Here is a 144,179-nt window from a genome sequence, read left to right as displayed (position 1 = left end):
CATTGGTTCCCCCAACAATTAAGTTACTTCCAATCTAGTAGTAATAAGTGTAGTAGTAATAGTTTTAGTAGTAGTAATAGTTTTAGTAATAGTAATAGTTGTTGTAGTAATAGTTTTAGTAATAGTTGTTGTAGTATAACTTTATAGTAGTAGAAGAGTAGCAATAACACTATAACCAGGTACATAGCTAGAATGAATTGTCATTTTCAAGGAACTTTGGAGCCAAAGTTGTTGAAATGTTATATATTTCAAAAAGTGTATTAAAAGTTTATGGTTCTGGCTTCTGGGGTTAACCTATGTAGCCAGCTAGAGAATTGCATTATAGCAATGCTACAACGCTATCAATATATATAAATATCTAGATATGGTACTATGCTATCAATAGCTATGCTACTATGCTGCCAATTTCTATGCTATCAATAGCTATACTACTATGCTATCAATAGCAATTTATGCCATTATGCTTTCAATAGCTCTATGCTTCAGCTGTCCATGTGCTTGTCCTTGACCGAGCCCCTGTCCCAGACCTCAAGCGCTTCTCTGAGAACCGTGTTCGAACTAGTAAGCTCTCCACCTACGTCAACTTCCCCCTCAAAGAGCTGGACATGAGAGAATTTTGCTCTGAGAACAGCAGTAAGTAGTACACTCACACACTCAACAAACAAGCACTCTGTCTCCTGCTACTTTGATATTGTATTGGTTTTCTTTTCAGAAATGCTTTCAGGGCCATTTCTAAAGAGTCTTGTACAGATAAGACGTTTATTGACTGGCCTGATATAAGTACTGACTGGATCATCTGGCTTCATTGAACTCAGAACACACACACACACTACCGCCCAGTTGAACTGACTTGCTTTGTGGGCTCCTGCTACATGTCATGGACATATGGGCTACATAAATATGGATGACATATGCAATGAGCCTATTAGGCCTGTGTCTGGGTCTGATGGTTGATGTTTGAGCCTTGCTCTGTGGACTGCATACAGTATACTATATGTTTATACAGTAGCCCAGACTTGCTTTGTGTACAGTCAAGATAACCCATCCTCTTTATAAATCAGGCTTAAAACGGACATTGTTTTTCAATGATGTTAGGGGACTGTTGAAACTGAATGCATTAGTGATGTCAATGACATAACACTCATCTTTGTCTCTCTATCTCTCTCTCTGTGTGTAGTGAATACAGTGTATAATCTCTATGCCGTGTCCAACCACTCTGGGAACACGCTGGGTGGCCACTACACAGCCTACTGCAGGAACCCAGCCCTTGGGGAGTGGTACAGCTACAATGACTCCAGGTATGTAATGATACCATGATGTCATATACATCCTCACAAAACCACTAGGAGTAGTTTGCTACTTTATCAGAGTTAATGGCTCTGTTTTCGGTTTGTTTTCTGTTTGCTTGTCTCTATATCACTACACTGAGTATACAAAACATTACGAACACTTTCCTGATATTGAGTTGGACCCCCTTCTGCCCTCAGAACAGCCTCAATACGCAAGGTGTCAAAAGCGTTTCACAGGGATGCTGGCCCATGTTGACTCCACTGCTTCCCACAGTTGTGTCAAGTTGGCTGGATGTCCTTTGGGTGATGGACCATGATACACAAGGGGAAACTGTTGAGCATGAAATACCCAGCAGCATTGCAGTTCTTGACACACAAACCAGTGTGCCTGGCCCCTACTACCATACACCATTCAAAGGCACTTAAATCTTGTGTCTTGCCCATTCACCCTCTGAATAGCACAAATACACAATCCTTGTCTCAATTGTCTCAAGGCTTAAAAATTCTTCTTTAACTTGTCTCCTCCCTTTCATCTACACTGATTTGAAGTGGATTTAACAGGTGACATCAATAAGGGATCATAGCTTTCACCTGGATTCACCTGGTCATGGAAAGAGCAGGTGTTCCTAATGTTTTGTACACTCAGTGATTATTTCTATATATGTGGGTTTGTCTGTATGTCTATAACAATGCTCTGATTAACACACACTTCTTCTCTGTGTCCTTACAGGGTGAGCCCCATGTCATCCAGCCAGGTCCGCAGCAGTGATGCCTACGTGCTCTTCTATGAGCTGGCCTCCTCCTCTCATTCACGCCTGTGAAGCTACATGTCATGGACATATGGGCTACATAAAGCCTGGCAGCCTGGTCATATGGATGACATATGCAATGAGCCTATTAGGCCTGTGTCTGGGTCTGATGGTTGATGTTTGAGCCTTGCTCTGTGGACTGCATACAGGATACTCTATGTTTATACAGGAGCCCTTGGCACTATGGATTTAGCTTCAGCACATAGGCTGCACTGTATTGCCAGGATACAGAGATTGAGTTGTGGTTCAACCATCTTCCGGGGACATTGGGAAGAGCATTGGGACAATGGGAAGGCCCTTCCCAGCTAAAAACATGTCCTCTAAATATCATTGAAAGTCCCGGGGACGTGTGTGTGTGTGTGTGCGTGCGTGTTCGTGTGGGTGTGTGTGCGGTCACCATGCAGACGGCGAAGATGCCTCTCTGTGCACTACAACGAGGACTGTATGACCCCACGCCGGAGTTGTCATTCGTTTCAAGGTCACCACTGAGACATGAAAGACTATCACTCTGACCTTCCGTTCTGTAAATGATTCTATTTAAATTAGATGTCATCATATCTGTGACTTTAGAGATGGGATGACTCTCTAGCACCATCTGTTGGTGTGCTGTGGTTGTAGGTTTTGACTTTAGAGATGGGATGACTCTCTAGCACCATCTGTTGGTGTGCTGTGGTTGTAGGCTTTGCACAACCTCATCTTCCTCCCGTTTCAATAGGACTGTGTGTGTGTGTGTGCTGTGTGTGTGTGTGCGTGCTGTGTGTGTGTGTGTGAAAGAGAGAGACAGAGAGAGCGGTCCCTCTCCAACTTCAAACTAGTGGTGGAGATATCATGCCATTGAAAAACGAGATTGAGAGAAACTACATCTCTAGCTATGTTTTTTATGACTAAAGGTGTACTTTTGTATTTATAAAACAACAAGGTGAATGTAACTACTGTTGTTCTAATTATTAAAATATCACTCTTTTTCTAGTTTCAAGTATTATTGTCATGTGCACAAATATTGTGAAAGGCCTTTCTTGTAAGCTCTTTCCCCACAATAGTATTATAAAATAAAGTAGAACAAAAAGACATGAGAAATAGAAACAAGAAGAACACCAGAAAGTAAGTAAGTTACATACAGGGTCAGTTCTCGGGTCAGTGACATTTTTACAATGTGCAGGGATGTGCAGGGATAATGGACTAATAGGGGTAGACATGCATAAGAGTAAGGTAACTAGGAATCAGGATATATGATAAACAGTGGCAGCAGTGTAAATTATGATTGCATGTGCATGTATGTTATGTATGTATAAGTAAATTGTGTGTGTGTGTGTGTGTGTGTAGAATCCTGTGAGTGTGCATTGAGTCAATGAAAAAATAAAAGGGTCAATGCAGATAGTCTGATAGTTAAAAAATTAAGAACACCTTCCTAATATTATATTTGCATTCAGAACAGCCTCAATTCATCAGGGCATGGACTCTTCAAGGTGTTGAAAGCGTTCCACAGGGATTCTGGCCCATGTTGACTCAACAGTTGTGTCAAGTTGGCTGGATGTCCTTTGGGTGGTTGACCATTCTTGATACACACAGGAAACTGTTGACCATGGAAAACCCATCAGCGTTGCAGTTCTTGACACAAACCTTTGCACCTGGCACCTACTACCATACCCTGTTCAAAGGCACTTAAATGTACTGTCTTGCTCATTCACTCTGAATGGCACACATACACAATCCATGTCTCAATTTTCTCAAGGTTTAAAAATACTTTAACCTGTCACCTCCCCTTCATTTACACTGATTGAAGTGGATTTAACAAGTGACATCAATAAGGGATCATGGCTTTCACCTGGTCAGTCTGCCATGGAAGGATCGGGAGTTCTTCATGTTTAGTGCACTCAGTGTAATCCAAAATTGTATTTCAACACATTCACTAATTTGAAACAATTACTTTTTGAAGTAAAAAAATGCAGATTGAATCACATAGATTTTTGTTAAAGTATGTTAAATGTCTGTAAATTAATTAAATATTAAAACAAAAAAAGTGCTCAGTGTTTTTCAATATTTGTTTGTAAAAGGCTTAAAAACGACAAGAATAATTCATTCAAATAGTCTAACCTGCGTTCAAATAATATTTGAAGCCTGTGTCAGGTGTTGGCAGGGTGTGCAGTGCACGTTTGGGGCAAGCTCAATCAATCAAGCACAGCTGAAGTATTTGTAATGCTTTAAAATAGTTTTTGAACACAGGGTCTTATTTAGTGTTAAACGTAGTAAAATGTAAACATGTTTACAATGAAAACGTTTTGCAACGAAAACTAGAGTTTGTTATTGGACATGTTCAGTTAGTCCCTAAACTGTTTTGGTGCGTATTCGTCCGTTTGGTGTCTAGTGAATACGATCGTGGTCTTTTCAAAACTAGGGCTCACAATTGTGTCATTTTCTATTTAATATGCAAACACACCTGTTAGGTCTGGGAATTGCCAGGGACCTACCAATATGATATTATCATGATACTTAGGTGCCCGACACGATATTTATTGTTATTCTCAAACTGCGATTCAATGTTCCAAATATATTGCTCACCACGTCTGCTGCAGAGGGAGAAGAGAGCGTGTTGTGCCGAAAATCTCTGCCCCCCTTTCGCGTTCTTCATTGCTGCAACTTACTTGCTAGTTGAGATTTCTGCTCTGCACTCCGTTGTCAGTTTAGCCTACATTTCACTGATCTTAGTAGCATAAAGTATTTTAGTCTGCAGTTTTCTGTTTGGTTATTGGTTTCAAGTGTTCAAGTTATTTGTTTCAACCCCCACCTTCAACACCCGCGCCCGCCCGCACCCGGGAGGTCCCGTGCCGCCTCCGGAAAGATGCCGCAAAGGGCGGCTGCCCATGTCGCTCGTACCCAAATCCGCTACTGATTTTCATTAGTCTATAAATAAATCTCTTTGCCAAAATTCGTCATCTCTCCCATGTTTTATTTGACTAGTATTTTTGAAAATGTAAGGATAATAATTCAGCCATAGTTGTTCTGAAATGTTTATTGCTTGCCAACATTTTATTCCCTCCTCCATGTTTAATATAACACACATACATTCATTATTCATGTTGGTTCCTCCTCTATGTTTAATATTATTTTGTACTTTCGTTTATTTGGTCAATGTTTTCTTAACTCTTCTTGAACTGCATTGTTGGTTAAGGGCTTGTAAGTTAGCATTTCACGGAAAGGTCTACACCTGTTGTATTCGGCGCATGTTACAAATACATTTTGATTTGAACTGAACTCTGGTATCTTTTTAAATGATGAGCCAACAGCTTTCTTGTACTTTTATTCCCATGACTCCCATTCTCATGGCTCTCTCTTCTCCCTCTGCAGCAGACGTGGTACCTCTCTCAGGTACCGAGTCAATGTGTGGAAGTACAGGTTAGTCGAGGTAATTTCTACATGTGGGTAGGGGTGAAGTGAGTGCATAGATAATTAACAGCGAGTAGCAGCAGTGTAAAAAAAAAACTAATGGGGGGGGGGGGGGGGGTGTCAATGTCAATAGTTCGGTTTGCATTTGAATAATTGTTCAGCAGTCTTATGGCTTGGGGTAGAAGCTGTTAAAGAGCCTTTTGGTCCTAGACTTGGCGCTCTGGTACCGCTTGCCGTGCGATAGAGAGAGAGAACAGTCTATGACACGAGTGACTGGAGTCTTTTGACAATTTTTGGGGCTTTCATCTGACACCGCCTAGAATTGACAGTTGAAGTCGGAAGTTTACATACACCTTAGCCAAATACATTTAAACTCCGTTTTTCAGAATTACTAACGTTTAATCCTAGTAAAAATTCCCTGTCTTAGGTCAGTTAGGATAACCACTTTATTTTAAGAATGTGAAATGTCAGAATAATAGTAGAGAGAATGATTTCAGCTTTTATTTCTTTCATCACATTCCCAGTGGGTCAGAAGTTTAGTTACACTCAATAAGTATTTGATAGCATTGCCTTTAAATTGTTTAACTTCGGTCTAACGTTTTGGGTAGCCTTCTACAAGCTTCCCACAATAAGGGCTGTAGTGGAGCGGGTCGAGAGTTTCAAGAATTTTGACCTATTGCTCCTGACAGACCTGGAGTCCGGTTTGCAGACCTCCTTGCTCGCACACCCTTTTGTTATGGCCACTCCAATACCTTGACTTTGTTATCCTTAAGCCATTTTGCCACAACTTTGGAAGTATGTTTGGGGTCATTGTCCATTTGGAAGACCCATTTGCGACCAAGCTTTAACATCCTGACTGATGTCTTGAGATGTTGCTTCAATATATCCACATAGTTTCCCCGCCTCATGATGCCATCTATTATGTGAAGTGCACCAGTCCCTCCTGCAGCAAAGCACCCCCACAACATGATGCTGCCACCCCCGTGCTTCACGGTTGGGATGGTGTTCTTCGGCTTGCAAGCCGCCCCCTTTTTCCTCCAAACATAACGATGGTCATTATGACCAAACAGTTCTATTTTTGTTCCATCAGACCAGAGGACATTTCTCCAAAAAGTACAATCTTTGTCCCAGTGTGCAGTTGCAAGTAGTTGTAGCAGTTTCCTCCAGCATCTTCACAGAGTCCTTTGCTGTTGTTCTGGGATTGATTTGCACTTTTTGCACCAAAGTACGTTCATCTCTAGGAGACAGAACGCGTCTCCTTCCTGAGCAGTGTGACGGCTGCGGGGTCCCATGGTGTTTATACTTGCGAATTATTGTTTGTACAGATGAATGTGCGACATTCAGGCATTTGGAAATTGCTCCCAAGGATTAACCAGACTTGTGGAGGTCTACAATTTTTTTCTGAGGTCTTGGCTGATTTCTTTTGATATTTCCATGATGTCAAGCAAAGAGGCACTGAGTTTGAAGGTAGGCCTTGAAATACATCCACAGCTACACCTCCAATTGACTAAAATTATGTCAATTAGCCTAACAGCAGCTTCTAAAGCCATGACATCATTTTCTTGAATTCTCCAAGCTGTTTAAAGGCACAGTCAACTTAGTGTATGCAAACTTCTGACCCACTGGAATTGTGATACAGTGAATTATAAGTGAAATAATCTGTAAACAATTGTTGGAAAAATTACTTGTGTCATGCAGAACGTAGATGTCCCCGGCCACTAGGAGCGCCGCTTCTGGATGAGCATTTTCTTGTTTTCAGAACGTAGATGTCCTAACCGACTTGCCAAAACTATAGTTTGTTAACAAGAAATTTGTTGAGTGGTTGAAAAACTCCAACCTAAGTGTATGTAAACTTCCAACTTCAACTGTAGGTCTTGGATGGCAGGAAACCTGGCCCCAGTGATGTAACAGGCCATACGCACTACCCTCTGTAGCACCTTATGGTCAGATGCTGAGCAGTTGCCATACCAGGCGGTGATGCAACCGGTCAGGATGCTCTCAATGGTACAGCTGTAGAACTTTTTGAGGATCTGGGGACCCATGACAAATCTTTTCAGTCTCCTGAGGGGGAAAAAGTGTTGTCGTGCCCTCTTCACGACTGTCTTGGTGTGTTTGGACCATGATAGTTTGCTGGTGATGTGGACACCGAGGAACTTGAAACTCTCGACCCGCTCCACTACAGCCCTGTCAATGTTAATGGGGGCCTGTTTGGCCCGTCTTTTCCTGTAGTCCACGATCAGCTCCTTTGTCTTGCTCACATTGAGGGACAGGTTATTGTCCTGGCACCACAATGACATGGCTTTGACCTCTTCCCTATAGGCTGTCTCATCGTTAACGGTGATTAGTCCTACCACTGTTGTGTCGTCAGCACACTGAGGGGCCCCAGTGTTGAGGATAAGCGTGGCAGACATGTTGTTGCCTACCCTTACCACCTGGGGGCAGCCCTTCAGGAAGTCCAGGATCCAGTTGCAGAGGGAGATGTTTAGTCCCAGGGTCCTTAGCTTAGTGATGGGCTTTATGGGCACTATGGTGTTGAACACTGAGATGTAGTCAATGAACAGCATTCTCACATAGGTGTTCCTTTTGTCCAGGTGTGAAAGGGCAGTGTGGAGTGTGATTGAGATTGCGTCATCTGTGGATCTGTTGGGGCGGTTTGCAAATTAGAGTGGGATGATGCTGTTGATGTGAGCCATGACCAGCCTTTCAAAGCACTTCATGGCTCCTGACGTGAGTGCTTTGGAGCGGTAATCATTTAGGCAGGTTACCTTCGCTTCCTTGGGCACAGAGACTATAGTGGTCTGCTTGAAACATGTAGGTATTACAGACTCGGTCAGGGAGAGGTTGAACATGTCAGTCAAGACACTTGCCAGTTGGTCCACGCATACTTTGAGTACACGTCCTGGTAATCCATCTGGCCCCGCGGCTTTGTGAATGTTGACCTGTTTAAAGGTCTTGCTCACATCTGCTACCAAGAGCATTATCACACAGTCGTCCGGAACAGCTGGTGCTCTCATGCATGCTTCAGTGTTGCTTGCCTCGAAACGAGCATAAAAAGCATTTAGCTCGTCTGGTAGGCTCGCGTCACTGGGCAGCTCGCGGCTAGGTTTCCCTTTGTAGTCTGTAATAGTTCTCAAGCCCTGCCACATCTGACGAGAGTCGGAGACGGTGTAGTAGGATTCAAGCTTAATCCTGTATTGATGCTTTGCCTGTTTGATGGGTTGTCTCCTTGAAAGTGGCAGCTCTGGCGTTTAGCTCGATGCGGATGTTGCCTGTAATCCATGGCTTCTGGTTGGGGTATGTACGTACAGTCACTGTGGGGACGACGTCGTCGATGCACTTATTGATGAAGCCGGTGACTGAGGTGGTATACTCCTCGATGCTATTGGATGAATCCCGGAACATATTCCAGTCTGTGCTAGCAAAACAGTCCTGTAGCGTAGCATTCACGTTATCTGACCACTTCCATATTGAGCTAGTTACTGGTACTTCCTGGTTTAGTTTTTGCTTGTAAGCAGGAATCAGGAGGATAGAATTATGGTCAGATTTGCCAAATGGAGGATGGGGGAGAGCTTTGTATGCACCTCTGTGTGTGGAGTAAAGGTGGTCTAGAGTTTTTGGTTGCATATGACATGCTGGCAGAAATTAGTTGAAACGGATTAAGTTTGCCTGCATTAAAGTCCCCGGCCACTAGGAGCGCCGCTTCTGGATGAGCATTTTCTTGTTTTCTTATGGCCTTATACAGCTGGTTGAGAGCGGTTTTAGTGTCAGCATTCATTTGTGGTGGTAAATAGACGACTACGAATAATATAGATGAGAACTCTTTTGGTAGATAGTGTGGTCTACATCTTATAAGGTACTACCTCAGGCAAGCAGACTTCTTTAATATTAGACATTGCGCACCAGCTGTTATTGACAAATAGACACACATCCCCGCCCCTCATCTTAAGAGATGTAGCTTCTCTGTCCTGTCGATGCATCGAAAATCCCACCAGCTCTATATTATCGGTGTCGTCGTTCAGCCACGACTCGGTGAAACATAAGATTTTACAGTTTTTAATGCTAGGATAATCTTGTTTGTAGATCATACATTTTATTTTTCAATGATTGCACATTGGCGAATAGAACGGATGGCAGTGGGGTTTTACTCACTCGCAAAGAATTCTCCGAGGGAAGTCTGACCTTCGCCCCCTTTTTCGCCATCTTTTCAGTATATCCTTAGCGTCAGACTCCAGGTCGAGGTGAGTAATCGCTTTTCTAATGTCCACAAGATATTTTCAGCCATAAGAGACGTTAGCAGCAACATTATGTATGAAATAAGTAAAAAAATAAGTTTCAAACAACACGAAAAATATATCAGAACAGCACAGTTGGTTAAGAGCACGTAAAACGTAAAACGGCAGCCATACCCTCCAGCGTCATTCTTTCAGTTTTGGCGCAGGTACAGCCAACTAGCACAAACATAATACTCGATATGGTCAAAAATAATATTCCAATATGTCACTGTATCGATTTTTTCCTCCATCACTAACACCTGTACAGTATCCACAGTAAATGGCTTTGATTAAAAGAGCAGTCTTCTTCACCTGTGCCAACTATGCACTCTTAACGGGACAGTTCGGCAAAATTACATATTTGTTTCCTTATCTTGAAAGCAGTTTATGGATAAGGAGGGACTCTGTAACGAAATACACCGGGAGTCAGGAAGCAGGTGCAGAAGGTGAGTTTAATAAAGAAACGATGCAGATTAACAGAACATGACAATCGTACATAACGTGAGAGAAACAATACTACCTAGTGACTGCTGTCGACTGAGGGCTAAACAAAGGGAGAGTAATCAAGGAGATAAAGATGACCAGGTGTGCGTAATGATGGGGCGCAGGTGTGAGGTGGTTAGTAGACCACCGAATGTCGAGCGCTGGAGAGAGAGAGTGGGAGTAGGCGTGACACTCCAAATTATCTTTATAAATGGATTTTGTTGCCCTGTTAACCATTACTTTAAACAATACAGAGTATTTAAGGCCTATTCCCTAATTCAGAAAGCAACAAAGCGGCAGCCCGGCACTTGGAGCTACGGCATGGGGTTGGAACATTCAGAGATGGAGCTATGGATGTCTAGTCAGATTGCATTATTTTGCTGTTAATACAATCTCATTCATAATGACACAATTAAGCCAAAACTGATCCTAGATCAGCACTCCTACTCTGAGACGATTTGTGAATACGGGCCATGAGGTCAACATGAGAAGTGATGTTGGTTAATTCTTTAGCCACTGGAGGGTGTTGTCTCCACTAATATTGTCTCATGGGATATTAACTGTGTGTGGGTGTGTATCCTTCAAGGTTATTCAAGTCTAAGTCCTCTCAGTAGCAGTAGTTTGGCCCAAACACAGTGGACAGTTTTGTTTGGGGATTATTTAAAGGTAACCTCAATGAAGACACAGATAGATAATAATTGGACAAATAATAATAATCAATGAATAGTAACAATTAACAGGACACTACAGTAAGAAATTAAGACAATAATAAAATAGTGAGAAAGACACAGATAGCGATGTTATTGCTCTGGTTGGTCATTCCACTGTGCTGCATGCGTTGTTTGGAGTTTTTCTCTGTACTCTGAGGTTGCTCTTACAGAATTCCATGTACAGGGTTTCAGTTGGGTGTTTGTCTCATTTGTAGGTGTGTGTATGTTCTCAGTGACAGGGCAGATTAGGTTCCCAGGCTAAAACAGATGATCTGTTTGCGAGGAGCCCAATTTGTGAGTAGAAGAAGGATAGAATTATCTAGCCTGGTCCTGGCTGGTGTGTCAGGGGTAACACTACCCCGTAAGCCTCTGCCCGAACCCAGAGGCCACCACACACCTCCTGCCATCATTGACATGGTGGCAACATAGTGGCATTACTGTGCCCTGTCATCCCTCTCTGAACAAGCCTCCGCATAATTTATACCAGCCTTCCTTAAGTGCCTTCAAAATATTAAAGTTTATCCTGTCCTGCCCTGTCCCATCCTAACCTAAGGGCATTTTCTGTTGAAGTCCTGCTACAGTAGTTTTCCAGTGGTGGTCAACATATTTCCATGAGTGGTAGTAGCTAACAAACTGTTTTAACTTCACATCCTTTCTCTTCCCTCTTTAAATCTCTTGGTGCTCTCTGTCCCTTTCTATTACCCTTTTCAGTCTCTCTCCTCTGGCTCCCTTTATCTCTTTCAGTGCTCTCTCGCCTTATGTCCTACCCTTTCTGTCCCTCTCTCTTCTTCTCTCTCTCCTCCTCTCTCCCCTCTTTTACTCTCGGTTTTCTTTCCCTCGATCTTTCCTGGTTTATCTGTCTCTCTCATCCTCCTCCCTTCCTCTTTTCTTCTCCCTCTCTCTCCCTCTTTCCTGCCCTCTCTTGGTGCTCTCTATCCTTTTCTCTCTCCACCCTCTTTTACTCTGTCAGTGCACTCTCTCCCTCTTTCCAGCCTATTCAGTCTCTCTCTCCCTCTTTCCAGCCCATTCAGTCTCTCTCTCCCTCTTTCCAGCCCATTCAGTCTCTCTCTCCTTCTTTCCAGCCCATTCAGTCTCTCTCTCCCTCTTTCCAGCCCATTCAGTCTCTCTCTCCCTCTTTCCAGCCCATTCAGTCTCTCTCTCTCTCCTCTCTCTCTCCAAGGCTGCTTAGAAGGTTTAGTTGAACAGGATGCTGTGCTGGATTAAATTGGATCCTGTTTAGAAAGCAGCTGTTCAGTGTAGGATGATTTTTTTTATGGGCTGCTCGGTTAGGAGCAGAGGGAGAGGAGGGAGCGGGAGAGGGATGTTGCCTCTGTCTGTGCATTAGACGCTACTTTACCTATAGGGCTCCGCATTTGATCTCACAAGGAGCCCCTTCAAATCTATATAGGCCTTGAAGGATGCCTGCGCGCGCGCACACACACACTCAGTTACTATACATTACTCTACACTGTATATATTCTATACACACGCTTGGAAAAAGCTGCATATCACTTTCTCACTGCTCGGCTGCGTAAACACATATGCCGTTTCTCACAGAAAATATGATCACACACACACACAAGCAACCCCTCCACCCCACACACACATACTCCATATGGCCCCAGCACGGCAACACACACCTCTGGGATATTAGTGGTAATGTACATCTGTGCTGTTTCACTGTGTACCCTCCCACTCTGGCTAAACAGGGTCTGTTGACACTTCCATAACTAATGACCATGTCGTAAACCCTCTCTGGGCTGATCAGGGCTAAAGTCCATGCTGCTTATGCAGTGACGCAGCCTTGGACTAACAGAGACGTATGATAGACTTCTAAAACCTCTCTTTATATCTTTCTTTTTCTTTTGTTCTCTCTCTCAACATGGTTGGAGTATAATGCCTTATGGTCTGGTTACTGACTCTGTACTGATACCCCTTGTATATAGCCAAATTATCATGACTCATTGTGTATTTATTCCTTTCATTATTATTTTACATTTTTATTTCTATTCTTTTTCTCTCTGCGTTGTTGGGAAGGGTCCGTAAGTAAGTATTTCACTGTTAGTCTACACCTGTTATTTACAAAGCATGTGACAAATAAAATGTGATTTTATTTTATTTATGATGCATTATAAGACGATGTCTTTGTAGCATCTCATAGCGATTTTGAGTCTGTAGAAATATTGCCACATTGAAAGACATACACTACCAGTCAAAAGTTTTAGAACACCTACTCATTCAAGGGTTTTTCTTTACTTTTACTATTTTCTACTTTGTAGAAAAGTAGTGAAGAAATCAAAACAATAAAATAACATGGAATCATGTAGTAACCAAAAAAGTGTTAAACAAATCAAAATATATTTTAGATCTGAGATTCTACAAATAACCACCCTTTGCCTTGATGACAGCTTTGCACAGTGTTGGCATTCTCTCAACCAGCTTCACCTGGAATACTTTTCCAACAGTCCTGAAGGAGTTCCCACATATGCTGAGCACTTGTTGGCTGCTGTTCCTTCACTCTGTGGTCCGACTTATCCCAAACCAACTCAGTTTGGTTGGGGGATTGTGGAGGCCAGGTCATCTGATGCAGCACTCCATCACTCTCCTTCTTGGTTAAATAGTCCTTACACAGCCTGGAGGTGTGTTGAGTCATTGTCCTGTTGAAAAACAAAAGATAGTCCCATTAAGCCCAAACAAGATGGGATGGCGTATCGCTGCAGAATGCTGTTGTAGCCATGCTGGTTAAGTGTGCCTTGAATTCTAAATAAAAATCACAGACAGTGTCACCAGCAAAGAACCCCACACCATAACACCTCCTTCTCCATGCTTTATGGTGGGAAATATACATGCGGAGATCATCCGGGTCATTCTCATGAAACCATTAAAATACCATGGCAGTAATGATTTTAAATATAAAACATGCAATTTAGTATATAACAAAATATCATAATAAAGATAAATGTTCTCTACCTTGCACAAAGAGTAATTTTAACATAGGAATTAATTTTTGTATTTTATTGCATTCCCTGCTGAAATTCTCATTACCGCAATGTGTCCAGCTCTGTCTGAATGTATGTTATGTTGAAATTTAAGCAGAGTAAAATGAAAATATTCTGAAAGAAATTAATGTTCTACTAGATGTTTTCAAATGACAGAAACAATATTAACTGAATATTCATGTATAATAATAATAAAAAAGTAGTGTCCATGACTGATGTTCTCATCCTCTGCAACATTTTTGAAGGACTGTTTACACACACAGAGAATTTTAAATAAAGTTTGATTTTGAATGAAGAAAGACATCTGCCAGTACCTTCAAGATGGCTACCAGGTAAGCAGATCTCTTTATATTTCTCCAGTTAATGTAACGATCTTCTTCGTCTGATGAACAGGAAGGATCGGACCAAAACGCAGCGTGGTAGGTGTTCATGCTTTATTGAAAACTAAATACAAAATAACAAAGAGAATGAACAAAAATCGAAACAGTCCTGTAAGGTGCAACAACACAAAACAGAAAACAACTACCCACAAAACCAACATGGAAAATGGCAACCTAAATAGGCTCCCCAATCAGAGACAACGAGAAACAGCTGTCTCTGATTGGGAACCAATTCAGGCCACCATAAACCTAAAATCCCCTAGACCATACCAAATCCCCATAGATAGACAAAACCCCTAGACAAACAACCCTTGTCACACCCTGACCTAACCAAAAAATAAAGAAAACAAATATAACTAAAGTCAGGGCGTGACAGTTAAAAGTTAAACATTCTCTTGTCAGACTGTGTACACAACAGTATTAATTATCATTACCAATACAGGTAGGTTTCCACATTTAGAAAAATTTTAGATTTGAAATTTTCTATGAAAATATCCTTCATGAATGTCTAATTATGTACATTGAGGAAAAATTGCTTAGTCATCATGTCTTCTCTGTTGTTAGCAAAACATGCTAAGGTTCCTCATCCTCTGCATCACCATTCTCACTTACTGCTGCAATTTAAGGCCAGTTGCGGTAGAGAGAACTTCTGTTTCGGTAATGAGAATTTAATCATACAGACTAACTATTAATTTAAATATTATTTACTAACTGTTCATATTGTGCTTTATGTCCTGTTTAATTGCAGACAGTCAGCAAGGGGCAAAAAGAAAGCTTCAGCGAAGGCTGACAAAATACATATATGCTAATTACCCTTGCTGTAACCTCTCCAACCCCTAACATCTCTCTCCTCCCTTCTGTACTCTTCCAGCAGTTCTGGGTTGGTGTGAACTTTTTTTCTGAATTTTGCCAGCGTCTATAGGAAGTCACACAGTGTCTATAGGAAGTCACACATCCACCACACACACACACACACACACACACACACACACACACACACACACACACACACACACACACACACACACACACACACACACACACACACACACAATCAGTAAGCCATTTAGTTTGTACTATAGGATGCCACACATAGTGTGTAACCTATTCAGTCCCTACTATAGGATGTGTACACACAGACACACACACACAGTCTGTAAGCTATTCAGTCTCTACTATAGGATAACGTGTCCATAACAGTAAGATTTTTCCCATGTTTTGAGACATGCTCATTTCATGTCATGCTTCCTTCCCAGTTCCAAATATCAAAAACCAACTCAAAATTGTAAAATCAAGAAAACTCAAGATCTGACAAAGAAGCAACATGAAAAGAAGAAAAAACAATGTCAGGAAAACTCAAAAAGTTATTACAGAAGAAAGAAACAGCTAAAAGCTGTATTGGACATAACACCATCAAGACAGGAAGATGTTACACTTCAACATGTTCAAGGAGCAAATGAAGAAGTTATTCAAAATCTTCAAGAAGACACAGCCTCCCCAAGAGAACAGCCATTCTCACCTCAGCAGGTAAATGTCCCTGCCATCAACTCAACTCCTAAAAGAAGAGAGACATCTCTACAGACACCAGGACCAATGAAGACATCTACCCCAAAGGAATCACCCAAAAAGAGGAACAGAAAAAAGAAAACACTATCAAAATTGAGGTCAAAGTTGCGTTACAAAGAAGAGAAGCTGCTGGAGAGGACCAATGAGATGGTCATCCTAAAGAAAAGACTGAAAAGACTTGAGATGATGGCCAAGAGGAATCAGGTAATTGTCAACATGGAAGGCAGAGAGGTCCAGAAGAAAACTTCAAAAAGAGATCATCAGAGAACATTACCCAATAACAGCCAGAGAAGTGTAATGCGCAAACTTGGTAGCTGCTTCATTCATCAAAACGAAGTCTCCACTGTAATAATAAATGGGAAATCGTGAGAAATTCGGAAAAGTGCCAGATATTCCGTAAGAGAGCCTTAACGGACACTATCTTCATAGAAGATTTCTGTCTGATAAGGCACAACCTTTCCAAGCCTCAATTCTTTAAACTTAAGCCATTATGAATTGGCCAGCGAAGAGTCACAGACAGAGAAACATGTGCTTGCAAAACGCATGAAAACTTTGGCTTTAAGATAAAGAAGCTGCACCAGCTTGGGGTCATAGAAACATCATCCCCAAGGGACACTGTACAGGCCAGTGTGTGTAGCGATGATGACGTGCTGTTCTAATGTTTTTGTATGTGTTGTTTTTATGTGTTCTCTGTTTTCAGCCTACAGTGGCTTGCGAAATTATTCCCCCCCCCATGGCATTTTTCCTATTTTGTTGCCTTACAACCTCGAATTAAAATAGATTGTTGGGGGGTTTGTATCATTTGATTTACACAACATGCTTTGAAGATGCAAAATATTTTTCTTGTGAAACAAACAGGAAATAAGACAAAAAAACTGAACTTAAGCGTGCATAACTATTCACCCCCCCCCCAAAGTCAATACTTTGTAGAGCCACCTTATGCAGCAATTACAGCTGCAAGTCTCTTGGGGTATGTCTCTATAAGCTTGGCACATCGAGCCACTGGGGTTCTGCCCATTCTTCAAGGCAAAACTGCTCCGCTCCTTCAAGTTGGTTGGGTTCCGCTGGTGTACAGCAATCTTTAAGTCATACCACAGATTCTTAATTGGATTGAGGTCTGGGCTTTGACTAGGCCATTCCAAGACATTTAAATGTTTTCCCTTAAACCCCTCGAGTGTTGCTTTAGCAGTATGCTTAGGGTCATTGTCATGCTGGAAGGTGAACCTCCAATCTCAAATCTCTTGAAGACAAGGATTTCCCTGTATTTAGCACCATGCATCATTCCTTCAATTCTGACCAGTTTCCCAGTCCCTGCCGATGAAAAACATCCCCACAGCATGATGCTGCCACCACCATGCTTCACTGTGGGGATGGTGTTCTCGGGGCGATGAGAGGTGTTGGGTTTGCACCAGACATAGCATTTTCCTTGATGGCCAAAAATCTCAATTTTAGTCTCATCTGACCAGAGTACCTTCTTCCATATGTTTGGGGAGTCTCCCAAATGCCTTTTGGCAAACACCAAACGTGTTTGCTTATTTTCTTCTTTGAGCAATGGCTTTTTTTTCTGTCCACTCTTTAGTAAAGCCCAGCTCTGTGGAGTGTACAGCTTAAAGTGGTCCTATGGACAGATACTCTAATCTCCGCTGTGGAGCTTTCCAGCTCCTTCAGGGTTATCTTTGGTCTCTTTGTTGCCTCTCTGATTAATGCCCTCCTTGCCTGGTCCGTAAGTTTTGGTGGGTGGCCCTCTCTTGGCAGGTTTGTTGTGGTGCCATATTCTTTCCATTTTTTAATAATGGATTTAATGGTGCTCCGTGGGTTGTTCAAAGTTTCTGATATTTTTTTATAATCCAAATCTGTACCTAATCTTTACTTCTCCACAACTTTGTCCCTGACCTGTTTGGAGAGCTCTTTGGTCTTCATGGTGCCGCTTGCTTGGTGATGCCCCTTGCTTAGTGGTGTTGCAGACTCTGGGGCCTTTCAGAACAGATGTGTATATATACTGAGATCATGTGACAGATCATGTGACACTTAGATTGCACACAGGTTGACTTTATTTAACTAATTATGTGACTTCTGAAGGTAATTGGTTGCATCAGATTTTATTTAGGGGCTTCATAGCAAAGGGGTGAATACATAAGCACGCACCACTTTTCCGTTTTTTATTCTTTAGAATTTTTTGAAACAAGTTATTTTTTTCATTTCACTTCACCAATTTGGACTATTTGTGTATGTCCGTTACATGAAATCCAAATAAAAATCTATTTAAATTACTGGTTGTAATGCAACAAAGTAGGAAAAATGCCAATACTTTTGCAAGGCTCTGTATGTATGTTATGTACTTTTGAAGCACTACAAAATGAAATTGATTGAACTTGAATCCATGATTGTGCCAATATTATCACATTTATTTTCTACATCAAATTGTATAATGTTTTTAACCATACCCCAGTCTCAGTATACTTATTATCATTACCGAAATCATCAACCTCATTTCCGAAACATATGTATCATTACCGCAACAGGTGTTCATTTAATGTTAATTTAATTAATTGAAAAATAGTAGTTTGCTTTAAAATGCATCTGCAGAATCTATACATTATGTTCTTTCAGGATTGCCACATCATTATGAAAATATGTCAGGTTTCAATGAAATATCAAAAAAATTAGGTTGTAGATTGCGGAAGGTGTTGCGGTAATGAGAGAAATCAGTCAAAATCAAATAATGTTAATTTAAAAAATATATATTATTTCAGAGTTTCAAGTAACGGTGCAAGACTGTTAATAATCAATTTAAAAAAATGTGAAAATGTATCAGCTTTCCTAATGGTCTTGACGTTTTCAGATCGTTGCAGTAATGAGATTTTTAAGGACTTGTTTTGGAAAATATGTTCAAAAAGGTGTTAAATTGTCAGTAAATGATTTTAAATGAATACTCACAAACACTTCAGACCCTGTTATTAATGCCTTCAAAGGAAATTTGTTGATGCAAGTCTTTTTTAAAGATTTCATGTTTGAAATCTTTGAAACCAAGATTTCGTCAGAATCACCCATCCGTTCACCCACACCGCTTCTCACAAAAGCACAGCGGTCGGAACCAAAAATCTCCAATTTGGACTCCAGACCAAAGGACAAATTTCCACCGGTCTAATGTCCATTGCTCGTGTTTCTTGGCCCAAGAAAGTATCTTATTCTTAATGGTATCCTTTAGCAGTGGTTTCTTTGCAGCAATTTTACCATTAAGGCTTGATTCACACAGGCTCATCTGTACAGTTGATGTTGAGATGTGAACTCTGTGAAGCATTTATTTGGGCTGCAATTTCAGAGGCTGGTGACTCTAATGAACTTATCCTCTGCAGCAGAGGTAACTCTGGGTCTTCCTTTCATGTGGGTGTCCTCATGAGATCCAGTTTCATCATTTTGATGGTTTTTGCGACTGCACTTGAAGAAACTTGACATTTTCCTTTTTGACTGACCTTCATGTCTTAAAGTAATGATGGACTGTTGTTTGTCTTTGCTTATATGAGCTGTTCTTGCTATAATATGGACTTGGTCTTTTACCAAATAGGGCTATCTTCTGTATACCACCCCTACCATGTCACAACACAACTGATTGGCTCAAACGCATTAAGAAGGAAAGAAATTCCACAAATTAACTTTTAAGAATGCACACCTGTTAATTGAAATGCATTCCAGGCGACCGCCTCAAGAAGCTGGTTGAGAGAATGCCAAGAGTGTGCAAAGCTGTCATCAAGGCAAAGGGTGGCTCTTTGAAGAATCTCAAATATAAAATATATTTTGATTTGTTTAACGCTTTTTTGGTTACTATGTGATTCCATATGTGTTATTGCATGGTTTTGATTTCTTCACTATAATTCTATAATGTAGAAAAGAGTATAAATTAAGAAAAACCCTTGAATGAGTAGTTGTTCTAATACTTTTGATTGGTAGTGTAAGTTCATCATAAAATATGATCAAGGGCTTAATCATATTCATAACACTTTACATGCTTAACTTCAGTAGGTTTATTTGACAGGAACAATGACATTGTCTGCTTTCTTTTCATCTGGGTGCATAAAGGGTCTCAGAGTAGAAGTACTGATTAATTCATTAAAATGTACCTCACAAAACTGCCCTAGAATAAGGGCCCTGTAGTCCCTTTGCAGAGACATGTAATAATGCATTCTATATGCTGGCTTGTCAGTGTGAAAACAGGTCAGTGGGGAGTCTATTACAGAGAGGCATCATTCCTGTCTGCAGTCTATCAGGCCTGCAGTGTTTGTTAGATTTCACTTTGGTTGCATCTAAAATGGCATCCTATTTCCTATAAAGTGCCATTTTTTTTTACCAGGGCCCCTGGCCAAAAGTAGTGCACTATATAGGGAATATGGTGCCATTTGGTACAAATGTAGTGCACTATATAGGGAATCAGGTATAATTTGGAACATTATGACATTTCAATCATTGGACCCATTCAGTGCTGGACAGGTAAGCCAACTGTCTTGCCAGTCAATGGGTTAATCAAACTAAGTGCTGAGACATAATGAAAGCATGCAGACAGAGAGCACACCATCAGAGCTGCGAGGGGAGAGGGGACACATCTCTCAACTGGCTCCTTCACAAGATGGCTGCCACAAATAAAACACAACAAAGTCACACAACTACTCATGGTCTTTATTACAAAATGAGGTGTTTACATTGTGACCATAATAATCATGGTATTTTGTTGTGAAATAAAGTGTGTGCATAATATCTTTTGAGGAAATAACATATTCAAAATCCCATGTGATCATCCATTCTCATCTCAAAATGTTTAATGACAAAAAAAATGTATAATTAAATCAATCATTGATCATCTTAAAATGTTTAAAAAGACACTTAGCAGAAAGTTCAAAGCACGGTTAAGCTGTCACCACAAGATGTGCGGTGAACCATAATATTAAAATATATTTGCTACCATATATTAAATATATACTGTAGCTATCATGTTATTTCGTATTATGATTTGTCTTTTTCAGACACTTCTCCTTTTTCCTATCTAGCATATACTGTATGCTCTCACTAGATAGGGAAAGCATATGCATCAACAGCTGAATGCTACATTGTGGCCATACATAACATGTGATATACAGTTCAGTGTGTAATCGAATGCATAAACACATATATATATATATATATATTATCAGCAGTAGAAGTAGTATTTTATCTCAACTGAGCACAGTATACAATTCTAGATTTTGGCTCATAGTAATGCAATCTGCATTCCTGTATAGTTGTAAATTAAGGTCTCAACGTGTTGGTTGGCAGTGGTTTCAGATAGAGGAAGTTGAGGGCTGTTTTTTCCCACAGTGGTTGTGCAGTATGTAGAGTCTTGGACTGGTCTCAGGCCAATCGAATCTTCCATTACCAACCCACTCAGCTTATCCTTACCCAGCACTGTCCAGTCCAGTCTAGCAACACTAACCTGCCAGCTTACCACTAAACTTCAGACCAGCAAAGATCCCTCCACCTAGAGGGGAGAGGGGAGAGGGTGAGGGAAAGAGGAAGAGAGAGAGCGAAACAGAGAAAAATAGATATTATATCATTATATTAGAAAGTTCGGTTTTAGATTTGGGAAGAAAGTTGTAAGTCAATGTCATTAAGGAAGGCTATCACAAATGTTACATTTCCACACTACTGTACACATTACATGAAACTGAGGGTTCACTTCACATAGAGGTGTTAAATATTTAGTTAGGCTCAGGCTTAGAAGGGAGGCTGTTAGAACCCTGATATGCCTACATCCAGGTCATGTTAATGAAGAACCAAATGGAAGACAACAGACTGAAACAGGATTACTTGGACTTCTCCATTAAGAAATGTTCATTTTGGTTTTCAAATCATATTTTTTTTAAATTGCCCTGACAAACAAATTGCAGCTGCAGGAGTAGCCTGGAGCAGGCATTCTCATTGACATATGCATGTTTGTCTGTTTTGTTTGTAGGTCATCTTGCATTCTGTTTGAATCCTGTTGTGACCACAACTACTAGAGTTAGCCTTAATAAACCAGTCCCTGCCCTCAGTAGAGTCTGTTTACTTCCTTTGTCCTCTGATTTGGTAGTTTGGGCTGCCATAATAGAAGCATTTACATGAATTTGGTTACACAGGAACAGCATGAAACCATGATGATACCAGTGGGGTATTACTTTCATGGTTCAATATTGGGTTTGCCCCTCTGTTCTGTTAATGAATAGATAAGGCCCAGGGTAATTGCGGTGCCGGAGAATGTGTGTGCGTGCATGTACGCGTGCATGTGTCGGTGTGCGTATTACACTCACCAATAGCCGCCACTCCAGCAATGCTGCCGACAGCAATGCCGGCTATCTCGCCAGTTGACAATATTGTCTCTGTGGCTTCTTCATTTGCCTGGTCGGATGTGGAGGCCATGGTGCTGTTGGCCTCTGTGGGGTTAGATGTGGGGCGAGTCCCTGGAGCAGAGGTGTTAGTACCAGTGGTGGAAGGTGCGAGGGTGGACGCATTGGTAGGAGTATCCTCTGGGCTTACAGATGGTGCTGTTGGGGTAGATGTATTGTTTGAAGATGCAGGAGAAATGTCTGCACAGAGAATGGCTGACAATAAAAGAAGAGGAAAGAGTTAACAGTCACCATTGTTCACACAAGCACCTTCAAAAACATGTAAAATTGTAGTTTTTTCAAATGAATTCATTACTCAATGCTCATTTGTTTTGATATGTGTGTAAATACATATTAATTTATATGGATTCGTATAGATTTTCTAACTAATCAGGGTGGTATTCATTAGGCACCAAATGTAAGAAAATTGACTAAATGGTACAGTAAGAAATGCTACTTTTGTACTGAACACGTCACACGTCACATGTCTAAGTGTCAAACCATTACCTGTGCCTAGAAGGCAAACAGTCAGAGTGGATAGGTTCACAGGCATGACCCTGGGTATGAAGTCTCCAAACTGAGGAAGAAGCCTCGGTTTGTCTGAATATTGCACGTAGGCCTAGGGAGAGAGAGACAGAGACATAGAGCGAGAGAGACAGAGACATAGAGCGAGAGAGACAGAGACAGAGAGCGAGAGAGACAGAGACAGAGAGCGTGAGAGACAGGGAGAGAGAGAGACAGAGAGTGAGAGAGACAGGGGGAGAGAGAGACAGAGACAGAGAGTGAGAGAGAAAGGGAGAGAGAGAGACAGAGACAGAGAGTGAGAGAGAAAGGGAGAGCGAGAGACAGAGTGTGAGAGAGAAAGGGAGAGAGACACAGAGAGAGAGAGAGAGAGAGATACAGAGAGAGAGAGATACAGAGAGAGAGAACGAGAGGCAGAATGTGGATAAATAAATGTAATGTAAACTAATTTCCATGATAGTACATTATCAACGATAGGAGACATTGACAGACATATTCTGGAACAATTCCCCATGGGGGTTTAAAGATAAAAATCCCAAACAAGATGTCACAGTAGAGGGAGAATAAGGAGGTGAATTGTTGAATGGTTTGCCTCACAGTCAATAAGGTGTGGCAATTCAAGAATTGTTTTAAAATCTTCATTAAAAGCCTATATGTAGATACATCATCAATAGAAGGTCACAGTGCTTTTGTAGTCTTGACTGTAACCAGACAGAAATAATAAAAATAATAAAAATACTTTTATTTCTGTATATGATCCATATTTTACAGTGATACTTTACTCCAGTGGTTCCCACTGGTGTGCCTTGAAGATCTCTCAGGTCTGCTGCGAAACTTTTCCTAATCTTGATCATTTTTTTTGAAAACTCCCTGATAAATGTGACCTGTGGATTTTTGACTTGGGAGCACTAGTGCCTGGTCAGATAATACATTACATGGTTCCATCTGTATCGTTGTTTCAAGTCTAGTGTGCTCAGGCTGTTACATTTGAAGAGTTTTTAATTCAGAAGCGCTATGTATCCATTTTCAGAGATATTGGAAAATTAGCTTTTATTGTTTAAAGAAAATATGAACGAGATTGGTGTGTTTTTTCACTAATTAATCATGGCATTGGGTTGTTCAATGACATACAGTCACAGTTAAAACTTTGGACACACCTACTCAGACATGGGTTTTTCTTTATTTTTACTATTTTCTACATTTTATACAGTGTGGGGGTGCATTGCTGGTGACACTGTCTTTGATTTATTTAGAATTCAAGGCACACTTAACCAGTATGTCTACCACAGCATTCTCCATCCAATCTGGTTTGCGCTTAGTGGGACTATCATTTGATTTTCAACAGGACAATGACCCAACACACCTCCAGGCTGTGTAAGGGCTATTTGACCAAGAAGGAGAGTGATGGAGTGCTGCATCAGATGACCTGGCCTCCACAATCACCCGATCTCAAACCATTTGAGATGGTTTGGGATGAGTTGGACCGCAGAATGAAGGAAAAGCAGCCAACAAGTGCTCAACATATGTGGGAACTCCTTCAAGACTGTTGGAAAAGCTTTCCAGGTGAGGCTGGTTGAGAGAATGGCAAGCGTGTGCAAAGCTGTCAAGGCAAAGGGTGGCTACTTTGAAGAATCTAAAATCTAAAATATATTTTGATTTGTTTAACACTTTTTTGGTTACTACATGATTACATATGTGTTCTTTAATAGTTTTGATTTCTTTACTATTATTCTACAAAGTAGAAAATAGTAAAAATAATGAAAACACCTTCAATGAGTAGGTGTGTCCAAACTTTTGACTGGTACTGTACATGTAATTGTTTGAAATCAGCTGATGGTTTCATTTCAGAGAGACAAATAATCATGTTCTTTTGCAAAATGCTGTATATTCGCCTCTCTCAGAGAAATAAGTAGTATTGCTAGGTTTTATACAGTCAACTGTAACAAATAACTACATTTTTAATAAAGAAATGTACAAATTATACATTTATGACATCAACGTTAAAAAACATTTATTTAGTACAGTAATCTGAGATAAGTATGTAAAACACCTACATTTGACATTTATGTCATTTAGCAGATGCTCTTATCTAGAGCAACTATCACGACTTCCGCCGAAGTCGGTCCCTCTCCTTGTTCGGGCGGCGTTCGGCATCGCCGGCCTTCTAGCCATCGTCGATCCACCTTTCATTTTCCATTTGTTTTGTCTTGTCTTCCCACACACCTGGTTTCAATCCCATAATTACATGTTGTGTATTTAACCCTCTGTTTCCCCCATGTCCTTGTCCGGAATTGTTTATTGTAAGTGCTTGTGCACATTATGTCTGGTGTGCGACGGGGTTTTGTCCCATTTTATATATTGTTTTTGTTCATGGTGATTTTTATCTCTCCTGCGCCTGACTTCTCTGCCGCCAGTACGCACTCCTTACAGAATTCCGTACCAAAACTTATGGAGTCAGCAGGAGCAGGTACCCCGGGTATAGGGGTGGAGGAGCGCGTCTGGGAGCATGCAGCAATGCTCCACCATCTTGGCACCGCCATGGACCGCGTTGTCCAGACAATGGACCGCTGGGAGAGACAGGGAGTTCTCCCAGCACCTCCACCAGCACAACCGTGGTCTCCACTACGCACCCCTCCTTCTCCTGGCCCCAGTGGGATTCGTCTCTCCCTTCCCCAGGAATATGATGGGACGGCTGCAAACTGCCAGGGGTTCCTATTGCAGCTGGACTTATACCTGGCAACCGTCCACTCGGCCCCTTCGGGCCGTGAGAGGGTGTCCGCCCTCGGGGCAGGGGACGAGGAGCGCCCAGGAGTTCGCCCTGGAGTTTCGGACCCTGGCTGCCGGCGCGGGATGGAACGACAGGGCCCTGATCGACCATTACTGCTGCAGTCTGTGAGAGGACGTCCGTCAGGAGTTGGCCTGCAGAGACACGACCCTCACGTCTGACCATCCGGCTGTCCATCTGACCATCCGGCTGTCCATCCGGCTGGATAACCTGCTGTCTACCCGCGGACATTCAGACCGGGGTCTGTTGGTTCCATCCCCCCGCACCCCCTCTCCGATACCCATGGAGCTGGGAGGTGCGCAGGGAGACCGAAGGGGGTTTCAGCTCGTGCACCATCTGTGGCCGCACTGCTGGTGGGTGCCGGGTTGGTTCCTCTGGATATCGAGGCAGCAGGCAGGGTGCTCTGGCGCCACCCCAGGTGAGCCGGTACCATTCTCACAGAGAGCCCTCTGTTGCACATATGTTTGTGTATGTCACTTTCCCTGAGTTTTCCCCGCATTCCCAGCATAAGGCGCTCGTTGAGTCAGGCGCGGCTGGGAATTTTATAGATAAATCGTTCGCCCATAGTTTAGGGATCCCCATTGTTCCCGTGGCTGTACCCTTCCCCGTTCACGCCTTAGATAGTCGACAATTAGGGTCAGGGTTGATTAGGGAGGCCACCGCTCCTCTGGGCATGGTGACGCAGGGGGGTCACAAGGAGAGAATTAGTCTCTTCCTTATTGACTCTCCTGCATTTCCGTGGTGCTAGGCCTACCCTGGTTAGTTTGTCATGACCCCACTGTTTCTTGGCCACAGAGGGTTCTCACGGGGTGGTCGCAAGAGTGCTCGGGGAGGTGTTTAGGGGTTTCCGTTGGTGCTACTACGGTGGAAAGTCCAGACCAGGTCTCCACCGTGCTCATTCCCCCTGAATATGCCGATTTGGCTCTCGCCTTCTCCGTAAAGAAGGCGACTCAATTACCACCCCATCGATGGGGCGATTATGCGATAAATCTCCTGGTAGACGCTGCACTTCCCAGGAGTCACGTGTATCCCCTCTCACAGGTGGAGACGGAGGCTATGGAAACATATGTCTCCGAATCCCTGCGTCAGGGGTACATTCGGTCCTCCACTTCACCCGCCTCCTCGAGTTTCTTCTTTGTGAAGAAGGAGGGAGGTCTGCGCCCGTGTATTGACTATTGGGGTCTGTACCAGATCACTGTGAGGTATAGTTACCCGCTACCGCTCATAGCCACAGCAATTGAGTCAATGCACGGGGTGCGCTTCTTCACTAAACTAGATCTCAGTAGCGCTTACAACCTGGTGCGTATCCGGGAGGGAGACGAATGGAAGACGGCTTTCAGTACCACCTCAGGGCACTATGAGTACCTCGTCATGCCGTACGGGTTGATGAATGCGCCATCAGTCTTCCAAGCCTTTGTAGACGAGATTTTCAGGGACCTGCACGGGCAGGGTGTAGTGGTGTATATTGATGACATTCTGATATACTCCGCTACACGCGCCGAGCATGTGTCCCTGGTGCGCAGGGTGCTTGGTCGCCTGCTGGAACATGACCTGTACGTCAAGGCTGAGAAATGCCTGTTCTTCCAACAGTCCGTCTCCTTCCTAGGGTATCGCATTTCCACCTCAGGGGTGGAGATGGAGAGTGACCGCATTTCAGCCGTGCGTAATTGGCCGACTCCCACCACGGTAAAGGAGGTGTAGCGGTTCTTAGGGTTTGCCAACTACTACCGGAGGTTTATTCAGGGTTTTGGTCAGGTAGTGGCTCCCATTACCTCACTGCTGAAGGGGGGCCCGGTGCGTTTGCAGTGGTCAGCTGAGGCGGACAGGGCTTTTAGTCATCTGAGGGCTCTGTTTACGTCGGCTCCCGTGCTGGCCCATCCGGATCCATTTTCGGATCCCGTCTGCTGTTCGTGACTGGTTGATCTATTGGGCCCACACGTCACCTTCCTCTGGTCATCCTGGGATCGGTCGGACAGTGCGCTGATTGAGCGGGAGGTACTGGTGGCCTACCTTGGCTAAGGATGTGAGGGTTTACGTTTCCTCCTGCTCGGTGTGCGCCCATTGTAAGGCTCCTAGGCACCTGCCCAGAGGGACGCTACACCCCTTACCCGTTCCACACCGGCCTTGGTCGCACCTGTCGGTGGTTTTTCTTACCGATCTTCCCCCTCACAGGGTAACACCGCGATCCTGGTCGTTGTGGATCGGTTCTCTAAGTCCTGTCATCTCCTCCCTCTGCCCGGTCTCCCTACGGCCCTACAGACTGCGTAGGCCTTGTTTACGCACGTCTTCCGGCACTACGGGGTGCCTGAGGATATAGTGTCTGATCGAGGTCCCCAGTTCACGTCTAGGGTCTGGAAGGCTTTCATGGAATGTCTGGGGGTCTCGATCAGCCTTACCTCAGGGTTTCACCCCGAGAGTAATGGGCAGGTGGAGAGAGTAAACCAGGATGTGGGCAGGTTTCTGCAGTCTTATTGCCAGGACCGGCCGAGGAAGTGGGCGGCGTTCGTGCCCTGGGCCGAGATGGCACAGAACTCACTTCGCCACTCCTCCACTAACCTCTCTCCCTTCCAGTGCGTACTGGGGTACCAGCCGGTTCTGGCGCCTTGGCATCAGGGTCAGACCGAGGTTCCTGCGGTGGAACGGGCGGCTCGATACGAGGCGCTGCTATGTACCGCACCGGGCTATGCCTGCTCACCGGGGACACCGTGTGCCTCACGGCATAACAGAATGCCTGCCCGGTCCCTCTCTCTCCAAGGTAAGCACAGGGAGTTGGTTCAGGTCTCCTACCTGGCTTAGCCACACTCCCTGTGTGCCCCCCCCCCCCCCAATACATTTTTGAGGCTGCCTCTCTGGCTTCCAGCCGCGCTTACGTGCAGCCTCCTCATACCACCGCCTCTCCGCTTTTGCTGCCTCCAGCTCAGCTTTGGGGCGGCGATATTCACCAACCTGAGTCCAAGGTCCCTTGCCGTCCAGAATCTCCTCCCAGGTGCAGGAGTCCTCCGATCGCTGCTGCTGCTGCTGTCCGTTACCACGCTGCTTGGTCCTTTTTTGGTGGGTTATTCTGTCACGTTCGTCGTTTGGATGAAGAGAGGAGGACCAAGGCGCAGCGTGATAAGAATACATTCTTCTATTTATTTAACGAAACAAAGAACACTTAAACAAACTATGCAAAACAACAAACGAACGTGAAGCTATATATTAAACAAGTGCAGACACAGGCAACTTACATATAGACAATCACCCACCAAACCCAACAGAAAACAGGCTACCTAAATATGGTTCTCAATCAGGGACAACGATTGACAGCTACCTCTGATTGAGAACCATATCAGGCCAAACACAGGAAACCAACACAGAAATAGAAAACATAGATTACCCACCCAACTCACGCCCTGACCACACTAAAACAAAGGAAATACAAAAGAACTATGGTCAGAACGTGACAGATACGAACATTCCATTCCAGCTAAACAATGGATATATAGTGTTTTGCAAAAAAACACATTTTCACACATCTAAAATCTATGAATAAAAAATCAGAGAAAAGTAATGTTTTACACAAACATGAATCTACACATAACCAATCATTTCTGATGAAAAAGGCAATTAAAGGGGTACACACACACCAATTAACCATCATGAGTAAGGAACTATGAAAATATTCCAAATAAACCCTATTTAATCTATAAAAAAACGTTTGTCACAGAAAATAGATTATTTTCAGTATGGATCAGATGAGATGGAGGGCATTACCACTAAATACATTAATAAGAAATTGTAAGTGTGCCACAGAATTTTATATCCCATCAAAGTGTGCCATGGTTAAAAAAAAGGTTAGGAACCACTGCTTTACGCAACAAAATACTTAAATACAAAAGATAAATACTATTCATATATACATACTTACCTCTGACAATTCAAATGTTGACCCAAAGGTCACTCATCATATTGTTTGCATAACGAGTGACATTACATTTTGTAGCATAACACAGTACACCAAGTTAGCCACACTAACCTGGAATAACAGCAACTGGTGTGTCTCTCTTTCTCTTCTCCTCTTCTTCTCTTCACCCAGTTTCATCAGCTTTTATACCAAACTATCTAAGTCACGGCATCATATCCACATCACCATAGAAGATTTTTATTTTTTACTTAATAAACGGATGTCCATCCTCCTGTTCATATTGGCAATTTATTGCCAGGAGAGCTGTAAAATTATATTGCAGTATCAGTTTGCTGTCAACCTCTTATCTGACTTCAGGGCAATGAGGAAAGACAGGAGATAGACCTAACTGGGAACCATGCACTAAATAGGTACTAAACCGTATCTTATTAAATAGGCTGTCAAAGGGAAATATTATGATTATCAGAATATACATATTCAAGGTGTCCTTCATTAAAGTTTTTGTCATTTAGCACACATTCTTATACATAGCAACTTAGTTAATCAGTGCATTCAACTAAGTAGAAAATAATAATAAACACATTACAATTATTGCAAGTAATTACAATAAGTACACCCTTCTTCAAAAATAGCCATGATCAGCAGAATCAGTTCTTTAACTGATCCAGATGGTAAAAACCAAGGTGATAGGATAAAATACATATACTATGTAATACAAGGATTTAAGGGATATGGTAGATACTGTCCACTGGGCACAAACATCAATTCAACATCTATTCCACATTGGTTTAACGTAGTTTAATGGAAATTACGTGGAAACAACGTTGACTCAACCAGTGTGTGCCCGGTGGGTAATGAATGATAACTAGAGATTATTTCCTTCCTCTTGAACTCTTGAAATACAGTATGTCTGTCATTATGGCAATGTATTCACGTAGGAGCCTGAATGGTTGGAGCCAAGCAGTCAGACATTTTCCATTGGTGTCAATGGACAATGTGCTTCTTCATCTTCACCTTGTGTCCCAAATGTCACCCTATTCCGTACATAGTGCACTACATAGGGTGCCATTTGGGACGCAACCTCTGAATAGGCCCAGTAAAATGAACATGTGTTAATAAAAGATATACTGCTCTGTGAATAGCATTGTGTTGATTATACAGAGTTCTACTGAATGACTCAAGACTAAGCCTATAGGTTGGTAGCCTGTGAGATGGTTGAAGATGAGTTTGTGTGAGTATGAAGAGGAGATTTGCCCCTGGGGAGTCATGGTAATGAGAGAAAGAGAGAATAGACTTTGCAGTTATTTGTGTCATTGTGTTTTGCTCTCTTTTTGTTTTGTTTCCTTTTAAATTATTTCACTAATTTCTTTGTAGACACTAATTTCTGTAAAATAGCATGTAATACGCTCATATACTTATCCACACACCCATGCAAAACTATGTGCAAAAATTGGTTGTACGAACACACACACACTACAGACACATGCATGCACACCTACATTCCATAGATGATCTCATTGTACCGATTCAATGTTTTTATAGATATACACTGCATGACTTCACTAAATGACTTCATTGATATACATGTTCTTATTTTTTATTATTTTTTTACTTATCAAAGCTAAATTATTTTTAGCTTATCTCTACTATTTTTATTCATTTATATAATTTAAATGTTATTACTTTACAAAAAATATATATATTTTTAATCCCTTTGGTAATATTTTCACAAGTATGTGGTACATTTTCATAACTTTTAGTAATAAACTCACTGGTCACGCTTGTAACGCAGCCAGTCTTTCATTAAAAACCTGTCATTGTGCATTCATTTGGATTGTAAACATCTGTCACCACACAACCATGGATTCAAAACATAAGTTTTTCGTGAAATGTAATGAGAACATTGGTTTAATCACCAAAACACAACTGTCACGTTCTGACCTTAATTGTCCTTTGTTTTGTCTTTATTTAGTATGGTCAGGGCGTGAGTTGGGGTGGGCTAATATAATTTCGATAAGATCTATCCAACGTGTAATCAAAGGTGTGATCAATAAAGACATCCTCTACAATCATTCATGCAAAAAAAAACATAGCACTTTTCAGTATAATTGCAACATAGGTGTACTGTCTGTGATCAAATGTAAGAAACTAAATTAAACAAATTAAATGAATAAAAATAAAACAACGTTTAGTATGCATTCATTTGCATTGAGCATTTGGCCATAAATTCTCATCCACATCACAATGAATGTCCTCATTGTTAAAAATATTTGTTGGTCTGATGTGATTAATAAGGAGCATCCAGACGCTGCACTTGATTAATTTATGAAAATGCTTCTTCCAATTATTGATAAACATGCACTTGTTAAAACTTCTTCTTAATAGGGGCGCTGTTTTCACATTGGGGAAATATCGTGCCCAAATTAAACGGCCTCGTACTCTGTTCTAGATCATACGATATGCATATTATTACTACTATTGGATAGAAAACACTCTGAAGTTTCTAAAACTGTTTGAATTATATCTGTGAGTAAAACAGAACTCATTTGGCAGCAAACTTCCAAACAGGAAGTGAAAATTCTGAAAAAGGGTCTCTGTGTAAGGCTTTGCCTATTCAATTGCCTTTTATTTATGGATCTGTATGCACTTCATACGCCTTCCACTAGATGTCAACAGGCAGTAGAATGTTGAATGGGGTGTCTAGCTTGATGTGAGACCAAATGAGAGCTTTTGGAGTGACAGGTCCGCCATATTGGCAGTATTTTGCTGCGCACCAGAGAGCACCATATTATTTTCTGAAATGCGTTAGGTAGACATGACGAAATGCTCTGTCTTGGACGTTATTGGATACATATGAGAAAAACATCATAAAGATGGATTTTCAACTGAGTTTGACCAGTTTATTCGACGTTTATTATGACTTTTGGAATTTTTCGTTCCATGCGTCAAGAATTCATGGACATGTGCGCTCCACCATGCTAGCCAAAGTTGCTAATTCGACAGAAGAAATGGACATTCTAAAACAAAACAACGATTTATTGTGGAACTAGGACTCCTTGCACTGCATTCTGATGGAAGATCATCAAAGGTAAGAGAATATTTATGATGTTATTTCGTATTTTTGTGGAATATGTTGGCTCCAACATGGCGGAGAATGGCTGGGCGCTGTCTCAGATTATTGCATGCTGTACTTTGTACTAAAGTTATTTTTTTTAATTTAACACAGCGGTTGCATTAAGAACCAGTGTATCTTTCATTTGCTGTACAACGTGTATTTTTTAGCAAAGTTTATGATGAGTTTTTTGGTTAGATTACGTGACTGTCCAAAATTTCTCCGGACAATTTGGTGCATTTTGGCGCCATATTCACAATGTAAAACCAGGATTTGTAGCTATAAATATGCACATTTTCGAACAAAGCATAAATGTATTGTATAACATGATGTTATAAGACTGTCATCTGATGAAGTTGTTCAAAGGTTAGTGATTAATTTTATCTCTATTTGTGGGTTTTGTGAAAGCTATGTTTGCGGTGAAAAAATGGCGTTGTGTGTTTGGCTATTGTGGTGAGATAACATAAATATATATTTTGTTTTCGCTGTAAAACATTTTAAAAATCGGAAATGATGTCTGGATTCACAAGATGTTTATCTTTCATTTGCTGTATTGGACTTGTGATTTCATGAAATTATATTATATGATATCCCTGTGGCGCTAGGCTAGACTATGCTAGTCAGCTTTTTTGATGAGGATGATCCCGGATCCGGGAGGGGGGGGTCGGTAGAGGTTTTAAGAAACTGACAGAACTGTTAAGGCTCCATGGACTGATGAGGAATTGAAAAACTGTATGGTTGAAAGAGATGGGGGTAAAAGGAGTGGCTAATAAGTCTGGCTGCACATCTGGCTGGCTGCAAATTGAGAAAGTATGTGACTAAACAACAAAAAGAAGAGGAAACAGTATTATGAAGCCAAGGTCAATGATATAAAGAATGAAATGATGGGCAGAAAGACAAATTCAATTCCATCTTTCATTGAATCAGATGGCTTATCCATCACAAAACCATTTGATGTTGGCAATAATTGTAATGATTACTTCATTGGCATAGTGGGAAAACTTAGGCTGGAAATGCCAACAACGAACAGTGTGTCACATCTGCTCCTGCCACGCCCTCTAGTGCTCATCCGGTGTCTCCTTGACCTGCCGCCACTCCCCCAGTGCGCTCTTCCTCTCCCTCTCTCTCTCTCTCTGTGTGTGTGTGTGTATGTGTGATTGTGTGAGCGGAGACAGGTGTGCTGGAGTCAGAGCAGATCCCCACCAGCTGCAACCTGTTCCATAATCAAGACCTCTACAGACACTCAGCACTGCCACTTCCACACTGCCAGATCTCTGCTCAGTCAGTCTACGGTTCTAGCCGTGTGTTACTATTTAGATCCTGTTATCCTGTTGTGCCTGTTTTCCTTGCTTGATGCTGTTTTCCTCTTCGCAACAGTTCTGCCCGCTCTGACTCTGGTCCCTGTCTCCAGTCCGACTTCTCGTCAGTCCTGCTATTCTGTCCTTGATTCCCCACTCTACGCTCCCTTGGATTCTCCTCCGGATCTGCTTACCCTGTCCCCACACCTCTCGCTCCAGCCTGAGCCTCCGCACCTGGTTTCTAGCAACCCGCCCGAGCTTCCCCTGGCCTGCACTCAATCTTCCCCCCGTGTTTCAATAAATACCTTGGTTACCTCATCCCAGTCTCCTCGTCTGAGTCTGCTCTTGGGTTCACCTGTTCCGCTCCGCGTGACAGTGAGCCATCATACTCATGTATAAAAAAAACTAATAATGAAAGAAAAGCATTGCAAGTTAGAATTTTGTAAAGTTAGTGTGGGAGAGGTGGAAAAACTTCTCGATCAATAATGACAAACCTCCGGGCATTGACAACTTAGGAGGAAAGCTACTGAGGATGGTAAGTGACTCTATAGCCACTCCTATCTCATGCCTGGAGGGAAGCCAAAGTCATTCCGCTACCCAAAAGTGGTAAAGCGGCCTTTATTTGTTCTAACAGCAGGCATATAAGCTTGCTGCCAGCTCTTAGCAAACCTTTGGAAAAAATGGTGTTTGACCAAATACAATGCTACTTCTCTGTAAACAAATGAACGACAGATTTTTAGCATGCTTATAGAGAAGGGCATTCAACATGCACTGCACTGACACAAATGACTGATTGGTTGAAAGAAATTTATAAGAAGATTTTGGGAGCTGAACTGTTAGATTTCAGTGCACGTCTTGCTCTTTATTGTAATCAGAGGGCTAATATTAATACTATTCATGACAGTCTGTCTTGGCTAAGAGTTGAGGAAAGACTGACCATGTCACTTCTTGTTTTTATAAGAAACAATGTGTTGGAAATTCCAAATTGTTCGCATAGTCAATTTACACACAGCCCTGACACACACACTTACCCCACCAGACATGCCACCCGGTTCTTTTCACAGTCCCCAGGTCTAGAACAAATTCAATGAAATGTACAGTATTATACAGAGCCATGAGTGCATGGAACTCCCTTCCATCTTATATAGTGCAAGTGAACAGCAAACCTGGTTTCAGAAAACAAATAAACACATAGCGGCACAACGCCTCTCCCATGTGACCTACTTGTTGTGTATATGTACTGACATGTACATTGCATTTGAAAAGTATTCAGACCCCTTGACTTTTCCCACATTTTGTTACATTACAGCCTTATTCTAAAATGGATTCAATCGTTCCCCCCCACCTGTCACGTTCGTTCTCCTCCTCGTCTGAGGAGGAGCATGGATCGGACCAAAACGCAGAGTGGTATGAATACATCTTCCCTTTTATTTATAACGAAGATGAACACGAAACACTTTTACAAACTAATACAAAAACAATAAACCACGAACGTGAAGCTACAAACGAAAGTGCACACAGCTACTAACGTTAGACATAGACAATTACCCACAACAGCCCAATGCCTATGGCTGCCTTAAATATGGCTCCCAATCAGAGACAAATGAATGACAGCTGTCTCTGATTGAGAACCATTCAGGCAACCATAGACATACCTAGAAACCTACACTCAACACTAACCCATACACTCTAACAAAAAAACCCTAGACACTACAACCACCCAAGACAAGACAAAAACACAAACACCCCCCTGTCACACCCTGACCTAACCAAAATATTACAGAAAATAAAGATAACTAAGGCCAGGGCGTGACAGTGCCCCCCCCCCCCCCCCCCAAAGGTGCGGACTCCGGCCGCAAAATCTGACACAGAAGGGGAGGGTTCGGGTAGGCCTTCCTACGGCGGCGGCTCGGGTGCGGGACATGGCCCCCACTCCACCATAGTTAATACCCGCTTTGGTGTCTCTGGCGGATCCTGGCTGATTGGCGGCTCTGGCGGATCCTGGCTGGCTGGCGGCTCTGGCTGCTCATGGCTGGCTGGCGACTCTGGCTGCTCATGGCTGGCTGGCGACTCTGGCTGCTCATGGCTGGCTGGCGGCTCTGGCTGCTCATGGCTGGCTGGCGGCTCTGGCTGCTCATGGCTGGCTGGCGGCTCTGGCTGCTCATGGCTGGCTCTGGCTGCTCATGGCTGGCTCTGGCTGCTCATGGCTGGCTCTGGCTGCTCATGGCTGGCTGGCGGCTCTGGCTGCTCATGGCTGGCTGGCGGCTCTGGCTGATCCGGTCTGGCGTAAGGCTCTGGCTGATCCGGTCTGGCGTAAGGCTCTGGCTGATCCGGTCTGGCGGAAGGCTCTGGCTGATCCTGTCTGGCGGAAGGCTCTAGCGGGTCCTGTCTGGTGGACGGCTCTAGCGGCTCCTGTCTGGCGGACGGCTCTGTAGGCTCATGGCAGACGGGCGGCTTTGCAGGCTCATGGCAGACGGGCGGCTTCGAAGGCTCAATACAGACGGGCAGCTCATGCGGCACTTGGCAGACGGACAGTTCAGACGGCGTAGGGCAGACGGGCAGTTCAGGCGCCGTTGGGCAGACGTGCAGTTCAGGCGCCGTTGGGCAGACGGGCAGTTCAGGCGCCGTTGGGCAGAAGGGCAGTTCAGGCCGGCTGAGACGCACTGTAGGCCTGGTGCGTGGTGCCGGAACTGGAGGTACCGGGCTAAGGACATGCACCTTCAGGCTAGTACAGGGAACAACAACAGGGCACACTGGACTCTCAAGGCGTACTATAGGCCTGGTGCGTGGTACCGGCACTGGTGGTACCGGGCTGAGGGCACGCACATCAGGGCGAGTACGGGGAGAAGGAACAGTGCGTACAGGGCTCTGGAGATGCACAGGAGGCTTAGTGCGTGGTGCCGGAACTGGTGGTACTGGACTGGAGACACGCACCATAGGGAGAGTGCGTGGAGGAGGAACAGGGCTCTGGAGACGCACTGGAAGCCTGGTGCGTGGTGTAGGCACTGGTGGTACTGGCCTGGAGCTGGGAGGTGGCGCCGGAAATACCGGACCGTGCAGGCGTACTGGCTCCCTTGAACATTGAGCCTGCCCAACCTTACCTGGTTGAATGCTCCCTGTCGCCCGACCAGTGCGGGGAGGTGGAATAACCCGCACCGGGCTATGTAGGCGAACCGGGGACACCATGCGTAAGGCTGGTGCCATGTAAACCGGCCCGAGGAGACGCACTGGTGGCCAGATATGTAGGGCCGGCTTCATGACATCCGGCTCAATACTCAATCTAGCCCTGCCAGTGCGGGGAGGTGGAATAACCCACACCGGGCTATGCACACATACAGGAGACACCGTGCGCTCTACTGCGTAACACGGTGTCTGCCCGTACTCCCGCTCTCCACGGTTAGCCTGGGAAGTGGGCTCCTACCTGGCCTCGGCCCACTACCTCTTAGCCCCCCCCCAATACATTTTTGGGGTATACTCACAAGCTTCCTTGCTAGTCGTGTACCCTCATAACTTCGGTTCCTCTCTCCGGTTGCCTCTGCTCTCCTAATCGCCTCCAGCTGTTCCCATGGAAGGCGATCTCTTCCAGCTCGGATCTCCTCCCATGTGTAGCAACCCTTGCCGTCCAATACATCCTCCCATGTCCACGAGTCCTGGTTACTTTGCCGCTGTTGTTGGTTCCGCTCACGCTGCTTGATCCATGTGTGGTGGGAGATTCTGTCACGGTCGTCTTGAGGTGAATGAATGGACCAAGGCGCAGCGTGATATGAATACATCTTCTTTTATTTTACGACGAAGATGAACACGAAACGAAACACTTATACAAACTATACAAAACAACAAACAACCGTGAAGCTACAAACGAAAGTGCACACACAAGCTACTTACGTTCAACATAGACAATCTCCCACAATCACCTAAAGCCTATGGCTGCCTTAAATATGGCTCCCAATCAGAGACAATTAATGACATCTGTCTCTGATTGAGAACCAAACCAGGCAACCATAGACTTTCCTAGAACTCTCTCCTGAACACAACCCCATACACTATACAACACCCCCTAAACAATACACACACCCTAAACTAGACAAAACACACAAACTTCCCATGTCACACCCTGACCTAACTAAAATAATAAAGAAAACAAAGAATACTAAGGCCAGGGCGTGACACATGTACCACAGTGCATTCGGAAAGTATTCAGACCACTTGACTTTGTCCACATTTTATTACGTTACAGCCTTATTCTAAAGTGGATTAATAAATATAACATCACATCAATCTACACACAATACCCCATAATGACAAAGCGAAAACATGTTTTTTGATTTTTAATTCAGACCCTTTGCTATGCTTATTCAGACCCTTTGCTATGAGACTCGAAATTGAGCTCAGGTGCATCCTGTTTACATTGATCATCCTTGAGATGTTTCTACAACTTCATTGGAGTCCATTTTACCACAGACTAGTGAAAAAAGTACCAAGCAATGATATATATTTTTATTTATATATTTTTTTCCTCTTCCTCTAATCACCATTACTATTATTTATTTATTTATTTACTGTTCTTGTTTATGTAATTATCTCACTTTGATTTAGCAACAGTGGCCTTGTCATTCATGTTAATAAAGTATATCTGAATCTGAGAGAGAGAGGGAGAGGGGGAGATAGAATGAGAGAGAGCATTTACACCAACAAGATATCTTTCTCCCTTGTGTGTGTGTGTGAGGACTCAGTAGGTGGTAAGTGGGCGGTGCTGGCTTTGGGAGCCCATGGGGCAGGGGCAGGATTAGGGGCTGTGACAGGCAGACTGGAGAACAAAGGGGAGCCTGTGTAGACTCAACAGCACAGGGTGACCTGTGGGTCACTAAGCCCTCACACCATGAGCCCTCCACCACTCAGTGAGCGCCACAGCCGGAGCGCCACTAATGCCACACTGCCCTTTCCCCACACCACCATACCCCCATCAGCATGAAAACCTTCACTCACTACTTACTGTTGCCCCCCATCGTATACATTGATATACAGTGCCTTCGGAAAGTATTCAGACCCCTTGACTTTTTCCACATTTTGTTATGTTACAGCCTTATTCTAAAATGTATTAAATAAATACCAATTCTCAGCAATCTACACACAATACCCCATAATGATAAAGCGAAAACAGGTTGTTAGACATTTTTGCAAATTTATAAAATATAAAAAACTGAAATCATTTATTTTAAGTATTCAAACCCTTTGCTATGAGACTCGAAGTTCAGCTCAGGTGCATCTTGTTTCCATTGATCATCCTTGAGATGTCTATACAACTTGATTGGAGTCCACCTGTGGTAAATTCAATTGATTGGACATGATCTGGAAAGGCACACATCTGTCTATATAAGGTCCCACAGTTGACAGTGCATGTCAGAGCAAAAACCAAGCAATGAGGTCGAAGGAATTGTCCGTAGAGCTCTGAGACAGGAATGTGTTTTGACACAGATCTGGGGAGGGGTACCAAAACATTTCTGCAGTATTGAAGGTCCCCAAGATCACAGTGGCCTCCATCATTCTTAAATGGAAGAAGTTTGGAACCACCAAGACTCTTCCTAGAGCTGGCCATCTGGCCACTCAGCAATCAGGGAGAAGGGCCTTGGTCAGGGAGGTGACCAAGAACCCGATGGTCACTCTGACAGAGCTCTAGAGTTCCTCTGTGGTGATGGGAGAACCTTCCAGAAGGACAACCATCTCTGCAGCACTCCACCAATCAGGCCTTTATGGTAGAGTGGCCAGACGGAAGCCACACCTCAGTAAAAGGCACAAAACAGGTCGCTTGGAGTTTGCAGAAAGGCACCTAAAGACTCTCAAACCATGAGAAACAAGATTCCCTTGTCTGATGAAACCAAGATAGAACTCTTTGAGACTAGTTAGGATTGAGGGAAAGATGAACGAAGCAAAGATCTTTGATGAAAACCTGCTCCAGAGCGCTCAGGACCTGACTGGGGCGAAGGTTCACCTTCCAACAGGACAACGACCCTAAGCACACAATGCAAGAGTGGCTTTGGGACATGTCTCTGAATGTCCTCGAATGGCCCAGCCAGAGCCCGGACTTGAACCCGATCTAATATTTCTTGGAGACCTGAAAATAGCTGTGCAGCGACGCTCCCCATCCATCCTGACAGAGCTTGAGAGGATATGCAGAGAAGAATGGAAGACACTCCCCAAATGTAAACAATTTAATACATTTTAGAATAATGCTGTAACGTAACAAAATGTGGAAAAAGTCAAGGGGTCTGAATACTTTCCGAAGGTACTGTACATATACAGGATGTGGAGCAAATACAAAATTGACAGAGCTCTTTTGATACTTATATGTTTTATACAGTGTCTAACGTGATTAGAAATATGAACATTACATCAATACATTTACAGAAAATACATAAAAACGTGGTGAATATATATTTATATTTCTACTTCTCTTTTGTGATACATGTAAATAGAGTGTTTTTTCAAAAATGTATGCTTTTGTAATAATGCATAGTCTAATTCAGTGTTCTAGTGGAGACTAGTAAGAGTTGGCTACTAAAACAGCAAAATTCAGAATAATCAGGGTTCTGTAACGGTATGCAGCACAGGTCCGCTGCTGCCTAGATGGCGCTGTCTTGCGGAATGCACCTTGCAGTCCACTGTGTGTGGGGTCTGCACCGTAAGGCATAAAAGCGCTTGTCGAGTCGTTGATGGTTAGCAGCATAGCACCCCATCTCGAAGAAGCATAGGTCGAACCTTGCCTTTCCACGTTTTAATTCACATATTTATGATATTCATCGTGGACTACCGGGCGCATGTTTTTGCTGGTTAAATAATCTCAAACCTCGCAATTAAAGTGTATCCCGCGGCATGTAGTTAGCGTGCTGGCTAACGTTACCGGCTTTGCGCCAGGGCAGGAGTGAAGACCAATCAATCACCGGGTACCTTCACCGCTAGTTTTTGTGTAACGGTACAGTGTGGTGCTGCTGAGGCAAGGGAAAAAACGCAGCGGTCACCGGTGACTGGATCTTGTGGCGTGAGCACTAATGCAGTCTAGAAAACACGGCGAATCCCAGTCACCGGTGTAAAACACGGTGTGTAAAATACGTTTAGTAGCCCTCGAACCAGATTATAATAATAGATAGGTCGCTAGCTTGATAGCAGGACAAGTGCAACGCAAGGATGTTGCAAGTGCTGGCTTGCGGCGTCGTAGTTTTTCCCGGTCTCTTCTTCATCTTTCGGAGAGTACTACCTTCCATTTTCAAACAGTGGACCGATGCCGACGTTGTACTGGTCAGCGAGAGGTAATTATTAATTTCCTTTCTTTATGGTATATGTTTAACCCTGGAGAAGCAGTAGCTGGCCCTGAGGCTATGCTAGCTAGCTAGCTGGCTAGCACGGTCGTGCAAGCTGATAAAACAAATTGAGTCTTGAGCTTGGCACAAGGTTTTAACCGAATTAGCCACATTTGCTCTTTCAAACAGCACTAAAATATATTATTAGATTAGACGTTATTTGTTTGTAAATTTGATTTGTTATAATGGCCATTACATGTCGTACCCGAAAATCTTATTGTAGGCAGCGTTATCATAACGGTGGCTAACCCAGTGAATTACAACATAATAACACTTTGGGAATATTGCTCCGTTTTGGTCAAAATTACACACTCACATGCGCAAGGGTCAATTCAATGCTCATTTGAAGCCTGTCACTCTAGTTGGGAACCCTGTCACTCCAGTTGATAATCCCCGCCAACCTCGAGCGCTGTGGTGGCTACTGAGTTATGCAATGTAAAGTGCTGAACTATACTGAGCGGATCGCTTGGCCTTAATAACGCTCTTATCAATTCGGTAGTAATGCTCATCTAACGAAAAAAAAAAAAATTGGGACACGTGTTTATGCCTCAGGGGCTACATTCTCAGTAGCCCCGTAAACTCCGTTTGAATGCCTCCAGTTTGCTACAATGTCACATAGCCCGTGTGTTGATGTTGATTTCTTTAGAAGAAATTTGACGTTATCTGTCTGCAATAACGGCTATAGGATAAGTTACTGATAATAATGCCCATCAGCAACATAATGAATTGTTAATTCATACGCTTGTTTTACGATCTGTTGGCCAGCTACTGTATGTGTTGTATTTATTTTACCTGCATGTTAGAAGTGCCAGTGGGTCAGTGAGCGTCTGGATAAGCTGCAGGATGTGATGCTTGAGTTGTTCTATCTCTGGCGGTATCTTAGCCAGTGACATGTTTTACAGGTTCTATTACAAGATTATACCAGACCCTTTCTGCCCTACTTGGGCTCCCACGTGGTGCAGTGGTCTAAGACACTGCATCTCAGTGCTAAAGGCGTCACTACAGACATCATGGTTCAAATCCAGACTGTATCACAACCGGCCGTGATTGGTAGTCCCATAGGGCGGTGCACAATTGACCCAGCGTTGTCCAAGTTTGGCCGGTGTAGGCTGTCATTGTAAATAAGAATTTGTTCTGACTTGCCTAGTTAAATTAAATATATAAACTTTATATTGGAGAACGGTATTGACCTTGTAACACATTTTACTCTTATTGGCCCCAACTGTTGTGAACAGTATTCGTCAGGTGTTCGTTTCGCTTGGGTAAAGTGGTATGTGTTATCTCCTCTGCAGCTGCACTGTGAGTGGGGCTGTTTTGAAGGCCTCCTATTTTTTAAATTTTACCTTTATTTAACTAGGCAAGTCAGTTAAGAACAAATTCTTACTTACAATGACAGCCGTGTTGAGGGGCAGAATGACAGATTTTATCCTTGTCAGCTCAGGGATTTGATCTTGCAACCTTTTGGTTACTAGTCCAATGCTCTAACCACTATGCTACCTGCCACCCTTACAGGTGGGTTCAAGGCCCACCACCATGACAGAACATCAGATAATTAATTCCCATGTACCCACACTGTTCGAATCCATGCTTTATGTAATAATCTAGGCCTCATATTAATTATAATATGGTAATTTTGTCAACACGCTTATCCAATGAAACATACATTTCAATATATATTTACTACCGTTCAAAACGTGTGGGGTCACTTCGAAATGTCCTTGTTTTTGAAAGAGAAGCAAAAAAAAAAGTCCATTAAAATAACATAAAATTGATCAGAAATACAGTGTAGACATTGTTAATGTTATAAATGACTACTGTAGCTGGAAAAGCCAGATTTTTTATGGAATATCTACATTTATACGCAACCATCACTCCTGTGTTCCAATGGCACGTTGTGTTAGCTAATCCAAGTTTATAATTTTAAAAGGATAGTTGATCATTAGAAAACCCTTTTGCAATTATGCTAGCACAGCTGAAAACTGTGGTTCTGATTAAAGAAGCAATAAAACTGACCTTCTTTAGACTAGTTGAGTATATGGAGCATCAGCGTTTCTGGGTTTGATTACAGGCTCAAAATGGCCAGAAACAAAGATCTTTCTCATGAAACTCGTCAGTCTATTCTTGTTCTGAGAAATGAAGGCTATTCCATGTGAGAAATTGCCAAGAAACTGAAGATCTCGTACAACGCTGTGTACTCCCTTCACAGAACAGCGCAAACTGGCGCTAACCAGAATAGAAAGAGGAGTGGGAGGCCCCGGTGCACAACTGAGCAAGAGAAACAGACTACTCACAGACTACTCACAAGTCCTCAACTGGCAGCTTCATTAAATAGTACCTGCAAAACACCAGTCTCAATGTCAACAGTGAAGAGGCGACTACGGTATGCTGGCGTTCAAGGCAGGTCTTCACGAGAACCAGTTTCATCATAGCACTTGATGGTCTTTGTGACTGCACTTGAAGAAACTTTCTAAGTTCTTAATGTTCGACATTGACTGACCTTCATGTCTCAAAGTAATGATGGACTGTCATTTCTCTTTGCTTATTTGAGTTGTTCTTGCCATAATATGGACTTAGCCTTATTTGGTAAAGGACCATCTTCTGTATACCACCCTACCTTGTCACAACACAACTGATTGGTACACCACTGCCACCAGCCTGTACCGTTGATATCAGGTAAGATGGTTCCATGGACTCACACTACTTACGCCAAATCCTGACTCAACGCAACGGGACCCGGGATTTGTCAGACCAGGCAATGTTTTTTCACTCCTCAATTGTCCAGTGTTGGTGATCGCGTTCCCATTGGAACTGTTCTTCTTGTTTTTAGCTGATAGGAGTGGAACCCAGTGTGGTCGTCTGTTGCAATAGCCCATCCGTGACAAGGATCAACAAGTTTTGCGTTCCAAGATGCCGTTCTGTTTGTGGTCCGCCTGCTAGCTTGCTTGATTCTTGCCATTCTCCTTCGACCGCTCTCATCAATGAGCTGTTTTCACCCACGGGATTGTCGCTGACTGGATGTTTTTGTTTGTCGGACCTACGGTTGCAAAGGGTCGGAATTTTTCCGTAGATTTTCCAATGGAAGTTAAGCCCGGAAATGTTGCTTAAATTCAATAAAAAGTTTGTTTATAACAGTGAACTTTTTTTTGTGGGATACACATAAGGCAATTCTAGGTCTTGTGGCATATTTTGGTTAAACTATCCCCAATTCAATGGAATTGCAACCCTTTGCATGCACAGTGCTTTCTTCCAGCACATGTGCAGGTCACTCTTCCATCACATGTACAGCTGATTCTCAAGATCTTACACTCTAATGAGATTAGAGGTCGACCGATTATGATTTTTCGACTCCGATACCGATTATTGGAGGACCAAAAAAGCTGATACCGATTAATCAGCCGATTTAAAATCAAAAAAATGTATTTGTAATAATGACAATTACAACAATACTGAATGAACACTTCACACTTTATATAATACATCAATAAAGTCAATTTAGCCTCAAATAAATAATGAAACATGTTCAATTTGGTTTAAATAATGCAAAAACAAAGTGTTGGAGAAGAAAGTAAAAGTGCAATATGTGCCATGTAAGAAAGCTAACGTTTAAGTTCCTTGCTCAGAACATGAGAACATATGAAAGCTGGTGGTTCCTTTTAACATGAGTCTTCAATATTTCCAGGTAAGAAGTTTTAGGTTGTAGTTATTATAGGAATTATAGGACTATTTCTCTCTATACGATTTGTATTTAATATACCTTTGACTATTGGATGTTCTTATAGGTACAGTAACAGCATAGCTTCCGTCCCTCTCCTTGCCCCTACCTGGGCTCGAACCAGGAACACATCGACAACAGCCACCCTCGAAGCAGCGTTACCCATGCAGAGCAAGGGGAACAACCACTCCAAGTCTCAGAGCGAGTGATGTTTGAAACGCTATTAGCGCGCACCCCGCTAACTAGCTAGCCATTTCACATCGGTTACACCAGCCTAATCTCGGGAGTTGATAGGCTTGAAGTCATAAACAGCTCAATGCTTGAAGCACAGCGAAGAGCTGCTGGCAAAACGCACAAAAGTGCTGTTTGAATGAATGCTTACAAGCCTGCTGGTGCCTACCACCGCTCAGTCAGACTGCTCTATCAAATCATAGACTTAATTATAACATAAAACACACAGAAATACGAGCCTTAGGTCATTAATATGGTCGAATCCGGAAACTATCATCTCGAAAACAAGACGTTTATTCTTTCAGTGAAATACGGAACCGTTCCGTATTTTATCTAACGGATGGCATCCCTAAGTCTAAATATTCCTGTTACATTGCACAACCTTCAATGTTATGTCATAATTACGTAAAATTCTGGCAAATTAGGCGGCCCAAACTGTTGCATACACACTGACTCTGCGTGCAATGAACGCAAGAGAAGTGACAGAATTTCACCTGGTTAATATTGCCCGCTAACCTGGATTTCTTTTATCTAAATTTGCAGGTTTAAAAATATATACTTGTGTATTGATTTTAAGTATTGCATTGATGTTTATGGTTAGGTACACATTGGAGCAACGACAGTCCTTTTTCCGAATACGCACCGCATCGATTATATGCAACACGCTAGATAAACTAGTAGTATCATCAACCATGTGTAGTTAACTAGTAATTATGATTGATTGATTGTTTTTTATAAGATAAGTTTAATGCTAGCTAGCAACTTATCTTGGCTTCTTACTGCATTCGCGTAACAGGCAGTCTCCCCGTGGAGTGCAATGTAATCAGGTGGTTAGAGTGTTGGACTAGTTAACTGTAAGGTTACAAGTTTGTATCCCCCGAGCTGACAAGGTAAAAATCTGTCATTCTGCCCCTGAACAAGGCAGTTAACCCACCGTTCCTAGGCTGTCATTGAAAATAAGAATGTGTTCTTAACTGACTTGCCTAATTAAATAAAGGATAAATAAAGGTGTACATTTTTTTTTTTTATCTGCCAAATCGGTGTCCAAAAATACCGATTTCCGATTGTTATGAAAACTTGAAATCGGCCCTAATTAATCGGCCATTCCGATTAATCGGTTGGCCTCTAAATGAGATGCCATTGAGCCCACACTACTACACTGTCTGAGCCAAGGCCTACAGTCATGGCCAAAAGTTTTGACAATGACACAAATATTAATTTCCACAACGTTTGCTGCTTCAGTGTCTTTAGATATTTGTCAGATGTTACTATGGAATACTGAAGTGTAATTACAAGCATTTCATAAGTGCCAAAAGCTTTTATTGACAATTACATGAAGTTGATGAAAATAGTAAATATTTTTGGTGTTGACCCTTATTTTTCAAGACCTCTGCAATCCGCCCTGGCATGCTGTCAATTAACTTCTGGGCCACATCCTGACTGATGTCAGCCCATTCTTGCATAATCAATGCTTGGAGTTTGTCAGAATTTGTGGGTTTTTGTTTGTCCACCCGCCTCTTGAGGATTGACCACAAGTTCTCAATGGGATTAAGGTCTGGGGATTTTCCTGGCCTTGGACCCAAAATATCGATGTTTTGTTCCCCGAGCCACTTAGTTATCACTTTTGCCTTCTGGCAAGGTGCTCCATCATGCTGGAAAAGGCATTGTTCACCAAACTGTTCCTGGATGGTTGGGAGAAGTTGCTCTCAGAGGATGTGTTGGTGCCTTTCTTTATTCATGGCTGTGTTCTTAGGCAAAACTGTGAGTGAGCCCACTCCCTTGGCTGAGAAGCAACCCCACACATGAATGGTCTCAGGATGCTTTACTGTTGGCATGACACAGGACTGATGGTAGCGCTCACCTTGTCTTCTCCGGACAAGCTTTTTTCCGGATGCCCCAAACAATCGGAAAGGGGATTCATCAGAGAAAATTACTTTACCCCAGTGCTCAGCAGTCCAATCCCTGTACCTTCTGCATAATATCAGTCTGTCCCTGATGTTTTTTCTGGAGAGAAGTGGCTTCTTTGCTGCCCTTCTTGACACCAGGCCATCCTCAAAGTATTCGCCTCACTGTGTGTGCAGATGCACTCATACCTGCCTGCTGCCAATCCTGAGCAAGCTCTGTACTGTTGGTGCCCCGATCCCGCAGCTGAATCAACTTTAGGAGGCGGTCCTGGCGCTTGCTGAACTTTCTTGCGCGCCCTGAAGCCTTCTTCACAACAATTGAACCGCTCTCCTTGAAGTTCTTGATGATCTGATAAATGGTTGATTTAGGTGCTGTCTTACTGGCAGCAATATCCTTGCCTGTGAAGCCCTTTTTGTGCAAAGCAATGATGGCGGCACGTGATTCCTTGCAGGTAACCATGCTTGACAGAGGAAGAACAATGATTCCAAGCACCACCCTCCTTTTGAAGCTTCCAGTCTGTTATTCGAACTCAATCAGCATGACAGAGTGATCTCCAGCCTTGTCCTCGTCAACACTCACACCTGTGTTAACGAGAGAATCACTGACATGATGTCAGCTGGTCATTTTGTGGCAGGGCTGAAATGCAGTGGAAATGTTTTTTTTGGGATTCAGTTCATTTGCATGGCAAAGAGGGACTTTGCAATTCATCTGATCACTCTTCATAACATTCTGGAGTATATGCAAATTGCCATCATACAAACTGAGGCAGCAGACTTTGTGAAAATTAATATTTGTGTCATTCTCAAAACTTTTGGCCACGACTGTACATGCTTTCGGGTAAGTTTTGATTACAATACTGGCTGGGGTGAATATATTTTATATGACATACATACTTTTTTGTTAACTAGTAAATAGTAGCCGACAGCAAAGTGTGTTTAAATACTTTTTAACTTGTTAACAATCTCTGCACTATCTGATGTGTGGAGACATTTCACTGCAGCTAATGTAGAAGGAAAAGCTGTGTACATTTGTAAATACTTGGCCAAATCACATGTGAAGAATGCAACAAAGATGCAGAATCATCTGGCCAAGCGCATACAGTTCTCTCAGCGCTCACAGCAAGCAACCTCTGACAAAAGTCCCTCTACTTCTATTCGAGGTGAAAATGATGAATCAGACACTTTATCGATAGCAACAGCTCATGATCCTCCTGGAATCGGACGTTTTTTGGACTCAATGGAGGATCATAGTCAGAGAAATGCTGATGAATGTCTTGCTCGAGCTGTGTATGCAACTGGTTCACCTCTGATGCTCACAGACAATGTGTATTGGAAGAGATTTCTGAATGTTCTTCACCCAGCATACACTCCTCCAACCAGACATGCTTTATCTACTCATTTGCTGGATGCAGAGTTCAACAGAGTTCAAGTGAAGGTCAAGCAAATCATAGAGAAAGCAGACTGTATTGCAATCATCTCTGATGGGTGGTTGAATGTTCGTGGGCAATGAATAATTAATTACATCATCTCCACCCCTCAAAGAGTATTCTACAAGAGCACAGACACAAGGGACAACAGACACACCGGTCTCTACATTGTAGATGAGCCTGAAACTCCTGAAACCTATAGCAGTAGCCATGCATGGATTGAGGGAGACAATGCCATCCTGTCTGATGTTCAGACTCTGCTTGCAGATGTAAGTGAAGAAACCCGTACTGCCCTGCCCACTTCACTGTTGCTCCAAGCAGAGGAAACTGCATTTCTGAAATACATCAAAAAGCATGAAGACTTCTGCCTGAAGATCATACACGCCACAGCGTACATTTTGGACCCCAAGTAAGAGCATCCTGTCTGGTGCAGAGATCAACAAGGCCTATGGTGTCATCACTACCGTGTCTCGCCACCTTGGCCTGGATGAGGGCAAGGTTCTTGGCAGTCTGGCGAAGTACACTTTCAAGCAAGGAGTTTGGGATTGAGATGCAATATTGCAGTTGTGCCAACATATCTAATCAGCCACCTGGTGGATGGGACTTTGCGGATCTGAGGCTCTTTCCCCTGTTGCCTCCATCATCCTCCAAATCCCAACAACATCAGCCGCATCAGAGCGCAACTGGTCCTTGTTTGGGATCACACACCAAAGCACACAACAGGCTGACCAATACAGGGTTGAAATATTGGTGGCCATCCGGGCAAATTTGAGGCTTTTTGATCCTGACAACGAGCCATCTTCAACAAGGTTGGAAAGTGACAGTGAAGATGAGGCCTCAGAGTCTGATGTTCAAGAGGTGGACATTGAGGAGGTCCAGGGAGAAGACATGGAAGCCTGAGAGGAAGACAACCAAAGCTTTAGTTTCTAGACTATCCTTTTACACATATATGTTGAAAACTTTTTTTGGAGATGCGATGGATCATTGGGGTCATTCAATATTCCCTTTCTTTTGTTGTTCAGTGAAATGATCCCATGTGAAGAGTCAACTAATGGCCTCCCGGGTGGCGCAGTGGTCTAGGGCACTGCATCGCAGTGCTAACTGCGCCACCAGAGTCTCTGGGTTCGCCCCCAGGCTCTGTCGCAGCCGGCCGTGACCGGGAGGTCCGTGGGGCGACGCACAATTGGGCTAGCGTCGTCCGGGTTAGGGAGGGTTTGGCCGGTAGGGATTTCCTTGTCTCATCGCGCTCCAGCGACTCCTGTGGCGGGCTGGGCGCAGTGCGCGCTAACCAAGGGGGCCAGGTGCACGGTGTTTCCTCCGACACATTGGTGCGGCTGGCTTCCGGGTTGGAGGCGCGCTGTGTTAAAGAAGCAGTGCGGCTTGGTTGGGTTGTGCCTCGGAGGACGCATGGCTTTCGACCTTCGTCTCTCCCGTGTCCGTACGGGAGTTGTAGCGATGAGACAAGATAGTAATTACTAGCGATTGGATACCACGAAAATTGGGGAGAAAAGGGGATAAAAAAAAAAAGAAAAAAAGAAGAGTCAACTAATTTAAGTTCAATTCGTAACTAAATAGTATTTCTTTATTTCTATTGGAAGGATTTAATCATTTGCAATTATGTCTACTTATGATAAGGTAAAATGTTTATGTTTCTGTCTCCATATGATATGGTAAATACTGTTGAAGTCGGAGGTTTACATACACCTTAGCCAAATACATTGAAGTTTTTTCACAATTCCTGACATTTAACCAGAGTAAAAATTCCCTGTTTTAGGTCAGTTAGGATCCCCACTTTATTTTCAGAATGTGACATGTCAGAACAATAGGAGTTATTTATTTAAGCTTTAATTTCTTTCATCACATTCCCAGAGGGTCAGATGTTTACATACACTCACTTAGTATTTGGTAGCATTGCCTTTGAATTGTTTAATTTGGGTCAAATGTTTTGCGTAGCCTTACAAAAGCTTCCCACAATAAGTTGGGTGAATTTTGGTCCATTGTAGGCCTCCTTGCTCACACACACTTTTTCAGTTCTACCCACACGTTTTCTATAGGATTGAGGTCAGGGCTTTGTGATGGCCACTCCAATACCTTGACTTTGTTGTCCTTAAGCCATTGAAGTCATTGTCCATTTGGAAGATCCATTTGCGACCAAGCTTTATCTTCTTGACTTGATATGTTGCTTCAATATATCCACATAATTTTCCTACCTCATGATGCCATCTAGTTTGTGAAGTGGACCAGTCCCTCTTACAGCAAAGCACCCCCACGACATGTGCATCACATTTGGGATGGTGTTCTTTGGCTTGCAAGCCTCCCCCTTTTCCCTCCAAACATAACCATGGTCATTAAGGCCAAACGGTTCTATTTTGTCCTCAGACCAGAGGACATTTCTCCAAAAAGTACGATCTTTGTCCCCATGTGCAGTTGCAAACCATAATCTGGCTTTTTTTAATGGGGGTTTTGGAGCAGTGGCTTCTTCCTTGCTGAGCGGCCTTTCAGGTTATGTCGATATAGGACTCTTTTTACTGTGGATATAGATACTTTTGTACCTGTTTCCTTCAGCACCTTCACAGGGTCCTTTGCTGTTGTTCTGGGATTGATTTGCACTTTTCGCACCAAAGTACGTTGATCTCTAGGAGACAGAACGCGTCTCCTTCCTGAGCGGTATGACCACGGCGTGGTCCCATGGTGTTTATGCTTGCGTACTGTTGTTTGTACAGATTAACTTGGTACCTTCGGGCATTTGTAAATTGCTCCCAAGGATGAACCAGACTTGTGGAGGTCTACAATTCTTTTTTTCCTGAGGTCTTGGCTGATTTCTTTTGATTATCCCATGATGTCAAGCAAAGAGGCACTGAGTTTGAAGGTAGGCCTTTAAATACATCCACAGGTACACCTCCAATTTACTCAAATTATGTCAATTAGCTTATCAGAAGCTTCTAATGCCATGACATAATTTTCTGGAATTTTCCAAGCTGTTTAAAGGCACAGTCAATTTAGTTTATGTAAACTTCTAACCCACTGGAATTGGGATACAGTGAAATAATCTGTCTGTAAACAATTATTGGAAAAATGCCTTGTGTCATGCACAAAGTAGATTGACCCGTCCAGCATCACTACTCTGGACTAGAGGTCGACCGATTAATCGGAATGGCCGATTAATCAGGGACGATTTCAAGTTTTCATAACAATCGGAAATCGATATTTTTGGGCGCCAATTTGCCTATTTTATTTTTTTAAAATATTTTTTTAATTAATTACATTTTTTTTCACCTTTATTTAATCTTTATTTAACTAGGAAAGTCAGTTAAGAACACATTCTTATTTTCAATGACGGCCCAGGAACATTCTGCCAGATTTTTAACCTTGTCAGCTCGGGGGATCCAATCTTGCAACCTTACAGTTAACTAGTCCAATGCTCTAACACCTGATTACATTGCACTCCACGGAGAGCCTGCCTGTTAGCAAATGCAGTAAGCTAATCTAAGTTGCTAGCTAGCATTAAACTTATCTTATAAAAAACAATCAATCAATGACTGTCATTGCTCCAATGTGTACTTAACCATAAACATCAATGCCTTTCTTAAAATCAATACACAAGTATATATTTTTAAACCTGCATATTTAGATAAAAGAAATCCAGGTTAGCAGGCAATATTAACCAGGTGAAATTGTGTCATTTCTCTTGCGTTCATTGCACGCAGAGTCAAGGTATATGCAACAGTTTGGGCCGCCTGGCTCTTTGCTAATTTGCCAGCATTTTACGTAATTATGACAACATTGAAGGTTCTGCAATGTAACAGGAATATTTAGACTCATGGATGCCACCCGTTAGATAAAATACAGAACCGAATAAATGTTTTGTTTTCGAGGTGATAGTTTCCGGATTAGTCAAAGGTATATGGTTTAGAGAGAAATAGTCGACGCGTTATAATTCCTGTAATAATTTGCGGTTGAACTTGAAAGGGGTTCCTTCGTTATTTTACCGTTCATGTCTTCCATAGAGAATGTCTTGATCTACTTCAAATAAGGTCTGTGTTTCGTGCAGGCTTAAACCGCCTCGACGTTTTGATACCCGTGTAAATCTCACTAGGATAAGGTAACGTTTGTCAACATATTTTCATAAATCGACTCTACAATTTTTTTTATCTTCGCTTATATTTAGCCAATATTGATCAGAGTTACCTTATCCTATGGATATCTACACAGTTATAAAATTGGCACGGTGGTGTAAGCCTACACGAAACACAGACCTTATTTTAAGTGAATCTAAAAAATATCCTATGGAATAAATGAAGGAACCGCTTTTCAGATTTTGCTAGAAGGTGTCATGGGAATTATGACTTGCACTTTGGTTGTCAATTCTTATCATGGCCATTATTAAAATAGGATTTCCTGCATATAGAGAAATTAAAGTTTTTGATTTCAACATTCATCACAGGTAACTTAAACTCTATTTTTATTCAAACAGTTGAGAGTATTTGTCTCCTAAGCAGACTCTTCAGTATCATTGTCACTTCAGAGCTGTGTGTGTGTGTATTTATGTATTATATTAAGTTAAAATAAAAGTGTTCATTGTTCATTCAGTATTGTTGCAATTGTCATTATTACAAAAATGTGTGTGTATGATATACACTGCTTAAAAAAATAAAGGGAACACTTAAACAACACAATGTAACTCCAAGTCAATCACACTTCTGTGAAATCAAACTGTCCACTTAGGAAGCAACACTGATTGACAATAAATTTCACATGCTGTTGTGCAAATGGAATAGACAACAGGTGGAAATTATAGGCAATTAGCAAGACACCCCCAAAACAGGAGTGATTCTGCAGGTGGTGACCACAGACCACTTCTCAGTTCCTATGCTCCCTGGCTGATGTTTTGGTCACTTTTGAATGCTGGCGGTGATTTCACTCTAGTGGTAGCATGAGACGGAGTCTACAACCCACACAAGTGTCTCAGGTAGTGCAGCTCATCCAGGATGGCACATCAATGCAAGCTGTGGCAAGAAGGTTTGCTGTGTCTGTCAGCGTAGTGTCCAGAGCATGGAGGCGCTACCAGGAGACAGGCCAGTACATCAGGAGACGTGGAGGAGGCCGTAGGAGGGCAACAACCCAGCAGCAGGACCGCTACCTCCGCCTTTGTGTAGAAAGGGGCAGGAGGAGCACTGCCAGAGCCCTGCAAAATGACCTCCAGCAGGCCACAAATGTGCATGTGTCTGCTCAAACGGTCAGAAACAGACTCCATGAGGGTGGTATGAGGGCCCGACGTCCACAGGTGGGGGTTGTGCTTACAGCGGACGTTTGGCATTTGCCAGAGAACACCAAGATTGGCAAATTCGCCACTGGCGCCCTGTGCTCTTCGCAGAATAAAGCAGGTTCACACTGAGCACATGTGACAGATGTGACAGAGTCTGGAGACGCCGTGGAGAACGTTCTGCTGCCTGCAACATCCTCCAGCATGACCGGCTTGGCGGTGGGTCAGTCATGGTGTGGGGTGGCATTTCTTTGGGGGGCCGCACAGCCCTCCATGTGCTCGCCAGAGGTAGCCTGACTGCCATTAGGTACCGAGATGAGATCCTCAGACCCCTTGTGAGACTATATGCTGGTGCGGTTGGCCCTGGGTTCCTCCTAATGCAAGACAATGCTAGACCTTATGTGACTGGAGTGTGTCAGCAGTTCCTGCAAGAGGAAGTCATTGATGCTATGGACTGGCCCGCCCGTTCCCCAGACCTGAATCCAATTAAGCACATCTGGGACATCATGTCTCGCTCCATTCACCAACGCCACGTTGCACCACAGACTGTCCAGGAGTTGGCGGATGCTTTAGTCCAGGTCTGGGAGGAGATCCCTCAGGAGACCATCAGCCACCTCATCAGGAGCATGCCCAGGCGTTGTAGGGAGGTCATACAGGCACGTGGAGGCCACAGACACTACTGAGCCTCATTTTGACTTGTTTTAAGGACATTACATCAAAGTTGGATCAGCCTGTGGTGTGATTTTCCACTTTAATTTTGAGTGTGACTCCACATCCAGACCTCCATGGGTTGATAAATTTGATTTCCATTGATAATTTTTGTGTGATTTTGTTGTTAGCACATTCAACTATGTAAAGAAAAAAGTATTTAATAAGAATATTTCATTCATTCAGATCTAGGATGTTTTATTTTAGTGTTCCCTTTATTTTTTTGAGCAGTGTATATACAGTGGAGCAAAAAAGTATTTTGTCAGCCAACAATTGTGCAAGTTCTCCCACTTAAAAATATGAGAGAGGCCTGTAATTTCCATCATAGGTACACTTCAACTATGACAGACAAAATGAGGGGAAAAAAATCCAGAAAATCACATTGTAGGATTATTAATGAATGTCTTTGCAAATGATGGTGGAAAATAAGTATTTGGTCACCTACAAACAAGCAAGATTTCTGGCTCTCACAGACCTGTAACTTCTTCTTTAAGAGGCTCCTCTGTCCTCCACTCGTTACCTGTATTAATGTCACCTGTTTGAACTTGTTATCAGTATAAAAGACACCTGTCCACAACCTCAACCTTTGGTGTGACATTTTTTTTCTAATAAATCGGCCGATTAATCGGTATCGGCTTTTTTGTCCTCCAATAATCGGTATCGGTATTGAAAAATCATAATCGGTCGACCTCTACTCTGGACGGTTCTGACTTAGAATATGTGGACAACTATAAATACCTAGGTGTCTGGTTAGACTGTAAACTCTCCTTCCAGACTCATATTAAACATCTCCAAAATAAAATCTAGAATTGGCTTCCTATTTCACAACAAATCCTCCTTTACTCACGATGCCAAACATACCCTCGTAAAACTGACTGTCCTACCGATCCTCGACTTCGCCCATGTTATTTACAAAATAGCGTCCAACACTCTACTCAATAAATTGGATGCAGTCTATCACAGTGCCATCCGTTTTGTCACCAAAGCCCCATATACCACCTACCACTGCGACCTGTATGCTCTAGTCGGCTGGCCCTCGCTACCTATTCGTCGCCAGACCCACTGGCTCCAGGTCATCTACAAGTTTCTGCTAGGTAAAGCTCCGCCTTCTCAGCTCACTGGTCACGATAACAACACTCACCCGTAGCACGCGCTACAGCAGGTATATCTCACTGGTCCTCCCCAAAGGCACCATCTGCTTTGGCCGCCTTTCCTTCCAGTTCTCTGCTGCCAATGACTGGAACGAATTGCAAAAAACGCTGAAGCTGGAGACCTATATTTCCCTCACTAGCTTTAAACATCAGCTAACCGATTGCTGCAGCTGTACATAGCCCATCTGGATATAGCCCATCCAATCTACCTATCTCATCCCCATATTGTTTTTATTTACTTTTTTGCTCTTTTGCACACCAGTATTTCTACTTGTACATCATCTGCACATCTATCACTCCAGTGTTAATTTGCTAAATTGTAATTACTTTGCTACTATGGCCTATTTTTTGCCTTACCTCCTCACGCCATTTGCACACACTGTATATAGAGTTTCTTTTTTTCTATTGTGTTATTGACTGTACGCTTGTTTATTCCATGTGTAACTCTGTGTTGTTGTTTGTGTCACACTGCTTTGCTTTATCTTGGCCAGGTCGCAGTTGTAAATGAGAACTTGTTCTCAACTAGCCTACCTGGTTAAATAAAGGTGAAAAAAACAACAACTTCTGACTTCAACTGTATATCCAATGCAAAAAACATCTACATTTAAATGGTGTTAATATTAATTTGCATATATTTCTGTTAATTCCCACGGAAAGTTTCCACCTTCGAATATTCCCCAACATGTGCAACCCTAGTCGCATCATTCTCTGTTTACCCTAGACACTGGATCTGGCGTTCCTGGCCCCGACCATCATACCACTCTCAAAGTCGCTTAAGTCACTAGTTTTTCCCATTCTAGAGTTCAATCGAACAGTAACAATGCCTCGATGTCTGTCTGCTTGCTTTATATAGCATGCCAATGCCACGTGCGATCCATTGTCATGAACTGGGTGGTGTACCTAATAAACTGGCCTGTGTGTATATAAAACATTAAGAACACCTGCTCTTTCCATGACCGACCAGGTGAATCCAGGAGAAAGCTATGATCCCTTTTCACTTGTTAAATCCATTTCAATCAGTGTAGATGAAGGGGAGGAGACAGGTTAAATAAGGATTTTTAAGCCTTGAGACAATTGAGACATGGATTGTGTATGTGTGCTATTCAGAGGGTGAATGGGCAAGACAAAAGATTTAGGTGTCTTTGAATGGGGTAGGTGCTGGGCGCACTGATTTGTGTCTCAAGAACTGCAATGCTTCCATGCCCTGGCAAATCTAGGCTGTTCTGAGGGCAAAAGGGGGTGCAACTCAAAATTAGGATTGTGTTTCTAATGTTTTGTACACTCCGTGTATATAGCCTACTGTAGTCATTGTATGTGGCTATTGGCCAACACAGTAGTAATATAGGCCTAATTAAATCCAAAGAAACATACCGTTATGACATTTATTCATTAGGTTATATTTGGCTAATACAATACCTAAATCAAACCCACAGCCCGGCTATTTTGAGCCCCATGCTCCTTCAACCAACTGAAAATCATGCTGTATGGGGCCATTTCCACATTTGTGATATTTTTTGGCACAATGACACAACAGCATCAGGGTACCTATAGGCAAGACGTGACCTTGCCCCAGTTTAAAAAGCACTGAGTTTATCTGGATTGGAGAATAGTTTCCTCCATAGTGACGGAGAGAGACATGGTCAAAGCGTTGCACCAGAAGGTTATCAGCAGCCCCATTTCTGCTATTATGTGAATGTCAGTTTTCAATGTGTGGCTGCATCCCACATTTTCCTGAAGTGTTCCCTTTGACTTGTGTACTCCACTTACAATTAAAGCATGATTCTATGCTAGAGGGAGTTTCCACCATATTTTTCTTGTACCAGTTATTTCCATGGATGGGGTCCTGGGGTCCAGCAAAATTAAGGCAGTTATACATTTTAAAAACATTACAATACATACATAACAGATTTCGCAACATATTAAGTGTGTGCCCTCAGGCCTCTACTCTACTACCACATAGCATCTGTAACACAAAATCCATGTGTACATGTGTGTGTGTAGTGTGTATGTTATCGTGTGTTTGTATGCATGTGTCTATGTTTGTGTGGCTTCACTGTCCCTGCTGTTCTGTAGGTTTTTTACTTCTTGCATGAGTTACTTGATGTGGAATAGAGTTCCATGGCTCTATGTAGTACTGTGCGCCCCCCATTGTCTGTTCTGGATTTGGGGACTGTGAAGAGACCTCTGGTGGCATGTCTTGTGGGGTATGCATGGGTGTCCGAGCTGTGTGCCAGTAGTTCAAACACAGCTCGGTACATTCAACATGTCAATACCTCTCACAAATACAAGTAGTGAAGAAGTCAAGCTCTCTTCCACTTTCAGCCAGGATAGATTGACATGCATAGTATTGTTAGCTCTGTGTACATCCAAGGGCCAGCCGTGCTGCCCTGTTCTTTTTGTGCCACCTGACCTTTTTGTGCCACCTGACCTTTTTGTGCCACCTGACCTGTTCTTTTTGTGCCACCTGACCTTTTTGTGCCACCTGACCTGTTCTTTTTGTGCCACCTGACCTTTTTGTGCCACCTGCCCTGTTATTTTTGTGCCACCTGACCTTTTTGTGCCACCTGACCACACAACTGAACAGTAGTCCAGGTGCGACAAAACTAGGGCTGGTAGGACCTGACTTGTTAGTGCTGTTAAGAATACAGAGCAGCGCTTTATTATAGACAGACTTCTCCCCATCCTATCTACTGTTGTTTCAATATGTTTTGACCATGACAGTTTACAATCCAGGGTTACTCCAAGCAGTTTAGTCTCCTCAACTTGCTCAATATCCACATTATTCATTACAAGATGTCAAATCAAATGGTATTAGTCACATGTAGGGTTGCAAAGAGTAGGAAACTTTCCGGTAAATTTAAAAAAGAAAATCAGAAATTTTCCATGGGAAGTTAAGCCCGGGAATTTAGGGAATTTTGCTTCAAGCTAAAAAGTTAGCTTATAACAGTGAATGTTTTTTGTGGGATACACAAGGTAATTCTAGGTCTTGTGGTATATTTTGGTTAAACTATCCCCAATTCAATGGAATTGCAATCCTCTGCATGAACAGTGCATTCTTCCATCACATGTGCAGTGCACTCTTCCATCACATGTACAGCTGATTCTCTAGATCTTACACACTAATGAGATGCTATTGAGCCCACACTACTAGACTGTCTGAGTCAAGGACTACATGCTTTCTGGTAAGTTTTGAATACAATATTGGGTGGGGTGAATATATTTTATATGACATACATGATATTTTGTTAACTAGTAAATAGTAGCCTACGGCAAAGTGTGTTTAAATAATTTCTAACTTGTTAACAATTTCTGCTAGTTAGTTTTTGCTATCATGTGGGTTTTAGCTTGCTTGAGCCTGCTGAGTGTTAATTCACCTGTTTACATACATGTTTCATTTTAAAACATTTATCTTACAAAGGAGTTGTTTAATCTAACCGCTTAACTATTTATCTGTACATGGAATTATATTTGTTTTTTTTAAACTATTTTTCCCAAATCTTGACAGGAAAATACCAAGGGCACTATCTGATGTGTGGAGACATTTACTGCAGCTAATGTAGAAGGAAAAGCTGTGTACATTTGTAAATACTTGGCCAAATCACATGTGAGAATGCAACAAAGATGCAGAATCATCTGGCCAAGTGCATAAAGTTCCCTCAGCGCTCACAACAAGCAACCTCTGACAAAAGTCCCTCTACTTCTATTCGAGGTGAAAATTATGAATCAGACACTTTATCGATAGCAACAGCTCATGATCCTCCTGGAATCAGAAGTTTTTTTGACTCAATGGAGGATCATAGTCAGAGAAATGCTGATGAATGTCTTGCTCGAGCTGTGTATGCAACTGGTTCAACTCTGATGCTCACAGGCAATGTGTATTGGACGAGATTTCTGAATGTTCTTCGCCCAGCACACACCCCTCCAACCAGATATGCTTTATCTACTCTTTTTCTGGATGCAGAGTTCAACATAGTTCAAGTGAAGGTCAAGCAAATCATAGAGAAAGCAGACTGTATTGCAATCATCTCTGATGGGTGGTCGAACGTTCGTGGGCAAGGAATAATTAACTACAGTACATCATCTCCACCCCATAACCTGTATTCTACAAGAGCACAGACACAAGGGACAACAGACACACCGGTCTCTACATTGTAGATGAGCTGAAGGCAGTCGTCATTGTCCTTGGACCACAGAAGGTATTTGCACTGGTGACAGACAATGCTGCGAACATGAAGGCTGCTTTGTCTAAAGTTGAGGAGTCCTTCCCTCACATCACACCCATTGGCTGTGCTGCTCATGCATTGAATCTGCTCGTCAAGGACATCATGGCACTGAAAACAAGAGAGCCAAGGAAATGGTTAGGTACCTCACCAAGCAAAGTGAGAAGAATAAGAGCACCACATTGAAGCTGCCCAGCAACACCCGTTGGGGTGGTGTTATCATGTTTGACAGTCTCCTGTAGGGGAAGGAGTCTCTCCAAGAAATGACCATATCACAGTCTGCCGATATGGACAGCCCCATCAAGAGGATTCTCCTGGATGATGTATGTTGGGAGAGAGTGGAAAGCAGCCTGAAACTCCTGAAACCTATAGCGGTAGCCATTGCACAGATTGAGGGAGACAATGCCATCCTGTCTGATGTTCAGACTAGAGGTCGAACGATTATGATTTTTCAACGCCGATACCGATTATTGCAGGACCAAAAAATTCCAATACCGATTAATCAGACTATATATATATATATATATATATATATATATATATATATATATATATATATATATATATATATATTTATATTTATTATTATTTATATATATATATATATATATTTATTATTATTTATATATATATATTATTTGTAATAATGACAATTACAACAATACTGAATGAACACTTAACTTAATATAATACATCATCTATTTAGTCTCAAATAAATAATGAAACATGTTCAATTTGGTTTAAATACTGCAAAAACACAGTAAAAGTGCAATATGTGCCATGTAAAAAAGCTAACATTTATTTTCCTTGCTCAGAAAATGAGACCATACGAAAGCTGGTGGTTAAATATTCCCAGTTCTTCAATATTCCCAGTTAAGTTTTAGGTTGTAGTTATTATAGGAATTATAACGCGTCGACTATTTCTCTCGATACCATTTGTATTTCATATACCTTTGACTATTGGATGTTCTAATAGGCACTTTAGTATTGCCATCCTAATCTCAAGAGTTGATAGGCTTGAAGTCGTAAACAGCATGTGAATCAAGCATTGCTAAGAGCTGCTGGCAAACGCAGTAAAGTTTGAATGAATGCTTACGAGCCTGCTGCCCCCTACCACCGCTTAGACTGCTCTATCAATGATCAAATCATAGACTTAATTATAATATAATAAACACAGAAATACTAGCCTTTGGTCATTAATATGGTCAAATCCGGAAACTATCATTCCCGAAAACAAAACGTTTATTCTTTCAGTGAAATACGGAACTGTTCTGTATTTTATCGAACGGGTAGCAACCCTATTCGATGATAAATTAACAGGCACCGCATTGGTTATATGCAACGCAGGACAAGCTGGTTAACCTAGTAATATCATCAACCATGTGTAGTTAACAAGTGATTATGTGAAGATTGATTGTTTTTTATAAGATAAGTTTAATGCTAGCTAGCAACTTACCTTGGCTCCTTGCTGCACTCGCGTAACAGGTGGTCAGCCTGCCACGCAGTTTCCTCATGGAATGCAATGAAATCGGCCATAATCGGTGTCCAAAAATGCCAATTAATCGATCAACCTCTAGTTCAGACTCTGCTTGCAGATGTAAGAGAAGAAATCCGTACTGTCCTGCCCACTTCACTGTTGCTCCAAGCAGAGGAAACTGCAGTTCTGAAATACATCAAAAAGTGTGAAGACTTATGCCTGAAGCCCATACATGCCGCAGTGTACATGTAGGACCCCAAGTATGCTGGCAAGAGCATCCTGTCTGGTGCAGAGTAAATATATCAAATGCAAAAACATCTACATTTAAATGGTATTAATATTAATTTGCACATATTGCCATTAATTCCCACGGAAAGTTTCCACCCCTTAATATTCCCCAAAATGTGCAAACCTAGTCACATGTGCCTTAATACAACAGATGTTGTTTACTTACAAGCCCCTAACCAACAATGCAGTTTAAAAAATACAAATAAGAAATAAAAGGAACAAGTAATTAAAGAGCAGCAGTAAAGTAACAATAGCGAGACTATACACAGGGGGTACCGGTACAGAGTCAATATGCAGGAGCACCAGTAGTCGAGGTAATTGAGGTAATATGTACATGTAGGTAGAGTTATTAAAGTGAATAGGCATAGATGATAACAGATAGTAGCAGCTGTGTTAAAGAGGGTGGGCAATGCAATGCAAATGGTCTGGGTAGCCATTTGATTAGATTTTCAGGAGTCTTATGGCTTGGGTGTAGAAGCTGTTTAGAAGCATCTTGGACCTAGACTTGGCGCTCCGGTACTACTTGCCGTGCGGTTGCAGAGAGAACAGTCTATGACTAGGGTGGCTGGAGTCTTTAACAAATTGTAGGGCCTTCCTCTGACACCGCCTGGTATAGAGGTCCTGGGTGGCAGGAAGCTTGGCCCCAGTGATGTACTGGGCCGTACGCACTACCCTCTGTAGTCCCTTGTGGTCGGAGACCGAGCAGTTGCCGTACCAGGCAGTGATGCAACTAGTCAGGATGCTCTCGATGGTGCAGCTGTAGAACCTTTTGATGATCTGAGGACCCATGCTAAATTTTGTCAGTCTCCTGAGGGGGAATAGGTTTTGTCGTGCCCTCTTCATGACTGTCTTGGTGTGCTTGACCATGTTAGGTTGTTGGTGATGTGGACACCAAGGAACTTGAAGTTCTCAACCTGCTCCACTACAGCACGGTCGATGAAAATGTGCTCGGTCCTCCTTTTCCTGTAGTCCACAATCATCTCCTTTGTCTTGATCACATTGAGGGAGAGGTTGTTGTTCTGGTACCACACGGCCAGGTCTCCTCCCTCCTCCCCATAGGCTGTCTCGTCGTTGTCGGTGATCGGGCCTACCACTGTTGTGTCATCGGCAAACTTAATGATGGTGTTGGAGTCATGCCTGGCCGTGCAGTCATGAGTGAACAGGGAGTACAAGAGGGGACTGAGCACACACCCTTGAGGGGTCCGTGTGTTGAGGTAGGTTGTTACCTACCCTTACCGCCTGGGGGCGGCCCGTCAGAAAGTCCAGGATCCAGTTGCAGAGGAAGGTGTTTAGTCCCAGGGTCCTTAGCTTATTGATGAGCTTTGAGGGCACTATGGTGTTGAATGCTGAGCTGTAGTCAAATCAAATCAAATTGTATTTTTCACATACTCATGGTTAGCAGATGTTAATGCGAGTGTAGTGAAATTCTTGTGCTTCTGGTTCCGACAGTGCAGTAATATCTAACAAGTAATCTAACAACTACCTAATACACACAAATCTAAAAGGGGTGAATAAATATATGGATGGTCGAGCGGCGTAGGCAAGGTGCAATGGATGGTATAAAATACTGTATATACATATGATAGGAGTAATGTAAACATTATTAAAGTGGCATTGTTTAAAATGACTAGTGATCCATTTGTTAAAGTGGCCAGTTATCTGTGTCTCCGTGTAGGCAGCACCCTCTCTGAGTTACTGATTGCTGTTTAGCAGTCTGATTTCCTTGAGATAGAAGCTGTTCTTCAGTCTCTCGGTCCCAGCTTTGATGCACCTGTACTGACCTCGCCTTCTGGATGGTAGTGGTGTGAACAGGCAGTGGCTCGGATGGTTGTTGTCTTTGATCTTTTTTGCCTTCCTGTGACATCGGGTGCTATAGGTGTCATGGAGGGCAGGTAGTTTGCCCCCGGTGAGGAGTTGTGCAGACTGTACCACCCTCTGGAGAGCCTTGCGGTTGAGGGAGGAGCAGTTGCCGTACCAGGCTGTGATTGTGGATTTGTAAAAGTTAGTCAGGGTTTTTTAGGGTGACAAGCCACATTTCTTCAGCCACCTGAGGTTGAAGAGGCACTGTTGCGCCTTCTTCACCACACTGTCTGTGTGGGCGGACCATTTCAGTTTGTCGTTGATGTGTACGCTGAGGAACTTAACTTTCCACTTTCTCCACTGCTGTCCCTTCGATGTGGATGGGGGGTGCTCCCTCTGCTGTTTCGTGAAGTCCACGATCATCTCGTTTTGTTGACGTTGAGTGAGAGGTTGTTTTTCTGACACCACACTCCGAGTTTCCTCACCGGCCTGCCTGTAGGCTGTCTCGTAGTTGTAAGTAATCAAGCCCACTACTGTTGTGTCGTCTGCAAACTTGATGATTGAGTTGGAGGCGTGCATGGCCACGCAGTCATGGGTGAACAGGGAGTACAGGAGGGGGCTAAGCACGCACCCTTGTGGGGCTCCAGTGCTGAGGGTCAGCGAGGTGGAGATATTGTTTCCTTCCTTCACCACCTGGGGGCGACCCGTCAAAGTCCAGGACCCAATTGTACAGGGCGGGGTTGATGATGAGCTTGGAGGTTACTATGGTGTTGAATGCTGAGCTGTAGTCAATGAACAGCATTCTTACATAGGTATTTCTCTTGTCCAGATGGGATAGGGCAATGTGCAATGATATAGCGATTGCATCCTCGGTGGACCTGTTAGGGTGATAGGCCCACCTAAAGTGGGTCTAGGGTGGCCGGTAAGGTGGAGGTGATATGATCCTTGACTAGTCTCTCAAAGCACTTCATGATGACAGAAGTGAGTGCTACGGGGCGGTAGTCATTTAGTTCAGTTATCTTTGCCTGTGGACCTGTTAGGGCGGTATGCAAATTGGAGTGGGTCTAATGTTTCTGGGATAATGTTGTTGATGTGAGCCATGACCAGGCTTTCAAAGCATTTCATGGTTACAGACATGAGTGCTACGGGTCGGTAGTCATTTAGCCAGGTTACCTTAGTGTTCTTGGGCACAGGGACTATGGTGGTCTGCTTAAAACATGTTGGTATTACGGACTCAGACAGGGAGAGGTTGAAAATGTCAGTGAAGACACATTCCAGTTGGTCAACGCATGCTCGCAGTACACGTCCTGGTAATCCGTCTGTCCCTGCAGCCTTGTGAATTTTGACCTGTTTAAAAGTCTTGTACACATCGGCTGCGGAGAGCGTGATCACACAGTAGTCCGGGAACAACTGGTGTTCTCATGCATGTTTCAGTGTTATTTGCCTCGAAGCGAGCATAGACGTAGTTTAGCTCATCTGGTAGGCTTGTGTGTGTCACTGGGCAGCTCTTGGCTTTCCTTCCCTTTGTAGTCTGTAATGGTTTGCAAGCCCTGCTACATCCGACAAGGGTCGGAGCCGGTGTTGTACGATTTGATCTTAGTCCTGTATTGACGCCTTGCCTGTTTGATGGTTCGTCGGAGGGCATAGCGGGATTTCTTATAAGCTTAAAAGCTTAGTCCCGCTCCTTGAAAGGGTCAGTTCTGGCCTTTAGCTCAGTGCGATTGCTGCCTGTAGTCCATGGCTTCTGGTTGGGGTATGTACGTACGGTCACTGTGGGGACGACGTCATCGATGCACTTATTGATGAAGCCAATGACTGATGTGGTGTACTCCTTAACCTGTCTAGGATCAGCGTGGCGCTAGCGGCACTCCCCCCCCCCCCCCACTGAAAAACCAGTGCCGCGAAATTCAAAAAAAATATTTTTTTAAAATATTTAACTTTCACACATTAAAGTCCAATACAGCTAATGAAAGACACAGATCTTGTGAATCCAGTCAACATGTCCGATTTTTAAAATGTTTTACAGGGAAGACACAATATGTAAAGATGTACATCTATTACCTAAAAACACATTAGCATAATCCACCATCTTTTATTTGTCCACCAACACCAGTAGCCATCACCAATTCGGCTAAACTAAGATATTTATAGCCCCTAACCAACAAAAAAACTCATTAGATGACAGTCTGATAACATATTTATGGTATGGGATAGGTTTTGTTAGAAAAAAGTGCATATTTCAGGTAGATGGCATAGTTTACAATTGCACCCACCATCACAAATGGACTAGAATAATTACAATGAGCAACGTGTTTACCTAACTACTAATCATCAAACATTTCGTAAAAATACACAGCATACACGAATCGAAAGACACAGATCCTGTGAATACAGACAATATTTCAGATTTTCTAAGTGTCTTACAGCGAAAACACAATAAATCGTTATATTAGCTTAGCACATAGCAATTAGCAGCCCAGCATTGATTCTAGCCAAAGTGAGCGATAAAAGTCAACATCGCCAAAAGATATTAATTTTTTCACTAACCTTCTCAGAATTCTTCCGATGACACTCCTGTAACATCACATTACAACATGCATATACAGTTTGATCGAAAATGTTTATATTTAGCCCCCAAAATCATGGTTAGACAATGTGAAATGTAGCTCAGTTGGTCAGAAAATGTCCTTGCGCCACTTAGACAGTGATCTACTCTTATACATAAATACTCATAAACGTGACTAAAAAATACAGGGTGGACAGGGATTGATAGACAATTTAATTCTTAATACAATTGCGTTATTACATTTTTTAATTTATCCTTACTTTTCAATACAGTTTGCGCCAAGCGAAGCTACGTCAAAAAACATGGCGTCCTAAGCCACTAAAATGTTTCGACAGAAACACGATTTATCATAATAAAAATGTCCTACCTTGAGCTGTTCTTCCATCAGTATCTTGGGCAAAGGATCCTTTCTTGGGAGAAATCGTCTTTTGGTGGAAAGCTGTCCTCTTGCCATGTGGAAATGTCAACTGCGTTCGGGATGAACTGAAAAGCGTGCCCAACTTTTCACATCGTTGCAAAAATAAATGTCCCAAAATCGCACTAAACGGATATAAATTGCTATAAAACGCTTTAAATTAACTACCTTATGATGTTTTTAACTCCTATAACGAGTGAAAAGATGACCGGAGAAATATAACAGGCTAAACTAACGCTTGGAACAGGTGCGCGCCGGTGTACTCTTGGCTCATGACGCAGCTCCCAAAGAATGACTAGCTTCAGGGTTTTTTCATTTGTAGGGCCTGTGAACGCGCAATCGACCCCGTTGGAATCGTCATCACGTAAAGGCATCCAGGGGAAGACGTAAGAAGTGTCCGTATAGTCATAGCAACGACAGTGCCCTTTTAAATGACTTCAGAACAGTGGCCAACATTTCTCAAATCTGACTCCATGTCAGGGAAATTGCTGTAGAATGGGCTCTGTTCCACTTAGAGACAAAATTTCAACTCCTATAGAAACTATAGACTGTTTTCTATCCAATAATAATAATAATATGCACATTGTACGATCAAGGATTTTGTGGGAAGCCGTTTAAAAAATTAGCCAAATTAGCATAAGTAGTCTAAACAGCGCCCCCATCCCCAACAGGTTTAATGCCATCGGAAGAATCCCGGAACATATTCCAGTCTGTGCTAGCAAAACAGTCCTGTAGCTTAGCGTCTGCTTCATCTGACCACTTTTTTATTGACCGAGTTACTGGTGCTTCCTGTTTTAATTTTTGCTTGTAAGCAGGAACCAGATGGATAGAATTATGGTCAGATTTACCAAATTGAGGGTGAGGGAGAGATTTGTACGTGTCTCTGTGTGTGGCGTAAAGGTGGTCTAGAATTATTTCCCTCTGGTTGCACATGTAACTTTTTTGGGGTATTTTTTGTTATTATTCATTTATTTAAAAATTATTGTTTTACCTTTTATTTAACTAGGCAAGTCAGTTAAGAACAAATTCTTACCTTCAATGACAGCCTAGGAACAGTGGGTTAACTGCCTTGTTCAGCGGCAAACAACAGATTTTTACCTTGTCAGCTCAGGGATTCGATCTTGCAACCTTTCGGTTACTAGTCCAATGCTCTAACCACTAGGCTACCTGCCACCCCATGCTGATAGAAATTTGGTAAAATGGATTTAAGTTTTCCAGCATTAAAGTCCCCGACCACTAGGAGCACCGCCTCTGGATGAGTGTTTTCCTGTTTGCTTATGGCGGAATACAGCTTAATGAGTGTGGTCTTAGTGCCAGCATCGGTCTGCGGTGGTTTGTATACAGCTACGAAAAATATAGATAACTCTTTAGGTAGATAGTGTGGTCTAGAGCTTATCATGAGATACTCTACCTCAGGCAAGCAAACCCTCAAGACTTCCTTAGAAGTCTTGCACCAGCTGTTGTTTACAAATATACATAGTCGGCCGCCCCTTGTCTTATCAGATGCAACTGTTCTATCCTGTCGATACATCGTATAACTAGCCAGCTGTATGTTGTTAATGTCGTCTTTCAGCCACGACCCCGTGAAGCATAAGATATTACAGTTTTAGTGTCCCGTTGGTAGTTAAATCTTTCTCGTAGGTCGTCGATTTTATTTTCCAATGATTGCATGTTAGCTAGTAGAACGGAAGGCAGTGGGGGTTTATTCGATCGCCTACGAATTCTCCGAATGCAGCCCGACCTCCGTTGGGCCTGTTGCCGGGAAAGCAGTATGTCTTCCAGTCGGGCTCATCGGACTCGTTAAGGTCTAGGGTTTATGAATGAATTGTCCTAAATACAATGCATTAGTTTTTGAAATATTTAGGACTAGTGATGCACCGATATGACATTTTTGGCCGATACAGATATCCAATATTTTCCCTGCCAAAATAACGATACCGATAACCTATATTCAACATTTTTGGGGCCTTTTTAAGCATTCTAGTACATTTAAATAGTTAACACACACACATGGAAGCAGCGGTCTAAGGCACTGCATCTCAGTTCAAGAGGCGTCACTATTCAATTCCAGGCTGTATCACATCCGGCCATGATTGGGAGTCTCATAGGGCGGAGCAAGATTGGCCCAGCAACGTCCAGGTTTGGCCAGGGTAGGCCGTCATTGTAAATAAGTATTTGTTCTCAGCTGACTTGCCTCGTTAAATAAAGGTTAAACACCACACTGACCAAAAAGTTATTTTGTTGGCATTTACGTATGTCCCCATTTACCAGTAAACATAATCAAAATGTATTTCTTTCACTTACTTGCTGTGCTGTTTTGTTGTTCTTTTGTTCAGTCGTTTCATTCTCGACCAAGATTTCATCATACATGTCAAGCAGTGATGTTTCAACTATGTCTGTCCGTGGCCTTTCTTTCTCGGGTGCGCACTGTCACTGTGTCTGTTTCCAGCTTGTCCAGCTGTTTATATAACATTTCATGTAAACCCTGTTTCTTTATTGCGTCGAAGTAGCGGTCCTTGTACATAACATCGAGCATGGTGGGAACACAGTAAAGTTAGAATGCCACCGAATCGCATTTTTGCAGCCTGTCGGCAGTTTTGTTGAGCAGGCGTTTTAATGCCATGACCGAGGGTATCACGTCTACTGCAGACGCGGTTGATGAGCTTATTTCTCGAGTCAGTTGTTCGAATTGAGCAAGCTAGTCTGTTCATGTTTCAAACATGTTCTCAAATGCCATTGAAATGGCAGCAGCAGTATGACAACCAGCACATTCATAAGCATGCAATACAACCTTCCTCAGTACAAAATCCTCGACGACCCACTGTGCTGTCAGACTCAGCATGCTCATGGGGCTGATATTGCTGGTCCAAATGTCAGTCGTGAAGCTAATAGCAGTGAAGCTATTACTGTGTAACTCGCGTAGGGCAACATCTGAAAAATAGCGCACTTGGTACATCACCCACGACAGAACGGTTGATTGTCAAGGGCAATGAATCCCATTATCTTGGCGTTAAGGGATTTCGCCTTTCAGTTGTCTCGCTGAAATGTTCTTACTCTTTCAAATGACTGCTCGACTTTTTGACTACTCGATCCACACAGCAGACATTGTGGGCTAGGTTAGCAATGGAAGAGTGTTGGTTGTTGGTTGTTCTAGGAAGAGTGTTGGTTGTTCCAAACTTCTTGCATTTAAGAATAATGAAAGCCGCTGTGTTCTTGGGGACCTTCAATGCTGCAGAAATGTTTTGGTACCCTTCCCCAAGTCTGTGCCTCGACACAATCATGTCTCGCACGTGTAGTGCAAAATTTTACGTACAGTCATTACATCTTGTACAGTTGAAGTCGGAAGTTTACATCCACTTAGGTTGGAGTCATTAAAACTCGTTTTTCAACCACTCCACAAATTTCTTGTTAACAAACTATAGGTTTGTCAAGTCGGTTAGGACATCTACTTTGTGCATGACACAAGTCATTTTTCCAACAATTGTTTGCATGTTATTTCACTTATAATTCACTGTATCACAATTCCAGTGGGTCAGAAGTTTACATACACTAAGTTGACTGTGCCTTTTAACAGCTTGGGAAATTCCAGAAAATGATGTCATGGTTTTAGAAGCTTCTGATAGGCTAATTGACAAAATTTGAGTCAATTGGAGGTGTCCCTGTAGATGTATTTCAAGGCCTACCTTCAAACTCAGTGCCTCTTTGCTTGACATCATGGGGAAATCAGCCTATACCTCAGAAAAAAAGTTGTAGACCTCCACATGTCTGGTTCATCCTTGGGAGCAATTTCCAAACGCCTGAAGGTACCACGTTCATCTGTACAAACAACAGTACGCAAGTATAAACACCATGGGACCACGCAGTCGTCATACCGCTCAGGAAGGAGACGCATTCTGTCTCCTGGAGATGAACGTACTTTGGTGCGAAAAGTGCAACTCAATCCCAGAACAACTCAATCCCAGACCTTGTGAAGATACTGGAGGAAACCGGTACAAAAGTATCTATATCCACAATAAAACGAGTCCTTTATCGACATAACCTGAAATGCCGCTCAGCAAGTAAGAATCCACTGCTCCAAAACTGCCATAAAAAAGCCAGACTATGGTTTGCAACTGCACATGGGGACAAAGATTGTACTTTTTGGAGAAATGTCCTCTGGCCTGATGAAACAAAAATAGATCTGTTTGGCCATAATGACCATCGTTATGTTTGGAGGAAAAGGGGGGAGATTTGCAAGCCGAGGAACACCATCCCAACTGTGAAGCACGTGGGTGGCAGCATCATGTTGTGGGGGTGCTTTGCTGCAGGAGGGACTGGTGCACTTCACAAAATAGATGGCATCATGAGGTGGGAAAATTATGTGGATATATTGAAGCAACATCTCAAGACATCAATCAGGAAGTTAAAGCTTGGTCGCAAATGGGTCTTCCAAATGGACAATGACCGCAAGCATACTTCCAAAGTTGTGGCAAAATGGCTTAAGGACAACAAAGTCAAGGTATTGGAGTGGCCATCACAAAGCCCTGACCTCAATCCTTTAGAAAATATGTGGGCAGAACTGAAAAAATGTGTGCAAGCAAGGAGGGCTACAAACCTTACACCAGCTCTGTCAGGAGGAATGGGCCAAAATTCACCCAACTTATTGTGGGAAGGTTGTGGAAGACTACTCAAAACGTTTGACCCAAGTTAAACAATTTAAAGGCAATGCTACCAAATACTAATTGAGTGTATGTAAACTTCTGACCCACTGGGAATGTGATGAAAGAAATAAAAGCTGAAATAAATCATTCTCTCTACTATTATTCTGACATTTCACATTCTTAAAATAAAGTGGTGATCCTAACTCACCTAAGACAGGGAATTTTTACTCTGATTAAATGTCAGGAATTGTGAAAAACTGAGTTATGTATTTGGCTAAGGTGTATGTAAACTTCCGACTGTGTACCTACGTTATATACAGTTGAAGTCGGAAGTTTATACACCTTAGCCAAATACATTTAAACTCAGTTTTTCACAATTCTTGACATTTTCACAGAGGAGCTCAGGTGCTCTGTCAGAGTGACCATCGGGTTCTTGGTCACCTCCCTGACCAAGGCCCTTCTCCCCCAATTGCTCAGTTAGGCTGAGCGGCCAGCTCTAGGAAGAGTGTTGGTTGTTCCAAACTTTTTGCATTTAAGAATAATGAAAGCCGCTGTGTTCTTGGGGACCTTCAATGCTGCAGAAATGTTTTGGTACCCTTCCCCAAGTCTGTGCCTCGACACAATCATGTCTCGCAGTTCTACAGACAATTCCTTTAACCTCATGGCTTGGTTTTTGCTCTGATGTGCACTGTCAACTGTGGGACCTTATATAGACAGGTGTGTTCCTTTCCAAATCATGTCCAATGAAGTTGTAGAAACATGTCAAGGATGATCAATTGAAACAGGATGCACCTGAGCTCAATTTTGAGTCTCATAGCAAGAGGTCTGAATGCTTATGTAAATAAGTATTTTATATATAAATATGCAAAAATATCTAACAACCTGTTTTCGCTTTGTCATTATGGGGTATTGTGTGTAGATTGATGAGGGGGAAAAAATATTTAATCCATTTCAGAGTAAGGCTGTAAAATAACAAAATGTGGAAATAGTCAAGGGGTCTGAATACTTTCCGAATTCACTGTAGATGGATAAGATATATACTAGATAGCCTAGATCAGGGCTCTCCAACCCTGTTCCTGGAGAGCTACCGTCCTGTAGGTTTTCGCTCCAACCCTAATCTAGCACATTACTAATAATTAACTGGTTGAAAAGCTGAATCAGGTTAGTTACAACTGGGGTTGGAGCAAAAACCTACAGGAGGGTAGTTCTCCAGGAACAGAGTTGGAGAGCCCTGGCCTAGAAACTAATTGGATAGATTGATAGACACTAGATAACAGCTGGTAACATCCTGATATTAAAGAAGTTTCGAGGTATTGCCCGCCTGAGGTAGAGTTCCTTAGACCACACTATCTAACAAAAGAGTTATCATCTATATTATTCGTTGCCGTCTATTTACCACCACAGACCGATGCTGACACTAAGACCGCACTCAACGAGCTGTATAAGGCCATAAGGAAACAAGAAAATGCTCATCCAGAAGCGGCTCTCCTAGTGGCCAGGGACTTTAATGCAGGCAAACTTAATCCGTTTCACCTAATTTCTACCAGCATGTCATATGCAACCAGAGGGGAAAAAAACTCTAGACCACCTTTACTCCACACACAGAGATGCATACAAAGCTCTTTCTCGTCCTCCGTTTGGCTAATCTGACCATAATTCTATCCTCCTGATTCCGAGTCACTTGGAAGTACTAGGGACTCGCTCAATACGGAAGTGGTCAGAGGACGCGGATGCTACAGTACAGAACTGTCTTGCTAGCACATACTGGAATATGTTCTGGGATTCATCCAATGGCATTGAGGAGTATACCACCTCAGTCATCGGCTTCATCAACAATTGCATCAGCGACGTTGTCCCCACGGTGACCATACATATCCCAACCAACTGCATTGAGCTAAAGGCTAGAGCTGCCGCTTTCAAGGAGCGGGACACTAATCCGAACGCTTATACGAAAAACCGCTATGCCCTCAGACTAACCATCAAACAGGCAAAGCATCAATACAGGATTAAGATTGGATTGAATCCTACTACACCGGCTCTGACGCTTGTCGGATGTGGCAGGGCTTGCAAACTATTACGGACTACGAAGGGAAACCCAGACCAAATGGCTCCTTAACAGCTTCTACCCCAAGCCATAAGACTGCTGAACAAGTAATCAAATGGCCACTGGACAATTACTTTGACCCCCCCCCCCCACCCCCTCCATTTGTTTTTACACTGCTGCTACTCGCTGTTTATTATCTATGTATAGTCACTCTACACCTACCTACATGTACAAATTACCTCAACTAACCTGTACCCCCGCCACTGACTCAGTACCGGTACTCCCTGTATATAGCCTCGTTATTGGTATGTTATTGTGTTACTTTTGATATTTTTTATTTAGTATACATTTCTTTTTACATTTTTTTTTGCTTTAGTTTTATTTGGTAAATCTTTTCTTAGCTCTTCTTGAACTGCACTGTTGGTTAAGGACTTATAAGTAAGCATTTCACAGTAAGGTCTACACTTGTTGTATTCGGTACATGTGACAAATAAAGTTTGATTTAAGATAGGCTACTAGATCCTGGAGATGTATAGATAGCTGTTAGATACTTATTTGTCCTTAGGGAAGAAATTGTAGGCCTATTAACTTCAACGGCGATTCATTGTCAACAAGAAATGGGTGGAGAGACTATAGAGTACAATATAATGAACCAAAGCACCACTGAATGAATCATTGTTCATCAGGGCAGTGTTCACTAGGGCATTGCAATGGAAAACTAAAATTAGTCCTTCCCGGTTTCAGTCCGTGTTCTTCTATTTGGTACCTACCTAGCCTACATGAACATGAGCCAGTACTAAGTAACCATGTGGATTAATCTACATCACCCCATCCCTTCTGAACAGGCCTCGGGGTCTTCTCATCTTACTAAAGCCAGGAAATAGTTGATTGTGACGATTTTGGTGTTAGGAGAGACAACCAGTAGCCTCGTTTGTTTTGTCAATAGCTTCCAACCAGTTATTGTAGTGTCCAGTTTAGGGGATGAATGAATTGAGCACTACAGGCTAGGCTTAATCTGTGTATGAGGAGAGAGTGAGAGTGAGAGAGAAAGGGGGAGGGACAGAAAGAGCGCAGGGCTGCTGGACTCGCTACTGTCTGTGCCTTTAATGAGTGTTGCTCTGTTTGCTCTTTTCCTCTCACTCTGCACTCTTTTCCCGGTTGGCCCGGGCAGGCACCAGTACACTGTGCTGATCTAAATTACACACCCCATTAACCATAGGAGGAGAAAAACACTGCTCCTGACTCAGAGAGGGCGGAAGGGAGAGAGAGCGAGAGGGTAGTCTTCAAAACGTGGCCCTGCCACACAGTAGCCATAAAGAAGGAAGACCGACCAACTCTGTTCTGGGAAAAGGAAGCCAAGGTTAGGGAAGAAAGGGAAACATGACAAAACATGGCAACCCACCTCCCTCTCTTCCCCCTCAAGTCCTTTAAAGGGGGGACACAATAAGTGGGTTTTGAAAATCTAGGTCTTGTGACCGAGTGTGCGGCCCGAGGAGGCAGTGAGGCGTGGAGGTAAAAACAAGGGGTGTATGGAGGGGCTGATGGCAGTAGGGGTGGAGGAAGGCAGGGGGGGATGGTGAAAGGGAGGAGGGGAGGTTGGTAGTCTTATCCAGCTACGGGCTGGTAGGGTCACATGACCACTGTCGTCATCATGACAGCCTGCGTTCCCGAGGAGAAGGGTGGCTGGCCTCCGGAGGAAACAGCTCTGTGTGTGTGCCTTCTCTCTACCTCCCTCCCTCTGACCTAGCCTGGACTGAGAGAGACTATTGTACTCCTAAATAGAATCACCCCTTTAATCATTTGGAAATCGTGTAATGCATAAAAGGCGTAAATGGCGAGTGGCTGTGGTAAGGGCGAATTAATGAGATTTCCGTAATATTTCAGAGCTGCTTATTGCCAGAGGTGCCAAGATCTGTCAAACTAAGTGCATGGTTGAACAGGCCCTTTTTCCACATTTTAAAGGGGAACTCCATTGCTGTGTCTGAAATTGCACGCTATTCCCAAGTGTACTACTTTTGACCAGGGCCCATAGTGGTGCCATCTCTGCACCACTCCACCAATCAGGCCTTTATGGTAGAGTGGCCAGACAGAAGCAACAACTCAGTAAAAGGCACATGAATGCCTGCTTGGAGTTTGCCAAAAGGCACCTGAAGGTCTCACACCATGAGAAACAAGATTCTCTGGTCTGATGAAACCAAGATTGAACTCTTTGGCCTGAATGCGAAGTGTTACGTCTGGAGGAAACCTGGCACCATCCCTACGGTAAAGCATGGTGTTGGCAGCATCATGCTGTGGGGAAGTTTTTCAGCAGCAGGAACTGGGAGACTAGTCAGGATCGAGGGAAAGAGGAACGGAGCAAAGTACAGAGATCCTTGATGAAAACCTACTCCAGAGTGCTCAGGACCTCAGAATGGGGCAAGGTTCACCTTCCAACAGGACAACGACCCTAAGCAAACAGCCAAGACAACGCAGGAGTCGCTTCAAGACAGTTCACTTCATGTCCTTCAGTGGCCCAGCCAGGGAGACCTGAAAATAGCTGTGCAGCGACGCTCTCCATCCAACCTGACAGAGGTTAAGGGGATCTGCAGAGAAGAATGGGAGAAACACCCCAAATACAGGCGTGCCAAGCTTGTAGCGTCATACCCAAGAAGTCGCGAGGCTGTAATCTCTGCCAAAGGCTTCAACAAGGGTCTGAATAAATGTGATATTTCAAAAAAATGTTTTTATAAATGTGCAAAAAAAAAAAAAGTTCATTATGGGGTGTTGTGTGCAGATTGAGGAAAATAAACAATTGAATCCATTTTAGAACAAGGCTGTAACGTAACAAAATGTTGAAAAAGTCGAGTCTAAATACTTTCTGAATGCACTAATCTGGCCGCGGACCCCCTGCAGTACCTTTGCGGACCCCCAGGTCTAGAAAGTAGCCCGTACAATCGGTGTCCTCTAAGAAATTATTGTCTGGTTTAGCTTTTGTCAAAAGATTGGGTCAAAAGATTTGTAAGGTTGGGGTCAATTCGAACTGAGGTCACCCAATTCAGGATGTGATTTTGAATTATAATTCTAAAATGGAAAAACTTTTGAAATAAATTCTTAATTTGTTGCAACCCCTGTGAATGTGAGCCAATTGCTGACAATTTGCGTGACATCCCTCCCACATTACAGACATGGGGTGCAAACGGTTTCAATGAAGGCAGGCCCAGAAGGAAAGGGAGAAGTGAAACTACAATGAAACAGAGTACTCCATTATGCTACATGTGAATTGCACCCCAATCAATAATGTAGTTAATAAAAGTTTGCAGTTCAAGACCAAATGGAACAGCAAACTGATAAAAGGGACTTTCTATTAGCCTGCCATAATAATTGCTTGTGAGACAGGATATGGAGTACCCTGGGTAAAATGCTTACATCCTTAATTTGCCTGAAGAAAAATATTACTCTGTCTATTTGCAACTTGTGAAGCGACATCCTTCCTTTAGAAAACGGAGAGTATGATGATGCTGTCTAGTTCTGCTCTCCCTACGATTTTCTTGTCTCATCTCAAAATCTAACATACATTGACAAAAAAGTTGGCAGCTTTTCATATGACTGTATTGCTTGTAAATACTGTTTCTGGTCATTGACATTCTGGTAACTGGTATTATTAATGCAACAAGCTGGTAATTATAGTAGTAAACCGACGGTTTCTCCTGAAACTTCACATTTCTAGTTGTCTTAATTGCGTGTTTGAAACATTTCTCCTTTTTCTCAGGCTGGTGTCCTCCATCCACGCCATCATGGCCACCACGGCGGGAGTCATCGTGGTGTCGGCGTGCAGCGGTAACGTCATGACTGACAGGTAGGACAGCCACTCACAGACAGGGGGACAAGCACAAAATTAACAACCGCCACCCGCGGGTAGATTTAGGTATTGGCAGGTAAGAATGTCTATTTCACCAGCCACGTTGGCAGGTGGTCAGTTTGCAGGGCTCTACAGTGATTTTATTTTATTTATTTATGTCACCTTTATTTAACCAGGTAGGCTAGTTGAGAACAAGTTGTCATTTACAACTGCAACCTGGCCAAGAATAAAGCAAAGCAGTTCGACACATACAACAACATAGATTTACACATGGAATAAACAAACATACAGTCAATAATGCAGTAGACAAAATCTATATACAGTGTGTGCAAATGAGGTAAGATAAGGGAAGTAAGGCAATTAATAGGCCGTGGTGGCGAAGTAATTAAAACATATCAATTAAACACTGGAGTGATTGATGTGCAGAAGATGAATGTGCAAGTAGAGATACTGGGATGCAAAGGAGCAAGATCAATAAAAACAGTATGGGGATGAGGTAGTTGGATGGGCTATATTACAGACGGGCTATGTACAGGTGCAGTGATCTGTGAGCTGCTCTGACAGCTGGTGCTTAAAGCTAGTGAGGGTATGAGTCTCCAGCTTCAGTGATTTTTGCAGTTCGTTTCAGTCATTGGCAGCAGAGAACTGTAGGGAAAGGCAGCCAAAGTAGGAATTGGCTTTGGGGGTGACTAATGAGATATACCTGCTGGATCATGTGCTACGGGTGGGTGCTGCTATGGTGACCAGTGAGCTGAGATAAGGCGGGGCTTTACCTAGCAGAGACTTGTAGATGACCTGGAGCCAGTGGGTTTGGCGACGAGTATGAAGCGAGGGCCAGCCAACGAGAGAATGGTGGGTAGTATATGGGGCTTTGGTGAGAAAACAGATGGCACTGTGATAGACTGCATCCAATTTGTTGAGTAGAGTGTTGGAGGCTATTTTGTAAATGACATCGCCAAAGTCGAGGATCGGTAGGGTGGTCAGTTTTACGAGGGTATGTTTGGCAGCATGAGTGAAGAATGCTTAGTTGCGAAATAGGAAGCCGATTCTAGATTTAATTTTGGATTGGAGATGCTTAATGTGAGTCTGGAAGGAGAGTTTACAGTCTAACCAGTCACCTAGGTATTTGTAGTTGTCCACATATTCTAAGTCAGAACCGTCCAGAGTAGTGATGCTGGACGGGTGGGCACGTGCGGGCAGCGATTGGTTGAATAGCATGCATTTAGTTTTACTTGCATTTAAGAGCAGTTGGAGGCAACGGAAGGAGTGTTGTATGGCATTGAAGCTCGTCTGGAGGTTAGTTAACACAGTGTCCAAGGAAGGGCCAGAAGTATACAGAATGGTGTCGTCTGCGTAGAAGTGGATCAGAGAATCACCAGCAGCAAGAGTGACATCATTGATGTATACAGAGAAGAGAGTCGGCCTGAGAATTGAACCCTGTGGCACCCCTATAGAGACTACCAGAGGTCCAGACAACAGGCCCTCCGATTTGACACACTGAACTCTATCAGAGAAGTAGTTGGTGAACCAGGCGAGGCAGTCATTTGAGAAACCAAGGCTGTTTAGTCTCCTGATAAGAATGTTGCATAGATTGCATAGTGGAGAAGGTACGGTGGGATTCGAAATGGTCGGTAATCTGTTTGTTAACTTGGCTTTCGAAGGCCTTAGAAAGGCAGGGTAGGATAGATATAGGTCTGTAGCAGTTTGGGTCTAGAGTGCCTCCCCCTTTTGAAGAGGGGGATGATCGCGGCAGCTTTACAATTTTTGGGAATCTCAGACGATACGAAAGAGAGGTTGAACAGGCTAGTAATAGCATTACAGTAATGATAGAATTGCATTCTCAAATTAAATTGTCAAAAGTCAAGTATGAGCACATGAGTGTTTCTGCTGTTTTGTTTTATAGCTGCTGATTGCACAAATAAATATAAATCCCATATCTCACCTCACGCAGAAACACTGCCTGGCAGGGGAGCTGAGCGCAATGAGTGAAGTGCTGATAGATGTATTTTTGTAGGCGCTGCGCACAGGCATAACAGTTGGTCTAATTTACTCAAAAGTCTACAAAGTGAGACTGTCCTCGTGGTTCTTGGCCATTTGCATTTTTTTTTCACAAGCTCGGTTGTTTTTCAACATTAGTTTGTGTCTGCTGCTTCAACTGATAGCGAAGACGCGCCCTATTCAGATTCCAAATCTCACACACCCAGACTAGCTTGACAGGACTGAGTGGCCCGATACCACGATAACGTCCGCCCTTAAAGGGGCAGCTGAACATTTTTTTCTCTCTGATATTTTCATTAATAGACTCCGGTCACAATTTTTTTTTCGGGAAATTGAGCAATATACCACATTACTTCTTACTAATACATTTATTGTTTTAGAAACATTACAAAGCATGGTCATCTGTTTGTGTTTTTGTGATATAATTATGGCGCAACAATATTTCGGCTAGTAAAACATCTGAGTGGCTGGAATATTTTTTTTATCTACCTGCCACAGTGGCTGGTGGACCAAAAAGTTAATTTAGGCCCTGATCCCCTCAGATGGCCACCTGCTCAGTCAGAAAGTGGCAGTAAACATCATAGCTTTAGCTTAGCATCCCTATCCTTGACCTGGCCAGTGCTACCTGGCTGATGCTAATAGTGTATCTTGGTTAGATGGCCATATGCTCAGTCTGCAAGTAGCAGGTTGCTGTGTGGGCTAGTGTAGTTTAGGATCCTTATCCCAGTATCTCTATCTTGGCTTGGCCAGTGCTGCTTGGCTAATACTAACACTACTGCTAATGCTAATAGTCAGTGTAATCCAGCCAGTCAGTTGCCATGGCCCGAGATGCCTCTGACCATGGCCCAGCCTCAGTCAGTGCAATGCCCTTTCTTCCTTCTGACCTAACCCAGCATCAGTGCTCTGCTAATCTCCCCCCCCCCCCCCCCCCGGACTTAATTCCCCACAGCACTGCGCAGAGCAGGAGCGTGCGAGTCGCCAGCCTGTAACATTGCAACACACACACACACACAGCCACGGGACAAGGAGGATAGACTGTTTGTGTTATCCTTGTCATTTAGCTTAGGCAGACACACACACACACACACACACTCTTCTTCCAATAGACTCATTGCTGGCATGGGAGGGACCAGCAGGGGGTTAGTAACAACAACTAATGTCCTCTAATCAACTGAGCTAATTGTTCTACGCGGTGTGTCGTGTTTCAGCCTGTACATTTCTACATTCCTACATATAGCTAGAGTTAATGTTATAAAATAATTGCCACAAACACTAAATAGACACTTTTATCCAAAGAAACTTACAGTGAATGCACTGAATAAATATTTTGTAACAGTACCAGTCAGAAGTTTGGACACACCTACTCATTCAAGGGTTTTTCATTATTTAGATTATTATTATGTAGAATAATAGTGAAGACATCAAAACTATGAAATAACACATGGAATCATGTAGTAACAAAAAAGTGTAAAACAAATCAAAATATATTTTAGATACTTCAAAGTAGCCACTCTTTGCCTTGAAGACAGCTTTGAATGCTCTTGGCATTCTCTCAACCAGCTTCACCTGGAATGCTTTTCCAACGGTGTTGAAGGAGTTCCTACATATGCTGAGCACTTGTTGGCTGCTTATCCTTCACTCTGCGGTCCAACTCATCATTAACCATCTCAATTGGGTTGAGGTTGGGTGATTGTGGAGGCCAGGTCATCTGATGGAGCACTCCTTCTTGGTCAAATAGCCCTTACACAGTCTGGAGGTGTGTTGGGTCATTGTCCTGTTGAAAAACAAATGATAGTCCCACTAAGCGCACACTAGATGGTATGGAGAATGCTGTGGTAGCCATGCTGGTTAAGTGTGCCTTGAATTCTAAATAAATCACAGACAGTGTCACCAGCAAAGCACACCCACACCATCACACCTCCTCCATGCATGGCGGGAACCACACATGCGGAGATCATCCGTTCGCCTACTCTGCGTCTTACAAAGACACAGTGATTAGAAACAAAATTCTCAAATTTGGACTCATCAGACCAAAGGACAGACTTCCAACAGTCTAATGTCCATTGCTCGTTTTCCTTGGCCCAAGAAAATCGCTTCTTCTTATTGGTGTCCTTTAGTAGTGGTTTCTCTGCTGTTAATCGACCATGAGAGCTTGAATCACACAGTATCCTCTGAACAGTTGATGTTGAGATGTGTCTGTTGCTTAAACTCTGAAGCATTTATTTGGGCTGCAATTTCTGAGGTTGGTAACTCTAATGAACTTATCCTTTGAAGCAGAGGTAACTCTGGGTCTTGCTTTCCTGTGGCGGTCCTCATGAGAGACAATTTCATTATTGCGCTTGATGGTTTTTGCGACTGCACTTGAAGAAACTTTCAAAGTTCTTGAAATGTTCCACATTGACTGACCTTCATGTCTTAAAGTAATGATGGATTGTTGTTTCTCTTTGCTCATTTTAGCTGTTCTTGCCAGAATATGGCCTTCGTCTTTTACCAAATAGGGCTATCTTCTTTATACCACCCCTACCTTGTTACAACACAACTGATTGGCTCAAATGCATTAATGCATTAAGAACGAAAGAAATTCCACAAATACATTTTAACAAAGCACACCTGTTAATTGAAATGCGTTCCAGGTGACTACCTCATGAAGCTGGTTGAGAGAATTCCAAGAGTGTGCAAAGCTATCATCAAGGCAAAGGGTGTCTATTTTGAAGAATCTCAAATATAAAATATATTTTGATTTGTTTAACACTTTTTTCGTTACTACATGATTTCATAGTTTTGATGTCTTCATTACTACAATGTAGAAAATAGTAAGAAAGGAAAAACCCTTTAATGAGTAGGTATGTACAAACATTTGACTGGTACTGTATGTATATGACCCCTGAGGGAATTGAACCCACAACCTTTTTGCCCACTTGGCTCACACTTCTCTTACCAACTGAGCCACACAGGGACCAAGAGAGAAACTCACTAGCTTTACTACCCAGTTTACCCTAAGCACTTCCTGGCATGTTAAGCCATCATGGCTGTCTGGTGACCTTATAATACAGGGTGAAGGTTGAATCTACTGAGGGGGTCAAAGGTCACCAATGCTGTTCTGGCCGGTCATGATATGAACCAGTAGCAATCTGCTTTTATTAGGGGCAGTCTGTTCCTGTGCTGCTCACTCCCAAGCTCTTCATTTCTTTATTACAGTTGCACCATAAGCTTAGCTGCCTGTATAGCCCTGTTGTTGTGTACATGATCACTCATGTGTCTGAGAGTGCTTGCTCGCACATGAGTTTCGCAGGAAAATGTGTCATGCTGTATCAACTCAAACACAGGATGAAACTTCCTCGAGACTTCTCACTCCCCATACACACAGAAAGAATCTGGGAAATGGAAAGGAAATACCTAGTCAGGTGCACAACTGAATGCATTCAACCGAAATGTGTCTTCCGCATTTAATCCAGCCCATCTGAATCGGAGAGGTGCGGGGGGCTGCGTTATTCGACGTCCACATCATCGGCACCCGGGAGCAGTTGTTGTTGGGGGTTAACTATAGGCTTTGGTGGTATACAGCTTTTCATATCGACATACCGACCTTCTCTCATCCCGGGATTTACGGTATTACCGGCGTAGCACACAAGGGGGCGCTAAAGAAACAAAGAAATCCCATTGGGCTCTATTACCAGAATCCTGAAAAAAATTGCACCAACTAGAAGTGAAATCACATAGACGCTGTTAGCAAAATGCTAACAAGCGAAAACAAACAAACTAATTGCAAAGACAGGCAAATCCAGCTCATAAAGTTATATAAGCATAGCAAGTAGCTACCGAATGTAATTTTCTGTAAGTGTGGACATTTTACAAGCAAAAGTGAATTTAGATAAATTGTACAAATGAATATAGTTGTGATGCATGCTTCTTTGAAGGAAGAGCAGCATGTGTACACGGTGCAGAGGGGAGAAGAATGGAGGATAGAAAAAAATGCTAATGGGAAGCACAGGGGAAAAATGGCAACTGTACAGAACTCATCCAGAGCTCTTTGACTTCTGTCAGAAAGCCATTATTAGATATCTGATGGCTAACATTTAGTAGTGAATTGCATATATAGAACGACAGCTCCCACTTTTTCCCGTTGTGCTTTTTACAAAAAAATACATGACTGGCTCAACTGTTCTGGGGAACTACGGTAAGCTTCATAATGTAAAATAATGTGACAAGTGAAATGAGGGACGCAATCTGCTTTATCTCCTAACATATAGCACAAGTTGACTGCAGTTATTAGCTTAAAAAGTAGCTACAAATATTCAAATCTATAGAAAAACGTAAATAGTTTTGACCGCATTTAAAAACCATCCCATGGCTTTTTCCAAATACCCCGGTATACGGTATACCGCCCAAGCCTGCCTTGCTCAAGGGCAGAACGGCAGATTTTTCCATCTTGCGGGCTGGGGATTCAAACTAGTGACCTTTCGGTCACTGGCTCAAAGCTCTTAACCGCTAGGCTACCTGGGGCCTGTTTTGGAGTATACAACGTTACAGAACATTCAGATAGAAATGTATCATGTTATTATTAATATTGTATGCCAGATCAGCGCTATTCATTCTATTCTATGCATTTTACAATACTCTGAACTTTTCACATCACTAAACACACCCACACTAGGTCGTACGTCACTAGGAACGTACGGAACCAAAGGGGCCATAATGTGGAGGGACAATCTGAAGTCACTAATGAACATGACCTTGGGTTGTATTCACTAGGAACCAAACAGCCAAAACGGGGAGGGACTAACCTGAACGTGTCCAATAAGAAACCCTTGTTTCCCTCCCTCTCTCTCAGGTACTGGCTGGCCACCTACTTTGTCATCTGGTACGGCGTACCCTACATGACATACGATATCTATGCCATGTACCTAAGCCACTACTACCGCTTCCGGGTCAAGGGCCACGAGGAGTACAAGGAGCACTCGCTGACCACGGTCAACTCGTTTGTCCGCCGCGAGTTCCTACTGGTGCTCCACCACATCGCCCTGCTCACCATCTTGCTGCCCGTCACTCTGGTCAGTAACACACACACACAGACTCTCTCTGGCCTCAGTCTCATGCCTCTCTTGTCCCTGTCTCTGCCCGTCACCCTGGTCAGTAACACACACACAGACTCTCTCTGGCCTCAGTCTCATGCCTCTCTTGTCCCTGTCTCTGCCCGTCACCCTGGTCAGTAACACACACACAGACTCTCTCTGGCCTCAGTCTCATGCCTCTCTTGTCCCTGTCTCTGCCCGTCACCCTGGTCAGTAACATACACACACAGACTCTCTCTGAGGCCAGAAAAACAGGGAGGTTTTAATGCCCTGCTGAACATTCTGCTGCCTGCCACTGACGAGATGAGGAGGGGAGACGTGGGAGAGGAGGAGGGGAGACGTGGGAGAGGAGGAGGGGAGACGTGAGAGAGGAGGAGGGGAGATGTGGGAGAGGAGGAGGGGAGGGAGAGTGATAAAGTGACATGGGCCTTCTGACCATTGTGCTGCTCATCACTCTGGTGAGAGAGAATATAGAGAGAGGGAGGGAAGGAGGAAGACGGGATACCCTGTTGACCATTCTGCTTCCTGACATTGATGAGAGGGAGGGTCAAAAGAGGTGAGAGAAAAGGGATGAGTGAATGATGGAGGGAGAGGCTAAGAGAGAAAGAGAGAGATGGCACTAACCCTATTTGACAAGTGCTTTGACAATGATACAAGAGGTAGAGACTAGCTGATATTTTCCTTCTATTAGTTTGCCGTCTTCAGTCTTCCCCTCCACAGCATTTTCAGTCGAGAACGCTAGCTAATAGCCGCATAACGACAGATGAGTGTATAATACAGTAATCGACAGCGAACCTACCTACACAGACACACACACACAGGTCGTGTTAGCGTCCATTTCATGTAGCGAGGAGGCCAGGTGCATTGGAAACCTGACCCCTGTGTTTGCAGTGGCTGTCAATGGTGATATGAGATCACCTTACCCCCCCTCCATTATTCAGGCTCCAGCTACTGTAATCCTCCTCTCCTCCTCCTCTTCCCTCGCTCCCTGCTTTGTTCCCCTCCCACACACACAGGTAACACGCACTGACATGTATTACACACACACACACACACACAGAGGCCTGGTCCAGCAGGAAGGTACAGTGGGTAGGTAGGTGTGTGTAGGTAGGTGTAGTGTTACATAGCAGCAGTGTGTGCTGCAGGTCATTCTTCCATTGGGCAGATGGCAGAGTTTGTGTCTTACCCTTCGCGCCCACACGCTACTGGTTTATTAATCATCACATCACACGCACGCACACACAGCCATGTCTAACACACACACATAAAACACACACACACACACACATAAAATACACACAGAGCCCTCTCTGTTTGGCATCCTTGTCTGCAGCTTCCATCAATACACTCCTCCTTACGTTTACTCATAGTGATCCATTCTCTTCCCATACTGACTGGGCTCATGGCATAAGTCTGGCTCGTATTCATTAGTGTACTCAACAGAAACCTTTTGCAATGAAATACGAGTGTTTCTTATTGGAGTGTCCAGGTATTTCCTCTCGTTTCTAAGCCTGGTTTCTCTTCTCTGTTGGTTTGTGGCCTTGTTGGTGTTATTGGGCCAGGTCCTGACTCCTGTTTTTGTATGTGCAGCTGTAGGGACAATCCATTCTCCAATGCCTTTCTGTTCTAAAGTACTGGGGGGGGGGGGTTGTGTGTGTGTGTGTGTGCGTGTGTATAAGCATACATGTGTGTGTATGGTCTTGTATCAGACTGTAGTAACGGTGTGTTATCTCCCTCCCTGTGCCTTTTCAGTTCTTCAGGAGGGACCAGGGAGACTACTTCATTGGCTGCCTGTTTCTCACAGAGCTCAGCACGCCCTTCGTCTCCTTAGGGAAGATCCTCATCCAGGTGACACACACCTAACAATGTATAGATACGCTATATACACAAAAGTATGAGACACCCTTCAAATTAGTGGATTCGGCTATTTCAGCCACACCCGTTGCTGACAAGTGTATAAAATCAAGCACACCGCCATGCAATCTCCATAGACAAACATTGGCAGTAGAATGGCCTAACTGAAGATCTCAGTGACTTTCAACATGTCACCGTCATAGGATGCCACCTTTCCAACAAGTCAGTTTGTCAAATTTCTGCTTTGCTAGAGCTGCCCCGGTCAACTGTAAGTGCTATTATTGTGAAGTGGAAATGTCTAAGAGCAACAACTGCTCATCCACAAAGTGGTAGGCCACACAAGCTCACAGAACGGGACTACCGAGTTCTGAAGTGTGTAAAAATCATCTGTTCTCGGTTGCCACACTTACTACCACGTTCCAAACTGCCTCTGGAAGCAACGTCAGCACAAGAACTGCTGTAGGGAGCTTCATGAAATGGGTTTCCATGGCCGAGCAGCCGCACACAAGCCTTAAGATCGCAATGCCAAGCATCGGCTGGAGTGGTGTAAAGTTCGCCGCCATTGGACTCTGGAGCAGTGGAAACGCGTTCTCTGGAGTGATGAATCACTCTTCACCATCTGGCAGTCCGACGGACGAATCTGGGTTTGGCGGATGCTAGGAGAACGCTATCTACCCGAATGCACAGTTGGCGGAGGAGGAATAATGGTCTGGGGCTGTTTTTCATGGTTCGGGCTAGGCCCCTTAGTTCCAGTGAAGGGAAATCTTAATGCTAGAGCATACAATTACATTCTAGACGATTCTGTGCTTTCAACTTTCTGGTAACATTTTGGGGAAGGCCCTCTCCTGTTTCAGCAGGACAATGCCCCCGTGCACCAAACGAGATCCATAAAGAAATGGTTTGTCGTGATCGGTGTGGAAGAACTTGACTTGCCTGCACAGATCCCTGACCTCAACCCCATCAAACATCTTTGGGATTAATTGGAACACCGACTGCGAGCCAGGCCTAATCGCCCAACATCAATGCCCGACCTCACTAATGCTCTTGTGGCTGAATGGAAGCAAGTCCCCGCAGCAATGTTCCAACTATTAGTGGAAAGCCTTCCCAGAAGAGTGGAGGCTGTTATAGCAGCAAAGGGGGGACCAACTCCATATTAATGCCCATGATTTTGGAATGAGATGTTCGACGAGCAGGTGTCCATATACTTTTGGTCATGTAGTGAATGTACTTGTATGCGTACAGCCACTCACTAAATGCACACTTTTGGTATGTGTGTATCACAAAAAAGCAGAGCAGTGAGCAGGCAGTCCTCTTGGCCTCCAGCTCCCTTTCTGCTGACATCTGTCTCTTCAGTCAGTAGGGCCGCCTGCCACATATAGAACAATGAGACAGATGGATGCTGGATGTTTAAATGTGAAGCATCCGGTTGCCATATGGTAGTGAGAAGAGGAAGCCCAGTGGCCGGCAGTGAGAGAGATGGAAGGAGATGGATTTTGGACGAAATTCTGCACATTTTCTCATCAATGAAACATTTGATTTCAATACAGTTTTCTGTTCCCAAAACTAGAATCTGTTATAAACAGAGTGGACTTTAGGTTTGTAAACTTAAGCCTTTGCAAAAGTTTGAAAAATGTGCATTGTTTAGAAGGAGTGCAAAGGCAAATTGAGTTATTGCACAGGTGCATTTCACAGAATTATGCAGATGATGCTAGAATGCAGGATCTCGCTAGCTTGTGCTTGGCTCTGCCCCCCTTCCTGCTTGTTTTGCCCACTATGGCTCATTTGTTCCCATTGTAAATGACAGGCTGTGGGCTATCTTGGTTTAGTTATAAAAAATCTTTGGGGCCACTCTCTGTCTTTACTCACAGCTCCCTCTGGTGGACTGGTTGGTTACTGCAGAGCCACTGTCACTTATGGGCCCTGTTAGAATGCCTCCCCTTCCTGTAATGGTGTATCAACTGACCTATCATTATGCATGGGTACCACATCATAGAGTTCACCAGTTCAGTCGTGTCAGATCAGTAATTTCATCATGGAAAGGAGGAAGGAAGGAAGAATGCATTTCCAAAGTATTTGAACAGGCCCAGGTATTCCAGTCCAGTTTATGTTCTGCTCACTTAGAATTTCAACACTGTTTGACCATATAATGACCTCTTTTCTCTCTCTTTTGAATATTTTCCCAACACATCCTTCCCTCCTCTCCTCTTGTTTGTCATAGCTGGGTCTGCAGGACTGCTGGGTCCACAAGGCCAATGGGGGCATGGTGCTGCTCAGCTTCTTCCTGTGTCGAATCGCCCTCTTTCCCTACATGTACTGGGTCTACGGCCGCCACTACGGCATCCCCATCTACGGTGTGCCGTTCCATCTGACGCTGTCGGTCAACCTGGGCAACTTATGCATCCTGGCGCCGCAGGTCTACTGGTTCGTGCTGCTTTGCCGCAAGGGCTGGCGGCTCTACCAGCGCCAGCGTCACGCCACCGCTGCTGCCGGCAGCCAGGACTCCTCCCCCCTGCCCCCACCTAGCCCCTCCCTCACGGACAACCAACCCAAGGGAAACCATTAGAGCTGGAGAGGTCACTCCGTCACCATTGCGCTCTCTCGGATCTTTCTTGGTTCTCTCTACTCTACCTGCGCTCGAGTCACACAAAAACGAACCACCATTGACTACTATTTACTACTTACTACTACTACTGCAAAGGCACTATGGCTACTTACCACAGTCTCCCCAAAACTACTACTATTACTACTATTATCACTACTTCTACTACTACTACTACTATCGTTACTACTATGATAACACTAGCTACTGCTCTTCCACCCATGCCCAGTCCAAGCGATACTGATGATGATTTTTGACCCCCCTCCTTAGATCTTTTTTGGGGTTCCTACCCCCCCACCCCCCTCTTTCTGGATTATAGGGACTGGACATGGGTTATATTTGGAGTGCTACAGTGGAGTTTCCCGAAAGGATATGAAGAAGACTGAGAATGGAACTCCTGGCTTTTTTTGTTGGGGGAATTGGGGGGGGGTCTTGCTTCTTCCCCCATATTACGTGACCTGTGCAGTGTTGAGACACTCCCCCAGCCTCGCCCCCTGCCCCTCTATTACTAGATCTGCTGATTGGAGGGTCTGTTACAGTGTAGATGTGTGTAGAATGTGTCTGTAGAATTTCTTGATTTGTTCTATTTGGTGTCAATGATTTTTAAGTGTCAAGTTTTGAAGATCCCCATTTTATGAAGTGTTTGTCCACCCACCCAGTCCTGATCTTTAAAAGACCAGAGGGAAAGGAGGAGATGGGATGGATGGGATGTACTAAGCTAGGTACGGGTGTCACCTCATCCACATTTGAAGGAGACAATGAAGTAGAAATGTTTGCTCCAAGCTCTTTGCACCAGCACACCTACACAGAAAACCCATTTAATGTGATTGGATTGTGGAACCCCACTCTCCTTTATCCACTTTGACACCTCCCATTGTCCTTTCTCCTCATTTGCCTGTCTCTATGGCTGCTGCCGCTGGCCAATCGGTGCGCCTGCAGCGCTCCCGTCTTCCTCCTTTGTTGTTTATGGCCCAACAGAGTTCTGTGTGCTGCCCTGCTGCGTCTGTTTACAGTAAGTCTATAAGCCCCACCCCTCAGTGTCACACAGGGGGTGGGGCATCACAAGCCCCGCCCCTCCCCAGAGAGGGGGAGGGGCCTCTATATTATGCGCTGTGTTCTCCCTGCCTAAAGGGGGAGGCTTAGCAAAAGATTAGTCCGTATGTTTACACACGCAGGACTTCTCAGAGACGGAAGAGCAAGCGAGATATCCCACTCCCTCATTTTTTCTGTTTCAATGGAAGTCCACGAACGAGGTAGACCAGACCCAGCTGCTATTACAATGGTGTCTATGGGAGAGCCACCCCCTTAAGTACACCTGAACTGGGGGAAAAAAATGATATTCTAAACGGCCTGAGTGAACTATCTTCATTTATCCACCATCTTTGGACTTCTCTGGGAGCGCTACAGCGGCATTAGAAGGAATGGGGTAGGTTGTTTAGTCCCGGGTTCGGCTCGGTTGCTACAGCGACAACTGAAGCTGCTTTTAATGGGTGGAGACACAAGACTTTACGGTCACTCGAGGTCAAGTTTGCCGGGTATGGGTGGTTAGGTGCTTCTGTTAGGTACATTTTGCCCTCCGGCAAAAGGTGTCAGGGGTACTTCTGTTAGGTCAATGCTGCCCTCTGGCAAAGGGGTCTGGGGGCCACATGGGAGGGGCTTGTATACCCCTGGGCGTCCCATTTAAAGTGGAACTGACACCGTTTTAACTACTTTGCAGATATGAAATAGACAATCATAATATCACTCCAAAATATCAAATTCCCAGTTTGTCCCTCAAAACCAACTTTATAAGAGGTTATTTTAATATATATTTTAATATATATATATCAGTCAAAAGTTTGGACACACCTACTCATTCCAGGGTTTTTCTTTATTTGTACTATTTTCTACATTGTAGAATAATAGTGAAGACATCAAAACTATGAAATAACACATGGAATCATGTAGTAACCAAAATGAATATAATATAAATATAAAATATATTTAGATTTGTTTAACACTTTTTTGGTTACTTCATTATTCCATGTGTTATTTCATATTTTTGATGTCTTCACTATTATTCTACATAGTAGAAAATAGTAAAACATTTAGAAAAACCCTTGACTGAGTAGGTGTGTCCAAACTTTTGCCTGGTACTGTATATATAAGTTAGATTTTACAAAAAATTCCATGATGTGTAGTCTGGTATTGGTGGCAGAATAGATGGATGCAGTCAATGCATGATTAATATATTTTACCAATACGTTCTTGGTAGTGTAAAAAATATTGCTATCAGGTTGTATGAGCTGTGATTTACATTGTTTGCTGCTTGCAGCCATTCGAGTAAAGAACTGTTTAAGTTTCAGTCGTTCAATATTTTAGACAACTAGCAAGGGCAATGATCACAAGTCAACGTGGCTAATAGGCTATCTGATCTTTTTATGTATTTTTGGGCAAGCTAAAAACACATTACCTTGTACCTAGCTAGCTGCTGGGAGGATTTAATGTCAACGCTTGGATGAGTGGGTAAGTGACAGACTTTATATTATTGGTGGATAGGATCGTCTAGACTCCTGTCTAGAGCAGGGGTAGGCAAACTACGGCCCGCTGGCAAGCCCATTCAATCCGGCCGGTAGGAGTTTTTTTTGTTTGTTGGGAGGTGGGGGGAATTATTATGGGTTAAAAAAAACACTCCAGGCCACTGTGTTGAATGTCTAAAACTAGATAGAAGATATGTAGAAATTATAATGGACCTATATATTTTCAAATAACTGCACTTTTTCTGGCTGCAAATAGATTTTGACAAACAAAAAATGTGCAGCCCTACGTTGAATTTCGAAATCCTGATGTGGCCCTCAAGCCAAATAGTTTGCCCACTCCTGGTCTAGAGCCTACCCCGCTTACCCCTTCAAAGTAGGAGGAAACATATGCAAATAAAAGTTGAATGGTCATTGGTCAGAATAATCCGATCAGATTGTGATGTCATGCTGTTGGCCAAAAACTCCATCCCACCTGAGCATGTTGAAATTCCAAGAGTATGTTTTTTGTCTTCCACAATGCTCTTACTAAAAGGTTATTATCATCATTTTTACAATTTCAGAGTGTTATTTCAACCTTTATAGTGTTGGAATATCTTTTTTTTTTTAACTGTAAATCACATTTTTGACTGAACTGCCCATTTTAAAGAAAACCATTCAAGTGTATTTTGTGGGTTTTGCTGAGCGCTTTCTATGACCTAATGTTGTTCTGTTGTAACTGCCTGTAAACACAGTTCAAAGTGAATGGCATTATCCCCATATGGCAATGGCTTATTTGCATTACGGCCAACTGTAGCTCTGATTAGGTACGGCGTGCCGGCCTGTGAAGATTCTGATCCGGGACAATACGGATACGTTTTTATTCATTTTTGTTTAAACCAGTGCTGTGTCTATTAATTGCCCAGACACACAGCCACTTTCCCACTGATATTGCTATAGAATTTTCACAAATACCCGACTCGACGTCATTCCCAAACATTCTATGAATGTATAAAAACGTGAAATGACCATATCTATGTGCTCATTTGTCACAAAATGTAAAGAAATGTGCCATGTTTTAATGAGATTTAATGGTGCCAAAACACTGTCAGTTCCTCTTTAACGTCAAATGGTGCCCACCAAGGACTGCTCACAAGGCGTCAGTTAGAGCACTGGTTCCCGACTCAGGTCCTCGAGTACCCCCAACAGTTCACATTTTTATTGTAGTCCCAGAGAAGCACACCTGATTCAACTTGTCAACTAATCATCAGGCCCTCAGTGAGTTGAATCAGATATGTTTGTCCAGGGCTACAACAAAAGTGTGTGCTGTTGAGGACTGGAGTTGGGAACCACTGAGTTAGAGCAATAAAACGGGCGAGGTTGAAAACGGCGAGGACAATGTAAAACCCCACGTAGAATAGATGAACCTGATGTTTAGATATAAAAACAGTAAGGTTCCTAGCATGATGCTGGAGCAGGATGACTACACAGCTGCATGCGACCCTGCTCCAGAATGATTTATTTTCGCAAAGATTGTCGAATAGAAGAAGAAGAAAGTCTTGGTGGTGGCGACACACTCATTTCATACATTCTACTTTCCCTCATGATTTCCTGTTGTGGGGATGAATTTAGAGTTGTCCCTTACATGGTTGGCTCCTTAGGAAAGGTCAGCTAGGTGGGAAATGACCTCAGTCATACTTATACAATGCACAATTTTTAAATGTGATCCACCTCATATTGGTCACAAAACCCATACAGCCTTGAGTTTTATGTTATTCTCTTAAAAATATTCCTCCTTAGCCTTCCAATCTGAAGGCAATAATTCTGTATAAATGAATGAAATAATGTTAACGTGTAGATAATTATTACAAATTTACAGCTAAATTTAAGTGCTGGTGATTTTAACCAGAGTGCCCATCCATGGCATGTGTTTATAATGGCAACGAGGAAGTGACGTTTGTGTTGGCATCAGCGCTGCTAGCATGGAGCACCGATCATAGGGCTGCAAATACAGGATAATAATAACAAAATGTGTTTTTAGAGAAAACATTACCAAATGAACGCAATTTTTTTATGATGACAACCTTAATTAGAAGCTTCTGTTAGCACTTAGTCTGAAGCCATCAAACTACACTTGAGAGGTACATTTATATCATGTGTACACACACACACACTGTATTTTTGCTCAAACTCAAAACATGATTCTAGGTTTAATGCTGAGCAGACATAAACATGCTGACCTAGGCAATTGAATACATTAGAGAAAGGAGGGGAGTTTGTGTGTGTGGTAACAAAAACAACTTTGCTTCAAACCTACATGTGCTGACTACATTTTAGCTTGAGTTAATCATAATGATTTTAATTAACATTATCAGGTCTTGGAGGCTATTTTAATAAGTAGTGGTCCCTGGTCAGGATGCATTATTTGTGGCACATTCAACAAAGGTGATCTATGTACAGACCCTCGTTCTGCTCCTTTGCATCAGTTATGTCAATGTGGCCCTGTCCCCTGAAGTTCTGTTTTCAAGTTCAAGCTTGCATTGTGGGGACTTTGCTCTCTGTAGGAGACTACTGCATTGTGGGGACAAAGCTGTTTTCTGCAGAAAAACACTCTAGTCCAGAGCCAAACTGAGCCACTGTGCTTCCGGGCAGGGTTCGACATTAACGTGACCCTGTCCCCTGAAGTTCTGTTTGCAAGTTCAAGCTTGCATTGTGGGGACTTTGCTCTCTGTAGGAGACTACTGTATTGTGGGGACTCTGCTCTTCTCTGTAGGACACTACTGCATTGTGTGGGTTCTGCTCTCCTGTGTAGGAGACTGCTGCATTGTGGGGACTTGCTTTCCTTTATAGGGGACAGTTGCATTGTGGGGACTCAGCTGTTTTCTGCAGAAAACACTCCAGTCCAGAGCCAAACCGGGCCCAAACTAAACCGGGCCACTGTGCTTCCGGGCAGGGTCCGACATTAACGATGGCCCGCTGGCCTGGGGCCAGTAAAAAAAACTAAAATTTGTCGTGCCAGTGGATCTCGTCAGTCACTGGCAAGACCGGGTCAGTAACTTCTCAGTGCATTTTGGAGTTCCAATTGAACATTTACCTGCTGTATCGCAGTCTGCCATAGAAAACCATTTACCTGCTGTATCGCAGTCTGCCATAGAAAACCATTTACCGGCTGTATCGCAGTCTGTCATAGAAAACCATTGAAGACTGCACACGGAAAAGTCATGCTATTTGTATCTGAGCAATATGAATGGCTATTCATTCAACCACGATCCTTGCGAGTTACAACTTCTCGAGCACTCAAGTAATACATGAGTTGATGCCTTCACACTGCACACACAAGCACTCATCAATCCACTCACTGAGCTTTTTTGTTTTAGGGAAAGTGAATCACAAAAGAAGTTAACCTTTTAATAGTGAAAAAAACTAGCAATAGACTGGCTAGTAGCTACTGTAAGTCTGCAAAATGAATGCTAAAAGACACCTAGCGTTCATCTTTGCTAGCCTACTGTAGCCAGATATCTCTTTTGAAAAGCAGTTGTCTTAACGTGGCATCGTCCTATTTTGAGAGAAAACAAATCTCCTAATTTAAGAAACAAAAAACAATTAATACAATGCCATTTTAAAGAATAAAATGTCTTACATTGCTAAATTATATTACACAGCTTTTTAATATATACCCTAATATCCAAATGTGGCCTATTACTAGCTGAATAGAGTGAAAGCAGGTCAATCTAGGCCCTCCATGACCCTAATGCATTTATAAACTACCCCATGTCTGGGCCAGTAGAAATTTTGTTCGGTCCAGTAGGAAAAAAAGTTACTGTTGGACCCTGCTTCCCGGGGCGGTCGTGTGTGAAAGTGATGAGTGCACTGCGGGCCTGCTGGCAGACAGTTAGCAGGCGGCTTGTTCTGTAACCGCTGGAGCGAGAGCAGGGCAGAGCAGGCAGGAGGCTGGGGAAGGAGGGAAGCTGAATGCTGCTACTGCTACTGCTAAATGATGGGATTGTTTGGCCCGGACTCAGAGGCAGAGAGTGGTGAGGCGGTGCAGCTCAGTCTAGCTCTATCAATGTGCCTCGACTCAAGTCTTTTGTCTGTCTGCCTGAAACGACCACGGCACTCCTAGAAACATCCCAGGCCTTCTTATTGTGCACTCTCTTACCCTCCTTCTTTCTTTGTCTGTTACACTTTCTCCCTTCATGTCTCTTCATCTTTCTCGCTCACTCCTTGTACCCTTACTCTACATTGTCTAGAGGAGCCGCCACTGGATTCAGGTGTCCAGTCTCTACTCAGCAGCTCAGAGTCCAGGGAACACAGGGTTAATTGGGATACGGGGCCCTTTCTTAACGAGGCCATTATGGCTTTAAAAAGGCTCTCTGGATGTGCTGCTCACTGCAGTCTGCAGTTCTCCTGAGTCAGTCCACAGCACACAGTGAGACGCCTGAAGGACAGACTCATCATCTGTACACATGGGGTCTGTCCCAACTGGCACCCTATTCCCTATATAGTGCACTACTTTGGACCAGAACCCTATTGGACCAGAGCAGAATACACGTGCCCTCACAAGTCGACGCCACTAATGTCCTCTCAATGCAGCACAGCCACAACCAATGTCCTCACAATACAGGACTACCACTGTGGGGAGCCTTTTATGGTTTAAATCGACATTTCAGAGACATTTGCCCCCATCTTGAAGTGTTCAGTTTTTCTTATATGGGTTGTTATTGATTGATTTGATGTTTAAGCCGATGACATATGTGGTGTGGCCTGATATGGTGAGGGTGACATTGATGGCTTTAGGGATTTTTATGGTATACGTTTAAAATGTCCCGTTGTCTCTTGCTAGCTCGATGTCGTTGTGAGGTTTGAGGCGGAGTATAGAGAGCCAGTAGTCTCTTACACTTTGAAACTTAGGGCACCTCGATGTGTCGCTAAAGTGCAACCCCCCACCCCCTTCCCTGACATCCAATCCAGAGCCTTTGAATCCCGCGGTTCAAGGGTCAGCATTCAAAACACATATCCTGATAATCCTCTTTATATTCATTCTTATTCCGGGCTGGGTTTTTTTTGTTTTTTTTTTACAATAATGTTTGAAGTCTTATGTTCGGCCTCCTTGGAGGTTCCTCTCGTTGCTCAGGGTTTGATGAAGAAGATGTTAACATATATCTGTATAGCTTAGATTTATTTTAGCATTTGTGAAACTGTGAGTGAAACAAGAGTTTCGATGAAAATGATGGATTCTGAAATATGAAAATACCTGGAATGTCGTGCTATCTTCTCCTGCTTGTTCTGTTGTTTTCTTTGCTTTCTTCCAAATGCGTTCTGGCATGGCTTGCGGTATCGCAACCTGTAGGGTTGGTAGACCAAAGATTGTCAGGCACTTTAGTCAACCATGTTATCATAGAATCATGACGAGAAACATTAACATTCATCTCCAAACCACTGTAGCACAGATCTAGATCCCACCCCCCAGCACCCTCGTCGTCTCACACTGTCATCCTCCTCCTTCCTCCAGCCTGGTTCTCCAGGGGGGACTCTCCACTATTCATACCCAAGAGAGGGCTTATCCTCTTGGGCTTACTGTAGACTGAACCCCCCGCCTACCCCCACCCGGCCAGGGAGGAATGAGGACTGGGAGTGCATGGCTTACAACCAGACTGCATGGCAGTGTCTCCACTCCCCCACTAACACAACCCTTATCCCAGGTCACCATCCATCCACATCCAGTCTATGTAGGAACATTGGTGGGGTGGACCGTGAGGTGTGCATGGCCACTGTGATCAGGATTAATGGCTGTGTGGAGGTGGCAGGCTTACATTTCCAGTATTTTTGCTGCTTTGATTTCACACACATCCATACAGGGCCAGTCACTCCTATCAAGGGACTCATGGGTCTGGAGGGTTATCGAGGGTATGGCCCACTGACTGGCTGGCCAGTGGATTTAAATTCCGATTTAAGACTGAATCGGGTTGTAAAAAAACAAGAGGGAAGAGAGTTATATTAGTAGAACTGGGCTGATGAAATTAATGAAAAATTTAAATTTAAAAAACTATCAAGAAAAAAAATTGGATTAGAACTTTTGGGCAAATATATGGTCCAGATTGATTTTATCATTTGTATGTAATAAATATATTCTTAACTCTATTTCTTGAACTGCATTGTTGGTAAAGGGCTTGTAAGTAAGCATTTGATGGTAAGTTCTACACCTGTTGTGTTATTTGTCGCATGTGACAAATAAAATTTGATTTGATTTGGAACTCTGGATAAAGTGAACCAAATTGGTATCCCTTGCCTTTGTGATACCCACAAAACTCGGCGCGATAACAGAGTAGGCAGCATTTACAGGTTGTGGCTGTCTTTCTTTCTGGGTAAACTCCAACTTTTGGTAAAAAAAACTAAAATGAAAGCAAACTCTTAGGGCATTATCAAACGAGGAGGCGGCAGTTTTATCCGTTGCATACACTCCCATCGTCCTCTTAGTACAATACCACTGTACACGTGATCAAAAATCCCCCAAACTTTTATCTTAATTTTCTTAAGACAAAAAGGTGTTTGTCGACTCCTACGGGGAGTCTTCCAATGTGTGTTTCTCTCTTCCGTCGTCACGATTCTGTACATTTGTTTATATACTCCAGTTCAGAATTAGTTTGCTGTGCTTCGTTGTTTTTGAATTCAAATTATTTTCTCTCTCTATGAAAGTACATGGTGTATGTTAACGTTTTCTGTCCCGAATTGGACTTCCATCCTCACAATAGTGTCTGTCATCTCATGTCCCATCTTGGCTGTGTAATTTACCATATGCAGCTTATTCACAACCTTCAACACTCTCTGCCTCCTGTTACTTTTGATAACATTATCTGATTTTTTCATATATATTTATATATCTGATTTGATATATACATATATGTTTTTTTGTTTGTAGTGTGCCCTTTTTGAAGAATTTCTTATCTGAGAAGAGAATGGGCTCTTTAATTAAATAAACTAAGCATTGATTGAGAGGAATTATTTTGTTGCAACTTGTGAAATCAGACACCCCTTAAAGACAAATAAAACTGATTTGAGGAATTATTTTGAACCAGAGTCTGTTATTTGCTGTACATGCCTCTTCCTCAATTTGCACAGAGAACTCTAGGGTTTCTTCAGTAGCTACAACATTTGAGAAAATGTTCAGAAATGGAGTGAAACGGAGGTACCTGAAGTTGTCCAAGAAGAAACACACATTAATGTTTATCGTTTTTCTATGGTGGGACCCAATGAACACCACCCAGGGTTGTGTTCGATACGACAGAACATTGCTTAATTTAATGGAAAAGGTGTTGTACTGAACGACCAGTAGAAGAACGGTGTGATTATGGTGGCCCAGAGGGCGATGGAGTATGGTTGACTGCATGAGTTTTGTGATATCTAATGGTCACTCCCATATTGATCAGGCTACACCTCGTCACACCCACCAAACGGGAGCAGGCGTAGCCTACTTCAAAGGCTGTTGAAGAACGGTGTGCACAGTTTTGTGGAAACATGTCGTTCAGTACAAACCGTCACACAACGTAGAAAACATTGAACCGAACTAAACGCATCTCTGGTCTTTGTTTCACTCTGGGTGCATCTCTGAAGTCTGCAGTGTCTTCCACTCTAGTCCTTTGACGTAACTGATTAGAAAGATCTGGACAAGTGAAAGCTGGTTTCCGGGTAGGCATCATTTTCCATATGTCTTCAGTACAGATGAAGGAGAGTAGAAGAGGATGCAACTTCAGCTTATTGAGATGCACCTTCTGTTTCTTTCCTCCCACGTTCCTAGCCTTGTCCCAGATCTGTTAGTGCTGTATAGCCAACTCCTATAGTCGTATAACCACTAGAGCAGGGTTCCCCAACAGGTGATTTCAATTTTTTGTTGAAAAAAAAAGCAAAAACACCAGAAAATCAGCTCCAACTGATTTAAATTTGGAAAATCTGTGCCGAAGTATCCCCACACATAATAGAGAGATATATGTAATCGTATACAAACGTAAGCAAGGTTTGAAATTATTATATTTTAGTCAAATATTTTATCTGTTTGTGCTTCTTGCGGTTAATTTGCAGTTTACAAATGATTTGCAATTATGTTCCGGCCCCCTGACCATCCGCTCAAGAAAAAATCGTCCTGCAGCTGCATCTAGTTGATGATCCCTGCACTAGAGAAACAACAAAGACTGCACAAACCGATCTGGGACCAGGCTGCCACATTTCTTTAGAAAATGAAATGTTCTCTCTAAAACCAGCAGATGGCAATCACACGCAACACTATAAGGCACCTCTAGATCTCGACACCTAACTTAAATTTTCTCGCAGGTCTCCAGTTGCCATCAATGGATGATTTTACATGATTTGTGCATGGCTCGTCAGTCAAACTAGGTTGCATGGGGCGAGTGTTGGAGTCTGTTGGAGCAGATGCAATGGGAAAGGCCATTTCCCTGTCCTGGACAGTTGGGGGAGCAGATGGAGATTATAAGGCAGCTCTATTTGGGCCCGAAGCTCTTGTTATCCTGTACCACTGTAGAGAGTTATCTCATGTCACTTGTCTCTCTCAGTTTGATCTGAAATGTCTAAGGCTTTTATTTTGATGGCTACTGGGTTTATACTTATCTAGTTGAACCATTTAAAATGGCACTTAGCAGCTTTCCCCTACGCAGAGGAAACATAGTCCTTTAAAAAATATTCATTTGAATTCATGACCTGTCTGTCTGTCGGATCAGCCAGTCCGAAATTGCTCCCTGTCCCTCCCCCTTGGCCCTAACTGCTTGATCTTAGCATGTGGGATGGGCCTGGATATGTATCCGCAGTGTAGTGTTGAAGCTTCCACCATATGCTTCCACCTGACAGATCAGCAAACATTAAAGGGTTTGAGGGGAGGAGAAGGTGGGAGGGCGATTTGGAACTGGCTCTGTTCCTTCTCACAGAGTCAGGTTAAACTATATCATGTTTATGTCTCGGTCCATGTCAGTCTGTGTGTTAAAGTTAAAAGAGTAGGGTCAGGCTGTGGTGGCACTTGCGGGGGACAGTAGTGTCAGGCTGTGGTGGCACTTGCGGGGACACATGTACAGGACAGGTCACAGGGTCAATTTGATTTGCTCAACTCCTGCGTCCTCTCTCCTTTGTCCTCTCTGGCCTCCTTTTGAAAAAGCTGAAAAGTAATCTAGGATAAGTGGGGGGAAAAATGCACTTGTATGAAATGGGACTCTCCTTCTACAATCGTGCTTCATTTGGCAAATTACATTTACAGGGTAGATTTCCAAAATAAATGTATAAAGTGATACAAACTAATTTAGCTAGTTATGCAAGACATTTTATTGATAAAAGGATATGTAGCATATCGTTTTTAAATGTTTCCATTCTTTTCCCATTGAGAAAAATATAGCTGATTCAAAGGGGATCTGGCAGATTTTAAAGATGCACTATGCAGAAATCGCTCCGCAATTTCCTGGTTGCTAAAACTCCAATAGTTCACCTAACTTCTGTTTGTGACAAAAAAAGCAACTGTAGTGTAGAGAATCATTGTACCATCTAAACCGCTGTGAAATATATTTCCCAGAACCAAAAATATTGTATTTTCAGCTGTTTGAAGCTGGTGTACAAAACCAGAAGCAAAAGAAGCAAAAATGTAACTTAAGCGGGAAGCATGGAAATAGCGCATATAGAACAGATATACCGCTTCTTAGACTTGCTTTCAATGAGAATAACATATCTATAACTTACATGTATTATTGAATTTGGTCAGGTCGCTCAAAAAGTTACATATTGCAGCTTTAAAAACTATTCGGACAAAGGCCTCCGGTAGGGTACACTTGTGCTTCCTTGCCAAAAGGAGGCTATTGAAGAGGTGATAACCATCTTTCGTTTGCCTACTAATGAATTCACACACTCCTTGACCACTTATCGGTTACTGGGTCACGGAGGAGAGAGGACGGAGGACAGACTTTTGCCCAAATGAGAGAACCCCATAGTGTCCCAATTCCAAAGTGGTTGCTACTGCCTACCCACAAGGAACCTTTCTAGATCTAGAGAGATTAAATGGTGCCAGCAAAACAGCAATAATGACACCGAATATGGTAAGGTAGAGGTAATACAGCTAATAACGGTCTAATAATTTGAGATCTACAGTACGCCTGTTTCTGTAAGCAGTAGGGCTCCATTTAGATTCCCGCTAAATTCAGAGAGGGCTGAAGCTCTTTCAAAGACTCTAAAGTCCAATCTTTCTTCATACTACTAGTACTGCATGGGAGGCCATGGCCCTAAGGCAAACAGGTGAGTGTCCTTGCATACTTTTCAATGTAGCCTGTAATGTTTTTGTTGGACCAAGGGACAAATCACTCCACATTTGAAGAAACACCACCAGCAACATGAACAATACCTTGTATTACCTCCAATAATAAATCACTTTTACTACCCTCTCTACCCACCCTTCCTGCCTGATTAGGTGTTTCCTTTCAAAGACCAATGATATCATAATGTTGGCACAATGTTTTGTTTGGTTTGGTTCTAAAATCCGTCTCTCATAGCAACCGTGATGTCACGGCCAAGACAGAACAGACACCGACATCAATCCTTCATCGATAGACACTTTTTATAGTTGTTTGTCGACGCATCGAAGGAAGCTGTTTTTTGGTGTCTCTAGCTGACTGTTTGTGCACGTATTTCTCTATAGCACCCGTGGGATATGTCTATACAGGTGTCTGATTGTATCTTATGTGACCTTTACATGGTGTGGTAGGTAGACATCAGAGCTATATGAAATATTAGACCGCAGTAACCAAAATGATGTTGAAAATATGGATTTTAGACGTATTTTCCAGGTGCTGAATGAAAGGTAAGAAGATGTATTTTCCGGATGTCAAAAATGCATCTTGTATGGACGTTGAAAATAAGTATTTACCAGAATAAATAAACATACAGTCAGTAATACAGTAGAAAAAATCTATATACAGTGTGTGCATATGAGGTAAGATAAGGGAGGTGAGGCAATAAATAGGCCATGGTGGCGAAGTAATTACAATATACCAATTAAACACTGGAGTAATTGATGAGAGAACAGTGTAGTAGTAGTATAGTTTTAATTCAGTACAGTAGTTTAATTCAGTACAGTAGTGTACAATACAGTACACTATACTGTATTCTAGTGTGTATTGTACTGTACTCTATTGTATTATACTCTACTTTTCTTTACTGTACTGTGTACGGTACTGTGCTGTCCAAACTTGTGAAACATACAGTAGATGTCTATGTTTGGGCTAAATCAAGGCCGATCCTGATGGGACCAAATCAGAACGTCTTTGTTTCGGTAAAATATAGGCCGTTCCGGACCAAAAATCAATGTCCGTGGAAGGTGAAATGGAAGGTCCGGATCACAAGGTCCGGATCACATAAAAAAATATTTTAAAAAGACATTCAAAAGACGTCAAATGCTTAGTGGGATATCTCTCTAAAAACATTCGCCTCCATAACATCCCGCTGTGCTTCAACAGTACAGCTGAACCTACAAAGATTAGTGAAGTCTGGGGCCTGTTCATTCCCAGTGGTGAGATGGCACTCTCATTCTGACTCGTGTACCTGCTCCATCAAATAAGAGTATGACTCATGGGAGGCTAGCTACACAGTCACTACCCTTACAGTCACTACCCCTAGTCAATAACTATACAGTCACTACCTATACAGTCACTAGCTATACAGTCACTAGCTATACAGTCACTGGCTATACAGTCACTAGACATACAGTCACTAACTATACAGTCACTAGACATACAGTCACTAACTATACAGTCACTAGGCATACAGTCGCTAGCTATACATTCTTTAGCTAAACAGTCACTAGCTATACAGTCACTAACTATACAGTCACTATCTATACGGTCACTGGCTACACAGTCACTAACTATACATGCATTACCTATACAGTCACTAACTATACAGTCACTAGCTGTACAGTCACTAACTATACAGTCACTGGCTATACAGTCACTAGCTATACAGTCACTATCTATACGGTCACTGGCTACACAGTCACTAACTATACATGCATTACCTATACAGTCACTAACTATACAGTCACTAACTATACAGTCACTAGCTGTACAGTCACTAGCTATACAGTCGCTGGCTATACAGTCACTAGACATACAGTCACTAGACATACAGTCACTACCTATACAGTCACTAACTATACATCCACTGGCTACATAGTCACTAACTATACATGCACTAAGTATACAGTCACTAGCTATACAGTCACTGGTTATAAAGTCACTAGCCATACAGTCACTAGCTATACAGTCACTAGCTATACAGTCCCTAGCTATATATTCACTAGCTATACAGTCACTAGCTATACAGTCACTAACTATACATTAACTGCCTACATAGTCACTAACTGTACATGCACTAACTATACATTCACTAGCTATATAGTCACTACCTATACATTCACTAGCCATACATTCACTAGCTGTAAAGTCACTAACTATACATTCACTAGCTGTACAGTCACTATCTATACGGTCACTGGCTACATAGTCACTAACTATACATGCATTACCTGTACAGTCACTAGCTATACAGTCACTATCTATACGGTCCCTGGCTACATAGTTACTAACTATACATGCATTACCTGTACAGTCACTAGCTATACAGTCACTGGCTATACAGTCACTAGACATACAGTCCCTCGCTATACAGTCACTAGCTATACAGTCACTAGCTATACATTCACTAGCTATCAGTCACTAACTATACATTCACTGGCTACACAGTCACTGGTTATACAGTCACTAGCCATACAGTCACTAGCCATACAGTCACTAGCCATACAGTCACTAGCTATACATTCACTAGCTATACAGTCACTAGCTATACAGTCACTAACTATACATTCACTACCTGTACAGTCACTAACTATACAGTCACTACCTATACAGTCACTAGCTATACAGTATCTATACAGTCACTAACTATACATTCACTAGCTATACAGTCACTAACTCTGCAGTCACTAGCTATACAGTCACTAGCTAAAAAGTTACTAACTCTACAGTCCCTAGCTATACAGTCACTAGCTATACAGTCACTAGCTATAAAGTCACTAACTATACAGTCCCTAGCTATACAGTCACTAGCTATACAGTCCCTAGCTATACAGTCACTAGCTAAAAAGTTACTAACTCTACAGTCCCTAGCTATACAGTCACTAGCTATACAGTCACTAGCTATAAAGTCACTAACTATACAGTCCCTAGCTATACAGTCACTAGCTATACAGTCCCTAGCTATACAGTCACTAGCTAAAAAGTTACTAACTATACAGTCCCTAGCTATACAGTCACTAGCTATACAGTCACTAGCTATACAGTCACTAGTTGTACAGTCACTAGCTATACAGTCCCTAGCTATACTGTCACTAGCTATACAGTCACTAACTATACAGTTACTAACTATACAGTTACTAACTATACAGTCAGTAGCTATACAGTCACTAGCTATACAGTCACTAGCTATACAGTCAGTAGCTATACAGTCACTAGCTATACAGTCACTAGCTATACAGTCACTAGCTATACAGTTACTAACTATGCAGTCACTAGCTATACAGTCAGTAGCCATACAATTACTAGCTATACAGTTACTAACTATGCAGTTACTAGCTATACAGTTACTAACTATGCAGTCACTAGCTATACAGTCAGTAGCTATACAATTACTAACTATACAGTCACTAGCTATACAGTCATGTGAAATCAATCGTTCAGGCTTGTCATTCTCTAATCTCCCAATGCATTCCCTTTTCTTGTATCGGGCATATTTAGGTGATGTAATCTTCCCTCTCCTACACACACACACACACCAGTGGAGGTTGGTGGGAGGAGCTATAGGAGGATGGGCTCATTGTAATGGCTGGAATGGAATTAATTGAACGGAGTCAAACGTGGTTTGATACTGCTTGGTACCATTCCATTTATTCCATTCCAGCCATTACAATGAGCCCATCCTCCTATAGCTCCTCCCACCAGCCTCCACTGACACACACACACACTTACTTTCAACTCCAGCACAAGTTGGGCCCACATCAAGGTGGGAGGGAGGGAGGAGGAGTGCTGCATGAAGTTTGAGCCCTCCCCTTTTACTCCCTCCTCCCGCTTATTCCCCAAATACAGAGATGAACCTACTCACAAGGCTGGTGGTTTAAAGCAGAGCTGCACAGCACACAGAACACACACAATAAAGCAATTCTCATGACATTACTTTAGAGGTGTGTGGATGAAATCCACACAATCAACCAAACAAACAGATACACACACAAGAACACACTTATGTAAACATACACACATGGGGACTGGATTACACTACTGGACTGCTCCCTCAGCAGGACTCTTCAAAAGGTTTGTTTGATGTCTACCGCCTCAAATTTTCCATAACCTTCGCAGTATGACAGGTGACAACTTGATTTTGAAGGGTATTTTGAAGGATATTTGCATCTCTCTTTTTGAACAGAACCACAAAGCCTAGAAATAACAGCTCTTGTCCTCTGGAAGTGAGAGAATCTGACTGTGTTGAGACTGAAAGACCTTGGTGTAGTTAATTGACTTGGCTGCTTAGGAATCTATTTTCCAGCACAGTCCTCCTTTAAAACCACGTTAACTGTACTGGGAAACAGTTATAGAGCACCTTCTAAAACTCCCCTCTTCTAAGAGAAAGATCAATCCCTCTCTCATCACCTCCTCTCAGTAGCCCAGGCAGGAGAAACGGGGAGAGAAGGAGAAGTGGAGGAAAGAACAGTAGAGCCGCCGCCGTCGTCCATTAAACATATGCACCGCTCCATTTCCTCTAAGCTGAGGGTGTCTGTTGCTAGTGGGGACATGGACGCCGCTCCTACAACCGTGTTGGCAGCCGGGGATGCCACGTGCGACGAGACGGTGTGTGAGGCACTGGGTCGCTTCGAGGCCACGCTGGCGGCGGCGGTGCGCGAGGTGCACGTGGACGTGAGTGCCTTCAAGCGGGGCATGGAGCGGCGGGTGGACGAGGCGTGTCAAGCCCAAGGGCCCCTGGCCGAGGCGGTGCAACGGCTGACGCAGGAGAACCTGCAGCTCCGGAGTCAGCTGGAGGCGCTGGCCCGCCTGGTGGAGGGTCTGACAGGGAAAGGGGTGGACAGGAGCGCCCTGGAGGAGAGGGACAGTAGGGGACAGATCCCCGTGACTTCGTCCCAGGGGATGGTGAACAGGAGCCACGGGAGTCCCTCCACCATGGTCCCCAATGGACCGTCAGAGTCTGGTTCTTCTGGTCTTGGTTCTGGGTCTTCTGGTTCTGGCGCCTCTAGTTCCACATCAGCCCATCTCTCCAGTAGAGAGCCCATGGATGACAACATGGTTAATGTGAGTATTGCCTTGTTACTGGAGAAGATATTGTCCCATTTAGTATCATTTAGTAGAATGCAAGGGAATGTCATCTGGGAAAATTGAAAGCCTTTCATGATGGGTGTGTGTGTGTGTGTGTGTGTGTGTGTGTGTGTGTGTGTGTGTGTGTGTGTGTGTGTGTGTGTGTGTGTGTGTGTGTGTGTGTGTGTGTGTGTGTGTGTGTGTGTGTGTGTGTGTGTGAGAGAGAGAGAAAGAGAGATTGAGACAGTTCTAAGTTGTAAATCTGTTGTCTCTCTCAGTGGGGAAAGTGCTGTGTTGCCCCTGGTGATTCATTTTAAAGCTCCTGGCTTAGTGTAGTACTAATACATTAAATAGTGTGAAGCTGCGTGTATCTACAGTAGGCAGTAATGGGACAAGGGGAAGCTGCCCATCCTCCATCCGAATGACCTTCTTTAAACATGTCACTTTTTGCATTTGGAGACACTCCAAAAAACGAATTCAAGCGTCTATGTGTACACCACAGGATGCTGCTGTGGGGAGGACGGCTCACAATAATGGCTGGAACGGAGTGACTGGAATGGCATCAAACACATGGAAACCACGTGTTGGATGTATTTGATACAATTCCACCTATTCCACTCCAGCCATTACCACAATCCCATCCTTCCTGTTAGGGGCAGCAGGTAGACTAGTGGTTAGAGCATTGGACTAGTAACCAAAAGGTTGCAAGATCAAATTACCCGAGCTTACAAGGTAAAATCTGTCGTTCTTCCCCTGAACAAGGCAGTTAACCCACTGTTCCTAGGCCGTCATTGAAAATAAGAATTTGTTCTTATTAACTGACTTGCCAAGTTAAATAAAGGTGAAAAAAAGATATTAAAAAATGTGGGTGCCAGCAACCTCCTGTGGTGTACACACATATTCATGAATATACAGACACCAGAAGATACAAGTAGTGGAATGTATTTGGAAATACACTTGGAAAGTAAAGGCATGTATTTGAGAATATTCAAATACATTGACTCTAATACATTTAACCCAAGTGATTTCGGTATTTGAAATAGTATTTATAGGAAATTATTTGAAAATACTTTCACATACACTGTACATCCAATAGGAGTAGTTGATTCGAGCCACATCATTTGAAAAATACTCAGATACACAGAATATATGTATTAAAATAAAAAAATTACACACACACACACATTTTTGCAGACACCCAAATTCTACACATTCAATGTAGCATCTCTGCTGGTGGTTTCTCCAGTGGGACCATGAGCATGGCATCCAGAGGACCTCTTACTGTCTGCCTGTCTGTCTGTGTGTCATTAGGTACCTCCCATTGAAAGAAGATACTGTACTTGTACACACATGAATGCTCCCACAGTTTTATTATTTAATCAGAGTGTGTAAGGATATCTATTTTTCTTTCATGGCTATTTTTAAGTGTACTTGTTGTACCCTGTAGTGCACCTTGAACTAACTGGATGCTCGTACACTACTTCTAATCTCTCATTGAATCCAAAGATTTAAATCTGTCTGTGTGTTTTTCGGTTAAGCCAAGAGGCCAGTCAGTGTTATCTGCTCCTCCATTCCCCTCTCTCCGCTCCTTCCGTCCTCGCAAAAGGGCACATGTATTTTTGTCAGGGCAGGCCTGATTGATGGCTCTGGTCCTGGACATTTGGGTTGGAACTCTTTGGGACCGCTTTGTACCCCCCTGGTCCAGACAGCTCCGTATGGAGCTTTAAACCTTCCATCAACTTTTAAAACAGGCCTCACTTTTTATAGCCAACGCCAAGCTAGTTTGAGTCCTCAGCTGTGTGTGTGTGTGTGTTTCACCTGAAAGTATAATTTTCAGTCTTGGTTCAGGATAGATTTTAAAAGCACCACAAAGTCCTAGCTAACATAACTTCCCATAACTGCAACTCTGGATGTATAGAAACGGAGAGAGAGGAGAGAGAACGGCTGGAATAGGAGACAGACATAGCAGCAACCCTCTCCACCCATCCCAGCACCTTCATAGGTGTGTATTTTGGGTTAACATTTTTAAACTCAAAGCACAGATAGGACACATGGAAATTCATTTCTTTAGGCATTAATCATGCAAACACATTTTTATTGTGACACAGCATCAGTGAGATTCAAACCTATAATCTTCTGTTCTCTATCCATGGAATTAGTCCACTGCACCACCAGGATGGAGCTAGCATGTCATGTTTTTTAAGCATACAAAATCTGTTAATTTTACAGACCCCATTTCAAAGGAAACAAGCACTCATTAAGATTGGGTGTGGCCAATTTGTGGGCCCACCTGAACACATCTGAACACATTTAAGATAGAGGATAGAGAGAGTTTCGCTGATGGTGAGAATGGAATGTACAGTTGAATTCGGAAGTTTACATACTGTGGCAAAGAAGGGGGTCGAGTGATAAATGGCAGATATGTGAGAGCAGAACTAATAAATGGGCTCTGCCCGATCACTAAAATGGCCACCCCGATCAGAACTACAGATCACAAAATGTCCGACTGCCAAAACTACAAGTCCCAGAAGCAAGGGGAACCCACAGAAGGTGGAGCCGACACACAGATAAAGGGTCAAGGAAAACCAGGAAGAGGAAGTGAGGGCTGGAAGGATCTGTGAACCATAGAGAAAGAGACAATAGATATTGGCTGGATTTACTGTGTATGAGCTGGACTGTTTTGGACTTACCTGTTGGCGTTTGGACCTGGACCTACTGAGAACCCGATTCGTGTACCGAACCCTGCTATTCTTGACCTTGCCTACGACCTGGGTGGACCAGGATGGAGAGACAAACACACAGGTACTGTCCTGTTCGAAAGAACTCTCATTCTGGGGTAATTTGGTGACAGTTTCCCACTTAATTTGTGACAAATGCTCATAACCTTGAAGAGGTTTGCCACACGTGGTGGAGAATGTGGGCATATGGACTAACCATTCCGCTGGTTAGGTAAAAAGAAAAAAAAAAAGAAAAAAAAAGAAAAAATCAGTTAGCACTCCAAAGGGGAGTCAGGTTTTTTTTTTTGTGGCTTTGTTTGGTTAGGACAGTTTCTCAGGAAAATGAGTATGGAGGGAGCCATACAAGCCCTGTTACAAGCGGCGGCCACCCAACAAGAGGCAACTAGAGCTCAACAAATAGCTCATCAGGATGCAATGCGAATGTACCAGGACACGTTACAGGTCCAGCACCGCACCAACCAGCTGCTCAGAGAAGAGCAAGAGAGAAACACCCAGGAGTTAAGAGAAGGCCTAAAGGGGCTAGCGGACCAAATTGGGGCTCAATTACCAGCTGCAAATACCCAGAGGCGGGCCAATCATTTTCTTCAAAAAATGACAGCACAGGATGATGTGGAAGCATATCTTACCACCTTTGAAAGGACTGCAGAGAGGGAGAAGTGGCCGAAAGAAGAATGGGCAGGGCTTCTGGCACCATACCTGACAGGGGACGCTCAAAAAGCGTATTTCGACCTGGAGTTGACAGATGCACAGGATTACGATAAACTAAAGGGAGAGATTCTGGCAAGACTGGGAGTGACCGATACCGTGAGGGCACACCGCTTTCACCAGTGGTCCTACCGATCTGGACAACCGCCCCGAACACAGATGTTCGACTTGATTCACCTGGCACGGAAATGGTTACGACCGGAGACCCGTTCCTCCGCCGAGATTGTCGAGACCATCGTACTCAACCAGTTTCAGCGAGGTCTACCCCAAGAAGTGCGACGATGGGTTGGCCAGAACGAGGTACTTTCCGCCGACCATCTCGTGGGCCTAGTTGAACGGTATTGTACGGCAGGAACAGCTGAGCAGGCACAGGAGGAAAGATTCCCATTCCCCAGGCCTGGGCGAACCAGCGGACAGGGTAAGACTGTCCCAACAGGTGGAGGGGGAAGAGAGCAGCGTGGGGGCGTGAGGAAAGAATCAGAATCGGGCCGAGACACTAAGGGAGAAAACAGAAACCGGGACCGGGGGTTGAGGGGGTCTCCCGCCCGAACGCCTATTATCTGTTACAATTGTAATCGACCAGGACATATTGCAGCCTACTGCCCTATTAAAGAAGAGCCAATGCAATGTAACCTCGGTGAAAAAGAAGATGATATGTGGTATGCATGTCCTGTTGTAACCACTGTACTTGAAAGATCAAGAAACAAACATATGTGCAGGGTGACAGTTGAAGGGAAAGAGGTTGAAGCACTGCTGGATTCCGGCAGTATGCTAACCCTGGTCGTTGCAAACCTAGTGCCAACTCATAAACTGGATACAAGTCAGGATATCAGTGTTACCTGCATTCATGGGGATACCCGTCTGTACCCCACAGCCTTAGTGAGCATACAAACAGAGGACGATCTGCTGAATTGTGAGGTCGGCGTGGTCCCAAAGATGCCATATGATGTAATATTGGGTAGACACTTTCCTAACTTTGCGAAGTTAGGCCAAAAGAATGGCATATTTGAGAAGCCAACAACCCTGACCAAGCAGGAAGAGGCATGGGGCCTTCAACCAAAACCAAGAAAAGAGATCTCCCAGGGGCCAACCTCACAGGTGCTAGTAGGGGAGGATGAGGATGAAGTGGCAAACCTCGTTGACAACGAACAGCCTGGTACTACTGGGGCTGGTGTCGATCTGAATCCAGAGGATGACAATCTAGAACCAGCAGACCTGGCAGGGTCCTTGACTAATTTCGGGACGGCCCAAAACCAGGATCCAACCCTGCAGCAAGCCAGAGCAGACGTGCAGGTCGTCGATGGTACTCCCATAAATGATGGGATGAGGCCTAATAGTTTTCCCCACTTTATTATGAAAAAGGGTTTGGTGTACAGAGTCTCAAAAATAGGGGTTGATGTGGTTGAACAGTTGTTGGTCCCCACCCGGTACCGGAGGACAGTACTGGATCTAGCTCATGGGCACATTCTGGGTGGACACCTTGGTATCGATAAAACCCGAGACCGGATTGTAAGGAGGTTTTACTGGCCAGGAATTCAGGCTGAAGTGGCTCGGCATTGTGGAGAGTGCCCGGAGTGCCAGTTAACAGCTCCCCGACCAGCTGTTAGAAGCCCGTTAGTGCCACTCCCCATAATCGAAACGCCATTTGAGAGGATAGCGATGGATATAGTGGGCCCACTACCCAAGTCCGCCAGAGGACACCAATACATTCTGGTCATTCTAGATTATGCCACTCGCTACCCAGAAGCCATTCCCCTTCGGACGATGACTTCCAAAAATATTGCCAAGGAATTAGTGCTCTTGTTCACCAGGGTAGGGGTTCCAAAGGAGATCCTTACTGACCAGGGGACCCCCTTTATGTCCCGCCTTATGGCGGACCTTTGTAAATTGTGGCAGGTGAAACAGTTGAGGACATCGGTTTACCATCCTCAGACGGACGGGCTGGTTGAGAGATTCAACAGGACCCTGAAGTCAATGCTCAGGAAGGTAATCGATAAGGATGGGAAAAACTGGGATTGCATGTTGCCGTATCTGATGTTTGCCATTAGAGAGGTTCCTCAAGCCTCACTGGGGTTTTCTCCCTTTGAGCTGGTATATGGGAGGCACCCCCGGGGAATCTTAGACATCGCCCGGGAAACCTGGGAGCACCAATCCACCCCGTATACTAGTGTCATAGAGCACGTCACGGCAATGCAAGACAGGATAGCCACAGTCATGCCCATCGTCCGAGAGCACATGAGACAAGCACAAGAGCACCAGCGGCACACTTATAACCGGCAGGCTACCCTGAGGGAATTTCAACCGGGAGATAAGGTGTTAGTGCTGATCCCCACGGTAGAGTGCAAACTACTAGCCACATGGAAAGGACCATATGAAGTACTGGAGAGAATAGGAGAAGTGAATTATCGGATCCTACAGCCAGGTCGACGGCCACAGGAACAGATCTATCACATAAACCTTTTAAAAGCATGGAGAGAGAGAGAAACACTAATGGTCACATACCCTACACACACTCAGGGGGCAGCCGAAGTAAATATTTCACCTACTCTGTCCCCAGCACAAGTACAGGAAGTAAAGACCCTGATCCAGAAAAACAGAGATGTGTTTTCAGAGGTACCCGGCCGAACTGAGGTTACGGCTCACGATATCGTTTCCCTACCAGGGAAAAAAGTGAGCATGAGGCCATATCGGGTACCCGAGGCTCGACAGGCCGCGATTAGAGCAGAGACAGAGAAAATGTTGACAGCTGGAGTGATCGAGGAGTCACATAGTGAGTGGTCTAGCCCAATTGTGATGGTCTCCAAGCCCGATGGGTCTTTGCGGTTCTGTAACGACTTTCGGAAGGTAAATGAAATCTCCAAGTTTGATGCCTACCCCATGCCCCGAGTAGACGAACTACTGGAGAAAGTTGGTAAAGCTCGGTACATTACGACCCTGGACCTGACAAAAGGGTACTGGCAAATTCCTCTGACCCCCAGGGCCAAAGAAAAGACAGCCTTTGCAACCCCTGACGGTTTGTTTCAATACACCGTCATGCCATTCGGCTTACACGGGGCACCAGCCACCTTTCAACGGCTCATGAACAAGGTCCTAAAACCGCACCAGGCATACGCCGCAGCTTATTTAGATGACGTGGGAATCTACAGCCCTGATTGGGAATCCCACTTACCCCGGGTACAGGCGGTGTTAGACGCCCTTAGAAAGGCAGGGCTCACGGCGAACCCTGCCAAGTGTTATGTGGGGTTAGGGGAAACAGAGTATCTGGGATACACCGTGGGAAGAGGGTTAATCAAACCCCAACAGAAGAAGGTGGAGGCAATTAGAGAATGGCCGAAACCAGTAAATAAGAAGCAAGTTCGAGCGTTCCTAGGGCTGACTGGTTACTACCGGAAGTTCATCCCAAGTTATGCCACAGTGGCCGCCCCACTCACCGACATGACTAGAGCCAGAGGGCCAAACATGGTCAAATGGGATGAAAGGGCCACCAAAGCATTTAGGACATTACAGGAGGCTCTCTGCTGTAATCCAGTGCTGGTGGTACCAGACTTTGAGAAAGAGTTTGTGGTTCAGACGGATGCCTCAGAGGTCGGCTTGGGAGCAGTGCTATCCCAAGAGGTAGAAGGGGTGGAACACTCCATCCTGTTTTTAAGCAGGAAGCTGGAACCACGGGAAACCAACTACGCGGTCGTTGAGAAAGAGGCGCTGGCAGTAAAGTGGGCTCTAGAAAGCCTGAAATACTACCTGCTGGGGCGCCACTTCACCCTCATCAGTGACCATGCCCCACTCACCTGGATGCATAGGGCTAAAGAGAAGAACGCTCGGGTGATGCGGTGGTTTTTGAGTCTCCAACCGTTTCACTTTGACTTGAAACACAAAGCAGGGAAGGAAATGGGAAATGTGGATGGGTTATCCCGCATGCACGCATATTTTGCTGCGGTAGCCCGACCTAGGGGGTCGGATCTAGGGGGGGAGATATGTGGCAAAGAAGGGGGTCGAGTGATAAATGGCAGATATGTGAGAGCAGAACTAATAAATGGGCTCTGCCCGATCACTAAAATGGCCACCCCGATCAGAACTACAGATCACAAAATGGCCGACTGCCAAAACTATAAGTCCCAGAAGCAAGGGGAACCCACAGAAGGTGGAGCCGACACACAGATAAAGGGTCAAGGAAAACCAGGAAGAGGAAGTGAGGGCTGGAAGGATCTGTGAACCATAGAGAAAGAGACAATAGATATTGGCTGGATTTACTGTGTATGAGCTGGACTGTTTTGGACTTACCTGTTGGCGTTTGGACCTGGACCTACTGAGAACCCGATTCGTGTACCAAACCCTGCTATTCTTGACCTTGCCTACGACCTGGGTGGACCAGGACGGAGAGACAAACACACAGGTACTGTCCTGTTCGAAAGAACTCTCATTCTGGGGTAATTTGGTGACAGTTTCCCACTTAATTTGTGACAAATGCTCATAACCTTGAAGAGGTTTGCCACAATACACTTAGGTTGGAGTCATTAAAACTCGTTTTTCAACCACTTCACAAATTTCTTGTTAACAAACTATAGTTTTGGCAAGTCGGTTAGGACATCTACTTTGTGCATGAGACAAGTAATTTTTCCAACAATTGTTTACAGACAGATTATTTCACTTATAATTCACTGTATCACAATTCCAGTGGGTCAGAAGTTCAGAAAATGATGTCATGGCTTTAGAAGCTTCTGATAGGCTAATTGACATCATTTGAGTCAATTGGAGGTGTACCTGTGGATGTATTTCAAGGCCTACCTTCAAACTCAGTGCCTCTTTGCTTGACATCATGGGAAAATCAAAAGAAATCAGCCAAGACCTCAGAAAATAATTGTAGACCTCCACAAGTCTGATTCATCCTTGGGAGCAATTTCCAAACGTCCAAAGGTACCACGTTCATCTGTACAAATAATAGTACGCAAGTATAACCACCATGGGGCCACGCAGCCGTCATACCGCTCAGGGAGGAGACGCGTTCTGTCTCCTAGAGATTAATGTACTTTGGTGCGAAAAGTGCAAATCAATCCCAGAACAACAGCAAAGGACCCTGTGAAGATGCTGGAGGAAACAGGTACAAAAGTATCTATCTCCACAGTAAAACGAGTCCTATATCGACATAACCTGAAAGGCCGCTCAGCAAGGAAGAAGCCACTGCTCCAAAACCGCCATTAAAAAAAGCCAGACTACGGTTTGCAACTGCACATGGGGACAAAGATCGTACTTTTTGGAGGAATGTCCTCTGGTCTGATAAAACAAAAATAGAACTGTTTGGCCATAATGACCATTGTTATGTTTGGAGGAAAAAGGGGGAGGCTTGCAAGCTGAAGAACACCATCCCAACTGTGAAGCACGTGGGTGGCAGCATCATGTTGTGGGGGTGCTTTGCTGCAGGAGAGACTGGTGCACTTCATAAAATAGATGGCATCATGCGGAAGGAAAATTATGTGGATATATTGAAGCAACATCAAGACATTAGTCAGGAAGTTAAAGCTTGTTCACAAATGGGTCTTCCAAATGGACAATAACCCCAAGCATACTTCCAAAGTTGTGGCAAAATGGCTTAAGGACAACAAAGTCAAGGTACTGGAGTGGCCATCACAAAGCCCTGACCTCACTCCTATAGAAAATGTGTGGGCAGAACTGAAAGTGTGTGCGAACAAGGAGGCCTACAATCCTGACTCAGTTATCAGTTACACCAGCTCTGTCAGGAGGAATGGGCCAAAATTCACCCAACTTATTGTGGGAAGCTTGTGGAAGGCTACCCAAAACGTTTGACCCAAGTTAAAAAATTTAAAGGCAATGCTACCAAATACTAATTGAGTGTATGTAAACTTCTGACTCACTGGGAATGTCATGAAAGAAATAAAAGCTGAAATAAATCATTATCTCTACTATTATTCTGACATTTCACATTCTTAAAATAAAGTGGTGATCCTAACTGACCTAAGACAGGGAATTTTTACTCTGATTAAATGTCAGGAATTGTGAAAAACAGATTTCAAATGTATTTGGCTTATGTGTATGTAAACTTCTGACTTCAACTGTATTTGAGAAAATTCCAAATATCAAACCAGTAGGAGAAGTTTCCTAGAACACTACCAACATGTAAATTAAAGTAACCATGTTTGAACTTTTAGGAAATGTTCTGTTTTTTTTGTCAAGTTCCTTAAAGGGATACTTTGGGAGTTTAGAAGTGAGCTCCTTTATCTTCTTCACCAGAGTCAGATTAATTTGTGGTTACAATTTGTATGTCTTTGTGTCCAATATGTAGTAAGTTAGAGGTACTGTAGTTTAGAAAGCCAATGCTAACTAGCGTTAGCGCAAAGACTGGAAGTCTATGGGTATCTGCTAATTCCAGTCATTGCGCTAATGCTAGTGCTAGTTAGCAACTTCCTTCAAACTGCACAAAGAGACATAAAAATGGTATCCATGAGCATCTGACTCTGAGGAAGTTTATAAAGGGCTTCACTGCCAAAATCCTGAAGTATCCCTTTAAATGTGCTGAGAAAGTTCCAAAGCCAAGCAACTATCCTGCACCATTCCCAGAAAGTTGTGGGAAGGTTGTATGCAAAATAACCATTGGACAACCACGCTCTCACCATGCTCTAAGAAACATGGTTCTCAGAATGGTATGTGCTAGCTGAGAGGCTATTTTGGGTTGTTGATGGTTACAGGTCAGGATTTTTTGTGTTTCATATCAACTGCTCTTGGAGAATGAGAAGGGTTTGGATGTTGGATAGATGATAGAATTAGTGGTTGGTAGGATTATGATAGGTGGTAGGTGATAGTCTGACACGGATTGTTGTTCTTATTTGACTTCCACCCCTAACATATCTGAACACACACACATACACAAACACATACACACTTGAATTTGTATTTGGTTCTACAATGAAATAAAGGGTTAGGCTTACAAGTGGTACAAACACACACACATGTATCTTGGGGCAGCAAGTACCAGGTGGAGGCCCTTAAGGAACTATTCTGGGTCTCCATATCTCTTCACTTCAGAGCAGCACATGAGGGAGTGCTTCGTCCAACCAATCCCAGTCCTGAGCTGAACCTCCTGACAGGACGGAAAGTAGAATTCCCAAAGTAGAATTTCGTCTCCCTGTCAATATCCCCCTGAGCTGGATTGCCAGCTGTTCCCCTCTCGAAACACACACCCTGCCAACATTCCACAGCGCTGATGTCACCTGGCTGTTCCCCCATCAACCCTGACTACGTCAGAAATACGTTCCTACAGATTAGCTGGTCAAAAGTAGGCTACATGAAAAGTGCAATACTGTTAATATGTGTTAGTGCAGGTTTTCATTGAATTTATGTAAATCAAAGCTCATCTGCAGAAAAATTCTCAGCAACAAAAGAGGGATCAAATTAAGATCTTACATCTGTACGTGTGTGTATACCTTGTAACCATAGTCCTGTAATCCTGAGATTCAGCAAGTCTTGGAGGACAATGGAAATAAATAAAAAGCATCTTTATAGTTAAAAGTAGATCTAAATGACATCTTAAAATGTGTGTGTGTGTACCCCATGTAACCCTAACCCTGTATTTCCTGCAAATGTGTGTGTTTGACTCTGTACGTGTGTTTGCATGTTTCTGAGGAAAAAGGGAGAGATCGACTAAAAGTAAAATAGTTACAGAGAGAGAGTGAGCGGGATTTTTTTTAAATGGAGAAGCAGACAGGGTGAGACAGAGAGAAAAAATGATACAGTAGGTATGTGAGCCGTGCACACAGATCATCGCTACTGCTAATCCCTAGCCTCAACTGTCCCTAGCCTCTGCTATGACTTGACCGGGCTCTCATCATGGCTCTATCACTGGCGGTCGCAGCCGTGGGGAGATAGCGGGTGCGACTGCCAATCTAGAAGGCTCTGAAGTACTGAGTTCTGGCACTGAATGATAGCATTGGAACAGTTTGGCTGTCCCACTACTAACTCCCTGATCTCAAAAGGCCCTGTTTGGGGCTATATTAGGATGTAAGAGGAGTGGGGGACATTAGGGGGACTGATTACAAATCCAAAATAGCTCCAGGACTTAAGGCTTGTCTCTCCACACCTCTCAGTTAGACCCACGTGCTGAGCCCCAGTGCCACTAAAGACTACAGTCACAATTGGGACTTATGGAGACCCAGAGATAAATAGGAATAATACCCTTCCCAATGTCCAATGTTGTAATTGTCGGGGGGGGGGGTCAAAATGGCTCTGTTTTTTGGTTCTTGGGGGGTTAAAGAAGACCTAAAGCTGTACTTTTGTTTGTATCCACAAGGTGGACCATGTTTTCAATTTGCTCATCTGGCCATTTAAGGCTATGCTAGATTCTAAGGCTATGTTCCTGGTGCCATTTTGGGCCTGTAGCAAATTCCAGTATGTTGTCCCCCACTATGAAATCGGGAAGGGGACTGTCCGTCCGCTAGTCACACACCATATCTCAGACAACTCTGGACAGATTTTGACGAAACTTGGGTGAGAGATGCATCTTGCCATAGAGATCCAGCATTTACAAAATTACACTGATTACTATAGCCCAAGGCGGGAGCAATAGTAATTAACTGAAACGTGTGAGTCACACCAGAGAGGAAGAGGTGAAGCGAGAGGGATAACTGGGCCCAAAATCTGTCTTCTCCAGCAGGTGGCATTTTATTTGGCCCATGACATGGAGTACAGGGAGTGGATTAGCTAAAGAGACTGCAGTGCCTGACAATCAGGGCTGCTTGCTGGCCCGGGCAACATCTGCCGAGTTCACTGGGCCAGTTAATAAAGCTTTCATTCACACTTGTTATCAACCAGCATTCCCTCTCTGTCTCGAGTGAGCCCCGCCTCAGTCCTGGATACGTCCTGGATACTCCCACCAGACTCGTCTCAGCGGAGGCGAAGCCCATCAACGCATTCAAAAGTCCTTTTCACAGCGATGTTGGCCATTCGAATGCATTAGCAAAAATCATAATAACATTTCTTAACAGGGCCATGAGCCATGCCCACATCATGTATTGTTCCTGATTTAACTTACATTTGTTTTACAGTTTATTTTATGTTGTGTTCTTTTAGATTGTGCCTATTGTGTAGTAATGGGGCCGTAGTTAAGTGTGTTCTGTTTCTCTTTTATATAGGGTCACAAAAGTGTTGACAAAACGGAAGAAAGAAATGTTGCTGCTGTGTTGGAGAATGGACATCACAAAGAGAAAGGTTTAAACACACACCAGTGTTGGGGTCAATTCAGTTGAAAATTCTAAGTTATTATTCAAGATTTTAGAAAACAATTTCAATTAGGGATTTGAATTGAAACTGAATTGACACACACACACCTCTTTCCTCATGCATGTCTGCTACCTCCCATTCAGTCAGTGGTCAGGAGGCAGAGGAGCACAAGCCTCATCTCCCCGTCAGTGCCCTGACCAGGACTTGTCCCGAGTCACCAACTGGCCCCAGACGAGCCTCAGTGGAGCTCAAGTCTCCTGGTCATTTATTTGCAGGTGTCACCTCACCCAAAGCCAGACCAGATTTTTTGTTTAAATCTGGTGAGTAAAATAACTGTAATATAATATAGCTAGCTATATGTTACGTATTTGTTTACTTACCTTGTAAGCAGGCTATTGATATTTTTGTAATCCTCATATTGTATGTACCCAAATCAGACGACTCATCATTCGGCGAGCCACATCTTCCCTGCACTGCCATAACCAAAACAGACTCCCCAACTGGACCCAAACCGCCAGCACAATCTCCTGCTTTGGCCAGGAAATCTCCTGCTTCAACACCAAAGTCTCCTACCTACCCAATAGCTGACGTCACCACTCCCAAAACAGCACTAGATGCTTTGTTTAGTCCTGGTGAGTAGAACATGGATTGGACTATCTACCCTTAAAGGGATAGTTCACCCAAATTCCAAAAAGTAATTTTGGATTTTGTGCAAAAGTCTAGTAATTTTGGGGTGAACTGTCCCCCTAAGATGTGTTTTGAAAAATCAACCTTTATTATCAATAAAGGTAAATGAAGGAACATATCCATGGCTGACTTTGTTGACTTGTCTTGGTTGTTTCAGCACCAGCATTGAAGAGAGAGACCCCCGTATCAATGCGTACATTTACCCTTCCAGGCCTATCACAAGGATCAGGTACATCATATTTTTTGCTTTCAGTGGGCCAAGATTGTAACATGTAGTCATTTCTGCCAGATTGGGAATCTGTGTCTGTCATCTACTCTCATTGACACCTGGCCAGGTTCAAATAGTACGTGTTTTCTTTCAAATACAAATACTTGTTGATTAAGCCGGCCTGGAATGCCAAATGTACAATGTTTCCATTGGTTTCATTGCAGCAGTCAAGCTCAATGAAGTGCAGCTAAAGTATTTGAATTAAAATGAATACTGTTTGAACTCAGGTCTGGTTGACACAATCGATCTGACCTGATGTCACCCTCTAGTCCAAATCACACCTTGCATACAAGCTAAACTTTACCAGCAAACATTTTCTCCTCTTCTGTCTATTCTCACCCAATCAGAGAGTTTTTCTGGACAACAAACGCAAGTGAGGTCACCAGTCAGCAGTCATGCAGTGCAGAAGGAGAACATCTCTGAAACTCTGGCCCCACCTCATACCCCTGTCAGTGCCTTGAGCAGAACTAGCCCAGAGTCACCAACTGCACCTGCCCCAAATCAGTCCCCTGCCCCCCCATCATGGGCTCCTGCTGCCCCAACTCATTCCCCTGCCACCCCAACTTGGGCTCCTGCGACCCCAATTTGGTCTCCTTCTGTCCCAACTCAGTCCCCTGCCACCCCAACTCAATCTTCTGCAGCACCAACTCAGGCTCCTGCAGCCCCTCCATCTCCTTCCCCTGCACCCAAAACACCTAGTCAACCAGTATTTGAGGATACCACACCCAAAGCATCGGGAGAATTTCCTTTCAAACGTGGTGAACGTGGTAAGGGACACAAGTACTCTCTCCCTACTATCTCTTTCCTCTTTTCCGTTTCCGACTTTGTTCTTTCACATTTCTTTGTCTGACCTCCAGTTCTATTTCATTTTTTTTCTCTTCTTTCGTTCTTTTACAGTAGCAGTTAAGGCAGCGAGCCCGAGTCTAACGCGTAGCATGAGTTTCCCAGCAACCACAGGTAAAACTAGGAACTGGGCCCGAATTTGCAAAATGTTCTTAAGAATAATGTTCTTCTTAATTGTCATTTTTTCCTTAACTATGAACTTATGAAAAGTTGCTATTTCTTAATAAGGTGCTTATTTCTTATGCTTCTCATTAAGCAAAAAGTTCAGAGGAAATTAGATTCTTGAAAATAAACTTGTTCTTAATTCCAAGATAGCTAAACCCTAGTCTTAAAAACGATGGGCAGTGAGAGAATAAGCTAATGAAAGCAATTGAACATGTTTAATTCACTCAAACTTCCTCTGAAAGTTACAGTATTGATTATTTTAAACCCAAGAACATCTCAGTAATAAATATGCTAGCATTTTTAGATTGCTAGCTAGACCGGTTGTCCAGCAACAATCATCTTAAGAAGATAGTTAAGAAGTTCATTAGAAGATATTTGAGAAGTTTGTGAGAAAAATTATGAATTCTTAAGAAATGTTAGTTTGCACTTACAAACTATCTTATGAACTTCTTATTTTTTTGTTAAGAAGCTTGTTTTTGTGTAAAGTGTTTTGTGAATCTTTGTTCATTGTGTGTTTTGTTGTCTGCCTTTGCCTCTCTTAGTCTTTGTTCATTGTCAGGTTAACATTGTTCTCTCTCTTTCTGTTTCTCTCCCCCTCTCTGTCTGTCTCTTTCTCTCGCTCTGTGTGATGTGCAGAAAAACTCCTACCCCCCAGAAAGGTGCCTCCCCCTGGCACAGACAGGTCAGTCCTTGACCAATTATAAAACATCAAATGAGACACTATTCAAATACATGTAAATCACAACCATGTAAACCTGGCATTTTAGTAGTTATTCAGAAGCTCAATTTTTACATAATCTTTAGGAGCCTGGTCAAGTTTGGCGGTTCGGACAAGTTTGGTGGTCCAAATAAATTTGGTGGTCCAAACAAGTTTGGCGGTCCGGACATGCTTGGTGGGCTGGACAAGTTTGGCGGTCCGGACATGCTTGGTGGGCTGGACAAGTTTGGGGGCGGTGGGGAGCGGAAACTGCAGAGGTCACAAACGCTTCCTCGCAACCTCGGGATGCAGAGCAAACGGTCTCTGTTTGAGAGTTTGGCCTCTGAGTGTGACAGGTACAAAAGGCACAGTCAGTCACCCTGACTTCACCCATTGTCTCTCTTACCCGACTTAGCTAGCTATTACTCCCTATTGAGTAATTGCTAAACCCTAGGTTTTGAGGTTATGAGACCATAACCCTACTCCTATCAACCCGGTACTTTGTTTTGAGTGTCAATAAAAGCCAACAGGCCCTTAGTATCACATTTTACATGTCCCTCAACCCTTTATTACATGTATATTATCACTATCATTGTGTGATAAGTCAGACAGTTGGGTCCTGTTCATATGCCACTTAGCAAACACTGTTGTCCAAAGTGACTTAAAGCATAGTGTGTGCATACATTTGTAGTGTGTGTTTAAAGAATCCGATTGGGAACTGAACCCATTACCTTGGTGTTGCTAGAACCATGTTCTTACCAAGTGAACTATACAGCCACAAACAATTAACCACCTCTATGTTCCACTCTGCAGGTCCAAGGCTGCAGGCTCCAAGCCCAAACTGCAGCGCTCCCAGAGTTTTAACAGCGCCAGCAGCATCAAGGCAATGCTCCTGGAGTGGTGCCGATCCAAAACTTTTAGCTACCAGGTGAGTCAAGCCCTAGGCCCTTGTGACAGACTGTTCACAATGTGATAAATGTTAGCTAGCACACATGAGATTTGATTCTGGTTTCCAGCAATTTGTCCATCTCAGTTCTTCCCAGGGTTTTAGACAGCTTAAGAGGCTCCATATTATCATACCATTAACTTTTGTTCATAACTGGACCATGTGTGTTATGTTAATAGAATATTTACCAGCAAATGTGTCGCTTAAAGTTAGTCAATATATAGGAATACTTAAGTTTTTAACTGGTCTTCTATGGAAATAACACTGTATTTGGCTCCTACCATTTTCTCCTCCATCAGAACATAGACATCCAGAACTTCTCATCCAGCTGGTGTGATGGAATGGCATTTGCTGCCCTGGTCCACTCCTTCTTCCCCCTGGAGTTTGACTACAACACACTGAATCCTGCCAATCGCAAAAACAACTTTGAAGTGGCCTTCACCACAGCAGAGTAAGTGTGTATGTGTGTGTTGGTAATACCTCAAGGAGGAGATCCTGTTACAAGTCTGTGGCATACGGTGTTATAATATATATGTATTAGAAACCTTATCTTTAAATATTGTGGGTTATATATATTTTTTTATCTTTCTCCTTCTGTCTCTCTTAGAGAGCAGGCTGACTGTGTTCGTCTCATAGAGGTAGAGGATATGATGGTGATGGGTAACAAACCAGACCCCATGTGTATCTTCACCTACGTCCAGTCCCTCTACAACCACCTCAAGAAGTTTGAGTGACACCCCTGTGCAGAGGCGATCACCCCTATCACCAGGCACTCTGACACTTCGTCAGCGAGCCAAAGCACTACTCCCTACTTTGTTCAACTCTCAATAACTGTATATAACGATTGTGCTTGTACAATTCTATTTGAATTTGTCTTGTCATATAATAATGTGGTTTGTGGCTCTTATTTTGCCTCCTTTAGAAAATAGAGGTAGTGAATTGGAGAAAAGATTGTAGTTTTACAAATATATTTTTTAACTCAGAGAGCCACCTGCTGGTTATTTTCTAGTGGTGTTATGATTCAATGTAGATCATAAAATAAAATAAACAAGATTTCGAAAATAGTGTTTGTTATGCATGAAGCTAGCAAAACACCTGAAAGACATAATTTAAAATTCAAGTTGTAAAGAAAGTGGGAAGAAAGTGAAAATGAAAGAAGTGTAAATGCAAAGAAAGGTGGCAGGAACAACTTGTTAGTTGTTAGTTGTTAAATAAAGGTTAAATAAAAATAAAAAAATAAACGCACTGGTCTTGAATCAGTTTGGCCTTCTGCTAATCCCATTGGCATTTTTGACTGTCTTGCAGTGAGATCATGATATTTACAGGTATGTTGATGTTTAAAAGACGTCTGTTTTTTATGTGATAAAAAGTCCAGATTGTCACTGTTACAAATAAATAGCTGTATCTACAAATTGTATTCAATGTCAATCAAATGTATTGGATTAGCTTTTATTTCAACTGTATTAAAATAATAGTGATGTACACTATTTGTTATTACTTTCTGAATTAGGTAATGGGTTGTTATATTTTGGGAATGAAACCAGAGTGGAGCTTATGCCGCGTTCATGTGCTAGTCTGAACTAGGAAAAAATTACCAAATTGCTAACTGGTTGAACACGGCATGTGTATAACTCAGTGGTATAACTACAACCAGTTAGCAAGTCGGAAATGTCTGAGTTTCCTAGTTCAGACTAACACGTGAACACAGCATCAAACCAGCGACCATTTGGTTATAGGCACACTATCCCCTAGCCTACACCTTTCAAGGTGTTGTCACTTGCTTCCATAGCCACAAAGTCATATACCCTGCACATTTCAACACTTTATCTTCTTAGAATTAGATTTTAAACCTTAATCACACTACTAACCATATGCCTAACCTTAATTAAGACCAAAAGGCACTTTTTTTCATGTATTTCTACAATATATATAGACAATTTTGACTTGGTAGCTATGAATCTCGTTGAAATCCTCTCAAATATAGTCATTGATACACACACACACACACACGTCACACCAAAATGTGAACAGAGGCTAGAGATGCCAAATAGGTACCAGAGTGAGTTGGTGACTAGTACTACTGCGTGTCGTGTGTAGATGGTGTTGGGAATTACATTGATCATTCCTATATGCATATATTTATTTAACCTTTATTTAACTACGCAAGTAAAAAATAAAAAAATGAAATATCACATTTACATAAGTATTCAGATCCTTTGCTATACAGTAAGACTCGAAATTGAGCACGTTTCCATTGATCATCCTTGAGATGTTTCTACAACTTGATTGGAGTCCACCTGTGGTAGATTCAATTGATTGGACATGATTTGGAAAGGCACACACCTGTCTATATAAGGTCCCACAGTTGACATGATGGCTACGGAGGGGATGGCTGCCGTCTTATCGACTCTTAACCAACCATGCTATTTTGTTTGTTTTTTCGCATTGTTTATAACTTGTTTTGTACATAATATTGCTGCTACCGTCTCTTATGACCGAAAAGAGCTTCTGGACAGCAGAACTGTGATTACTCACCTCAGATTAGACAAAGAGTTTTTCTTCAATGAGTTGGATGGGAGGGAGCTACTACAGACACCCGACCAGGCCAAGAACCCCATCATTCGCTGGAGAAGGAAACAGATTTTGCGGAAAAAGATCAGGGTGCCTTGTGAGGATCAGGCGACGAGTGACTAATCTGCCTTTGCCTTCCGCCCTGCTAGTTAATGTTCAATCGCTGGAAAATAAATGGGATGAACTGAAAGCAGGTATATCCTACCAATGGGACATTAACTGTAATATCTTATGTTTCACCGAGTCGTGACTGAATGACGACATTAAGAACATACAGCTGTCGTGTTATACACTCTATCGGCAGGATAGAACAGCAGCCTCTGGTAAGATACGGGGGCAGATGCATATATGTAAACAACAGCTGGTGCACGATATCTAAGAAAGTCTCGAGGTTTTGCTCGCCTGAGGGAGAGTATCTCATGATAAGCTGTAGACCACACTATCTACCTAGAGAGTTGTCATCTGTATTTTTTGCAGCCGTTTACATACCACCACAGACCGATGCTGGCACTAAAACTGCATTCAATGAGCTGTATAAGGCCATAAGCAAACAGGAAAATGCTCATCCAGAGGTGGCGCTACTAGTGGCCAGGGACTTTAATGCAGGGAAACTTATCAGTTTTACCTAATTTCTATAAGCATGTTAAATGTGCAACCAGAGGGGGGAAAAATCTAGACCACCTATTCTCCACATAGACAGATGCATACAAAGCACTCCCTCGCCGTCCATTAGGCAAATCTGACTATAATTATATCCCCCTGATTCCAGCTTACAAGCAAAAAAGAAAGGCAGCAGCACTAGGGACTTGGTCTATAAAAAAGTGGTCAGATGAAGCAGATGCTGAACTACAGGACTGTTTTGCTAGCACAGATAGGAATATGTTCCGGGATTCTTCCTATGGCTTTGAGGAGTACACCCCATCAGTTACTGGCTTCATCAATAAATGCATCGAGGACGTCGTCCCCACAGTGACCGTACATACATACCCCAAACAGAAGCCATTGATTACAGGCAACATTCGCACTGAGCTAAAGGGTAGAGCTGCCGCTTTCAAGGAGCGGGACTCTAACCTGGAAGCTTATAAGAAATCCTGCTATGCCCTCCGACTAACCATCAAACAGGCAAAGCATCAATACAGGACGAAGATCGAATCGTACTACACCGCCTCCGACGCTCGTCAGATGTGGCAGGGCTTGCAAACTATTACAGACTACAAAGGGAAGCACAGCCGAGAGCTGACCAGTGACATAAGCCTACCAGACGAGCTAAATCCCTTTTATGCTTGCTTTGAGGCAAGTAACACTGAAACATTCATGAGAGCCTCAGCTCTTCCGGACGACTGTGTGATCACGCTCTCCGCAGCCGATGTGAGTAAAACCTGTGAGTAAGGTCAACATTCACAAGGCTGCAGGGCCAGATGGATTACCAGGACTTGTACTCCGAGCATGGGCTGACCAACTGGCAAGTGACATTTTCAACCTCTCCCTGTCTGAGTCTGTAATACTAACATGTTTCAAGCAGACCACCATAGTCATTAAAAATGTAATAAAATGTATGCACTCTACTGTAAGTCGCTCTGGATAAGAGCGTCTGCTAAATGACTAAAATGTAAATGTAAATGTCCCTGTGCCTAAATGACAACCAACCCGTAGCACTCATGTCTGTAGCCATGAAATGCTTTGAAAGGCTGGTCATGGCTCACATCAACATCATCATCCCAGAAACCCTAGACCCACTCCAATTTGCATACCGCACCAACAGATCCACAGATGATGCCATCTCTATTGCACTCCACACTACCCTTTCACACCTGCTCCACACTACCCTTTCACACCTGCACAAAAGGAACACCTATGTGAGAATGCCATTCACTGACTACAGCTCAGCGTTCAACACCATAGTGCCCTCAAAGCTCATCAATAAGCTAAGGACCCTGGGACTAAACACCTCCCTCTGCAACTGGATCCTGGACTCCCTGACAGACTGCCCCCAGGTGGTAAGGGTAGGTAACAACACATCTGCCACGCTGATCCTCAACACAGGGGGCCCTTTAGGAATGAGTGCTAAGTCCCCTCCGGTACTGCCTGTTCACTCATGACTGCACGGCCAGGCATTACTCCAGCACCATCATTAAGTTTGCTGATGACACAACGGTGGTAGGCCTGATCACCGACAACGATGAGACAGCCTATAGGGAGGAGGTCAGAGACCTGACCGTGTGGTGCAAGGACAACAACCTCTCCCTCAACGTGATCAAGACAAAGGACATGATTGTGGATTCTCCGCTTCCTCTTCACGCAGATCACGGGGATCGGGGCCTGTTCCCGAGGAAGCAGTATATCCTTCGCGTTGGGCTCGTCAGAGTCGTGAAAGGAAAAGAAGGATTCTGTTAGTCCGTGGTAAGTAATTGCAGTCCTGACGTCTAGAAGTTATTTTCGGTCATAAGAGACGGTAGCGACAACATGTACAAAATAAGTAAAACAATAAGTTACAACCACGCAAATAAACAAACGTGATAGTGAGAAGGAGAGATGTTCCTTGCTCAGAACATGAGAACATATGAAACGCTTTATGAGCTGAAATAAAACATTCTGGTGGGAATTCTAACCAAGTGAGAGAGACTGTCATTTCTTCAAACAATCACCTTTATTTTTTATCAAAGAATTATTGCATTAATGGATCACCCGTAGGTGACCGTTGGGAGCCCAACGAGCAGAACTGAGAAACAGCATTTTATAGTTAAGACACATCCTCCTGAATACGTACAAACAACAGATGTGTGGAATGGGTCAAAAGGTTATGATTTGTGTGTGAGAAAGGAGTATCCCCCAGCCAGATAGCATTTGCTGTTCCAATTGTATAGAACACAGGGTTTGGCCCCTAAGACAAGGTTCTTCTTATCAGCTGTCGACACCAGAGACATCTCCTCCCTGGTACCTCATAGTACTCAAACACCAACTCATTCTACGGAATGCAGGCTGTAGGTTCTATCACCAAGCCATCATAAATCAATTGCCAGCGCCAAGCCCCAAAGGCCCAACTCAGTCACACAGACACAGATGAGAGAGTACTCATCAAAGCTATTCGATGCATAAACAGTATTAAAACATAATCTTGTAATTTTCTACCATAAGATCCCAGAAATGTTCCATATGCACAAAAAGCTTATATCTCAAAAATGATGTGCACACATTAGTTTACATCCCTGTTAGTTAGCATTTCTCATCTGCCAAGATAATCCATCCACTTGATAGGTGTGGCATATGAAGAAGCTGATTAAACAGCATGATCATTACACAGGTGCACCTTGTGCTGGGGACAATAAAAAGCTGCTCTAAAATGTGCAGTTTTGTCACACAACACAATACCACAGATGTCTCAAGTTATGAGGGAGCGTGCAATTGGTATGCTGACTGCAAGAATGTCCACCAGAGCTGATGCCAGATAATTGAATGTTAATTTCTCTAACGTAAGCTGCCTCCAACATCGTTTTAGAGAATTTGGCAGTACGTTCAACCGCCCTCACAACAGCAGACCACGTCAAACAATGCATGCCCAGGACCTCCACATCCGGTTTCTTCACATCCGGGATCGTCTGAGACCAGCCACTCAGACAGCTGATGAAACCGTCGCAGGGAAGTTCATTTGCTTGTTCGTTGTTCTCATCAGGTTCATGCCCTGACTGCAGTTCGGTGTCAAACCAACTTCAGTGGGCAAATGCTAACCTTCGATGGCCACTGGCATGCTGGAGAAGTTTGCTTTTCACGAATTAATCCCAGTTTCAACTGCACCAGGCAGAGGGCAGACAGTGTGTATGGCGTCGCGTGGGCGAGCTGTTTGCTGATGTCAATGTTGTGAACAGAGTTCCCCATGGTGGCGGTGAAGTTATGGTATGGGCAGCATAAGCTACGGACTGAACACAGAGCATGTTACGTCAATGAAAAGCCAAGCTTGTCCAGATGGCATTTGAGAGGGACATGACAAGTACATTTCACCAGGAAGCAGAGTTGAATCAGAAACTTCTTGAGGTTTAACACAGCACACGAGGAGACTACAACTGTTCTCAATGGTAAGCTACAACCTTTATGGCCCTGTCCACCATGACTGAATTATTTATTCACTGGTTTTCTCTCATGTAAGCCTACTGGTTGTTTGGCTCATTTTTTATGTAATGTATAGTTTAGGCCACATGTGTCTGCTGATTTTCACACCACCCTTGTACTTGATTGATAAATGAAGGTCACTAATTAGTAAGGGACTCCCCTCAGCTGGTTTTCTAGGTCTTAATTGAAAGGAAAAACCCAAAACCTGCAGACACTCGGCCCTCCGTGGAATGAGTTTGACACCTCTGGTGTAGGCCGTTGCTTTTTACTTCAATGCATCTTTAAGATTTATCTGTGATAGTACCATTAGGCTACTTACCTTTGCGGGTCTAATTGCTATTGATAAATATACAGATCTTCATTATTTGATGGGTATAGGGAAAATGACCAATGTAGCCTAATTGGTTGTTGTCTGAGGTGAGCCCTGGCACACTGTTCCTGTTTTCCTGGCTGTCCACTCTGGTGGTGCTGAAATTGGCAGTGCATCTAACATGATCCTTTTATCGCCTGACTGGCAGTAGCCTTCTGTCCATGGTCCTGAATCGATGGTTACGTGTGTGGTGTGAACTGTTTTAATAAGGTGTGTGGTGTTTTAATAAGAGCATCTTGGCCTACTAGTCTTTGTAGGACTACTCATAAAAATGAGCGTGCTTTCTCGTGTGCAAAATGGCAGTTGTTGTGTATATGTCTGCATTTCAGATAGGCCTATATTTTTGTACATGTTGTACATGTTGTACGTCAGAGTAGTAGGACCAATACCGTGTGCAGCCTACTAAAAGAAGTATGGAAAACATTCACTCTTATCATTAATTTGCATTACATATTAGTTGTGTGATAGGCTAGTGATGTCAATACTATGACAACGCCCCCTCCCTGCTATGACAACGCCCCCTCTAACTCTCCGACACAGAAAATATTGCGCACCTGGAGAAGTAGCGGATTGGTTACGCTCATTGTGTACTAGGGTTGACCCCATTTAGTTGACTGGTCGATTGTTTAGTCAATAGGCTGTTTGTCGACCAAAACTTCTTTAGTGGAACAGTAGCAACAACAAATAAATATCATGTCTGTGTGTGGACTGATCCATTGTGGAGGCCTAACAGGCAGTGTGGCTCTATCACCTGGACATGTTGAAATACCATATCTTCACGCCTAGAATAAAAACCTCCAGGATTCCGTCCTTAACTGTCAATTTATTGAAAACAAATAAGAATTACAGGGGGCAGTTTGGAAAAAACGAATCCCGTCCGAATCGTCCTCTGGAATAATGGAAATTCTGGAGTAATAATTACATAACCAATGTTCTCTAGTACTACTAGTCCCGTGTGAATAGGTCTTTGGTCACGTGCATGCGATGCATACATGTGTCAAGTAAAGAGAGCAAGGGTTGAGGGATTAGGGAATGTTTTTCCTAAACAAATTAGGGATTTCGGTAACAGAACTATTTAGTCAGAAATGGCTGTAATTATGTTGCAGATTCAGCAACACGGACAGCGAGATAAACAATTTGATGTTCTGTTGTGGTCGCTGCAGCAGGGATACAGTCACTCAGTCTATTTTTACACAGTGCACAAGTCTGAGCTGGTCTGGTCTGACTCCCTCTAGTCATAAACACGGCAAAAAAAGAAACGTCCCTTTTTGAGGACCCTATCTTTCAAAGATAATTAGTAAAAATCCAAATAACTTCACAGATCTTCATTGCAAAGGGTTTAAACACTGTTTCCCATGCTTGTTCAATGAACCGTAAACAATTAATGAACATGCAACTGTGGAACGGTCGTTAAGACACTAACAGCTTACAGACGGTAGGCAATTAAGTTCACAGTTATGAAAACTTAAGACACTAAAGAGGCCTTTCTACTGACTCTGAAAAACACCAAAAGAAAGATGCTCAGGGTCCCTGCTCATCTGCGTGAATGTGCCGTATGCATGCTGCAAGGAGACATGAGGACTGCAGATGTGGCCAGGGCAATAAATTGCAATGTCCGTACTGTGAGACACCTAAGACAGCGCTACAGGGAGACAGGACGGACAGCTGATCATCCTCGCAGTGGCAGACCATGTGTATCAACACCTGCACAGGATCGGTATATTCGAACATCACACCTGCAGGACAGGTACAGGATGGCAACAACAACTGCCCGAGTTACACCAGGAAAGCACAATCCCTCCATCAGTGCTCAGACTGTCCGCAATAGGCTGAGAGGCTGGACTGAGTGCTTGGAGGCCTGTTGTTAGACAGGTCCTCACCAGATATCAGAGGCAACAACATCGCCTATGGGCACAAACCCACCGTCGCTGGACCAGACAGGACTGGCAAAAAGTGCTCTTCACTGACGAGTCGCGGTTTTGTCTCACCAGGGGTGATAGTCGGATTTGCATTTATCGTTGAAGGAATGAGCGTTACACCGAGGCCTGTATTCTGGAGTGGGATCGATTTGAAGGTGGAGGGTCCGTCATGGTCTGGGGCAGTGTGTCACAGCATCATCGGACTGAGCTTGTTGTCATTGCAGGCGATCTTAATGCTGTGCGGTACAGGGAAGACATCCTCCTCCCTTATGTGGTACCCTTCCTGCAGGCTCATCCTGACATGACCCTCCAGCATGACAATGCCACCAGCCATACTGCTCGTTCTGTGCGTGATTTCCTGCAAGACCGGAATGTCAGTGTTCTGCCATGGCCAGCGAAGAGCCCGGATCTCAATCTCATTGAGCACGTCTGGGACCTATTGGATCGGAGGGTGAGGGCTAGGGCCATTCCCCCCAGAAATGTCCGGGAACATGCAGGTGCCTTGGTGGAAGACTGGGGTAACATCTCACAGCAAAAACTGGCAAATCTGGTGCAGTCCATGAGGAGGAGATGCACTGCAGTACTTAATTCAGCTGGTGGCCACACCAGATACTGACTGTTACTTTTGATTTTGACCCCCCTTTGTTCAGGGACACATTGTTCCATTTCTGTTAGTCACATGTCTGTGGAACTCGTTCAGTTTATGTCTCAGTTGCTGAATCTTGTTATGTTCATACAAATATTTACACATGTTAAGTTTGCTGAAAATAAACGCAGTTGACAATGTGAGAGGACGTTTCTTTTTTTTCCTGAGTTGATGTGTCTTAATTATTTAATCAAACAGTGTGCTTAAAGCATCAGACCATCTTAGTGAATATAATTAATTAGATTAAAACACATAAGATATGTCAATATATGGAGAAACATTTTTTTGTTAGGGACAGCCCTATTGTGTAGTGTCACAGATTCGACAGAAATGTAGTCTATAAATTCTAATTATTGAAGTTTAAGCTATGAAGCTTGTAAGAATCTTTGATTGCCTAGTGGTGCTCATTCTGTCGAGCTGATCTGTGCGTGTTGGTAGCCACAAGGTATTTTTTATTTTTTTTATTTCACCTTTATTTAACCAGGTAGGCTAGTTGAGAACAAGTTCTCATTTGCAACTGCGACCTGGCCAAGATAAAGCATAGCAGTGTGAACAGACAACAACACAGAGTTACACATGGAGTTAACAATAGACAAGTCAATAACATGGTAGAAAAAAGAGAATCTATATACAATGTGTGCAAAAGGCATGAGGTAGGCAATAAATCGAATAATTACAATTTAGCAGATTAACACTGGAGTGATAAATCATCAGACGGTCATGTGCAAGAAGAGATACTGGTGTGCAAAAGAGCAGAAAAGTAAATAAATAAAAGCAGTATGGGGGTGAGGTAGGTAAATTGGGTGGGTAGTTTACAGATGGACTATGTACAGCTGCAGCGATCGGTTAGCTGCTCGGATAGCAGATTTTTAAAGTTGTTGAGGGAGATAAAAGTCTCCAACTTCAGAGATTTTTGCAATTCGTTCCAGTCGCAGGCAGCAGAGAACTGGAAGGAAAGGCGTCCAAATGAGGTTTTGGCTTTAGGGATGATCAGTGAGATACACCTGCTGGAGCGCGTGCTACGGGTGGGTGTAGCCATCGTGACCAGTGAACTGAGATAATGCGGCACTTTGCCTAGCATAGCCTTGTAGATGACCTGGAGCCAGTGGGTCTGACGACGAACATGTAGCGAGGGCCAGCCGACTAGGGCACTCAGGTCGCAGTGGTGGGTCGTATAAGGTGCTTTAGTAACAAAACGGATGGCACTGTGATAAACTGCATCCAGTTTGCTGAGTAGAGTATTGGAAGGTATTTTGTAGATGACATCTCCGAAGTCGAGGATCGGTAGGATAGTCAGTTTTACTAGGGTAAGTTTGGCGGCGTGAGTGAAGGAGGCTTTGTTCCGGAATAGAAAGCCGACTCTAGATTTGATTTTGGATTGGAGATGTTTGATATGAGTCTGGAAGGAGAGTTTGCAGTCTAGCCAGACACCTAGGTACTTATAGATGTCCACATATTCTAGGTCGGAACCGTCCAGGGTGGTGATGCTAGTCGGGCGTGCGGGTGCAGGCAGCGAACGTTTGAAAAGCATGCATTTGGTTTTACTAGCGTTTAAGAGCAGTTGGAGGCCACGGAAGGAGTGTTGTATGGCATTGAAGCTCGTTTGGAGGTTAGAGAGCACAGTGTCCAGGGAAGGGCCGGAAGTATACAGAATGGTGTCGTCTGCGTAGAGGTGGATCAGGGAATCGCCCGCAGCAAGAGCAACATCATTGATGTATACAGAGAAAAGAGTCGGCCCGAGAATTGAACCCTGTGGTACCCCCATAGAGACTGCCAGAGGACCGGACAACATGCCCTCCGATTTGACACACTGAACTCTGTCTGCAAAGTAGTTGGTGAACCAGGCAAGGCAGTCATTAGAAAAACCGAGGCTATTGAGTCTGCCGATAAGAATATGGTGATTGACAGAGTCGAAAGCCTTGGCCAGGTCGATGAAGACGGCTGCACAGTAATGTCTTTTATCGATGGCGGTTATGATATCGTTTAGTACCTTGAGCGTGGCTGAGGTGCACCTGTGACCGGCTCGGAAACCGGATTGCACAGCGGAGAAGGTACGGTGGGATTCGAGATGGTCAGTGATCTGTTTGTTGACTTGGCTTTCGAAGACCTTAGCTAGGCAGGGCAGGATGGATATAGGTCTGTAACAGTTTGGGTCCAGGGTGTCTCCCCCTTTGAAGAGGGGGATGACAGCGGCAGCTTTCCAATCCTTGGGGATCTCAGATGATACAAAGGAGAGGTTGAACAGGCTGGTAATAGGGGGTGCGACAATGGCAGCGGACAGTTTCAGAAATAGGGGGCCCAGATTGTCAAGCCCAGCTGATTTGTATGGGTCCAGGTTTTCCAGCTCTTTCAGAACATCTGCTATCTGGATATGGGTAAAGGAGAAGCTGGGGAGGCTTGGGCGAGTAGCAGCGGGGGGGGGGGGCGGGGCTGTTGGCCAAGGTTGGAGTCGCCAGGTGGAAGGCATGGCCAGCCATTGAGAAATGTTTGTTGAAGTTTTCTATTATCACGGACTTATCAGTGGTGACCGTGTTATCTAGCCTCAGTGCAGTGGGCAGCTGGGAGGAGGTGCTCTTGTTTTCCATGGACTTTACAGTATCCCAGAACTTTTTGGAGTTAGAGCTACAGGATGCAAATTTCTGCTTGAAAAAGCTGGCCTTTGCTTTCCTGACTGACTGCGTGTATTGGTTCCTGACTTCCCTGAACAGTTGCATATCACGGGGGCTCTTCGATGCTATTGCAGTTCGCCACAGGATGTTTTTGTGCTGGTCGAGGGCAGTCAGGTCTGGAGTGAACCAAGGGCTATATCTGTTCTTGGTTCTGCATTTTTTGAACGGAGCGTGCTTGTCTAATATGGTGAGGAAGTAACTTTTAAAGAATGACCAGGCATCCTCAACTGACGGGATGAGGTCAATATCCTTCCAGGGTACCCGGGCCAGGTCGATTAGAAAGGCCTGCTCGCAGGAGCGTTTGACAGTGATGAGGGGTGGTCGTTTGACTGTGGACCCGTGGCGGATACAGGCAATGAGGCAGTGATCGCTGAGATCTTGATTGAAGACAGCAGAGGTGTATTTGGAGGGCAAGTTGGTCAGGATAATGTCTATTAGGGTGCCCATGTTTACGGATTTAGGGTTGTACCTGGTGGGTTCCTTGATGATTTGTGTGAGATTGAGGGCATCAAGCTTAGATTGTAGGACTGCCGGGGTGTTAAGCATATCCCAGTTTAGGTCACCTAACAGAACAAACTCTGAAGCTAGATGGGGAGCGATCAATTCACAGATGGTGTCCAGGGCACAGCTGGGAGCTGAGGGGGGTCGGTAGCAGGCGGCAACAGTGAGAGACTTATTTCTGGAGAGATTAATTTTTAAAATTAGAAGTTCGAACTGTTTGGGCATAGACTTGGAAAGTATGACAGAACTTTGCAGGCTATCTCTGCAGTAGATTGCAACTCCTCCCCCTTTGGCAGTTCTATCTTGACGGAAAGTGTTATAGTTGGGTATAGAAATCTCAGAGTTTTTGGTGGCCTTCCTAAGCCAGGATTCAGACACGGCAAGGACATCAGGGTTGGCAGAGTGTGCTAAAGCGGTGAGTAAGGCAAACTTGGGGAGGAGGCTTCTGATGTTGACATGCATGAGGCCAAGGCTTTTTCGATCACAGAAGTCAACAAATGAGGGTGACTGGGGACATGCAGGGCCTGGGTTTACCTCCACATCACCCGAGGAACAGAGGAGTAGTAGGATGAGGGTGCGGCTAAAGGCTATCAAAACTGGTCGCCTAGAGCGTTGGGGACAAGGAATAAAAGGAGCAGATTTATGGGCGTGGTAAAATAGATTCTGAGCATAATGTGCAGACCAGGGTATGGTGGGGCACGGATACAGCGGAGGCAAGCCCAGGCACTGGGTGATGATAAGAGAGGTTGTATCTCTGGACATGCTGGTCTCAATGGGTGAGGTCACCGCATGTGTGGGGGGTGGGACAAAGGAGGTATCAGAGGTACGGAGAGTGGAACTACGGGGTCCATTGCAAACCAAAACAATGATAACTAGCCTGAACAACAGTATGTAAGGCATATTGATATTAGAGAGAGACATACAATAAGGCATAAAGTGATTGCAGGTCATGATTGGGAGAGCTAGCTAAAACAGCAGGTGAAATAACAGCAGCTAGTCAGCTAACACAGCAACAGAAGGTAAAAATGGCGACGACTGGGCAGAGAGGGTCGGATTAACTACACACAGATCCTGAGTTAAGGCACAGAGCCGACAGATAAAACACAAATAAACAGAATGGAGTACCGTGAATTAATGGACAGTCAAGCAGGCATCAGCTATGTAGCCAAGTGATCATAGTGTCCAGGGGGCAGCCGTAGATGGAGTAGTGAGGCCTCCACTAAGCTAGCACGCGTTTAAAGTTAGTAGCCCGGGGGGGTGGTCTGCTCAGACGGAGGGGGTCTGCTCAGACGGAGGCCGGTTGAGGGCACCGGTTGAGGGCACGTCTGCAAACCAGACGTGGTCGTGTCGACAGAGAATCCAAGCCGGATAGCGATGGCGAAAGAGAGGTTGTGAATTGTAGAATTGTGTTTGCTAACTGGTGCTAGCTTCCTGGCTGCGCTAGCTGCAAGATAAGCTAGCAGTTAGCAGACCGGGGCAGGCAAGTTAGCCTTTGGGGGACGTCGCGATGGGGGGGAAGTCTGTTTTTGCCTCTTCGTGCGGTGACGTCGATAGACCAGTCGTGGAATTAGTAGGGTTCCAGGTAGCTCTAGGTAGCTAACAGGCCTAGTAGGTTAGCAGCATGGGCCTTCAGCGGGCGTCACGCCTGAGGGGCCTGTTGGAGTCCCCGGGCAGATTATGTCGGTATTCCAGTCGTAGAGGATAGGCGGGGTTCCGTGCTCCGTACCGGCAGTAAATGGGTCCGGGTCTTGTAGCCCAGGAGTGGGCTTCAGTGGTAGCACAGGAGCCCTAGCTTCAGGCTAATTAGCTTCAGGCTAATTGGTGCCTGCTCCGGTGCCTGCTCCGGGATGGAGACGCTAGCCAGGAGTGGTCACCCGGGATTGTGGTTAGCTAGTTGCGAAGATCCAGATGAAAATGTTCAGAGTTTGCGGTAGGAATCCGGGGATATGGAGAGAAATAGGTCCGTTATGCTCTGGTTTTAGTCACGTTGTTCGAACTAGCGAGAGCTTTCCGAGCTAAAGGTTAGCTGATGACCGCTAGCAATGGTTTGCTAACTGATAGCTGGTAGGCAGTTAGCTGGCTATCTTCAGTAGATGGATTCCAGATCAGAAGTAAATAGAAATACTTTAGAAAAAAGCAGATCCACGCCACATTGGGTGAGGCGGGTTGCAGTTGAGTATTTAGAAGTTGAGGTTTAAGAAAGTATTTTTAAAAGATATGCGAAGAAAAAGATGTAAAAAAAAAGATGTAAAAAGATATATACAAGGGACACGGGACAGGACAAAGACGTCTACACTGCTACGCCGTCTTGGAAGAATAGGGGGCCCAGATTGTCAAGCCCAGCTGATTTGTATGGGTCCAGGTTTTCCAGCTCTTTCAGAACATCTGCTATCTGGATATGGGTAAAGGAGAAGCTGGGGAGGCTTACGGCAGCATGTGTAGTGGGGCGCATATCTTTGTGTTATTCTGTACAACGACAGTTTCTGATACATTTCATATACATTTCTGTACATTTGAACAGTAGTAGGACCAATCTACCTTGTTTTATTTAGACTCTAAAGCAATACTACGATAGTCGTGCCCCTCATGGTTTTAAAATACCCTCCTTTTAGGCATGTCATCCTGGAGCCGAGCCAGGCTGTTACTCACGCCATGTTTATAGCTTATTTCTCGCTTTATACGTGGGGGCTCAGGTTGGCAGGACTTAAGGGAAAGCGTGCTTATAACTTTGTGCTTAATTCTGCAATGGTCACCTCTCATTAAGCTAGCAACTTTGCATAGCTTGTTCACTGTGGAACACACAAGGTTCTAGGCAAGATAGCTGCACCCTGTGAGCGATGAAAGTAATAGGCTCGGTACCCGAGCCCAAACGCTTAAACCGGGAGGGTTCAGGTGGACAGACAAGTCACATGGACAACTAGGACAAAGCCTCAGCACCGCAATACTGGTAGATCAAACCGTGTATCGCCCAGGTTGGTACACTGTCACAAGTAATTAAAACATGGACAAAAACCTCCCAAATCGAGTGGGGGGACAGCAGAGCACCCAGATGGAGAAGTATACTTCTGCAATACACTCTAACATAGAGCTCTTACCAAGCTAACTCTCTCTGGAAGGAACCAAGTAAAAGAAGAGATGGAAGTAGTGCCTTGGCAGCTATATAACGGGTCAGCCACAGCACTACCCGGTACACGGGACTGATCTGGAAATCCTTACTCGGAATGTATCCTGCCGCGCAAAAGATACCATATGAAGTGATCCAATATAATGCTACATAATGGTGCAGGAGGGGGGAGTGGTGGAAAGATGGCGGAAGTGGATGAACAGTTCGAATCAAGCAGTGCGTTGAGCAAAGTTGGTGAAGACGAATGTACTGAATGGACAGTAGTATCGAAAACTGGAACAAAAAAGAAATTGTCTAAAATTGGAGTGGATGATACGTGCATGAATTATAATGAATCGCTGGGATGTGTTTGTTGAGTAAGGATTTATATGTGAGAGACCCCTTTGAGGTGTCGAAAATGGTAAAGTATGTGCTGGGAAAGTGGACTGTCAGAGTGACCAGGAGTGGTCTTATTTTGATTAATTGTATTTCTGAAGAACATAAGAAGATTGCAGTGAGCTTCAAAAGAATACAGACAACATAAGTTTTGAACTTCAGAATAGAGCAACAGTCAAAGGAGTCATCTCAGGGGTGACGACGGATGTTCAGGTTGAATCCCTGAAGAGAATTCCTGGTGTGATTGGTGCCCGGCGTCTGACCTGCTGGGTGAATGGAGAAAAATAAGAAAGTCTGTCAGTCCTGTTATTTTTTTGATAAAGAGCAAATACCTACACATGTGAAGCTTGGTTATGTAAGATACACTGTAAGAGTTTTTGTCCCCAAACCACTGCATTGTGTAAGAAATGTAAAGGATTTGGCCATGTTTCAAGTGTGTGCAGACGGACAGAGTATATTGAAGAACGGTGTGTAGAAGGACGATGGTGTTGTAATTGTGGTGGGGATCATGATCCAGAGTTCCTGGAGTGCCCTGTAAGGGTGAAAGAGGTGGCGAAAGTGGTCAATCAAATCTCCTATGCTGAGGCGATTAAAATAATTGAGAAAACAAGTGATGCTAGTGAAGATAGGTAGTGGACTCACCACAGACTGTAGTGAATGTGGTGGCAGGTAGCCTAGTGGTTAGAGCACCTAGTGGTTAGAGAGCCTGGTTCCTATCTAGGTTTCTTCCTAGTGTCATGACGTTGCCCTGTTGGTGAAGTTTATGACCCCCATAAATACCTTCCCCCCTTTCCTCTCTCTACTCTACAGATGTGACTGTTGGAAACTCATTGTTAACATAGAGAGAGTCTGGTAACATCAAAAGGGTGGGGAACAGAACCATATTTCGGTAATCCAACCACCTGAAAATATGCTTTGGTACTAATGAATATGATGTCCGATCAGTTGTCGTCTGAGACATTATTACTGATGAAAGGATGACTTAAATTGTATCTTGGAAAGTCTACACATTCTAGTTATCAGATTCACATGGAATTGTTGTGCAATTTAAATATGAAACTATTTGTGAAAAGATTAAATGTAATTTTAGCTTCTAAATGAGAGAATGGTTTTCATAAAGTAAAAACTCTGCTCACTCAGTGGCCCCGCCCAGGTGAACAGACATTGGTTGTAAACCATGAACCACGCCCTTCTCTCCCACCACTACATAAGCCCCTTTACAAAAATGTAATATTGTGTTCCCGAGCACGTGAGGACTGCTGTCCATACGTTAAAAGAGCTAATATCAACTAAAGAACTAAGCCAACCTCAGCGTGAGCTCTGGTTGCGAACGGTTGAACTACAACAACCTAACGAAATTAGCATTGTGTTCCCGGTGACGTGAGGACTGCTGTCCATACATTAAAAAGGGCGAATTTCAACGTGGAGGTGATGATCAACACGCCGTAGGGATGAATTTCGACTATACCAGCCAGAATATAGCATGAACTTACAGTATGGCAACTTGGTATGAACTTTGAACTCTTATTCACTAAAGAAGTGATACCTCCTAGCCGTTAGCAGCAGCTGTAAACATGGGCTAAGAAAGGACAAACAAAGTAACTGTTCTATCACACGACGACGGTACTACAACGTATCCGCTTTACCACCAGACATTCTTCAGAGGACAAGAGATCTCTGCTGGGCAACCCAGCCTTCCATCTACGACCAATCTATCGAAGCACAGCTCAGAGTAAATATTTCTTGCATTTTCCTTTTCCAAATGGGCGGTTATTTAGAATGCAGATTCTGTATTTACGGTAGCATAGCTTCATGACGTCCGATAGAGACCCAATTCTTTTGTTCCTCAGTCTTCCCGCGCTTTCATTCAAACCCAACCCCCTTTCTTTGTGTAACCAGCCGTCATATCGGTTCCGTCCACCAGGGACGTTTTCTTGTATGACATTATTAGTAATCAATGTATGATCCATCCTGTGTATATGTAATTCTGTGTGATTATTTAGGTATTTAGTAAATAAATAATTAAACCAAATTGTGTATTGCTGATTCAACTTGTTAGCCAGGGTTCGTGAAGATAACCAAGAATTCTACGACGTTCAGATGAGACTGAATAAGGTGATGATTAATAATTGACTGCTACTGATGTAAAAGATTACCAGGTCTTTAAGAGATTATTCGGAAGATAACAGCTCTATAAACATTCTTCCGTGGTGCCTTTCTAGGCACTTTCTAGTTAATTACATTTACATGATTAGTTTAATCAGGTAATATTAATTACAGAGAAATGATTTTATAAAATAGCATGCCATATCACTTAATCCGGCATAGCAAAGACACAACACTCTAGACCCAAACTGCTACAGACCTATATCTATCCTACCCTGTCTTTCTAAGGTCTTCGAAAGCCAAGTTAACAAACAGATTACGACCATTTCAAATCCCACCGTTTGGTCTGCCAACTCAACCCCAGAATCCTTGAGCAAGTGCTGGCTCAACTTCGTAATGCATATTCTTGATGAAATGTATGCAATCTGGTTTCAGAGCTGGTCATGGTTGCACCTTAGCCACGCTCAAGGTCCTAAACAACATCATAACCGCCATCGATAAGAGACATTACTGTGCAGTCGTATTCATCGACCTGGCCAAGGCTTTCGACTCTGTCAATCACCACATTCTTATTGGCAGACTCGACAGCCTTGGTTTCTCAAATGATTGCCAACTACTTCTCTGATAGAGTTCAGTGTGTCAAATCGGAGGGCCTGTTGTCTGGACCTCTGGCAGTCTCTATGGGGGTGCCACAGGGTTCAATTCTTTGGCCGACTCTCTTCTCTGTATACATCAATGATGTCGCTCTTGCTGCTGGTGATTCTCTGGTCCACCTCTACGCAGACGACACCATTCTGTATACTTCTGACCCCTCTTTGGACACTGTGTTAACTAACCTCCAGATGAGCTTCAATGCCATACAACTCTCCTTCCGTGGCCTCAACTGCTTTTAAATGCAAGTAAAACTAAATGGATGCTATTCAATCGATCACTGCCCGCACCTGCCCGCCTGTCCAGCATCACTACTTTGGACGGCTCAGACTTAGAATACGTGGACAACTACAAATCCCTAGGTGTCTGGTTAGACTGTATACTCTCCTTCCAGACTCACATTAAGCATCTCCAATCCAAAATTAAATCTAGAATCGGCTTCCTATATCGCAACTAAGCATCCTTTACTCATGCTGCCAAACATACCCTCGTAAAACTGACCATCCTACCAATCCTCGACTTCGGCGATGTCATCTATAAAATAGCCTCTAACACTCTACTCAACAAATTGGATGCAGTCTATCACAGTGCCATCCGTTTTGTCACCAAAGCCCCATACACTACCCACCACTGCGACCTGTACACTCTCGTTGGTTGGCCCTCACTTCATACTCGTCGCCAAACCCACTGGCTACAGGTTACCTACAAGTCTCTCCTAGTTAAAGCCCCGCCTTATCTCAGCTCACTGGTCACCATAGCAGCACCCACTCGTAGCATGCGCTCCAGCAGGTATATCTCACTTGTCACCCCCAAAGCCAATTCCTCCTTTGGTCGCCTTTCCTTCCAGTTCTCTGCTGCCAATGACTGGAACGAACTGCAAAAATCACTGAAGCTGGAGACTCATACCCTCACTAGCTTTAAGCACCAGCTGTCAGAGCAGCTCACAGATCACTGCATCTGTACATAGCCTATCTGTAAACAGCCCATCTATCTACCTCATCCCCATACTGTATTTAATTACCGTATTTATTTTTCTTGCTACTTGCACATTCATCTTCTGCACATCTACCATTCCAGTGTTTAATTGCTATATTGTAATTACTTCGCTACCATGGCCTATTTATTGCCTTACCTTCCTTGTCTTACCTCATTTGCACTCACTGTATATTAGAGGTTGACCGATTAATCGGAATGGCTGATTAATTAGGGCCGATTTCAAGTTTTCATAACAATCGGAAATCGGTATTTTAGATTTTTTTTTACACCTTTATTTAACTAGGCAAGTCAGTTAAGAACACATTCTTATGTTAAATGATGGCCTAGGAACGGTGGGTTAACTGCCTTGTTCAGGGGCAGAACGACAGATTTTTACCTTGTCAGCTCGGGGATTCAATCTTGCAACCTTACGGTTAACTAGTCCAACGCTCTAACTACCTGCCTCTCATTGTACTCCACGAGGAGCCTGCCTGTTATGCGAATGGAGTAAAAAGCCAAGGTAAGTTGCTAGCTAGCATTAAACTTATCTTATAAAAAACAATCAACCAATCAATCATAATCACTAGTTAACTACACATGGTTGATGATATTACTAGTTTATCTAGCGTGTCCTGCGTTGCATATAATCAATGCGGTGTGCATTTGCGAAAAAGGACTGTCGTTGCTCCAACGTGTACCTAACCATAAACATCAATGCCGTTCTTAAAATCAATACACAAGTATATATTTTTAAACCTGCATATTTAGTTAATATTGCCTGCTAACATTAATTTATTTTAACTAGGTAAATTGTGTCACTTCTCTTGCAACAGAGTCAGGGTATTGTCCTTCTGGCTCGTTGCGAACTGTGTGAAGTGTAACGGCAGTCTAGCTCTTCCTCCTCCACGGACAAGGAGAGGAGAGAAGGATCGGAAGACCAATGTGCAGCGTGGTAATTTTCCATGAATTTAATTAACACAAAGACAAGATACTGACAAACTAATACAAAACAACAAACGACCGTGAAGCTACAAACGAAAGTGCAATACACAAGATACTAACGTTAGACATAGACACTATACAAAATAACAAATGAACTAACCGTCCTGTGTGGCACAAACACTGACACAGGAAACAATCACTCACCAAATCCCAACACAAAACAAGCCACCTATATATGATTCTCAATCAGGGACAACGATTGACAGCTGCCTCTGATTGTGATTGAAGGTTGTACAATGTAAAAGCAATATTTAGACTTAGGGATGCCACCCATTAGATAAAATACGGAACGGTTTTCTGTGTGTTATTATGTTATAATTAAGTCTATGATTTGATATTTGATAGAGCAGTCTGACTGAGCGGTGGTAGGCAGCAGCAGGCTTGTAAGCATTCATTCAAACAGCACTTTGCTGTGTTTCAAGCATTGAGCTGTTTATGACTTCAAGCCTATCAACTCCCGAGATTAGGTGGTGTAACCGATGTGAAATGGCTAGCTAGTTAGCGGTGTCACGAACCGGCTCAAAGCCCGTAACAAA

At 43.5% G+C, this 144,179-nt stretch overlaps 4 protein-coding genes across 9 annotated transcripts in view; 3 read left to right on the top strand and 1 right to left on the bottom strand.

Moving 5' to 3' along the window:
• Positions 1-3,067, top strand: part of LOC129868108 (ubiquitin carboxyl-terminal hydrolase 2-like) — a 15,045-nt gene extending 11,978 nt beyond the window's left edge. Inside the window, exons 10-13 of one of the 2 annotated variants that reach the window (XR_008761722.1) lie at positions 526-633; positions 1,178-1,298; positions 2,020-2,716; positions 2,778-3,067. Coding sequence is in view for 1 of the 2 variants with exons in the window: in XM_055941751.1 (XP_055797726.1) it covers positions 526-633; positions 1,178-1,298; positions 2,020-2,110 (320 nt within the window). In the remaining variant the exon portion in view is untranslated. Of the gene's footprint in view, positions 1-525; positions 634-1,177; positions 1,299-2,019 lie in introns of both variants that reach the window. The other variant, XM_055941751.1, reaches the window with a different exon arrangement.
• A 17,344-nt stretch (positions 3,068-20,411) lies between these two features.
• LOC129867775 (spore germination protein 270-11-like) lies at positions 20,412-29,731 on the bottom strand. Of its 2 annotated transcripts, none has more exons than XM_055941282.1 (4): positions 28,534-28,712; positions 22,788-22,899; positions 22,206-22,496; positions 20,412-21,397 (listed from the first exon to the last, which is right to left on the bottom strand). In XM_055941282.1, exons 1-4 carry the CDS (start codon positions 28,708-28,710, stop codon positions 21,348-21,350), a joined length of 630 nt encoding a protein of 209 aa, XP_055797257.1. In that variant the 5' UTR covers positions 28,711-28,712; the 3' UTR covers positions 20,412-21,347. The 2 variants fall into 2 exon arrangements, with proteins under 2 accessions (XP_055797257.1, XP_055797258.1); XM_055941283.1 differs by lacking the exon at positions 28,534-28,712 and adding an exon at positions 29,603-29,731 and having other exon boundaries at positions 20,418-21,397.
• Positions 29,732-40,563: 10,832 nt separating this feature from the next.
• On the top strand, positions 40,564-98,023 carry LOC129868107 (ceramide synthase-like). The gene is made up of 5 exons (XM_055941750.1): positions 40,564-41,205; positions 76,851-76,937; positions 83,770-83,989; positions 85,763-85,858; positions 88,083-98,023. Exons 1-5 carry the CDS (start codon positions 41,084-41,086, stop codon positions 88,425-88,427), a joined length of 870 nt encoding a protein of 289 aa, XP_055797725.1. The 5' UTR covers positions 40,564-41,083; the 3' UTR covers positions 88,428-98,023.
• Positions 98,024-105,058: 7,035 nt separating this feature from the next.
• LOC129868106 (smoothelin-like protein 2) lies at positions 105,059-124,127 on the top strand. 4 transcript variants are annotated; one of them, XM_055941748.1, is made up of 13 exons: positions 105,059-105,360; positions 105,473-106,350; positions 118,937-119,012; positions 119,168-119,344; positions 119,462-119,656; positions 119,869-119,940; positions 120,327-120,746; positions 120,880-120,936; positions 121,624-121,669; positions 121,792-122,040; positions 122,498-122,612; positions 122,930-123,081; positions 123,238-124,127. In XM_055941748.1, the coding sequence occupies exons 2-13, from the start codon at positions 105,787-105,789 to the stop codon at positions 123,362-123,364; spliced, it is 2,250 nt and encodes a 749-aa protein (XP_055797723.1). In that variant the 5' UTR covers positions 105,059-105,360; positions 105,473-105,786; the 3' UTR covers positions 123,365-124,127. The 4 variants fall into 4 exon arrangements, with proteins under 4 accessions (XP_055797723.1, XP_055797724.1, XP_055797721.1 ...); XM_055941746.1 differs by having other exon boundaries at positions 105,062-105,360; positions 120,877-120,936; XM_055941749.1 differs by lacking the exon at positions 121,792-122,040 and having other exon boundaries at positions 105,060-105,360; positions 120,877-120,936.
• Positions 124,128-144,179: the final 20,052 nt, after the last annotated feature.

The sequence above is a fragment of the Salvelinus fontinalis genome, chromosome 13, assembly GCF_029448725.1.
Source record: "Salvelinus fontinalis isolate EN_2023a chromosome 13, ASM2944872v1, whole genome shotgun sequence".
In the NCBI taxonomy this organism is placed as follows: Eukaryota; Metazoa; Chordata; class Actinopteri; order Salmoniformes; family Salmonidae; genus Salvelinus; species Salvelinus fontinalis.
This window is presented reverse-complemented; position numbering and strand designations above follow the sequence as displayed.

Bases quoted from the DNA above. Each gene is read 5' to 3' on its own strand.
- LOC129867775 (XM_055941282.1), bottom strand. From the start codon at position 28,710: ATGTATTCTTATCACGCTGCGCCTTGGTCCTCCTCTCTTCATCCAAAC. The intron at 22,497-22,787 runs GTAATGGTTTGA...TTTTATTGTCAG, and splicing joins TGTTTGCCTTCTAGGCACAG to CCATTCTCTGTGCAGACATT. The intron at 21,398-22,205 runs GTGAGTGTAATA...TCTCCCCTCTAG, and splicing joins TGCTGGAGTGGCGGCTATTG to GTGGAGGGATCTTTGCTGGT.
- LOC129868107 (XM_055941750.1), top strand. From the start codon at position 41,084: ATGTTGCAAGTGCTGGCTTGCGGCGTCGTAGTTTTTCCCGGTCTCTTC. The intron at 41,206-76,850 runs GTAATTATTAAT...CCTTTTTCTCAG, and splicing joins GTTGTACTGGTCAGCGAGAG to GCTGGTGTCCTCCATCCACG. The intron at 76,938-83,769 runs GTAGGACAGCCA...CCTCTCTCTCAG, and splicing joins GGTAACGTCATGACTGACAG to GTACTGGCTGGCCACCTACT.
- LOC129868106 (XM_055941746.1), top strand. From the start codon at position 105,787: ATGCACCGCTCCATTTCCTCTAAGCTGAGGGTGTCTGTTGCTAGTGGG. The intron at 119,657-119,868 runs GTGAGTAGAACA...TGGTTGTTTCAG, and splicing joins AGATGCTTTGTTTAGTCCTG to CACCAGCATTGAAGAGAGAG. The intron at 120,747-120,876 runs GTAAGGGACACA...GTTCTTTTACAG, and splicing joins TTTCAAACGTGGTGAACGTG to TAGCAGTTAAGGCAGCGAGC.